Source organism: Ciconia boyciana, chromosome 3 (assembly GCF_034638445.1).
Source record: "Ciconia boyciana chromosome 3, ASM3463844v1, whole genome shotgun sequence".
NCBI lineage: Eukaryota > Metazoa > Chordata > Aves > Ciconiiformes > Ciconiidae > Ciconia > Ciconia boyciana.
The window spans coordinates 7,467,446-7,611,624 of record NC_132936.1 but is presented as its reverse complement, the minus strand read 5'-3'; the positions used below and the strand labels follow the sequence as shown (position 1 = coordinate 7,611,624).

Genomic DNA, 144,179 nt, shown 5'->3' with positions numbered 1-144,179 from the left:
GGGACATCTCTGCATGGCTACAGGCCACAGCTTTGCTCTGCCCCTCCAGAGCCCTCAGCAGAGGAACTCAAACAAGCCCGAGACCCAGCTAGGCTTTGGCAAGTTTGCCCTTCATTTTTCTTCTGTTAGGGTGACAGGAGCAAATGAACAATTACAGTATTTTTTGTCCAGCTGACAAATTATATGTTAGCTCAATTTAGCCTAAGCACAATTTCACAATCAAAGCCAAACCGAAGCAACAAACCAGGCTTATATTTTCTAAAATTCATTAATCCTGATTGTCTTTTTCATCTCTCTAGATTATTATTATTCCATGTCCTCAACCAAAGAAGAGAGCAGGAGAGTTTTGGTTTTGGTTTTGGTTTTTTTCTCCGAAGGAGTCTATGTTATAAGGGTTACAAATACTTAATTAGACAATGGAAATTCCACTGACTGACCAAATGCAATTAAGCTATCTATCTAGCTCGTTTCAAAGTAGGATGTGAATTTAAATAAGGCTCAGCTATGTGGAAGCTACCTCCCTCTGATGGACACTTCAGTTTTGGATAAAAAGAAAAAGAGACTAATTTCTTACTATTCACTCAGCTCTGCTGTTAATACAGGTAACCAGTTAGAGTCATTGCCAAACTGCAGGGAAGTAGAGTTGTTTTTCTGAAGCTAAAGAATACCAAAAAATGTCATAGAGAATGAAGGAAGAAGAGAGGTATGAACTTAGACATGTTTTGCTCCAAGTCTTATATTGGTTCCCCGGGGAGCAGGATCCAGAATAACCATCTGTATGAGCGGGGAGGTGCCTAGAGCTAATCATTACACGATACTGTGCAGAGAAGTGTGCTTGAACTCCCAGATTATTCCAGCTTTTAGAAGCTTGAGGCAGGACAACAGGTCCATGGGAACCCACACCTGGAGCTGTCTGCTGGGGGTGGAAATTGTATCCATAATTTGAAAGAATGAATCTTAACTTAAAGAGAACTTCAGGTTTTCTCTACAAAGAAATATGCAGTGAAGCTTGTTTATATTCTAATAATCTTATGTACATGATTCATAACTGTAGGGCAATATTCTAGCCATACAGACAGGGTGAACAACTACCCTAGATTCAGGTTCCCAGAATTATTTCTGATTTTTACTTCATTTATTATTTTTATGTATTTTTAATTTAATGGCTTTTATTTTGTTTCCTTGAAGGATTTAGGACTCCCCCTTTCCCATCTGGTAGGAAATGCTGTCTCATAAATTTGGAGTTCTTCTACCCTATTTTCTGATGTCATGGGCCTTCTGCAACATGTTTGAAGGGAGCAATGAGGAAAGTATTAGCCTGAACCCAAGTTTTCCACTATTGCATGAAGTCCTTATTTAATTTTCAGGTAGATAAATGAGGTGGAATTAAAAAAAAAAAAAAGAATCACTGCTTGAGTTTTGTGAGCCTCCTAACCATAAAGCTGAGAGTACACTGGCTCATTTTGGTCTTTAGTTGACCAACAAATAGTAATGCCAAATTCCTGATGGTCACTGAGCTTAGCCAAACCAGATATCTAAGGGCAGAAACAGGATCCATTTTGCAAAGAAGCATAACTGTGGGTACCTAAAGAACCTGCATAGCAAACATGGTGATTCCTTCTAAATTCAAGTGTCTTCCTTGGTGAAGGGAGGGTTTTTTGGAATGAGAATTTTGAACTTAAGTACCTGCATCCATCTAAATACTATTAAATTATATGTGTATCATCTTAAAGTCCTTGATTGGCTTCAGATTTTATTTTAAAAAAAGCTAAGATGGTGGAGAGCGACTGGGTATCTGCTTGTGCCTCACCCCTTCCCTCCTCTCAGCCCAATTCCTCACAGATAACATCCTGCAGCTTGTTGAAACACTAGCTAAATCACTGGGACTGCCACCATTTTCCTAGACTCAGAAAGTCAGAGAAGATAAATGATAATGCTTAGCTCTTGTAGCACATAATGCTTTTCATCCGCAAAGCAGGCAGCTAATATTCATTCAAAAACAGAAGGATTTTTGCAATAAAATTCTGCTTATAGACACTTTCCAAATCACTGTAGAAAAGGCTATTAGCCAAAAGCCAATGAGGCATTGGCTCAGCCATTAAACACCTTGTAGATGTTTCCTAAACACATAACAGCTGTATTTTTGAGGAAATTGCAGTTCCAACAGTCAAGAGAACATATATTTTAGGGCATAGTTAATTGTGCCCTTGCCCTTGGAGTTATTCATTTTAGACATGCAATACCCTTTCAGTGTCTATGCATCTACGTTTAAAACCAGACACTTTCAGGTGCAATGTTTCTGACCTATTTTAGACTTCCATTTTAGGATGAAATTATCCCATCCAAAAAGGTCACATTTCTCTTCACTAAGTGGTCTAGTCAAATGTAGGCACTTATATTAGAGAAAACCAGTTTTGGTCAGATGAATGCTACTTGTAGTGAGTACAACTGCTAGAACCTAGTGCCTGTGTTGTAAATAATCATGGACGCTTTGTCCACAATAAATATATATATTTTATTTTTTTAAAAAAATATTTTTTTAGGCTACTTTTTAGTTCTTTAAATATTTGCTTGAGTTTTGTTATGCTATAGCTAACAGGTCTTGCAAATTTTGCCTATATTAGTAAATAAAATGGGACTGGAACATACGATCAAGTATTGCCCATGAATGCCCATGCTGCTAGGGCAATCCCCAGGCCAAGACTGGCTCATGCCAACCAAAACTCTCCCAGATGTTGTACAGGCCTGGAGCAGGGAATAGTGTCAGCCAGGGACTGTTCCCAGTAAGCAGTTTGGACTAGGGAAGGAGGTTAGATTTGTACAGAAGCAGATGTGCAGATATGATGTGATTCACTCTGACCTCAGTGCTAGAAAAAGATCCTTGACTAATTTTATTTGATAATATAAACCTGGGTATATTATCTCAAAATGCTTGAAGGTGTTGTAGAATACATCAGTAGAAAAAGCCCAAATGGCTATGACATAACATGGAAATTTGGCATGCGATCAAAATAAGGTATAGGTGTAGTGATACATGATTATGATGCCTTACAAGGCTGTAGTCTTTTTTCTTGCTTGCATAAAGCTCTTTCTTTTTCTCTTTCTTCCATAATGCAGTGTATGACATGGAACAGGCTTGTATTCTTTGAGGCAGAATCATCTGTCAAATATTACTGAGGTGGAAGTATTGATTTTACTTTACAGGCAACTTTTGAGGCATGATGAAATGAGAAAGTAGGGAGTGGGCTGAATGGTTTGATGCAATGTCAGTCACAATTCCTTCACTTGACATCCAGTGTCAGTGAAAACACAAAAACACATATTCACCTTTATTAGTAAATACAGATTGAAAAATCTGATAATATGAATTGCTATGGACAAGGGCTCTTCACTCATTGGGTATCTATCTTCTGTGTTTTGGGCTCATTACTGAATAAATTTATGAAAAGTGAGGAAGGTGTAAGATTTGTATTTTAAACTTTCACTTAACACATCATTTCTGACCATTCAAACCTGACTGAGCACTTGGAAAAAAATTTTCACTTGGATGAGTTTGCAAATAACTTTGGGTACTTCTATATCTTTGTCCATATTTATATGAACCCACTCATTTCAGTGAATGCTTGTACAGCTTTGAAAACTTAGACACAAATTAATTAGGACCAGAGCTGATCTCAGCTCATGAAGTTCTCCAAAAGACTCATGGAAGTCAATGACTGTGATGCAGTCCCACAGAGCACTCAGCAAGCTGAAAAACTCGAGAGGTGCTTTTTTTTTTTTTTTCCATAAAATCATTTAGGTTCAAAAAGACCTTTAAGATGATCAAGTCCAACCATTAACCTAACACTGCCAAGTCCACCACTACACCATGTCCCAAAGCACCACATCTACACTTCTTTTAAATACTTCCAGGTATTTAAACCACTTCCCTGGGCAGCCTGTTCCAATGCTTGATAACCCTTTCAGTGAAGTAAAATTTCCTAATATCCAGTCTAAACCTCCCCTGGTGCAACTTGAGGCCATTTCCTCTCATCCTATCATTTGTTACCTGGAGAAGAGACCGACAGCCACCTCGCTACACCCTCCTTTCAGGCAGTTGTACAGAGAGATAAGGTTCCACTGAGCCTCCTTTTCTCCAGGCTAAACAACCCCAGTTCCCTCAGCCGCTCCTCATCAGACTTGTGCTCTAGACCCTTCACCAGCTTCCTTGCCCTTCTCTGGACATGCTCCAGCACCTCAATGTCTCTCTTGTAGTGAGGGGCCCAAAACTGAACACAGTATTCGAGGTGCGGCCTTGCCAGTGCCAATTACAGGGGGACAATCACTTCCCTAGTCCTGCTGGCTGCACTATTTTTGATACAAGCCAGGATGCCATTGGCCTTCTTGGCCACCTGGGCACACTGCTGGCTCATATTCAGCCAGCCGTCGACCAACACCCCCAGGTCCTTTTCCGCCGGGCAGCTTTCCAGCCACTCTTCTCCAAGCCTGTAGCGTTGCATTGGTTTGTTGTGACCCAAGGTTTGTGACCCAAGTGCACGACCTGACACTTAGCCCTCATAGCCCTGTTGAACCTCATACAGTTGGCCTCGACCCATCGATCCAGCCTGTCCAGGTCCCTCTGCAGAGCCTTCCTACCCTCAAGCAGATCAACACTCCCGCCCAACTTGGTGTCGTCTGCAAACTTACTGAGGGTGCACTCGATCCCTTCATCCAGATCATTGATAAAGATATTAAACAGAACTGGCCCCAGCACAGAGCCCTGGGGAACACCACTTGTGACTGGCCACCAACTGGATTTAACTCCATTCACCACCGCTCTTTGGGCCCACCAGTCAGCCAGGTTTTTACCCAGCAAAGAATATGCCCATCCAAGCCATGAGCAGCCAATTTCTCCAGGAAATGTGAGAAATTGTGTCAAAGGCTTCACTAAAGTGAACAACAGCCACAGCCTTTCCCTCGTCCACTAGGCAGGTCACCTTGTCACAGAAGGAGATCAGGTTAGTCAAGCAGGACCTGCCTTTCATAAACCCATGCTGACTGGGCCTGATCACCTGGTTGTCCTGTACGTGCCCTGTGATGGCACTCAAGATGATCTGCTTCATAACCTTCCTCAGGACTGAGGTCAGGCTGACAGGCCTGTAGTTCCCTCGATTCTCCTTCCAGTCCTTCTGGTAGATGGGCTTGATGGATACCTTAGGCAAGTACACCACACTGCTGTAGCTAGATTCAATACTGCACCCAAACTAGTCTGTTTAAAGATAGCTCAGTTTGCAACAGCAGGGACTGTGCTTCCTTTGTGTTGGTGGTGAAAGAACAATAGTATCCTGTAGCATCAACAAGATTCTAAAAGCAGGAGAAACAAGCAAAAGGATTTTGCTTGAATTATTATTGAATTACGGCAATTATGACCTTGCAGAAAGAACAGAGATAAAATGTATCATTCTCACAACCAAAGAGAAGAGAAAAAAATGAAGACTGTATATTTATCAGAAGAGTCAATTCTGCTACTGAGACCATTTTGGCACTGAAAAAATGAAATACCATGAATTCTGGAGATTGTTTAATGTATGTGACTGCTCTGAATAGAAGGTACAAAGGCATCTCAAAAGAGTGGGAAAATTAGCAGCTGACTTTGGCAGCTAGCTAAGAAAGAAGGCCATGTGCAAGTCATCATGACAGGATAAAACAGTAAACAACTGGAAAAGGCTGAGATGAGCAGGGTTGGTAAGAAGCTGAGCACTGGTTGATGCAGTAAGAGAAGGCTGCATGGGCATTTGGTGAAAAAGCTGCTCAGAAAAATGGACAGAGAAATCACAGCAATCATGCTCTGAAGAGGCTAGGAGGTATAGGAGCAGTCTAACAGAAGGCTGCAACCATCTACAAAAAATGAGGGCTAGCACCGAGCTCATTGGGGATGGCTGAAATGAAAAGATTAGAAAGGTTTTGGTTTTTGTTCTTACAATGGTTTTGATGGAAGAACACTACCTTGTTGTAAATTTCCCATACAAAATTTAAGTTTTAGTACAAATTCTAATACCACCAGATGTTTGCTTCCAGGTTAAATCTTCTGTTTGAGAAATGATGTTATGCTTCCTCACAGGAGTAATAGTTCACATGATTCAAATCCTTCTCTCCTTTGTAGGTAGAGCTTTTGTTTAGACTTCATGCCTATGAGGGATCATGATGTTCTCACTTGCAGAAGCTATACCTCAAAGGAATTGTAAGCCAGCCATGTAGCTGAGCTCAGGAAACAGGGACATGAGGCCACTGACCCATTATTCACATGGGGCATCCATAGGAATAAAATTACTGAATTTCAGGACATTCAGCTTTTCAACACTACTTTCAAAATTTGTCTTTAAAAGATAACTTTTATGGGAAAAATAGCTTTAATCAGCAATTCAGTCTTGTGTTGGTGAAAAAAGTTCAGTGTAAATTTCTCAAATATTTCTGGAAAAGAAACCCAGTAGGGTAAGAAATGTCAAAACATAGGTGGTATGAGATAGAAGGATGGTAGAGTCACTACTAATGACCAGGTTGCACAGTTGATCAATGAGATGGAAGATGATGGCATCAGTGGCAGTGGGTAAAGAAGGGAGGAGGAAGACAAGAAAGAGGAGGAGGAGGAGGAAAAAACCAGCACAGCAACATTTCATACAGTGTAGCTGGGTTCAGAAGAGTGAGCGTCCAGAGCAAAGAGCTGTGAGCAAGCCATCATAACTTGAACGCAGTGCAAAGTGCCAGAACTTTTTGTTTCCTCCTCTTCACTTTCTGAAGCCCAATGAACCCATGCCTCCAGGGCACCTAATCAGAGATAAAAGGAAAACAATAAGAAAATGAATAAAAGGAAAAGATAAGGAAAAACCCAATAAATTCCATTCATGGATAAGGATGGCTTCTGCATCCACAGTGTATTAGTGAAAATATTTCAATTAAATTTAATGCTTTGGTCATATTTTCTCCGTGCGGCATGAAAGTAACTAAACAAAACAAAGGAGTTTGCAGAGGTGCCTAATTCCCACCTGCCAGCTTGTTATGAAATTTAAGGCTAGTTACAGCCACAGACCAAGCAAAGAAGTTTGTTAAACATTTATTACTTTTCTGTATTAAAAAGTGTGCCCTTTTTTCCCTCACAGAAAAAGGTTATTGTGTCTCAGTCTGTCAGTAGGATTCCTTTCAACCCAAAACCTTATTTTATACAACCATTTTTATTCATAATTGTAGCTATGGGGCCTGGTCCTATTTTCACACTAGGAAAATTCAGTCGATTTCAATACAGGCAGTCGTGGACAGAGTTTTGTAAACGAGATTAGCATTGAGCCTATGTCAAACACAGTAGAGCCAGAAAAAGATTTATTTATATCATTGAACCCTTTGGGTGAGGATTTGTCCCATTAAAATGTATTATCTGTTATACTTTGGACAGGACGGCCAAACCAAACTAACACTCAAAATTGGATGTTTGGAAGAAACAGGTTTCTGTTTTTCTCCTTCAACACAAATTCTTTTGAGAGTTTTTGCTAATCTGGGGACTTTTTAAAGAGCCAAAAAGACAATTCTGCAACAATCGTGAAGACCTGAACCAACACCTTCGTTGAAAGTCCTGATCTGTGTTTCAATGAAACAAGAGGGTGCTGTTCTTCAGGGTGCTCTGAGTTTGAAGCTGCACACTCTTTTATAGCCATTGATGCATTGGCTAGAAAATTTATTGCATGCCCAAGCCTTCAGGCAGTTTGTGTTTGTGGGGTGAGCAGGGCCTCGTGTTCACTTCAGGCTTGTGAGATTTAATTAGAATAGAATAGAATAGAATAGAATAGAATAGAATAGAATAGAATAGAATAGAATAGAATAGAATAGGACTAGACTATTTCAGTTGGAAGGGACCTATAATGACCATCTAGTCCAACTGCCTGACCAATTCAGGGATGGCCAAGTTAAAGCATGTATTAAGGGCATTGTCCAAATGCCTCTTAAACGCCGACAGGCTTGGGGCGTTGACGATCTCTCTGGGAAGCCTGTTCCAGTGTTTGTTGCGCACATGACCTGCTGAATCGTAGGGTTTCTTCTGATCCCCGTTCAATAGTAAGTAAAATAATCCTATTTCTTTAGCACTAATCAGCAAACAGATGCAGTCAAAATGACTAGTCTCACCCACAGGAGTGCATATCCCTATCATATCAGAAGCCTAAAACTTACCAGAACTACTCTTGTAAAATTCCAATGCGACCCCCAAATGTTCTTGGGTGAAACAGCTAGAAACACGGTTTTCAATAACTGCAGCTCTGTCTGCCACCTACTTCTACAGCGGATCCCCAGGAGCAATGTTCCCATTGCCAGTCCTGTTTATGAATTTCCTTGTCTGACCTTGAATATTTCCACTCCATCTTTGATGGAGGTGGCCGTTGTTGTGCCTTCCACCATTTACCCTGGGTAGTCAGGCCTGGACATTCACGATATGTGTCTAAAGTATTTAGCATAGGTACTTATCGATGCTAAAGCCGCAATATGTGTCTGAAGTATTTAGCATCGATAGGTACCTAAATGTCCAGTGAAATCCAGGAGGGATCAGTAGTTTTAAAGGATCCTAGGCATCCAAATATCTTTGAGAGTTTGAGAGCAAGCTTTTTTCCCTTCTTCAATTAGTCTACCCTGACCTTATTGCTTTCCCTTGGTTTTCCCTCTCTTCCTTCCATTTCTTGAGATCTCTGTGGTGCTCTGAGTAGTTGATCCTGTCTCTCAAAAGACACAAATACCCCGATCCTATGGTCAAAAGACGCTCTCTGAGTCTTTTGCAGGTCTCTTCTGCTTCCACTGAAATCTTAAAATAAAACTCCTTTTCATTACACTTTGGCATTCATTTTTGTGTACGATACTAGGATAGCAGCATTATTTACTAAAACTATAAAAAGAACATGAAAAGCTGATGTGATGAAGGAGTAAAATAAACAGGAACACAATACTCCTAAAACTAGCCCTTTTAAACTTAGATATTGCATTCTAAACATGCCAGCAGGAAGATAAAAAGGAATCACATCAAGAAATATGAATCACAACCCCGTTCGAAGGACTGCACTGTAATTAGTTTTTCTTCCTCTTGGCAGACTAACTAAATAACTGTTGAAAGAAACACTGATGGCATTGGAATGCAGGGGTGCAGAGCCCATGCCACCACAGCACCATAGCCATCCTGCTACCTTACTGCAGGTTCCTGAAGTCACATCATTACACCAATACCCACTCTCAAAGGGAGATTTCGGTGTGAAATCAGGCATTCTTTTGTGGATCTGGGAATGGTTTAAGAGGTCACTGACCCTCAAGCTCTCCACTACCTATGCTAGCTGAGAAATTATAACTGATCATTAGAGCAGTCCTAAATCCATTGCAGTGCAAAGTGAAACTGGTTTTATAAAGAAAAGCCTCTCAGTCTTTTCAGTCCACATCTCACTCAAGTCAATTAAGAACCATTTTTCAGCTCAGGGTAGGAAACAGCTCTTGAGGCTAGAGAGGTGAGTGGTGCTAGTCACCTCATTCACTGTTCATACAGATCCATCTGAGAGGCACACCTCAGGAATTAACAATTACTGGTGTCAACTGCCCCTTACAGGGCAGTTTCATGACAACCAGCTATTGCATAAGCAAATATTCATTATTTATATTTACTGTAGCTTCAAGAAGATCAGTGCAGCTTTTTATGCTGTATATAGTGACTTCCAGACATGACCTAGAAATCAAGGAAGTCAAGAAATGCTGTTAGTTAGAAACATAAACATACATTATCTGTGTTTAAATAGGATATACTGCAGTATTAGTAGGCATGAAGAGCAGTCATATGGCATTTATAAAATCAGTAATTGCAGGGATAATCAGTTGGTAGTTTACATTCAAAATTTCAGGTTTCCACAAGCAGGTGGTCAATGTACTGGGAAGAAATCTTAGCTAATTTACGCGAGTTCAAAGACTACTTTGCAAAGGTTTTAGGGGATCTGGAAGTAGGAACCTCAGCCTGATCACAAGTTCAGTGCCAGAGAATGGCATCTCAGCACAGAAACCTTCTCTTATTGTCATATCACCTGGTATAAAATTATCTGACTCTGTACAATTATCAGGTGTTGTCTTAAATTATTTTAATTTGTATAAAGTAAATAACTGCAGACATTGGTATTCTAAAAATAGTAAACAAGTGTATCTCATGCAAGCTGGCTTTCTGATCAGTGTGGGAAAAGCCCCAGCCCCATTACTTATTTTTTAATAGTCTCCCTTCCCACATTTTCTCATCCTCTTTATTTCCTAATAAGTAGCAGCTTTTCATTGACACTTTATCAAGCAGTTTTCATATTATTATTTCTGATGTTATGCTGCTGAAATATTGAAGTATACTAAATGAATAATGTTTAAATGATAGGACAAAACCACAAAACCAGTCAGCTGATCTCCAGTGAGAAACAGGGTTTCAAAAACACCTTACGTGGAAGCCTGTAACCAGGCTGGTTGATCTGAAAGTGAGACCACGTGGTCCTTCCTGGGCTGAATAGGCATCCTGCATTCATTGCCCAAGAGATGAACAATGTAGAGCTCTATTAATCATAATGAGGATTGCAATAAATCATAACAAGGATTCTGTCCCAGCCAAGGAATGAAGCAAACTCTGAATCCGGGGCTGAATGCAGAGACAAGTTAATTCATCAGTGAATTGTCAACAAAGAATGTGCCTTAATCTTAATTACTGGTAGACCACCATGTCAGAGCCCTGAAACATGTCTGAGTATTAATACAAAGAGCAAACAAGGTGTCAGCATGGAGTGATGTGCTAATTTCACATCCTGAGGTGATACTGGCTACAAACAGGAATGCTTCTTAGATTTGCAGATACATTTAACGGGATGGCCTACACAGCACCAGGTTGGCTGGCATCTGACGGGATTCATCTTTCTCAAAGGGGAAAGAGAATCTTTGCTCAGGAGCTTGCAGGGCTCATCGACTGAGCTTTAAACTAGAGTCGAAGGGGGAGGGGGATAAATATCAGGCTTGCCTGTGAGAAGCTGAGGGACAACATGCCACGGTTAGAGGGAGCGGGTGCTAGCAAGGGCACTCAGCCTGTGTCTCTGAGATGTGCGGGGTACGCTGGGGCACAGTTGAAGTTGTACAGAGCTGAGCTAGGGGATACTGAGGTAATAGGAGCCAAGAGGGAAATGCCAGTGAAACACCTCAAAGCACACAAGGCGTGTTCCTCTATGAAGGAAACACGGACGACAGCCCAGCTGAAGTGCCTCTACACCAATGCACGCAGCATGGGCAATAAGCAGGAGGAGCTGGAAGCCATTGTACACCAGGAAAACTATGATATGGTTGCCATCACAGAAACATGGTGGGATGACTCGCACAACTGGAGTGCGGCGCTGGATGGCTATAAACTCTTCAGGAGGGATAGGTGAGGCAGGAGAGGTGGTGGGGTAGCCCTGTATATTAGGGAGTGTTTGGATAGTTTAGAGCTTAATGATAGTGATGATCGGGTTGAGTGTCTATGGGTAAGAATCAGGGGGAAGGCCAACAAGCAGATATTGTGGTGGGAGTCTGTTACAGACCACCTAACCAGGATGATGAGGCAGACGAACTATTCTGTAAGCAGCTGGGAGAAGCCTCACGATTGCTAGCCCTTGTTCTCATGGGGGACTTCAGCCTACTGGATGTCTGCTGGAAATACAATACAGCAGAGAGGAAACAGTCTAGGAGGTTCCTGGAGTGTTTGGCAGAGAACTTCCTGACACAGCTGGTGAGTGAGCCAACTAGGGAAGATGCCCCGCTGGACCTGTTGTTTGTGAACAGAGAAGGACTTGTGAGTGATGTGATGGTTGGAGGCCGTCTTGGGCAGAGTGATCATGAAATGATAGAGTTTTTGATACTCGGAGAAGCAACGAGGGGGGTCAGCACAACTGCCACCTTGGACTTCCGGAGGGCAGACTTTGGCCTATTTAGGAGACTGGTTGACAGAGTCCCCTGGGAGGCACCCCTAAAGGGCAAAGGGGTCCAGGGAGGCTGGACATTCTTTAAGGAGGAAGTCCTAAGGGCACAAGCGCAGGGTCTCCCCAGGTGCCAAAAGTTGAGCTGACAGGGAAGAAGACCAGCCTGGCTGAACAGAGAGCTTTGGCTGGAACTCAGGAAAAAAAGGAGAGTTTATGACCTCTGGCAGAAGGGGCAGGCAAGTCAAGAGGACTACAAAGGTGTAGCGAGGTTGTGCAGGGAGAAAATTAGAAGGACCAAAGCTGAGCTAAAGCTCAATCTGTCTACTGCCATAAAAGACAACAAAAAATACTTCTTCAAATAAATTACCAGCAAAAGGAGAGCTAAGGAGAATCTCCAGCCTCTAGTAGACGGGGGAGGGAACACAGTGACAAAAGATGAGGAAAAGGCTGAGGTACTTAATGCCTTCTTTGTCTCAGTCTTTAATAGCAGGGCCAATTGTTCTCTGGGTACCCAGTCCCTCGAGTCAGAAGATGGGAACGAGGACCAGAATGGAGCCCCAATAATCCAGGGGGAAATGGTTAGTGACCTGCTACACCACTTAGACACTCACAAGTCTATGGGGCCTGATGAGATCCACCCGAGAGTACTGAAAGAACTGGCAGAAGTGCTCACCAAGCCCCTTTCCATCGTTTACCAGCAATCCTCGCTAACTGGGAAGGTCCCAGTTGACTGGAGATTAGCAAATGCGACACCCATCTACAAGAAGGGCCGGAAGGAGGACCCGGGGAACTACAGGCCTGTCAGCCTGACCTCAGTGCCAGGAAAGCTGATGGAGCAGATCATACTGAGTGCCATCACACAGCATGTAGAGGATAACCAAGGGATCAAGCCTAGCCAGCATGGGTTTAGGAAAGGCAGGTCCTGCTTGACCAACCTGATCTCCTTCTATGACAAAGTGACCTGCCTAGTGGATGAGGGAAAGGCTGTGGATATAGTCTATCTAGACTTCAGTAAAGCCTTTGACACCATTTCCCACAGCATTCTCCTGGAGAAACTGGCTGCTCGTGGCTTGGATGGGTGTACTCTTCGCTGGGTAAAGAACTGGCTGGATGGCCGGGCCCAAAAAGTTGTGGTGAATGGAGTTAAATCCAGTTGGCGGCCGGTCACAAGTGGTGTTCCCCAGAGCTCTGTGTTGGGGCAAGTTCTGTTTCATATCTTTATCAATGATCTGGATGAAGGGATCGAGTGCACCCTCAGTAAGTTTGCAGATGATACCACGTTGGGTGGGAGTGTTGATCTGCTTGAGGGGAGGAAGGCTCTACAGAGGGACCTGGACAGGCTGGATCAATGGGCTGGGGCCAATTGTATGAGGTTCAACAAGGTTAAATGCAAGGTCCTGCACTTTGGCCACAAGAACCCCATGCAGTGCTACAGGCTTGGGGAAGAGCGGCTGGAAAGCTGCCTGGCAGAGAAGGACCTGGGGGTGTTGGTCGACAGCCGCCTGAATATGAGCCAGCAGTGTGCCTGGGTGGCCAAGAAGGCCAATGGCATCCTGGCTTGTATCAAAAATAGCGTGGCCAAAAATAGCAGGAGTAGGGAAGTGATCGTGCCCCTGTACTCGGCACTGGCAAGGCCACACCTTGAATACTGTGTTCAGTTTTGGGCCCCTCACTACAAGAGAGACATTGAGGGGCTGGAGCGTGTCCAGAGAAGGGCAATGAAGCTGGTGAAGGGTCTGGAGCACAAGTCTGATGAGGAGCGGCTGAGGGAACTGGGGTTGTTTAGCCTGGAGAAAAGGAGACTGAGGGGAGACCTTATCGCTCTCTACAACTACCTGAAAGGAGGTTGTAGAGATGTGGGGGTCGGTCTCTTCTCCCAGGTAACAAGTGATAGGATGAGAGGAAATGGCCTCAAGTTGTGCCAGGGGAGGTTTAGACTGGATATTAGGAAATTTTACTTCACTGAAAGGGTTATCAAGCATTGGAACAGGCTGCCCAGGGAAGTGGTTGAGTCGTCATCCCTGGAAGTATTTAAAAGACGTTTGGATGAGGTGCTTAGGGACATGGTGTAGTGGTGGTCTTGGTAGTGTTAGGTTTACGGTTGGACTTGATGATCTTAAAGGTCTTCTCCAACCTATACAATTCTGTGTGATTCTCTGATTCTGTGATTTAGCTCTTGAGCATCCTCTCCTTTATGCTCTATGCTGCCCCAGATGTAGCATATCATCCAACAGCAAAGTACTTCTCTGCCTTCCAGGCTGGAAGTTTATGGATCTCAGGCTGCTAAGGAAATGGTATTTTTTTAATTTGTCTTTGAGCATGAGCGGGGAGAACATGAGGTTTCTTGCACACAGACAAGATAATCTGTACAATCTTGAGGTCAGGCTCCTGGTGGGGTATTAAGGCAAATATAGTCGACAGTAATGATGATTTTTATATGTGACACAGCTGTCTAGATTCCCTTTATAATAATGGAGAAAGGATTAGATGCTTGTAAACTGAAATGCATTTTATCCTAACACAGACATTACATTACTATTTTCTTAAAAGTGCTTATTTCTTTCCACTGATAATTAAGAGTGCTGATAGCACAGATGCAGACATCTGCACAGTAAACTTCTGAAGGAGGGTGGGGAGCAAGTACTTGGCATGTTTATGGGTTCAGTAGAGAGATATGGACCAAGACATGCAGAGAAATGTCTCTGTCCTTCTATTAATTCACTCTTGGGAAGGTAAGACATTTTTAGAAGTCACATACATATGTAGGCTTACATTCTGCTATTGCTACCTGAGATCTGTGTTCTCTCTGTCATAAAAATGATGCTGGCAAAAGGAGGCCTAAAATCCTCTGTAGCTTTGTCTATACAAGGCACAGACACTTTTATTTAGTCCCCAAATACCTATTCCTTACCCATTTTTATATCCAGTGCATTAAGGTCACTGAAGTATGATGACCTGGAGGCATTTTGTTATCAGCAAACCTGATTGGATTTGGGGACGGCTCTTCTTCAAGCAAGAGTCTCCTTGATATGTGACTGCTGAATAAAGTTTTGCAATTTGTATTTTTACCCCAAGAGGAAAATCCATGAATTTGTGAGTGTTAAGTGCCTGAACTGTCACAGACACCAGCTAGCACTAGTTTCTGATCAGATTTAGGGTTTTTTGTTAAAAAAGAAGAAATCAGTCAAAACATTCTGTGCTTTCTTGCCAAGTTCTTCATCTCTAAGTGCTGTCTTCAGCAGTGTATTGTCAATGTCATTTATTTCTTTGTCTAAATGCTATACTAGAAACTTCTCTATCACTTTGGATTTTCAGCTTCAAACATATTCAAGAGATCTGTGTTCTCTTATCAATTTCTGCCATCATTACACTCCCCTCTTTTGGATATTAAAGCCTGGAAGCTCGTGCAAATTATTGCTCTTTTTCTAACTTGGCAATTTTTATTTGTAGTTCATATTGTTTTCCTTTCAAACTTTTTTCCTCCTTACTGCATTTTTTATTTTACTGATGACTGTGAGCTGTTCCTTTCTAAGATGACCTACAAAGGATTTTTTTTTTTTAATTGGACTTATACTTTCTCTCTTTTTGCTGTACAAAGATACTCTTTCTTTTTGTTTGTTTATTCATAGCAATTATTTTTTCTTGGCTATTTCAGGAATGTCAGTGCTGGCCTTTTCTGATTTTTCTGGATGCTACTTTGAATCTTCCCAAGGACAGTTATTATTAGCTCTTACATTGCAGCTGACTGGATATGAGTGTTGAAAGTTTAATCTGTTATCTCCATAAAATATAATTACTTGTACCCACCAACCTTGAAACGAGCCCATATTTATATAAAAACCTAACTATTTCTCAGGGAAAGCAAAATTTACTAGCTACCTTGTATCTTCCAGAAATTTTCTCCAAAACTGCTAGCTTCATTAGATATATATCATCTTGACTAAATCTCAGCCAGGCTTTCTTATCTATACACATGTGCCTAATATTAATAAAACAAAATCTTGCAACCTTCCACTCCCTGTTCCATAAAGAAACATGTTTTATCTAATTTCCTTCAAAACTTCCCAAGGAAGATTTCACTGACACTGTGCAGTGGTCTAGCTTGCAGTTTTTTATCCTAATATTAGTGTTTAAAGCTGGTCAGGTGAATCAAACCTTAAATGCTTATTTCTCTTCTTTGAGTATAAAGAAGACTGCTAGCTCTTACAGCAGTATTCTTTGTTAGGTGAGATGAATCCCATGTCTTGTCTCCATCTCCTATTTTCCCTTCCCCAATACATTCCTCTTATCCTCCCTAAGTAAGGCTATATGGTTTACATCAGATCATACGAGGTGCAATATACACCATCGATATTGGCCTCTGTGCTGTCAGTAGCAGTCAAGCTGCGTATGACCTTGAAAACTTTATGCACAGATTGGCCTCGACATACACAGACCACATGCAATCTATGACACTGGGACTCTGTAAAATATGTGGCCAAGTAGTGACTTCTGCCAGCCCTAAGGGAACACAGCCTGAGCTGTAATGCACCTGCATCACCACAATGAAGCATTGCCTAAAGAAAAAGGACACAGCTCCTCATGTCTCTGATGCTTACATTTTCCACAGGTGACTTTAAAACCATTTTTTTTTTGTGACTATTTGGGCCTTTAGGTTAATTAGTTCTTCTCACTCCCCAGGTTTATTTTTTGCCCCAATGGATTCTCATCCCTCTCTTTTCACAGTTTGTTTTATTACACTGAATCTACCAAGACCCTCTAATCTTCTCTGAACAGAACCACTCATACCCTCTGATCTTACTTGTAGACCTTTGTAATTTCTCTTCCTTGGTGATGCACAGCCAGGACAGTATTCTAGATAAAGCCTTACAGGGACTTTCTACAGGGCCATTAATAAGAAATCCCTCTCAACTGATACTAATACTTAACTGTTAAGTAGGAAAGTGGACATAACTGAGGAGTAAATATGTAAGACTGTTTCACTCAATGAAATGTCTCTCCTCAAACTTTGCTACTATTGCCTTGTTGCCATTTCCTGGAATAAACAGCAATCCTGTGTTAAAATAAAGGGATCTGTGGTTCGAACACCAGTGAAGAGAAGTAGCTGTTGAATTGTGTCCTCGCCTGCTGTGGCCGACAAGCTCAATGACAGAGATAAATGTAAGTTGGCAGCATTACTGGATCCATATTTTAAGCAAAATTGAAACCTCGCTTCTACAAAGTGCTGACATGGCTATCTGGAAGGATGAACCATTAAGTGTAGGATCCATCCTCCCTTACCTGCTTTGCTGAGTGCTCTGCAAGTTGGTATTTCACATACCAGTGGAAAAAGCCACTGATATGGCAAAGCAAATCTTCTGAGTGGAAAAAATACCCAAAAACCAATCAAGGTCAAAAGCTCTGTAAGGGACACTGAGCCTAGGGCAAAGTTGTTTTGAGTTACAGTCTGACATGGGACATAGGCTGGGCAATGCACAGCATCAGTCGAATACAAATCTAATTCAGCTGTCTAAAAATAAGTGTCCAGGGCTGTCTGGGATGCCCAAAGATACTGTGTCTGGTCTGTAGTTGCTGACCGAAATGCATGCAGGTTTCCTATACATCCAATGTGATATCTCAGCCCTGTGCTAATGTCTTAGATGTTCTAATGGAAATGAGTTGATTCCCTAATGTACCAGACCCCTAAATGTGAACTGTTAGATTTAACTGTCTTCATCTCAAATTGAATCCCACCACTGTACTTGGTCAGCTGAATCCCACCTCGTATTTGTGTCCTACTGTACATGCTTGCAAAGGGAGACTGTGGGCTGATCTGAAGGTGTGGAAGCAGGACAGGAGGTGAAGCATGCTCAGCTGGTCTGTTGAAGGACATAGACATACTCCTTGAGTCCAAAACATTGTCATTATTTCTTGCTTACTTGGTCTTAACTGGAAGGAAAATACAATTTGTTTCTATACAGGGCAGCAAATTATATTTGTGAACAAGGCTCTGGCTACTTTAATGTTGTCTATTCCAAGAACAGGTTGATTACAGTATAATTCATTTTGTAAAATAATTTATTTCTGTTTTATCTTAGAAAGAGATTCATCCATCCATCACGAGCAATTTCCAGATTTGTCCTACATTTCCAGAAAATCCTGTCTGATCTTAAATAAGTGGTTGATTGCTAAGTGATGACCACCTGTAGATGTCATCACCTTCAGTCAGATTTCTGAGTGATCAGAAGTTTTCGAAACAGAAAATTAGGCACATATTTTCTGATGAAGAAATTCCTACTTCCTGCCTATGAAATGAAATATCAGGATAGACCATGTAGGCCATGTTTCCTATGTATTTATCCCTATAGCCATAATTTTCATGGAGGGGTTGGCTGTATTTCATATATGCTAGCTGTCCAATTGCTTATTCAAACAGTAATGCTGATATCAAATTATTTGGAAATGGTAAACATAGTTCACTGTTAAATATCACCTATAGGAAAGCCCAGAAGAAAAGGTCTAGGGATTAATCTAAAGAAGTATCTTGACTAAAGTTTTACATTGAATCAGAGGGGGTTGTGAGCTGCAGGGCTGATACAGTGATGATTCTTCAATATTTCCCAAAGCCAGTGTCCCTTTGTGCTGCCTGCCAGGTGATTCTTCAGAATTATGTATTACCTTCAGCTATATTCAATTTGCTCCCTTACGACGAGTGTGACAACAACAAAAATGTGTGCTCTTAAAAGTGTAGCCATTATGGTATCTTCTTTTATTGTCTGGTAGTTGCAGTGTGTTCTATTGCATTACAGGAAAAATAGAGTCTGTCTCTTCTGTGATTAGATAGAGAGGAAAGATGGGGGCTGTATTTTGTCAGAATTTACAGCAGCTGGTAGAGTTAAATGAATAAAATATTCTAGTTAGTGTTTACCTTGTTTCTTCCTTTGCTGACTATTGAGATCGCTTCGTATTCTTTCCTTTTATATAACAGACTTAGCCAAAAGCACATTTTTATTTTTTCCTGATCTTCATCATATTTAGTGAATGCTGGAACTTATGACAGTGAATCCAAATCTTGCAGTGGATGGCTGCTTTCTGAGTGGGCTGGGGGGAACATTTTTCTTGCACTCCCTGAAATGGGTCATTTAAATAAAAGGGCTACAACTGATGACTAGTGCTGACCCTTAAAATACTATAATATCATCACTGTCTGAGAACTGTTTCCTCTGCTGCTCTATTTGTGTGTGTGGAAGCAGAGAAATTCTGTAGTGGATAAATCTAAAGCCAAAAACCAGAAGTGAAGATTTTTCTCCCCAGAGATTTAGCCTTTAATGCATGCATTGGTTTCCTGTTTCTCAGAAGGCTTTGGAGATCGTTCACATGGAAGCTGCTATAGGAAAACCACCACAGGAAAAAAGTATGAGTGAAGCATTCCTGGTATCTATTACTAGCTCGACCAAAAACCAACTCAATAGAAGAATATCATGGCCTACATTTCTAAAGGAGGCTAGTAGTTTTAGGGGGCCTAATTTTCAAAGCAGGTGGGTATCAAAAAATGCAAGTGAATTCCCTTAGAACCATTCTTGACACCTCACAGTCAAGTCATGTGTCTTCCTTTGGTCATGATACATTTTTTTACAAGCCTGAAAAACAGAGACAGCATTGGAAATGTAGGAACTTTAGTGCATTTGGGACAGAAAAGATTCCATTCATGCAAAGCAAAGCAAAATGAAACACTCTTCTATAAATGAGCCATAATCCATCTCCCATGCCCAATTAAGATGTCGATATATCTCTAGCCTGACTTATGTCTTAGTTCAAACTCAACGTTGCTAAAACAACATTCCTAATCTCCACCCCTCCCCTGTACTTGCATTCTTCTCTCCTTTTCAGTCATTCTGAAAAATAACACCATCAACCTTGTCAATCAAGCTTATAATTTGGGCACAATATTCACCCAGACGGATTTCTCTCCATCACATCAAGCTGTTTCTAAATCTTGCAGACACTTCCTGAAAAAAGATGCAGATTTTCTAATCCATCCATCCAGTTAAATTGTATCCAGGCTCTGAGCATCTGATGTCTCAAATCTCAGTAAACATAGTTTGGTCTTATTGATGTCTATCCAGAATTTGGGTGTAAAAATAACTCTGCTACCACATTGTTTTGATAATATAATTTATTTCTGTATATTTCTTTAATAATGCTGTGCCTTTTCTGTTGCACAAAATATAAGAAAGTTCTCTTTTTCATGGTTTTACATAGCTTTCTATATCTTAACTGATTCTCTCTCACTGTTAAGTGAGAGATCTGTTTTCAAGCCTCTGCTTCAAACATAATGTCAACTTACAGCTTTATGTTTTGTCCCAGACGCTTGGGATGAGTTCCCCCAAAGCAATTTTCTGTTTAATATTAGTCTGAATATGAATAAAAATCCAGAATACCAATTTGCTACAAGTCAATGAGTTTACTGATTAGTACTGGGAAGACTGTGACCAACCAGTAACATAGATGACATTACCAAATTCTGGTCTGGTATGTGCCACGGTGACTGTAAATGAACACCAGTTAAGAGATGACCTTGGACAGAAATATCTCTTTACCTTGTTTATGGCATTGAGTTTACTAGAATGATCCAATCTCCATCTAAGTCAAGAGCAAAAGTAAAAACTATTAGGGTAACAGGCATGCAGGCTGTAGGTCTGATACTCAACAAAAAGCATTATTCAGTAATTCTTAGCTGGCCTACTGTAGTAAAAGGCTATTGAAAAAGTTTAGCTGATCCCTTAATATAATTGTGTTTACAACATAACACTATACAGACCATCTGCTAATAAGCAAAGAAGCTAAATTAAAATAGCCAAATAGCATCATCTGCCAATGATTTGCAAGGTCATGTCTCCTTCTTCTTCATATTTTTCTTGACTCTGTTCTTTTCTGTGATGTCTATAAAACCTTGATAACATTCAGATTAGTTGGGTGCTGCAAACCACTGCCTGTAACATCATCAGTTTCTTTATGACTGCCTTTTTAACTCACCTATTAGAAATTACCAGCTTAAGGATTTTTGAAGAAGGAATTACTTTTTCTTTTGTATTTGTACAGTAGCTGTAGGGACTACAGTAATATTAAAAAAAAAAAAAGATAGCTACTATATTTAAACCAAATTACTCAAACCATTTCTAAAAGTGATCAGCTTTAAAAAAAATGCTTTGAAACAGCTAGCTCAATTCTAGTCAAATGTCAGAGTAATCTTCTGAAAGCCATCCCCATCTTTATTGAAGAGAATGACCTTCAAATAAAGGTAAATATGAAAAAATTTGGAGTCAACCTTCTCTGTAAGACTCCAAGTCACACATTTTAAATGGGATCAGTGTTTACCTCTCATCTTTACTGAACTGATCGTTTACTTTATTCCAGCTTAGTTACTCTACAAAATGAAACTAATGCCTTCTAACAATGGTTGGCACAGAATGTTGTGCTACTTGGACATGTTTACATGAATTTTACATAAATGAATAAGTAAAGTAATGGTGGCTGTCAGTGCAATATTTATCATTACTTGCTGAATTGAGAGTGCATAGTTTAAAGGACATAACTTACTAGCAATGACAATCTGCACAGGTTGCTCTAGCAAATGTCATCTTTTGTGATTTTAGCTTCAGCTGCAACCTAGTGGCCAGCTGTATTAGCTATAATTCAGTTGTCAGTAAAATAGAGTTGTGTTGGTAGAAAACGTTTGCAGCCTCACTGCTCTTCAGGGTTGTATAATTGTGATCCTGTGCCAGAACCACTCAGGCAGGGACAACTGAGTGAGGACCCTGTCCCTTTGGACCCCTCCTGGAGGGAGGTCCAGGAAGGCACCTGTGTCCCATAGGATCCCGCTCACATCTGCCAGGGCCAGGTGTGTGTTTCAGATGCTCTGATGCATCTCTAAAGGTATTAAAACCTGATGTGTGAGCAGTCGTGTTCAGTTCCTGAGTCATACGTAAACATCCCTGTAGACACCTGCAATTAGATATGAATCTAGACTGGAATACCATTTGAGATATCTAGACTATGTTAATGTACACTAACTGATAGACAGACAGTGCAGAGAGGGGTATTCCCTGAAAACGAAGCAGTTCCTCTTAAGACACAAGGAATGCAATGATCTCTGGACATGCCTTGAAGATCTTTGTATCTAGTTGACCAGTCTAAAGTAAGGACATAACAGTTAGACATATAAAATCTGGGGAAATGATTCCTGGTCCAAAAAAAAAGAAAGAAATAACAAGGAAATGGAGCTCATGTTTTTTATCTAATAAAATTTGACTGTTGACACAGAAAATGGATAGAAGTGGGGGTCATCAGCACTGAAAGCACATGACCCTATCAGATGAGCTGCAGAAATAGCTGCTAAGGGTCAGTACAGGCCAGGCTGTGTTTTAGGAACAAGCCTGCATGTACTGAAGTCTAACATGCCTGTATTCACTTCATATTGTTGAATTTTCCATGTACTTGCAGATGCTCATGAACTGGGACTGAGCTTGAAAAGAAATCCTTACCTCGCTTCACAAGTCATTCCTGACAGACTGAAAAGGTGAAAAAATCAACTTCAAAGACCTTTTTTCTGAATCTACATGTGCAGAATTTGAGGATGAGTATGATTCCGACCCAGCGGGGGGAGAAAACAGCATGAGATGACAGGAATTGATACCTGAACCAAGCCCATCCTCCAGGGAGACAGTAAAACTCACTTCAGAAGAAAAAGTTCTTACTAAGTATAGCCAACTATCCATGGTTTTGGGTTTGTTCAATTTTAGTTTCCTCATTTAGTGCTTTGTAACTAGAATAAGAGAGGTGGTACCTCACCCAGATCCTAGAGTATATGCTTTTAGGGCAGGATTCATTTTACTAAACTTCTGCTGTCCAACAGTTAGCCATATAGTCTAAGGTGGTTGTCTCAATTTCTACTGCAATCAGCTTACCTCTGGGGATGGATTTATCAAACTTGTTTTGGCAGCTGCCTTTTGATGGGATGAACTCATTTCAGGAGGTGCCCATATCTCCCTGCTGACCATGAGTGTTTCAGACCAGACATCCATGGTGAGGAGGCCAAAGTCAGACTGGATGAACCATAACCTCCACATAGAAAGTATTAGCCGCAGTTAAAGTAGAGCTAAACATCAGCCTGTGGCTCCACTTTAAAGTACATAGTTTGAGTTAAGAAGTGATAGATAATGACAGATTCATAGTAATAAGATGTCCTTTGGCATATTTCCAAACTGCACAGCCTGGCACGGTGTAGGATGCTAGTCTTACGATGGGAAGAAGCTCCTCCTTCGAGTTACCTTTCCCATTCCCAGCACCCTGTACAACACCACTACATCTGCATTCAGCCTTATTGCTCAGGCTTAAATTGGCTTAATTAGTGGCATTGATTTGAAGTGAGAATCATGGGGGCGGGAGGAGCATATATAATAATTTTTCAAGACATTTGCTAATTAAACTCTGAGTTGCCAAACACTGGGAGGATAGTCGTGGATTCTCAGCAAAATGGAGTGGACATTGTGTTGGAACTTGGCCGAACTTCTGTCCTACTTCAAGCTACTTTTAATATTAGCTCAGGTAGCTAATAAAGGAGGCGGTGTTTTAAAACAGCCTTATCTGAGCAGCTTATTATGATGCCTGAGAGCAATTTCTTATACCTGCATAAAGTGGAGCCATCCTGGCTGTTAGTCTGTGACACATAGGATGCTGGGCTGTTCTCAGCTGGCTTCTAGAAGGATGTTTGCACCCATTCAGAGCTTGTCCCATTGAACACAACCACTGTCTCCTCTTCTCTAGAAGAACTGCTATGACTTGGACTTGGTAAGGTTTTAGCAGATGCTTCTCTTGTATCAATGGACTTCGCAGTGTTGCTTCGTACCTATGAACAAAATTTTCACAAGTATTAGTTTTTGGGCAATTAGGTTTCCAGCTTCAGTTCACACAAGAAATGTGTCTGGGGCAGGATCTAGGTTTGTCACAATTCTCAGAGAGAAGAGGAGATGCTAAAAAGGACTGGCCCATCGACAGGCTCTCTGTAATTTTCCTTGCATGCAAAGTGATCTGTTCTGAGTTATTTTAGCTGAGAGATCACGTTCAACATACAGAGCCAATGTTTGATTACACAGTTTATCACACCCCTGAGTTTAAATCAGGAGTAACACTCCCCGGTGCTTATCATGGCCACTGTGCTGCATATAAAACCTACCAAAGCTCCTCCTCCGTGAAGTGAATGAAATCCACGTAAACGTCAGCAATCAAGGTGGCAGGCCCAGCTGTGCCACAGCGCCTAGCTTATATATATAATTATAGCTGTAATATAGCTATATTATATATATAACATAATATAAAATTATAGCTATTATATAGCTATATTATATATATGATCTTATATTTACCTAAGCAAGACAGAGTGTAAGCTATGAACATATATATAAAAATCATAGCTTACACTCCTTCTTGCATAGATAAGCACTAAATTAGGTCTTGCCATGTATCTAGTTAAATGCAAAGAGTGTCTTCACCAGCTTTTCTATTGACTTACCTACATGCTTCCTGTATGCTCTGTTCCCGGAGGGGCAGCTGTTTTGTGTTCGGGTATAATTTGCACAGAGTATATGGCGTGCACTGCTGTGTGCAGCAGTTCTCTTCCACAGGGATTGCGTTTTGGTTATGGTTTTCCCTCCAGATAACACAGAAAACACCCTCTTTGACATTCTCTGACAACTGCTTGTATATGGAGCAGTATTGCAATGTCGGTATTTTTCCCAGTGACCCCTCAGGCAGCTGCATTCCCTTAAACACCTGGATGTTCCACATTATGCAGAGTGTTCTCTGTAAATGGCTGGGATAAATGATGAGATTCAACTGCTGGTAGAGTAACCTAATCAATATACAAGGTCACATTCAAAAGCTTGAATGTTACTTCCCAATTAGAGCTATGATTCAGATGGAAGGCAAGAGATTAAATATTGATGATTTTCTTCACTGGCTAGTGATCTTTTTCCAGGGAAGCAGTTACAGTTTCTCGGACGGTGTCCATGTACAAGATGCATTCTTCCACTAGGTATTTTTTCGTTCCTTAAGTCAGTAAAATAAATCTGAAATAAAATTTGAAAAACTACCCTACAGTGAAGACAAACTCAGAGGTGGGTTTTTTCCATTATTCACATTGTGGATTGAAATCGCAAAGATAATTGGCGACATTCTGTCTCCAATTACCCCTATTTCTATTCCACTGATATAATTTGGGATTGCATAGATGCTGCAGAACAGAATTAAGTTCACAACTCTTCAAGGTGGTAGGTACCTCCATGTGGTGGGTAGGCTGTTTGACGGGAGAGGTTTCTGAATGGGAGGGATAAAACAAGATCTAGAGGCAGCCTTGGCGCACTGAAACAGCTGAATCTGAGCACTGTGAGAGGTGTTTGGTGTAAGAATGTTGGACCACACTAGCAGTGAATAGGGCTTTTCCTCTCTTCCGCTTATAGAGTGATGTGGCAAAGTATTTCAGTGACCAGAAGAGACTTTCAGGCTCTCTCTTTCATAACGTCTGCTTCTGGGCTGTAGCTGTCACCCATCCTATGCAGCCATAGACTTATGGTTCATTGTTTTCCTATTCTTTTCCCCATTACCAATAATTCATTGCCTTCTCTCAAGATCATACATTTGCACCATAGAAGAACTGGGCAATATTGTTCAGTGAATTGTAGACTCCTCGAACAAAGGCTCCAGAGCTGTTTGAAAGTTTGAATACTATTTGGAGAACAGTTTTTGACTACAAATATTGACACTTATTTGAAACTAAGTGTTTGTTTTCAAACTGAAGTATCCCCACCCCCCTCCTCCCCCCCCCAATATTATGTTCCTACATCACCTGGTCTTATGAAATGGTCTGAAGGAAATGAAAAAGAAAAAAAACTCAAAGTTTCATGTCAAGTCCATCTACACTGAAAATATAGCTCAGATAGTCACAGGGCAGTAACTGAAGTGAAAATAATTTTTTTGTAAGCTCCTGTTCTTTGCCTAGACTCTTCGTATTTGTTGATCGCTGAATTTTCTTGCTATAACAACTGCTTCATTGTGTAATTAATTTTACTGGAGAATTCATTTGCACAGTTATTGCTTTGCATTTTTCAATAATTAATTCCCTGTAAGCAGGTTCATGTTTTTTGTATATTCCCTGTATTATTCCTGAATTGTCTTCACTTCGTTAAGGTGACTGCAACAATCTCCTTCCCAGCCCTTCTCTCTGTCCTTCTCTTGTCTCTCTTATTCTGTGATCCAGTCCTCAGCCCTGCAGCACCCTCCAGTCCTCACTCTTGACAGACCAAAGACAATTTTCATTCCTTACATCGTGGCCAAATGAAGCCAGTTTCAGGACACAAAAAAAAGTGGGTGGATGAGGCAGTTACAAGGCTTTTTGGAGAATAATTCAAATTAGTGCCTGGCTGGCTCTGGGCTTCCTGACAGAGGTAGCGTGGTCCCAGGGACAGCAGGGTGGGCTGGAAGTGACCAGTAAGGGTTTGTGAGGTCTGAGGTTAAGGACTGGGAGGACTTTAGGAGACTTTATGAGGTTCCAAAGACCTGGAGTGAGTGAAGGGGCCTGGGAGGAGATTTCAAGGTGCCTAGTGGGGGGAAACATAGGGTTGAGACCATTTAGTGGGGCTTCAGGGGGCTGTTTGTAGAAGGAGGTCCTTTCTGTCTCCTTACTGTGAAGGGCCTCATAATAAATAGAGCAAGTTTGGTGAGCTCACTTGTCCTGGGACTTTCAGCAAATATCCTTTGTTTTTCTGGATCAAAACACTCAAGTCTTACGCCTCATTTGGCTTTGTTTTGAATTTTGATATTCACAAAGCTCGCATTTTCTTCACAGGTTGGTTGTTTCTCAAACACAGGCTTAATCTCAATACCTGTTTCTTAATCTCACAGAAAGGGATTATCTGCATTGTTACATTGTTTATTAGTTGTTTTCCCCCCATTTGTAGTGTTTGATCAAACAAATCAATGGTAGGGCAACATTTTTTATTATTTTTTTCTGTGTGATACATTATACTGATCACCGTTAATAAGTAAATGGCTTTTTGATGCATCTTTGGCTTTGCAAAATTGAATGTGACCCTATACTTTTTTGTCTTGGACAGGAGTTATGCCAGTGTTATACAGAATGGACTTTTTGTACTCCTTAGGTGGATACAGTTAGGTGAGAGGCATCCTCCACATGGTCTCTTAGAAGAATTTCTTAAGTGAATTTGCATGTTTATAGGTTTGTGAATTTGCTTTTGCAAATATTTTCTATTTCCCTCAAGCTCATTTTTTCCAAGTAAAATTTCTGCCACAAAGCTTGATTACTCCAACATTTCTCTAAAAGAGGTGAATAAGAGAAAACTCAAAAAGTTGGAACAACATTATTAGTTGACTCCTTTGCTCAGTCCAAAGGGCACAATTCAAAATTTCCTGATGACTTTATTTGCCTTTGGATTAAGTTCTGACTGCAAAGTTTGGTTTTCAGGCACATTTCTGAAGCAGAGGACACTGTGTTCAAATCACCAGCCCAAAAGAGATCTGTGCTTCAGGGGAAAGCAGTCAGAGCACAATTAAAAGATTATGTCTGGATTTGTCAAGCTTATGGAGACTTTTTGTATCAGAGTAGAACTCACATCTTAATATGTCAGGGCTCATCTACCTTAAATAGTCCATGATATTCCAAATATTAGGTTCTAAGTTGCTCATCTGAAATATTCTCAGTAACCATCGTTAGAAAAGTAATACACTCTTTAGGGATTAATCCAAATATCACTGGAGTTCCTAGGAGCTTTACTTTAAACACATTGGATTGGAGATACACCTGATCAATCTGCTTTTAATCTGCTTGTTTTGTAGCTGATTTCATGGCCGTTTGCAGGCTGGTATGGCTTCATTCAACCCACAATCTGCAATGGCTAGAAGATGTTAATAATGGCAGCATGACACTGACTTTGAATTATGACATCTTTTTTCTCCATATAGCATCAGAGCTGGTTTCTCACTGATCATGACTACACAGCTTCTTGTCAGCTTGAAGTGTGGACACTGAATGAGTTCAGGTCTGCCCGCAGGAGGTGCTGCAGCACATTGTCCTCCATCAGTATTGACCCTTAGCAACAGAGGGAGAGCAGATATTTCAACTTCAATCATTCAAGTCTCATCCTTTGAAAAGCTCTGGAAGGACAATCTCGTGCCATTCGCAGAGTGCAACAACAGACTGGATACTTGGCCCTATTGGAGGTACAAAACCTTTGCTGTTGAAGTTCCTATGCAGGCACAGCACATCAGGTTTAGCACAGTAGATGGACTGAAGATGCTCAGAAAGTCTGCCCTTGCTTATCCCTCATTAAAACAAGATTTAATATGAACTATATTTGAATGCATTAGCATACATATATTACCATTATTCCTTAATATTTTATCATGCGAACACATTAAGATGGCTATATATGGGGACTGAGTTTCTGATGGATGAAATTTGCCTGTATAATACACTCACACAGGATTCAATCTTTCCTTCATCCCTGCCAGCATAAGGTATTGCTAACAACATTAAAATAAAATTTAAAAAAAACCTGAGTGAAGACAGAGGTGTAGTGGCACATGGTTCCTTGCCATGGAAACAGCAATGAGATTTACAGTTCAGGAAAGTTTAATTTAAAAAAAAAAAAAAAGGAGAAAGTAATTTAGGTTTAACATTTCTTAATGAAGTGACAATTCCAAATTGAAAAAGTTATGAGTTACATGATAATTTGTTTAAAATTTCATCGTGGTTTAGGATGAAAACATTTGGGAAAATAGTTTCCAAATGTGTAAATCTCAGTATTTTCCTCAGGATGGAACCTTACATTTGCTATTTGGTTGCAGACTCCACAAAAGCTACGTACAAATGCTTGCAAAGACTATGTCCTCCACCAAGAGAAAAAGGAAAGTGTTCTCACTTGGCTAAAGGTCTTGTTCCAGGCTCAGTGAATTCCTGCAACAGATCTCTAGTTCCCTAGCATTTCTTACTTCTTGCTCTTGCAACAACCTGTGTCCATGGTCCATGGACTCAGCCTATATCCCTGATGAATGTATCTATCTCCCATGAGCCTACTTTATTCTGTGAATCAGTTATGGTATTAATTCTGATCATTAAAATCAAATCTTGACATGCAGTTTTCTGGTAGCATCCTAATCATGAAGATTAAATATGTGTAAACTATGCTTTCCTTGGTGTTTCAGAGACACCTTTCAAGGAGATTGAAACTATAAACTACCGCACTTGAGAAACTAATATTAGCTTTAATCTGAGAAGTGTGCAGAGTTTATATGCTCAGCTATCTTTGCCATCAGAGCTATTAACTTCTGCAGTTGCTGCTGCAGAGTTAATAGGCTCTGTAGGTTCCTTCCTTCTTAGGAGGAACCTATAGAGATGACTATCTTTGGATAAAGTTTCCTCCTGTAGAAGAAACTCATATTTTCCTCAGCAATTTTGAAGCCATGTAAGTTCTTCAAGAAACTGCAATTTTCAGTAAAGGATTAGTTTCTTCACTGAAATGGATTCCTCTGACAGTCTGTATTAACACTGATTCAATTTGATTATATGTTAATCTTAACAAAACCATGTATTCCAAAGGAAAAATCGTTCCCAGTCAAAAATGTTGATCAGCTTTAGTATTAGCTGCAGAAATCTATCTTCCTTTTAATTTCTGGATGGCTTTCAGGTTAAATTGTTCATTCATCCTACCATTCAAACATACTGAATCTAAGAAGAGTAGCTGTGGCCTCCAAGATTCTCAAAACATATAGCTGCTTCATTATTTAAAGAAAAAAAGCCCACACCTATTTACCTCACTTTAATTCCCTTTCATTTTAATAGTAGCTTATTAAGCTAATTTTTTAGAAAATATAAAGTGAAGAAAAAATACATTTCACACTCTTTGTGCCTTTCTCCAACACTTATTTCAAGCAGTGATGTTCTCTTCCCTCAGTATTCTTTCCGTCTTACATCGTCCTGCTCTTCACTTGCCATGACAAGACAAACTCATGTGATTTCTTACAATTATGCTTACCACTGAGATATGAAAACATATCATGGTTTACGTTTTTGGCTAAAATACCCGCATAATTTTGCATCTGATGATTTTGACATGTATTGATCTGTGACACTTGGTGTTAATGCAACTGTCATGCCAAAAAATTTAGAAGAAAGCAGAGATTGGTGGCCTAAAGCTAAATTGCTTTCTTCCACACCCTCCTCCACCAGATGTGTTTTGCATTATGTATTAGGCTTTTTTTTAATGTACATAATCTTTAATGTCACTGGAAAGTTAAGGAGGAAGAAAAGGGAATGTGTTTCAGTGTTGGACGGCAGCCATAGATTTTTGGCAGGTCTGAGTTAAGAAAGCAAGAGTGAAGTTTTCAGAATCCTCTTTTGAAGATAGATGCTTACCAAGAAAAAAAAAAATCATATTGCCTCAGCATATGCAAAACCACCAAAAATTTTAGAATCGAAATCCTGACTCCATTGAAATCCCTGGCAAAACTCCGACTTGTTTCAATGAGGCAAAGGTATTTGTTGTAAACTCTCTGATCTTGGAGGAGTTTGACTGATGGAAGTAATTGTAGATGATCTGTTAATTTGGACAAAGAACAATCAATTAAATGATGAGGGATTGCATAATGTTCAGCAGCCCACTGAAGCACAAAGTCTTAGCCTGAAAAAGATCAAATACCAAGTCAGGCAGGGTTTGCTGTCCAGAGCAGGATTAGCCTCACCCAACCTTTGCTCTTTAAAAGTCAGGCCTCTTCTCTGAGCTTGTTGTAGAAGTTGGGATTCAGCTCCAGCTTCAGATTTCTACATGTTGGCACCCACATCTAGGTGGATTCATGAAAGTGTTTAAATTGCCATTATGGTCAGTGGGAACCTCGTCAATACTGTCAAGCAACCTGCAAAGAGATTTGGCTCATGCTACACTCAATGTCATGATGCCGTTTCCAGTCACAGGAAGGAAAATGGTACCTCTGGAGGGAAATTTAGCCCACTGATTTTGAGACAACGATGGACCATGCTCCCCCATGGGCCATTTGCCTCTCCACTGACCACAGAGGGAGCCCAGAAAAACCAATTGAGATTAGACCTCTGAATTGTTGTGCAAAATAGAAGTATCTTGTAACAGGAGGGCTTTTGCCAATGTTTGTGGCAGGCTAACATGTCGATCAAATTGATTCCTAATCATTACAGATGTGCTACTCGACTCCAGTAGCTTCTTGGCAGATAGAGGATGGTGATGGGATAATTCCCCGGGGTACAATTTCTAGCTGGAAAAAAAAATGTTAGAAAACCACTGGCATTAAAGCTTTGAGATCAATAAGATGCTTGAGATTTCTGTGGATGAAATATACGTGAATGCGTATACCAGTCTTGAGCACCATGGTCATGTAGCATTATACCTTCTCCATGGAAATATGTTTTGAAGCATTTTCCTCCCTTGGCATGGGACTTTTTTTTAAACATCTGACTCCTACCTAAGAATGACTCCTTAGTGTGCTTCAGAAAGGAAGATGGCTGAAAATAGAAGGAATACTGTCTTAAAAATAGGAACGCTATTAAAAATAGGACACTACAGCTTGAAAAAGGAATGTTTTTATAAGTAATGGCTATTTTTAAAAAGGCAATTCCATGACTCTAACATTCACAAGCTCTTCCAATCCCAAACTTAGGAAATGGCACAGATGTAGGGTAGAAAGGTTATGCAATTAGAATTGAAAATAAGGAAAAAATGGAAATTAGATAATGCTTATCTTGTCATTGAAAAACAGGACAGATTTTTATGTCTGTTATGGTGGCTGTATGTAAATGTTATCTGATATCCTTCAAGAACTGTGTATATTTGTCAGAGCTAGGCAGTACCACAAAGCCCTTACTGCCAAACTTTCCCCTTCTGGAGCTACAGATAAGCAATTTGGAGGTGGTGAAACAAAACCTGAGATGTTGGAAACTAAAAACGATGGAGGCAAGCATGGCAAGATTGCCATATTTGCAAGTAGGAAATAGCACAAAACTGTATGAGTTCATGCTGTTTCAAAGAGAAGAGACTGTAAAGCTGCCAAATTAATACCTATCGCCTCCTTACCATGACTGCACATCACACACTAGAAATTCAGTCCCTCAGTAGGAAGTGAAGCCTTCCTACTATAATAAAAATATTGCCTCTGCTTCTAATGAACATCAAAATCCCAAAGGTAGGGCTTATGTTCTCCGGGTGAAGGCTCACAGGAAGCCTCTATGCTTGGATTATGAAGGGTAACAGAAGCAGGAAACTTAGGCTGCAGGTGAATCATAAATAAAAGTGGTCAGACTAGAGAGGGAACAGCCTTAAAAAGCTAGATGTCGGATTATGAAGGAGGTAGGAGTTGCTGTATAGGAGCTATGGGGCATTTTATAAATGAAATTGAACTAGATGGTCAAAATGCTGCTACAGACTCTCAGCATTGGAAGATTTTGATTAGCTCTCTATCCTGGGAACTAAGTCTGTGAATTTTATTAATTGGCTGCAAAAGGCTATGGTCGCTGCTTTTCATGGATTTATTTTTATTACAATGTGAGAAATCATTAGTTAGGCTAACAAGAGGGATGGTTCTTAGGGGTCTCTGGATAGAGGAGTTGTCATTTCCCCTAAAACAATACATCTTTGAGGTATTGAGAAACTGTCTCTGTAGTTTCTTCCAGGAAGCACATATTTCTTGAGGTGTTAGCAGACTATAAACAGTGACTTTTCACTGGATCCACAACTTAATAAGTGCATTCAAAAGATTTGTTTGTTTGTTTGGCATTGGAAACATTACAAAACACTATGGCAGAATGAATATCATTTTCATGTTGCATTGGGTTGGTTTTGTCAGTAACCCTATCTGGCCAGCCTTAGAATCTTTTATCTTCATGCAGAAGTAAATTGATGCAAATTAATGCTGGGTTTTGTTTACATTCTATTTTAAAATTTTATTACTGGGCACATGCTTAGGGTGATAATGCCCCATAAGATGCATGGTATTGCCAGGTTATTCTCTTACTTTGTTTGCAGGCACAGTAAAAGAATTATTAGCATCCACTGAGAGACTGTGATTCTGCAGTGACATCTTGTCCCATGCTCTTTGTGCATGTAGCAAGCCCTGCTCCAGTGCAAGGAAGGAAATAGGCGTCGTGTCTATCCAATTTCCAGGCCTTTTCCCACCAGCACCCATTCTTCTTTACCAGGTACCTGAGCTGGCCCATCCCATGAACCTTGGTGCAGTGCCATCACCTGTGTGTTCAAAGACCTGCCCTACCTTGCTTTGAGCCTTCAGCAGTGTAAGGCGAGAAATATCCACAGAACTGTAATTCAATACCAAAATTTGCTTAAGAGATAATGTCAGTGCAATACAGTGCTGTGACAGGATAATGGTCTCCTGACACAATAAAACTGCCAAAAAGAAGCCAAGCCGTTTATAGATAACAAATGTCAAGACAGAGGTAGATGTTTATTTTCAGAGCATCACAAGCCTATTATCCTGTCAGACCCTCCTGTTTCCATTTCTTTATTTCCATTATACTAAATGAATAAAGAACAGTAAGGAATGAGATATCCCGCAGGCCAATCACAAGCCCGTTCAGCCTGACGGCCCCAGCAAGGCATTAGCTCACTTCAACGTATGTCTTTATTGAGGAGCTGCGTTGTTCTGGATCACTGACACATGCGCTTCAGATGAACAGAAATCCCTCTGCCTCTTCCAGGAGGTTTTTACCTGCCAACCATAAAATTCTTGTTGCTGTTAAACCATCTTCACTTCAGTGAAGGGGGGCACATGTGGAGGAAACAAGGAGAAAACATTTTTCCCTGCATTACACTACTGGCATCTGTATCAGCTTGGCAGTGATGAGCATTAAATGGGTCTTTTGATGGGGTAGATGAGGGTTGTGGGCAGAGTCAAAGAGGTATATATTTGTGTAGGTACAATGGCCATGAGTTTCTATAAGGGGATAACGGTTATCTTCATTTATGTCAACATTGCTAATAGATGTGGGTTGAGTAAGTCCAATGTCATCTCTTACCTTGACATGTTTCCTCAGATGAGCATTTTGCATCATTCACTCATCTTTTGTTGTTGCTATTGTTGTTGTTGTTGTTATTATTTAACAATAAGTATGTGTTTTATGGAGTGGACAGGTAAAAATAATCTCTGCCCCAAAAGACGGCACAGTCTGGAAGTGAAAGAAATCTTTTATGCTGCTGAACAAAAAAGGGAGGTGGAAAAGGAGCTGGTTGTGCTTTTATTTGCTGCTGCATATAACAAATAAAATTCAGAGCTGCTGTAGTGGGTAAGATATCATGAACGGGCCATGCTGGCGTGGGTCTGGAGAATGGATCTAAAGGGAAGCAATCAGGAGAATCTGAAATGGGGTGAAAAAGGTGTTTCCAAAGGAAAATATACTGAGAATTAAAGACCATCATGCAAGAAGAATGCTGTGGTGACATTTGGTCTCACAAATGTTATTTATTTTGTGTGCAGCTTTCCATTCACCAACTAAGAGAAGTCAAAAGGGCTCCAGAAAAAGCAGCGTGACAAAGGAAACTCTTGGCAGCTTTCCTACGCAGAGAACACCAAGGGCACGGTATTAACCTTCAGACTTCCTGCTGGTCCCTTTCTCCTCCTTCTCTGGTTTTCTTGAGCCTGCTCCACCTTCTCTTGGGGGAATGGCATTGCATTAACATTTTGTACTTTACTGCTTTCTTTATGACTGAAAGAAAAACACCCAAGATAAAAACCCTCCACAGAGGAGTGCTCATCTGGAGATGAGCCCTAATATTCCCTGGACAGCAGCCTGGACTTTAACTCATGTACTGCCTAGGAGTGCCTGAACATCCAACAGTTGGCGTCTGAAAAATGCATTCCAGGGGGAAGACTGATCTGGGCATGAAGGGAAAGTGCCAGCTTGTCATGATGAGGCTGTTTCAAGATTATCTCATGGTAGACAGATGCAGTCTCTCGTGTTTGCTGTGAATTGTAATTGCATCTGTCCACAGAGCCATGTTAATTAACATCAGTATAGAAGGGGGACAGACTTACTGAAACATTCCACAATTTCTGCCCAGAGGGAAGCTTCCATGCCCTTTCTGACCAGGTTTTTCAGACCCATTGCAAGGAGTGATGTCTTTGGTAGACCACCTGGATGAATGATGGTAGCTGACAACGCAAGTGACCCTCCATAGTCTCTAAGAGTATGTTCATCTTACCTGACTTCAGCCATCTGAAGGTTAGGTATCTGGTCTGAACTAACCATCAGGGAGCCATCAATAGTCCCTGGAGGCAGACAGTCATGTCAAAAGGCTATTTCATCCCCACCTCACAAAAAGTTCTAAGATAAGCCTAAGATGAATCTCCTGGTGAAGATATCTTTTTGATGATTATTGAGGGACCTACCTAACTAGATGAGACTAGGCACATAATTTTTAAACAGCTAATGTTAGGTGAGTTGTAACTCATCCCATAAATGAATTTCATGACTTCTTATTGCATATTATTTCAATATTGCAATACAAAATACACTCTGTAAACTGAAATCACAGGGAAAATGGATAGAAAATAAAATGCTAAAAATAAATTATATCAGATGAAATGATGGGATTTTCAATTATGTTTTTATTTCAATAATAAGTGTCCTTAATATTTAATTTTAAATTCTTACACCTCTGTTAATCTACTTAGAATAAGTTAGAACTGAGATATATAGTTACTGCCATTTATATAAATCATTTAAATTAAAACAATTTCAAGCAGTTCAGGGTTCTTATCAAAGTTATAAAAATGTGAAACCATTTAACCTGTGAAAAGCACTGAGCAAGTAGCAGGAAGTAGAATTTGTTACAGAGATAAATTAAAGCTGATGCCACTAAGCTCTGCCTCAGTGCACAGTATTTTCTGTTTATACCACTGATATAGTCAACTTGTTTAGGTGCTAGCATGTTCAAAGTAAATAAAACAACTGGGAATCAAAGAAGTAGGAAAATTCTTTATTCCCATCTGGAAGGATGAGTTCTGCTACTGTAATGCTATGGTAAAATCTTGTGGAGGTCTGAAGCAATCTGTTCAATTTATTTGCACAGATTATAGTTTAACTTCATCCTAGATGCAAAACATGCTGTTAAAAGCTCTCCAACCCTGCTTATGTATCTAGGACATTTAAGATAATTTTATTTAACTAATAAAAATGATTTTTAAAAACCTTGGTTTCTGTACTTTAATTAAATTCCTGGATCCATGTGAAAGCTATTTGGCACTTACTATGTGGGGGGAGGGGAAGTTAATTACATCTTTAGAAAATAAGAAATTTGTCATTCACACTTTTTCAGCAAAATACAAATGAAAAAATAAAGAACCTAGATGGGGTTATTCTGCATATTTTCTTATGTAAATGCATATAGATAGAGAATATCCAATATTTACAAAACTGTGTCCCAGATTCTGCCAACCACTGAAGATGAACATAAGAACATATATATATAATATTTTTTTTTTCTTTCTCTTCTTGTTTTAGGAAAAAAGTACCATCCAGGTTTTCATTTTTTTTATCCCTGAGGAGGGTGAGATTGGAGAAATATGATCTGCTCCACAGCTGATGAGCTTTGCACCCATACTCCTCCATCAGGAGGAACTTCAAGATGGGGACTACTAGGAAATTCAGAGCAGACTCATAAAACCTTCCAGTGTTGGAGACTGGACCACTTCTCTGGGTAGTCAGTGCTAGTGCTTATCCATTCTCTGCGTTAGAAGGTGCAATATCCAACAACTTGCTTGCTGAAGTTTATTACATGTTATCCTAGTTACCAAGGACATGCAAAACACAATTCTTCCTTCTTTTATATCTGCTTTCCATATATTTGAAAAAGACCATCCTGTCCTCTTTGTTCTTTGCCTTTGCATATGCATACTGCAAGGAATATTTTTCTTAAAGGGAGCAGTACTGTCTCAAGAGGAAAGTAAATAGGTAAAGCATGAAGAACTGAGAAGTTTGCAGAGGGAAGAAGGTTTAGGATTAGGGACAAATCTCATAAATACTTGGGAACAGGAAGGAGCATGATATTCTCAGAGTATCACGTCATATTCGCTAAGTTGGTCCTAACATGCAAAATACTTAATGATCTTGGCATGGCATCCCTAAAAGACAACCTAATTTTCTCCTTTTGGCAAGATGGAGCCATTCACAGCAAAGAGAGGGGAGTCAGGTCAGCTTACAGCAGAGCCCCATACGATTAGTTTACTGAAATTCTGCTTTGTGGTGCCTCACCATGGGACAGTGTGTAACTGGAATCAGCTCAGCAAAGGTGAAAGAGGCACCTACTGCCATGGCCACTGACATTTCAGCTGGGCAACTTGACTTCACAGGAGATAGAACCAGAAATATTTAAACAGAGATAAATTTGCTTTTGAAAAGTTTTGTTTATCTTTTATTGCAATTTAATTAAAAGCCATTGATATCAAATGATGAGGTTTCTCCTGCAGTAAGTTACTCAGGCGATCATTTTCATGCTGATGATGACAGGATCTTGAAGTCAAACCCAATAATTAAATTCAGCAAAGAACATCAGAGGAAAAATATTGACTGAAGCATCAATTCATGGTTTGTTGAGGCATGATATCTCATGCCTTGCAGTGGAATCTGCTTGTAGTGAAGTCAGTCTGACGCATTTTGCAGCTGTTTCTTGGGTAAATGATATGACAGAAGTGGGCACTGATTCCTGAAACTTGCTACCATACAGACGTGAATTTGCAAGGGAGTGAAGAAAAGGGCACTATCGCAGTGATAGAGGTTTCTGCAACATGAGGAAAGTACGGAGACAGTGATGCTTTATGTCCCCTTTGGGGTGTGAGAAGGGTAACAGTCACATTGCCTAAAGATAAACACCAAACTTATCTTTGTCTCCTTATGGCTTCTAATGTATAAGTGATGGAAACAGTCCTTCAACAAATGAAATAAGAGGTGACCTTTTTTGGCCAATAGGTAGAAATTAAGGCTCAGAGTAGCCTGGCTATCATGAAACAGCACTGAGAGAGGATCTTCCAAGGAACATCTGGTCCTTGAGTTGTGTCCTCAGAATTAAAACTTCAAGTCTGGACAACCCTTTGCAGTGGGCAAATCAAGTATATTTCTGGTTGTGCTGGTTTTGGCTGGGATAGAGTTAGTTTTCTTCATAGAAGCTGGTATGGGGCTATGTTTTGGATTTGTGCTGAAAACAGTGTTGATAATACAAGGATGTTTTCGTTCCTGCTGAGCAGTGCTCACACAGAGCCAAGGCCTTTTCTGCTCCTCACCCCACCCCACCAGCGAGTCGGCTGGGGGGGCACAAGGAGTTGGGAGGGGACACGGCTGGGACAGCTGACCCCAGCTGACCAAAGGGCTATTCCACACCATATGGCGTCATGCTCAGCATATAAAGCTGGGGGAAGAAGAAGGAAGGCAGGGATATATGGAGTGATGGCGTTTGTCTTCCCAAGTAACCACTACATGTGATGGAGCCCTGCTTTCCTGGAGATGGCTGAACACCTGCCTGCCCATGGGAAGGAGTGAATGAATTCCTTGCTTTGCTTTGCTGGCATGCGCGGCTTTTGCTTTCCCTATTAAGCTGCCTTTATCTCAACCCACAAGTTTTCTCACTTTTACTGTTCTGATTTTCTCCTCCATCCCACTGGCAGGGAGTAAGCGAGCAGCTGTGTGGGGCTTAGTTGCTGGCTGGGGTTAAACCATGACAGTCCTTTGTGGCACCTAACGTGGGGCTCAAAGGGTTCAAGATAACGACAGGTTTGACTGGAATGTGCTAGATCAAATTTATAGCTGTTATTGATGTTTAGCTATTAATTGACAAGCTCCTGTGCTTGCCATGGGGCTTGCTTGCCTTACTGTATATTAGAGTCTCGTTAGTGGCTCCTTTTTGCTTCGCTGCTTGCTGTGCTGCTGTACTGCTGAGGATCTTACTGTGCTGTGCCTGGGAACATTTTGATAACAGCAATGGCGATGCGCCTGGGCTGGCAGATGGCCAGGGCATCGCTGCTGTTTCTGTGCTGCTGTACTGGACAGGCTGGAACTCCAGTGTGAACTCGAGTCGAAGGGACTGTGACCTGCGGATGAGTCCACGTGGGAGCAGGATGCCCTGAAGCATTTGTGGCCATGGATAAGCCCATGCCAGAGCAGGTACATCTCAAAGCGTCTGTGGCCATGGTTATGTCTGTGCCACAGCAGGTATACCTCTGAATAGATTGTGGACCAAGGATAAATCCACGCTGGAGAAGGTACACTTCAAAGTATCTCTGGCTGTGGATAAGTCCTTGCTGCAGCAGGTACACCCTGAAACATCAGTGGCTGTGCATGAGGTCATGCTGGAGCACCTCAAAGTGTGTGGCCATGGATAAGCCCACGACAGAGCAGGTACTCCCCTGGAAGTACTGCAGCCATGGGTAAGGCCACGTTGCAGCAGGTTTACTTCTGAAGAGACTGTGGCTGTGGGTAAGGCCATGCTGGAGCAGGTACATCTCTGAAGGCATTGTGGCCCATGGAGAAGGCCACGCTGGAACAGGTGCACCTCAAAGTGACTGTGGCTGTGGATGAGTCTATGCCACAGCAGGTATACCCCTGGAGAGACTGTGGCTCATAGATAAGGCTCCACTTGGAGCAGGTACACCCCTAAGGACTGCAGTCTGTGGATAAGTCCAAGCGGGAGCAGGGGCAAGGGGAGGAGTTCATTGCAATGTTAAACCCGGTGGTCTGGTCCAAAGGGACCAGGGGTGGAGATTGTAATGGGAATAGCTTTAAATTGTTGTAAACCCGGGAGCTGAGTTGCATGTTATAGGAATTACTATAGTAGGAACCACCTGAACCAATGGAGGAGAAGCCTTACAAGAAGCAGTGCACGTGCAGCAGTGACCTGATCCTGAGCTGGCTTTGGTGCCCAATAACTCCATGCAACACACCACCTCTCCTGTCCTGAGTGACCACCATAAGAGATGGAGCCCAAAGTCATGGACTAAATGAACTCAATGGACATTTGTGGACATTTTAAAAACATTTCACAGGTCCATAAACTAAGGGGATGATATCTATGTGTTATACCAAAGGATGGGAAGGGTAGTGGTGGTTAATGAGGTTGTATTGGATAGTGTGGGATCTGAGCATGACGTGAATGGTATGGAATAAGGGGTGGAGAATGTGCTGGTTCAGGCAGGGATAGAGTTAATTTTCTTCATAGTAGCTAGTATGGGGTTATATTTTGGATTTGTGATGAAAACAGTGTTGATGATATAGGGATGTTTTTGTTATTGCTGAGCAGTGCTTACACAGAGTCAAGGCCTTTTCTGCTCCTCACCCCACCTCACCAGCGAGTAGGCTGGGGGTGCACAAGAAGCTGGGAGGGGACACGGCTGGGACAGCTGACCCCAACTGACCAAAGGGATATTCCATACCATATGATGTCATGCTCAGCATATAAAGCTGGGGGAAAGAAGGAGGAAGTGAGGACGTTTGGAGTGATGGCATTGTCTTCCCAAGTAACCATTACGCGTGATGGAGCCCTGCTTTCCTGGAGATGGCTGAACACCTGCCTGTCCATGGGAAGGACTGAATGAATTCCTTGTTTTGCTCTGCTTGCATGCGCGGCTTTTGCTTTCCCTATTAAACTGTCTTTATCTCAACCCTCGAGTTTTCTCGCTTTTACTCTTCTGATTCTCTCCCCCATCCCACTGCGGGGGGAGTGAGCGAGCGGCTGTGTGGGGCTTAGTTGCCACCTGGGGTTAAACCACGAGACTGGTTCATCTCTTTATAACCTGCAACAACACTGGGGCTAAACCATATCAGGCCTTAAAGTGTAAGCAGGAGGATTATGTGACATGTCTTACAGACACATCCGATATGATGATTGGCTGTTTTGGAAACTGCCTCATTTTGTTGCAACATATCCAGATTGTGATGCAGTAAAACCCCACTTTTATTCAAAAATACCTTTGAATCCAGACATTCCACATCCTGTCTTAAGGTGATTATTATCTAAGTGGACAAACATGCATTTTGTTGAATTCCATGCATTTCTTCCACCCTGTTTTGATTTCTATTCCATTCTCCACTCCTTTCATCCCTAACCCATTTTATCCCATTTTCAAGTGTAATACTCATACTCCCTGTTTGATCATCCAAGGCATAACTCAAACTATTTGGTAATATCTGACCAAAGAAAGAGCCTTGAGAAATTTTTCACAGTACATCCATTTGGAAAATGAACCAATCATAATTACTTTCAGGCAGCCATTTTCTAAACAGTTTTTCACCCACTTTACTTTGTTTTGGTCAGGACTGTCTTTCTCCAGCTTGTTTGTGAGAAAATAATATGGAACAATGTCAGTAGACATCCTAAGGTCAAGTATTTAACTACTGCTTCTTACCTATCCTGAAGGCTGTCATAGAAGGAAATTAAATTCCTTTTTTAATTTTTCTTAACAAAACCACTTTGCTGCTCATTTCTCCCTATGTGCTTTCAGATAGTTATTGTTCAGTTATGCCTGGTTGGTTGGCTGGTCATTATGCTTTGGCCTTCTATTCATCCTCTTCCTTTTCAAAAAAGTCCTCTGTATTTGCTTTTTCCTGTCTTATGGGACCTCATCTGACTTCCAGGAGTTCATAGACACCTGACAATAAGACTAAGTTATTTTTCCATAAATTATCTGAGAATCCAATTTAAATTCATCTAAGTGTTCTCTACAACCTCTTCTATTTTTGTTCTACTTTGATTTTTATTCCTTTGTTTCTGGCATTCACTTTTTTAGCTATCTGATTTGATTACACCTGATCCTCTTGCTGAAAATGGAAGAAAAAATGCTACCAAATATTTAACCTTCTTAAGACTTCTAACGGAGTAAGGGAGAAAAGCAGTTTCTTAAAATACACATCTTGCTGAAGGTTCAAGAGGATCCAATCTAAGAAATGTTAATGACTTTGATGCACAGCAGTGTCCATTCCCTCATGGGATGATCTAAACCATCAGAGATTTCCTTTCTCCTGGCCAAAATAAGTACCAGATTCTTGCAACAGTGGATGTGGGCTGAGAGGAAGAAGGCCCTCGTATACAACAGCTCTTAGAAACTTGAGGTCTTTGGCCTAGGATCCATCAAAGGCAGAAGAAGCTGGTTAAAGTAGACAGTTTTAGAGAACCACTAAATGCACATGAAGAAGGGAGGGGAAGGAGGAGGGGGGGAAGCATTTGTGTAGCGGGGTGGGCTGGGGCTGAAGTGACTTAAATTTTCTGTGGATAGGTGCAGTTCATGTCAGGTCATAACTGCCTATCGCTCTTCTCACTGTTCTGGCTCTCTGCACTCATTCTCATATTTCAAAACTACCAGGCTCATTTGGGACTGGAGCATTTTTCCTGCAGTTGCTACCTCTCTCCTTTCCTCTGTATTCCTCATCTGCCATAGAAGTTGTCTGAAATGACGCCCCTGCTTTTGACACAGCTACTCAACATAATCACAAAAAACTAGAGAGGCTATGTATCGAAACACAGAAAAATTAGCAGGCTGAGGCAACATTCATGCCCAAGAGTTTCTAGAAAAGCATTTACCAAAAGAACAGAATCCAGGGGATGTTCCAAAGGGTGGGAAACCTGCTGATGTGTGTCAATAATAACAAATGATGAATGAGATCTCCTGGGAAAGCCAGTGTAACATCAATAACAGAACCAATACAGGAAAAAAAGGCAAAATTAATACAGAATTAATAAAGAATAAATAAGTAATAGGGAATATAATTATTAATACTAGTCACCAAAATTTTACAGAAAACATGTCTCATAAAACAAATGCAATTTAAATATTTGATGATTTTCCAAGGCTGGCTAATTAAGGTAACAACAAAGACGTAATCTATTTAGACTTCTGTATGGTGTTTGACTTTTTGCTGCATAACATTTTGATTAAAAAATTAGCTCCACATAATATCAATAAGGACCATGTTAAGGAGATTAAGAACAGGCTAATTCACAAACCTGCAAAAGGGTTTGTCAATGGGAAACCATGATGGAGAGCGGATGCTCTTAGTAGGGTTCTGTGTGGACTGTTGCTAGGTCTGTTGCTATCCCGTATTTCTGGAAGACAGTTTGCAATCACCGTTGGTAATATTTGCACATAACACAAAGACTGTCAGCATGCTAAATAATGCAGAGAATGGAGCAACAGTGCACAGCAATACACATCACTCAGCAAGTTGATCCCAGACAAGGTTATGTAGCCAACGACGAGGAGGAGTAGGGAGGAGGACTGTCAGGGCTTAGCATGTGAATCACTCAACATGAGCAGTGGTGTGTCAGGAAAGGGACAGCAACCTCTGCAGAGAGCAAGCTAGCAAATAGGGCAGGGAGGTGAGTCTTTGTTCAAGGACATGCTTTTTTTCCTTTCACTGCCACCCCAACACTTGCATGTGATTTTTCTAGTATATCTTCTCCTTACGAGGGATCTAGTTTGCCTGGGTTGACTGCCTAAGCAACACCTGTATTTTTGGCTCCTATCAGAGCAGTCCTACAGTAAGTACCTATGTTCCCAGGCAAGTAGTGATGATAGATGCCCTGAAGGCCTTGAAAGGAAGATCCACTTTATCTAATTTAGGTGATTAAATTTAGGCAGGCAAAACCTCTCCTTGGAGGCCTCCAGAGCACCCTGCTTATCTCCACTGACCACGTTGGGAACTTCAGCTCTTCTTTTGGGAGGAACTTGACACTGAGTCAGATAAACTAGGTCACATTCCCTGCGAAGCCACTTGACCTATACAAATCTATAGTCTCTACTGATAGGAGAGTCTGTATTGTTGACTCATAGGTATTGGCTAAGCAGCCTTTCTTGCTATTAAGCCCATTAAATTAGTCCAGTGCAACAAAAACCTGATATCACACATGAGAATCACCTTTACTTTATATAGTGCATATATTGTGTCAAAAGTTAAGAGCATCCAGAGTTTTCATTAAGGCCAAGATACATCCTGAATTAAATTCATGCTTTGCCAGGAGTTTGGGGCATGAAAATTGAATTTCCAGCTGGTGTAAATGGGGACAAAATCACTGAGTTCCTGGTTTTATGGAGAAGTAATGGCCCTTCCTTTTTCTAACGATATGCTTTTCTTTTCTCTTTGCCTATCTCTCAGTTCCAGTCATTCATAATCCACACTTCTATTTTTCTGTTTTATAGCCATCCCACAGGAGTAATGTGAAACATAATCAATCAGTATTTGTAAAGCACTCTGAGGCTATCAGGTGGAAGGAAGTGTATAAATGCAAATTGTTACGATTGCTCTTACACTGCTGCCAAGGGACCTGCAAACAGAATCAGGCCCCCGTATATTCAGATATACACAGACTTAGTCACATCTTGTGAAAGCAGCCAGAAGATAAAACCTGAGGAAGCGTAAGAAGATAGAAGTTTAATAAACTATAGGAAAACATGGTTCAGGGAATGTTTATGAGTTTAAGACTGAATCTTTGTTCTGCTACAGATTTTTGCCCAGTTTTGCTTCTAGCACTGTCTACAATACCTACATTTGGAGTATAATTACTGTGTTGTCTATATTCGTCTACGTTGTTCGTAATGTAGTGACCTAATCTTTCTGGGCTCCTCTTATAGTCAGTGTTATCTAATACAGCTTTTATGGTGCAATCCATGTGACTGTTATTAGACATCCACTTAATGACAAGTAGATCTCATATGATGAGAGAAATTATGCCCAAGTGTTTCTCTTCATTGACTATACATTGCCTGGGGTAGACCCAGACAACTGGCTCAGATGTAGGCATCTATATTTGATTAGGCAAATCCCATCCTATAATTACCTCTGTCAGTAGATTGAACAGTGCCAGGGAACATTCCCAAGTGCTGGAATGCAATCATCTATATTCTTCAATTTTTAGAATAGTGCCTGGAATTATTTTGGCCCAAAACAACCAGCTCTTTCCCAATGCATTCCTGAGTGTGAGTCAGGATCCAGCACCAGCCAGGGACCGTTCTGAGCTGTCGGTTTGGATGCAGCTACCCTATTCCAGAGACTGAGATGCTTCAATGCTATAGACACAGCCAGGCTGTGCCAGCTGGCCCCAGGGCTGTAAAATGGGCCCTGGCACTGCTTAGTTTACTAGGATAGTCATATCCACAGCTCAACACCCATCACAACTGTGGCTGGGAACATTCAGTGGTTCGCCAAAATAGACCTGGTGATCCCAAGTTGACAGGAGACTTACAGCCCTGCTGGATCTAAGACATTTGAGTAGCATCTCATAGGAACTTTGTGGCAGAGGGAGGAACAGGACCAGATCCCCTCCAGGCAGTATTCAAATGCTTCACACTCCTGCAGCCACTGTCCCACTGGTTTTAGTTTGGTTTTTTTGGTTTATTTTTTTAATTCTGCATTACACTTTAAAAGACAGAAAGAAATAAGCTGGACTGAGACATTTTGCGTGGACTCATGACTGTGTAGGTTTGCTCTTCATGAAGCATGTTCTCTGGTTCCCTATTATAAACATCTTAAGGCAATGCAGCTTTTAGGAATAATAAAGTACTTTATCTTGAGATTCTTTCCCTAGGTAATAAATTAATTAGTTTTCATGCTCCTTTTTACCTCTTGTTGAAACCACCGTGCCTTTCATGACATTATACAGACAACACCACCACTAGGTGAGATTTATTGCATATCTCTTGATTTCATGTCAGTCTAAAGAAATAATGTCCTGAAGTTGACTGCATTTTGCTCCTTCCCATCAGTTTCTGTAGCAGCTCTCTTACTGCATTCAGCCCTGTCCTCACAGGACTCACAGCAAAGGCCATCTCAGGCCATCTCCAAAAAGGCAGACTAAGGCTGACAAAATTAGCAGAGCTAGCCTGCAATAAAGGAGAAGCAGGAAGCCTCTTAGGAGGATGTTTTATGAAGGTGGTCTCTTCTACAAGACCTATAGCATTGCCTTTCCCTTCTGAACCCACCCTTGTAAACAGAAAATAACACTGCCATATGGCACCAGCCTCTGATTTGGGCTAAATAACAACAGAACCCTCCATTCTCAATGAGGAGGTGAAATAATGCAAGGCAAGTATCCAAGATGTTGTCAGACCAAGGATTAATACCATCTATTTTCTTACTGGAATTCCTGTGCTTAGGACTGTCTTTTCCAGCTTCCTTTGGATCTGTAGCATTAAAAATACATTGCAGTAGCTTCCCCAGTCAGCTTGAAAACCCACAGGATAGATATGGTCTCTGTATAAAGCCCTTACGGAGGACGCAGGTAGCAGGTATAATTTACAGTTCCACAAATCTCCATCTAGAGATGCATTGTAGCATTGTCATGGTGTAACCCCAGCCAGCAACTAAGCCCCACACAGCCGCTCGCTCACTCCCCCCACAGCGGGATGGGAGAGAGAACTGGAAGACTAAAAGCGAGAAAACTCGTGGGTTGAGATAAAGACAGTTTAATAGGGAAAGCAAAAGCCACGCACACAAGCAAAGCAGAGCAAGGCATTCATTCACTCCTTCCCATGGACAAGCAGGTGTTCAGCCATCTCCAGGAAAGCAGGGCTCCATCATGGATAATGGTTACTTGGGAAGACAAATGCCATCACTCCGAATTTACCCCCCTTCCTTCTTCTTCCCCAGCTTTATATGCCGAGCATGACGCCATATGGTGTGGAATAGCCCTTTGGTCAGTTGGGGTCAGCTGTCCCGGCCATGTCCCCTCCCAACTCCTTGTGCCCCCCCAGCCGACTCGCTGGTGGGGTGGGGTGAGGAGCAGAAAAGGCCTTGACTCTGTGTGAGCACTGCTCAGCGGTTACTAAAACATCCCTGAGTTATCAACACTGTTTCCAGCACAAATCCAAAACGTAGCCCCATCCGAGCTTCTATGAAGAAAACTAACTCTGTCCCAGCCAAAACCAGTGCAAGCAGACACCTTTGTTTTCAAAGTACTTTTCCAAATAGGCAGGGCCATGAAAATAAAGACATATGGTGATGGAAGAAATGAATATTCATTGTTAGCCTTTTATGATAGTAGGAAGCACAGTAACAAGAGCTGAAAAGATGGGTTTTAATTTTTGCAGAAGTGATAAGGAGAAACACATGTGGGAGCGTATTTGATTTTTTCACTCATCTGAGGTAGCTTCCTCAGTCATTTCCATTTTCTCCAGCTGAATCAATATTTTCTCTCTCACAAAAGAAAACAAAACCACAACTTAACCTCCCCACCCACACAAAACATATTACTTAACTGCCTGCTGCTCCCAGCTATCTTTGCAAGCTGTCTTCTTTCAGCATTTTAATTTTTCAGTCCTCTGAAGAAATATAATACATTAGCATTATGCATTTTATGATGCTCTTACTTGTCACAGATCTCGCAGCTCCTTGCTAACACCAGAGGCTTTTATCAGGTAACAGTGTGAATTAGCTATAGTTGCTTAGAAAATGGCAAGTGTATTTTTGCAACCAAAAAAACCCCAAACCCTAAACAGGAGCAAAACCCATTTATTTCTTTCTAATAAATTTCCAAGAAAGCTTCCAATTTTTGCTGAAAAACTGAAATTTAAAAAGGTTTGCAGAATTAATGAGAAAAAAAAAAAATTTAAATCTGTTCCCAAAAGCTTGATTTTTGAATTGACAGTTTTTGCTTTTCAAAACTAAAAGAACTTGTTTGTTGTAGGAGAGACAAAACAATCTGCTAAATGTAGAATAAAACAATGGGTTTATGCCCAATATTTTTCAAAATCTGTTTTTCATATGTGAACCTGTTGACCAATTTTATTCAACAAATATTAACCCTTTGAAAACCCTGGCTTGGCAATCTTTACTTATGTGAGTAGTATTTTAGCAGCTTCATCAACTGCCCTGTAGCTACGTAAGGAAATAACACCAACTGGGGGAATAAAACTTTTAATAATAAAGCTGAACATTTGAAAATATATCAATACATAAAGGATCTGATACTTGCTTCCTCCCATACAAGAGTTTCAAAGGCTCTTAAACATCTTCTCCTTTTGTTATTGCCACTATAGCCTCCTGCATCTTTACCAACAGCCTGACTGCCCATGCTTTTCATCAACCTCAGGTGTTTCTGTTTAAAATCTCCAAAGCCAATGGGTGCAGGTTTCTGGTCCTACAGGGCCTGACATCCTCCCTAAAAGGCACGAGGCACCTCAGTGTTTCATACCCTCCATTTCTGCAGCTGGCAGGGTTTTCTCAACTATTTTCAAAACCACCACATGGCACAAAAACGAAACAGCAAATTCAACCATAGTAACCACAGTTTGTTTTTTTTCCCCTGAAGGGTCACCCCGGCTCTTACATCCTTTCTCCAGTGCCCCCATCCCCCAGTACCATGCACAGACCCCCTCTGTCTCCCCCTTCCCACCCCTGCCCTCCTGCCCGGCTCCTGTGCAGTGCTGGCCCTGCAGTTCGAGGAAGTTCAGAACTTAGCTGAGAACTGCTAAGAAGTGATTTTTTCTTAAAGTCCACATTTCTAAAACTAAATTCACTATCACACTGGAGTTTTTCTTTCACAGTTTGAGGTAGAAAATCATGTAAGTGTATGAACATGAACTGCTAATCGGGCTGAAGTCTGTTTTATTTACTCTTATATACACAGCCTCTGTGGCTATTCTAAATTATTCCTCTGTTTTTTCACTATTTAATGTCTTTTTGTACCATTAATTTTTACTATATCCACCCAGCTATTAAACCATAACAACTTAAAATCACTATGTCAATAGGACTGTTTGTAGCTTTACTTGCTTGTGAATCAACGTATAGCAATCTGGCTCTTGGGCATCTGACTCTATCGTCTTCAATACCTAATCAGTGCACCTCTGCCAACCCCTTGAGCCCACTGATAATTCTTATTTAAACTATCGACAGGGTTACTGTGTCTCAGTAACCCTCCAAGCTGAACACAGGTCTCCCAGTGCAGCCACATCAGGGTTACACAGAGGGACTGTTCCTTCCCTGTTTTAGGATATCTCTGCAAGTAAATTTGTATTGCTTTGACTTTCTGCTATGTAATGTTTTTCCAAAATCATGTCTGTCTTGCTCTGTACTGTAATCCGTTTTTTTTTTTTATGCAATCATTTGTTCCCAAAGTTGTCTCCTTTCTAGAAGTAGGCATCTCCAATTATTTTCGCCAGATACAGTTGCGTTTTTTCCAAGCTGAATCTTGTTTCAAATATTTCTGAGTGTTTTGAATCTCTCTGTGGTTTGTTATTTCTCTGGGCTCCAGATTCTGTGAACCATCATTCAGTTCCCCCAGCTAACATCCCTGACATGTTGGTTATTCCCCTTTAAAGACGATTCATTGGATGACACCAGGGAGGATATAAATATCAGCATATCCCAACACTGTTCTCAGAAAAGGTGCTGATGCCCTGCTTGTTTCTGAGACGTACTTCGAACTGACTTTTTAGCTCCTCCATGGATTTTGCCATTTAGGATGACCAACGTAATGCATTGGTCACTTTATCATCGACGTTACCTGTGGGGGCACTAATGTTGGATCATGCTTTGTTATTGTGTACTCCAATGGACAGGCAAGACCAACTGCCAGTGCCCTTTGGCAATATTGCTTTATTTTCCTGCTCTGGAAGGAAGCAGCGTGTGCTCAGTCATACCTTTCATTGCACGTATTTCTTCGCCCTCTCTTTGCATGGTCTGTGCTTCAGCAATGTCGTGTCTGAATGCTCCACTGCAGCATCCTGGCAGAGAGAAGTTGTCCAAAACCGGGAGAAGCTGCAGAAAAAACCATCCTTTGCCATATCTTATTTAGGCACTAGAGGGACCTGCTCCTCCTAGGGTGGTCCGGACTGCTTGTACCATGTTCCTGAACTCTTCCTGTGGTCAACAGGAAGATCTGGCCAACCTCCTGAGCAATGATCAGCTCTGTGGAGGGCTTACTGGGCAAGGCCACAGCAACCAAAAGAAGCGATTGCAGCTTTCTCCCTGCCAGACCAGGTACCAACACCATATCTGCCACAGAAGCAATGAGCACCAAGGACCCAAAGGCTCCAGGCAGAGCTTCTGCAGCTGGTGCTGAAGCCCACAGTGCTGAGGTATCTCTGCCAGTAGCACCTATAGCTTAGGTACAGTAACATACTCTGTCAAAGGCTATTATAAACCTGCATGTGTAGAAATGAGGAATCAGGTTCTGACTTCCCACTCAAGGTCTCACTTATGTGTGTAAGTACAAAGCCCCAATAAAGCCTTTGCATTTAGACTTTATTCACTGGGAGCACTCAACCATCGGCGTAAGTGCATCATAAAATAGACAAAGAGCTGTAATTTGTACCAATGGAGCTTAGTATTTCCTGGGGTTGTTGAGGCAGATTTCCATCATGGGCAATGCTTTAAGATGAGCAAATAGGAGGCTGACAGGGTCTTTTCTACAGAATTTCCTACCTTCGACCTCTCCTTGTTGCCTTTAAAAACTCCAGTGTACATCTGCAAGCGCCTCCAGATCAGCAGTATCTAGGCCACTAAATAAAAACAGCCTGAATTTGAAAGGCGTGACGTGCTCGCAGTACCCATTCAAATATCTAAAAATTAAGGCAGTTTTACCAAAGCAGTTGTAAACCTTAGCCACTGATTTCAGTCGGGTAGGTTTCCAGTCCAACGCTCCCAGCCTCTCTGTGGCATCCCTTGGAAGAATTTCACATTTCCACACTTCTGCAGGACCTCAGGCTCCCGATCTGAATCACTTTCTCTGCAACCTAACACCAGCCCTCCAAAGCCCTCAAAGATGGGCTCCTTCTTTGTATGTCCTGTTCATCCACACAGAAGCGTGGGAGGGGGCGTGTCAGCATGAAAGGGATTGCTGAATATGCTGTTTTTCTCCAACACTGATAATTACTTCAAGCTGAGCATAGCCTGCTGTTTGTCTAGTCCTGGATCTGGCAGTTTGCTAACTGACAGTCTCGAGCTCCCCAGTTTCCACTCTCCCTCCTTCTGTTTCACTAAGGGTTTATTATGGAAGAACCTTGCTCTCTCAGGCTTTGCACAACCTCCCTGGTCCCGTCCCAAAATAAACCAATTTTGGCTTGACAAAACTAGCTAAAAATACATCAGGAATTTGGTGGAGGGGGAGACACCGAGCAGAGACCTGCATTTGGGGGGGTTTGTTTTTTAATTACATTTCTGCGATTTAGACCTATGAGTTAAGTAAAAAGCTCCTGCAAAGCAAGCCTGCCTTTTCTCCTGCCTTGCCCGCAAGGAGCTGTCAGGTCTGCTAGGGCTGGATCTGCTGTCCCAAGCAGTCCTGGCTGAAGCTCCTGGAGGAGCAGACCTTGCTGCCTGGAGAGTTGGTGGGCAGCTCTCCCGCTGCAAATGCATGCATTTCTCTGCTGCTCTCCTTTGGTCCGGGGAGCTGCAGAATTTTTCTCCTCTTATGTAATGGTCTGCTGGTGCCTTTGCTAGGAAAACCTCTTTTTCAGCTGGAGGGTGTCAGGAGCCCCGTCCTACCTCTCTTGGGTCACTGCTCAGGAAGCTGCTGGCCGGGGGGCGACGCGTCAGGCTGTCGGGCAGCAGAAGGGAGCAGCTCACTCCCCCTTCCTCCCCTTGCCCCAAGCCCCTCCCGGAGTCAACTCCCCCCCTCGTAGGGGCAAGGGGCAGCTCCGCCTGGGCGACCTCGGGCGGGAGAAAGGGGAGAGGTGGCAATTTGGGCTGGGAGCTTTGCCTGGAGTGGTGCGTGTGTCCCCCCCACCCACCCACGGGCCACAGCGCGGCTGGGGCAGGGCTGGGTGCGGCGGGGGGGGGGATGCAGCAGCCGTGGGACCGGGGCACGGCGAGGGGAGCGCGGCGGCTGCTGCTGCTGCTGCTGCTCCTGTGGGAAAGCGCTTCGCAAAGTCTCCGGGCAAAGCTCTCCCTCCTCCGGCAGCCGGCGGGGAGCAGGGGCGCCCGGGGCAGCCCCGCGGCTGCGGCCCGGTGGCGGGGGGGCGAGGGAGGGGCACGGTGGGGTCGGGGGACGTTAAAATGCATCATCATCCTCCCGCCCCGGCAAATTCCCCGCGCGTGTGTGTGTGTGTGTGTGCGTGTGTATAGGGGGTGGAGGGAGAAAAGCCAGCAGCGGTGCTTTGCAGCGGGGGGGCTGGGGGGGGAAGCCGCTGCCGGCGCTCGCTGCACCGCCCCGGAGAAGCGGTGCCCGCCGCGGGGCTGCGCGGAGCGGCGGCGGGCGCGGGGCGGGCACTGCAGAGCCGGCAGCGCTCCCGGTGCAACGCCTGAGCCTCGCCGGCGAAAGGGGGGCACCCGGGGGGGTGATGCTAGTTGGCTGGGGGGCAGGGAGGAGAGACGGGGAAAAAAAGAGAAAGGAAAAAAAAGCAGCGACCCCCTCCTCCCTTCTCTGCCCGGTCCCTTCCACCCCCGACACACACACACACACACACACACGCGCGCACACACACCCCCCATTGATCAATATTTGGCTGTCTTGCTGCAACTTGCTGCAGTCTTTTAAAGGAGTAGTAGAGAGAGAGGGAGAGAGAAAGGGAAACTGACAGGAAGGGGTAAGGAGCTACACATGTCACATGTGCTTTCTAAGACGGCCAGGAGCATCTGCAGGCTGGATCTGGTGGAGGATGCTGCGGCAGGTGATACACAGAGGGCTCCAGTCGTTTTTCTACAAGCTGGGCTTATTCGTGAGCAGGCATCCGGTGTTTTTCCTCACTGTGCCCGCAGTCCTGACCATCATCTTCGGCTTCAGCCTGCTCAACCGCTTCCAGCCTGACACTGACCTGGAGAGCCTGGTAGCCCCCAGCCACAGCCTGGCCAAGATCGAGAGGAGCTTAGCCAGCAGCCTTTTCTCCCTCGATCAATCCAAAAGCCAGCTGTATTCGGACTTGCACACCCCGGGGAGGTATGGCAGGGTGATTCTCCTCTCCAAACCCGGAGGCAATATTTTGCATCAGGCTGATGTGATCCTGCAGATCCACCGAGCCGTGCTGGAAATGAAGGTGAACTACAAAGGCTATAATTATACTTTTTCCCATCTGTGTGTGTTGAGAAATCAGGATAAGAAATGCGTGCTGGATGATATTATTTCAGTGCTAGAGGATCTGAGGCAGGCTGCCCTCTCCAATAAGACAACAGCCAGGGTGCAAGTGAGCTATCCCAACACTAAATTAAAGGTATGCTCTTACTGCATGCTTTTGCCAATTAAAGAGGCAGCACTTCATTTCTTGTCCTAAACAGCAAAGAGAAATATAATCATATCTATCTCTCTCTATCTAAATGTGTGTGATCTGGGCTTTCCTCGGGAAGCAGCTGAAACCGGTGCCTTGCTATTGTTCTGTACGAGGAGGGAGGGTGGGGGGACCGTACGCTAACGCACCGGGAGAAGCAGGGAGTGGAGAACAGCCTCGGGACCGGGAGACCTTGCAATGCCTTGAAGGGTTAATACATCGGGGAAAAGGGACAGGAGGTCGGTGGGGGGTTGAGAGCTGGGGTTTCACTATCACCTTGTCCAGCCCCACTGCCGTGGTGGGATAATTCATCTTTAAAATGGGCAGAAAAGGCTTTCCTCAAATGCACACTGAGCTCCTGTATCTCCCTGCCTCTGCGAGTGCCGTAGGAGCAGCAGGAGGCTTGGACCAGAAGCGATTTCAGGTGTCCTGCCTTCTTTTTCTTTACCTGCATGCAAAGAAGGGGAAGGGAGGTGGAATTTTTTCTCTCGGTGTGAAAATAATTAACTCTGCTGCTGATGGCTGGGCTGGAGTTTTGGGACGGATCCCATCAGCTAGAGGCTTCCAGCAAAGGCGAAACAAGGTAAAAGGCGAAAGAAGTTTCAGTCCTTCCAATTAAAAGAATAAACAATTTGGCACAAATGATCTCAGGAATATTTCCCTGGCACACAAGCACCCATCTGCTTTCCCTCTCATCTGGAGCAATCCAATCCACCAGGACTAACCTGCTATGAGCAAATACGGTGCAAAGTTTGCAGGTGGCTGCCGAAAGAAGTTTCTGTGAATTACCGTATATCTGCATGCTCCCCCAGGCATTGCACCAGAGGCAGGATTTATTTAATAGAGTGTAACAAATTCCCTAGCACACTAGTTACTCATGGCTCAGGTCATAGGGAAGAGGATATGGTCCTTCTTGTAAACCAGAGAGGCTCCTTGGGGTTACCCATCTCCCTTTTTTCAAAGAGATCCTCAGGGAGGTAGTCCTCTTGCAAGTACTGGCCAGATCCTGAAGTTATCATTTGTTTCTTACTGTTCATTTACCAGGAAAAAAAGTAAAGCCAGTCCCTGCCCCAAAAACTAAAGCAGAGAAATAGATTGATTTTATTGGTCTTTTTCTTCAGTAAAAGGGCCAGGTGGGACAGTTGGGATTTAGTCCCGTTGCTCTAGATGTTACAGTAATTGCTTTGTGCAGAGTTGTGGCTGTTTGAGTGTGTGGAAATGAAAAGGTGTCCTTGCTGCTGCTGAAAAGTCCTGAGTGCAAGGACTGCTCAGAAACACAAGTTCTTCTGGTTGAAATATCCCTGAACAAATTTTATCTTTTAGTTTGCTGTGAAGATAATCCTGCTATTGCAGAATTAAAGTGCTTTCTTTCCATTTTGCTTATTTTTAAAGTCAAGATTAAGCTAGTTCAGTGGAGAACACTGATAATCTGGACTAACATAATTATAAACCAGCTTTATACAGAAATAGTCATTCTACTTTCTCAATCCAGATTAATTTTCTTGTGTAGAGAAACCTTAACTGAGCTTGGCAAAACTAGGATGGGGTCACTTGCGATATGTTTTTTTACCAGGAGAGTGCCTACAGCTCCTCCTTTTTTAAAGATAAAAGCAAAGGGAAAAATAACTTGGTCTGGATTAGAGATTTATTGGAATAAATGATAGGTAGATAATTCACATGGAGAAAGGTTTTCCCAAAGCATAGATGTCTGACTCTGAGCACTGCCAAATACCAGCCTGGCACCTCCAATCTCCCAAGTAGTTGTTGTGTATCATCTTCTGGATGAAGAAATAATGCCCTTAAGTATCTAGGTTTAAAGCTGGACAGAGCAGGCAGCTTTCTACCCACTTCTCAGTGAAGGGAGGTAAAGCCGCCAAAATCTGCGACTGCACTTTAGAGAAAAGCTAACAATTACAACCCATTTCTGTGGATAAGGAGAGTCCCTGGTGTTACTGAGAAAGAGAAACACACTTTGCCACAGTTTTTCTTTTTCTTCTGGTACAGTAAGGACTCTGTTGTGGGACCACGGTCAGCCCTGAACCTGGACTGGCCTTCAGCTTTGGCATGTCCTCAGAGACTCCCCTCCTCTGGTCTCTTTGTATCCAGCTGCTGGGAACAAATTACTACTTTGCATAGATTAATTCACCAGGTGAGCCCCCTCTCTGTCATCTCTGTTGTCCCATCTACCAAGCTACAGAGTTAGGAAGTTGTGGGCAAACATCTCTTGTTCTCCTTCAAGCCATGGCCAAAATATTGATTTAATCTAGGCTCCCAGGCTGACCTCCCCCTCTCTGCACCTCTGAGCAAAGACTGTAGAAACCCAGGCCTGTGTTGCTTGTTTTGGCATGTCTAGATGTGTTTAACCAGAAATAACTCGGATGCTGCACCCACTAGGGTAGATCAGTCTCTGGATGTTCCACAAAGGGAACAACCCTGTGGCTGTAGCTATGAGGTTTTTTATTTCTCTTTAGTTAAGTCGTGACACGAAGGAGCGGTTGTAGCTAGACCTCATGGGAATGCAAACAAGAGGGTCAAATCTGGCTGCCCTTATTCAGTGTGGACCAGTGTTCATTACACTCACTGGTCTGTGTCCTTGGGAGCTTTCTCAGCTAAACTTTCCTGCACCATAAGGACCCACCAGGATCTTCTAGGTTGCCTCACTTTCTCAAAGGACACGTTGCTTGGTTAATACTGGTAGATTTTGCTCTGTCTTATTCTTTTAATAAGGGCTTCAGATTGAATAAAATTCTTCTAAGAACAATACAGTGGGCTTACAAACAGCAAAGGTGTCCCAGATGTGTTTAGTCTGCAGCTGACATGGGCCAAGTGTCAACCTGTACTGGCTTGAGAACCACAATGACAATATTGAGTTGTTCCAACCGCTTTCCTGCTCCATCTGGGAGCTGCAAAAACATCTTGTAGTTTTTTCTTTCCCTCAAGTCTTGTGAGCAGCTCTTGCTTTGGCCCTCTTCTTGTCTCCTGCTGGAGCCCAAATTGGTTCAATTCTCTCAGGTGAGGCTGGCTGAAGGCTGGCTGTGGGTGAGCTCTTGCCAGGTCTTTCACAGGAACTTTGTGGGAGCCGTACGAGCAGGTTTCAGCAAACTGCTTTGGTTTTGAAACAGCTGTTATTGGGCTGCGAAATCTGATGAAACTGCTGGGCTTTTCCTAAGAAAATCTGGCTGTGAAGAGTAATGATTGTTTAATTGTTACTTGCTGTAGTGTTGGAAGAGCTTATAGCCTTCAACGCATCTATCTTCACTGCCCCTATGTAAGTTGGGAAGTCTTGGTCTCTCCACTTCCCAGAGGAGGAGCAGAGAGACAGCACTTACATCCAGAGCACAGACTGCAGTGTGGTTTCAAATGCCTGAGAGATGGGTTAAAAATCCACTCTGGCAACACAGGGGTCATTGTAGGCTAGTTTACTCTTCTGGAAGGCCAGGTGAACCAGGCTGTACGAAAATGCCTGCTCCTATTGCTTTGGTGACACTCTCTAGCCAGTTCACAGTTATTGCTACACTACGCTGCAGTCTGCAGCCCAGCCAGAAGAGTGACTTGCCCAAGGTCATGCAAGATAGACTGTGGCGGAGCAGGAAAACAAAGCTGGATGTATGAAGTCTTGATGAAGACTTTTGAGATACATCCTGGAGCAAGATTGCTCATGCTTTTCCCAGCCCAGGACAAAAAACCCCAATATTCCTGTGCTTGGGGACTGAATTGTGCCCTCACCACATAGACTGGGCAAGTCTACACTGAGCACTGACCCTCAGACATCAAACTGTTAAATTGCAAGTTTTAACAAATTCTGGCATAATTTTTGTCAATTAAGACTTCCAGGACAGTGCCTGGGCATGGCTGGGGAGTTAACATGGGAAAGGGTCCATTCCTGGTTGGTATATCTACTCCATTCTGGGGATAACAGTGTGTATCTGCTTGGATATGTTGTGCCCCTGCCCCAGGGCCAGAGTATGATCTGAGGCACATTTATTTATTGGTATAGACAGAATTATTGATTATATGGGGATTACTTCTTGTGCACTATCAGATGTGAGGAAGGAGATTGGTCTATGGCCCTGATTTGCCAATAATCCCAGCAAATTTGCTGTCCTTATCAGGAAAAAAGAAAAAAAAAATCACTACAAAGAATGAGAATGATTTCTGAACACAGTTCTTACCTGGAGGAAAAAAAAGCATGAAAGCATTTTTTCAGGTATTTCACCTTTACTGTTTCTTTTCGTGTTTATTTGCTAGTTTGTCTGAGAAAACTTAAAAACTTAGAACTGATCTCTCTGAGATCAGAATGAATATAACAACTGCTGGTTAAAAGGAGCCTTTGTAAGCAGATTTTTTTTTTTAATACTGCCTTCAATTAATTATCAGTCATTTATGAACACTAGGCTAAACAGCAGCAAATAAAACAGACATCTCTATTACTACATTTGTGATAAGCACATCAGCTGGATATTGAATCCTTTGTTGCTTAAGTAGAAAAATTGCTTGCATTCACTTAGCATCCTGAAATCTGTAATTGCAGACTTGCTACTGGCCAGATTCTCAATTTTTCTCACAGACTGCTGTATTTTTAAATAAGCCTGGCTCCGTTTGCATTCGTGGAGTCTTTCCCACTGCTCTAAAGTTAATTCCTCCTTACATGACCCTGAGGCACTGACCACCTCCATGGGACAGAGAGGATATAAAACCAGAGCCCACCTATATCAGAGTAGGCATCTGCGTATCAATAATATCCACAAACTGTTTATTCCTTCAGTAAAGTTGGTTCAAGTATAAGATTACTCTGACTCCATGGACCAGATGCTTCCTTGGAGGCAATGTGGCTCTGTACCGATTTACAATATCACCTGTCCCAATCCAAGCCTGTGGCTCAGGATCCTGTGAAGTGCTCTGTGGCTGGCAAAAGTTGCTAAGTCAAAGCAAAATAATAAAACATGAACAGGGAGAGGATCAGAAGAGGAAGGCTGGAGGCTGCAGATAGTTTTCATCTCAGCCTCTTGGATCAAGACAGGATTGGGCAGGCTGAGCTCAGAGTACCTGCTTAGTAGCATGAAAGCAAGCTGATAATGTTTGAAGGCAAGTAGCCTCTTCTGGCTCACAGGTTGGGAAAACTTATTTGGAAAAAAAAAATAATAAAAAAGGCTGTCTTGTTCTTCTAACTGTGTTTTCGTACTGTTGGGCAGGACTAGGAAGGGCTCCTCACCAAACTTGCCTGGAGGGGCTGGCAGAGCTGGTGTCCGCTGTGGGTTAGCTGTGCCTTTATTGGGAAATGTCCCTGCAGCTATCAGCTCTTGAGGGCACGGTCAGACAGCCTGCCTGCCCCACATGGGCAAGAAACTAAGTGTTTCCTTGGCATTTTTAGGAAAATTCTCCACTCCTTCCTCTGCTTAGTACATTAGGAAGAGTCTCTTTCTTAGCTCTGCTAGACCAGGTGTTAAGACAATCCTCTTGCCTAAAAGGAAGGCCAGACTATGAGCCCCGACTGCACCAGGGACATGAAACCAGGTTAACCTGTACCAGGACAAGCTGTCCCAACATAAACAAACAGCAGAAAGACAGCAGAAACCTATTAAAGCAAGGATGGGGTTTAGGGTGCTCTTTTTGCATTGTTGTGCTTCAGTTATGAACTTAACTTTCTTTATCAGTCTCTGGGCTAAATTCCACCTTCACCCCACCAGGGCTGTAGACAGCAGGTTCACTGGGTGTGGGGCTCATTCCTTCCCATCAAGCAGCTGAGAGCAGTGGCCATGTCAAAGACTGCAAAGAAAATATTCTCCATTGACCTCTCAGATGACCTTGGTCAGCTGCTTCTTGCCTTTCCCTCCCAGCTATTCCACTCTTCAGTTTTGTCAGCACTTGCTGGGAGACATGGCCTTTTATGCAGTGCCAGGCCTTCTGGAGACCTTGCCGTGATGTGAATAATAATAAAGAAGCAATTGGAAGATTGTTTGGGTAGAGAGAAAAGGAAGATGCAATTGCAAGCACCTTCAGTTAGTAACTACCGCTCATCACTGTGGATCTGGGATGGATGTCAACCACTTGCCAAAGGTAGAAAGTCCAGTAGCACTTTGCCATTTTCCTACAATAGCTACTCCTCTGTGGACAAAAAAAAAAAAAATTCCTTTACTAAATATTCTGTTAACTCTTGGCAGTGTTTCTACGCTGACATAACATCTTCTAATCTCAGCCATCCCTATGCCTTTCCAAAATGTCTTTCGAGCCCCATAGTGTACTGGCTGTGTGAGCTGTTGGAGGGCTCTGAACTTCTCCCTCTGAATTTACAATGGATGGGTATTCTAGCTATCTGTAAAGAATTAAAACAAATTCAGATACTGCCATGCTAGCAAGGCATGAGAATACAATTGATGAGCCTTGGTAAAGAAGATGTGTCATCTTCCCAGCCAGAGAAAGATGCTTTAACAGAGAGGAGAGGAGATCCTTAAACCAACATTAACTGATTAAATATATGTTCTGTGGCAGAAGAGGGAGGAACTTTGTAAGGAGAAAATTAGATTAATAAATATGTCGGAAAAAGTTCTTAAATTATTTAATGTCCTTTATGTATATGTGTGTATGCATATTACATACATACCTTTCTTAGTTGGTAAACAATGATGTAAGTAAGGTTGTGCTAGACATTTTGAAAATAGTAAACTAAGAACAAAACCTGTATTAAACCTTTTCAGCCATTAAGAGATGAAAGAGCCCTATGCAGAGCTCCGCACAGTTATTATTACAGAAGTCATGGGGAAAAAACCTGCTGACTGGTTTTCTGAGAGGAGTGAATTGAGTTATTAAAATAATGATCTTGCATTTCTGCAGGAAGCTTTTAATTTATGCAGACCCCACATCCCTTGCACACTCCTAGTGCAAACAGTGAGACATGCTGTGCATGGCTGGGACTTGAGCTGAAAAGCAGCTTTAACTACAGATGAAACAAAGTTTTCAACAACGTAGGAAAGCAGGTGCTGCGTGTGATGGAAAGGAGAGGGGAAGACAACAGGAGGCAGAAAGGGCAAGCTATAAAGTCTTTTATACCTCTGTTGCTCACTATATTAATCCTGTTCTCTGTTTCCCTACCTGCCAAGGCACAAGATGCTCATGTGGAGAATAGATAGTAAAGGAAGTTCCTCGTAGCGGGGCTGTGAAGGATCCTACAAAGGGAGAGAGCAGTGACAGAGCTCCTGAGCATTGCAGAGATGATCACATGCAGTGGCACATGCCATTGCCCTAGCCCTGGATTCACTGGGTGTGAATTAGCTTCACTTTTACACTGGTTAGGCCATTTGGGAGCAGGAGCTTTGGGTGAAGTGCTTGGAGATCTTTGATGACACTAGTAAGTGTGACTAGGAAGTGGTGGCAGCGGGAGGGTTTCCAGCTAAAAGGAATTACTGTGGAACTGGCTCAAGGGCAGACTGGGAATAATTTGTTGGGGGGCAGCTCTGGTATGGCAAAGAGATTTTTCTGCAGCTTTTTTTTCTCCTTAACCCTGCTCACGCACTGGTGGGCAATTCCTGCACAGTGCCAGTTCTGCATGCCCAGCAGTGGCTCTGCGAGATGTCGGACAGCCCTCCCACAGCCGTGAGTGAGCCGGATCCGCTTTTCTCCCTGGTTCTGCATTCTGGCACCAAACCTGCCCTCCCCCAGTCCACTCTTGCTAGCAAACTGGTGCCACAGCCAGGGAGCTGCTTGGGGGACTGCAGGTTGTGAGACCCGCATGTCGCTACCTGGCTAATATTGCAGAAAGGTTTTGGTCTGATAATGATCTATAACTAAGATGGAAAAAGTCAGTCGGCACCACAGGTGTATAATGTTTCCTCAATACCTACACTGGTAAAAGTTTTGGCATCTCCCAGAATAATTCTTCTTAAAAATACCAATTGCACAAGTCCCAAAGCCTGCTTGTCGGCTCTGGGGGCATATGAGAAGGCAAAGGGCAGCCTTGCCTACCTGTCCCATGCCTTTGAAGGCAATGCCACACTGCAGAGACTTTAAGTGTAATACAGCCCACTTACCTAGGGTACACAATTTGAGACTAAAGATCAAGATACTAATGGGCCATCCAGCCACAATTAATTTCCTTGTGCAGTTGGTGGAAGACTTGGGAGGTGCCACTAATATCTGCACACGGAAGCCCAAACACCTAAACTGTATCCTCTCACAAATTACATAGGGAACATAAGCATCACCTATAGGACCGGTTCAGTGGACGCCTAAAACTTGTGCCCAAGTTAGGTACCGAAGCAAGACAGAAAAGTTGCCCTTGTGTAAGACAAGGTCTTGCTTTTCTTACACCTTGCATAATTGTTTCCACCAGCGTTACACAAGTGTTGTCAGTCTGATGGGGAGGTGTTATGCTTACCACATACATGCTGTATTTTTGCACGTGTGTCAACAGCTTCGTAAACGGTGCTATGATTCAGAAGTGGCCATGAAGCGTTTTGCTGCTTCTGTGCTAAATCACTCCTTTACCTGTGCTAAAACATGCGTGTAGGGCAGGCCCATAAAATTTCAGCTGAATGTTTTTCTATCAGAAGTTACAGTACTCTTGAAATCAAAAGTGTCTGTGAAACAATGTCTACCTTGCCCTTAATTTTGTCTTGGAGGAAGAAATGAGAAGGGCAGGTTCCCATAGTTTCATTTTGACGTGTCCCCAACAAAATGCTTCTATTTTTTTATGTTGAAATGGTTCTTTCAAAGTATTCATTCAACATTCTTCTCAAAATATTTTGCTCTCACATTATACTGTAGATTAGAAAATAAAGGAGAAAAAAAAAGTTACTTTAAAAGGAAATGTTTTCCCATGTTCAAACTTAGGGGAAGGAGAAGTCACTCCTGTTTGAAAATCACAGAGAAACGAAGTCACCCCACCAGCTCTGCCTGGCAGGACACAGCCCAGTCTCCGTGGACATGAATGTATCCCCCAACAGGGCGCTTTGGCTCTTTTAATGCCATTTTTCACTGGAGACCAAGGCACTGTATTGATGGGCCAAGTGATCCTCACTCCCAGTTTCCGGAGCAGGTTTAGTTTGTAAAACAATTTGCAGTTCGTTAAGAAGAAAGATGCAATGCAATCTCTTGTTTGACCAGGCCTGTGACTTAAATATAAATCACCCTTTTCCTAACCATTTTCCAGGATGGTTTCTTAGAGTAGATTTATGATTCATTAACTACATACATTAACAAATTCAATGCTGAGCAGATGCAACATGGAAATATTCATGTGCATTTTTGTCCTTAAAATCCACACTTCAGTTTGCTCATGTTCTTGACTCCTGTCCTACTGAGTGAGGTTTTATTCACAGACAAGTATAAAACATCCTCCAGTAGAGATTGCACCACATAGACTTTTGGATCCAGATGACAAACCCACTTCTCTTCAGGAGTGGCTGGAAGGTGTGGTAATAAGTGCTCTACCAGTGGTGTTTCTGTGTTAACTAACATTAATTTTCCTGTCCATAACTGATTTTCTATCTGCATGTAAAAAACACCAGTCACCCAGTTGATGCACAACAGATTTATCATTGTAAATTGCATAGAAAGTTGGGACATCAGCAAAGAAACATGAACATTTCTGAATATTTACAAATGTCTCTCCAGTCCTTTCTTTCCCCAGGCTTCAAGATTAGCACCAGTATTAGGCTGTAGGTATATGCCCAAAAATAAATTTCACAAGCTTGACAAGCTTAAGAGCTCCCCTGCTCTCATAAAGTATTTCATGATGTTTCACTTTTAATAATAATTTAGTTTTAAAGAAAAGTTGGGGTTTTTTTACTTCCAGAAAGAATAAAGCTTGTATCCTTACAATTTTTACTATCTTCTTGCCTCTAGTATAAGATTTTGGAGGTGGGAGAAAGAGGAGGACATCCTTGAAGGGAAAAAATGTGTTATATAAATGTCAGATACTGTAATTGCATATGTTCAGTGGTCTTTTCATCAGAATATGCACCTCAAAAGGAAAGTTAAAGCAGATCATTTGTCACTACTTAACAGATCTGAACAATGCTCCTTTAGGAATGATTCTGATACTTTTTTTGTGGAAAACCCAATTACTCTTTGAAGAGGCAAAAATGACAAGGAAAAATAAAGGCAGAATAGGACATTTTTTCACTTCCTTTAGAGCAGCTAAATAAAAGGTAGCCAGGATAGAGAAGAGCCCAGAATGAAACTCAAAGAAACTCACGTGCATCCTGAAATGATAGGACCAATTTGAACTGGGTTTCCTATAGCCTCTTCAATGAGGATACAGTGGACAGAAAGGACATTTCAGATGCTGCTTTGTGAATGAGCGGTTTGGGGGGTTGGATGGTGATTTTGGTGTAGGACCACATATTCAACAATTCATATTCTGCTGCAACTCAGATCTTCCTCTCCCTTACATTGATTTTCCCATCATAAAGGAGTGCTGTGGTGCAGCTGGAGAAATTCAATCAAAGAGCTGTTGGAGTTTTATGAGCAATCTCATGCCTCTTCCGTGTAACATCAAGAGGTTAAAGACGTAAAAGGTTTATAAGGTCAGTCTAGCTCATTCCCTAGCCTGTGCAGGATTATGAGGAAATCCTAATAGAAAAATTAATTCAGATTGGCTTGGATGGGAAATCAGTCATGTGGGTTGGAAACTGGCTGAAAGATTGTAAACGAAGAATCATGATAAACGATAATGTAACAAGTTTATGGAAGGTATCTTGCAGGGTGTCTGGAGAATTTGTGTTAGGTCTGGTCTCATCTAACATCTCTATTAATTATCGGGAAGTGGAATTGAATTGCACAGGAATGAAATTCACAGATAATATTAAACAAGGAGGAGATGTCAGCAACAGCTGAGTCAGAGAATTTACACAGACAGAACAGGAGCAGTTAGAAACCTGAACAGAAAATAAAACAATTTTCTGATGAATTTTGGTTGCATTCTGGTCCCCAAAGAGCAATCTAGGGTCCTCCTTTGAAAAAGATTCCTGTGAGCTGAGTTTTGCAAATGTCGAATTGAAGATGCAGTGCTTAAATGATCGGACTAAGGTCAAAGACAAAGTTGATGTTAAAGTTGGGATTTTGCAAGCCCCATGGAAAGGGCACTTAGTTTTACTTCTGACTCTGACACTGCTTTGCAAGTATGGACATTTCACTACTCAATGTTGTCTTTCATCCTTCACCTTCTCGCAGATCAAGTTCTGCAGGACAAAGACAGCTCTGTACGTTGAGTTTGAACGGTGCTTTGGAGGCTGTAGATGATGTGTTAAATAATCAGTGAAGCCTTGATAGGTTGTTGTTTTGCCTTGGTCCTTTTGTTATCTTTCTAGAATGAAATCAGTCGTCTTCTGGAGTTTTGTGCTGACTGTGTGGATTTTGGATGGGCCAACCTTGAAGTTGTTTTGCCATGTTGTGCATCATCTGATTGTTCCCCAGCACTTCAAATTTGAATAGCCTCATAGCCCTAATGTCACAAATTGGCTCCATTTTGTCCCTATTGAATTTTGTCATTCATTAATTATATTCTGGTTGTGCCAGGGAAAAATTCTTGCAGCTGACAGTCTTAATACTCAGTTGAGCAGGACAGCTTAAAAATATTCAGCTGGATCATTTCTACTATTTTTTGTCCAACTTGAGTGTGATTGCAGAGCAAGTCTCTAGGAACAAGTTGGTGATGTTTGTGAAATGGACTGTGGAGTCAGGCCATTTCTTCTCCTCTTCTTGACAAATGTCCACAACATCAGGCCATTTGCTGCAGCGGATGGTACCTGGTCTGGTCTGCGGAGTCAGGCTGTGACCCTGCCTTGCCACTGAGGGTCCATGATGTAGCAGCTTGTGGATGCTCATACAGAGAGTCACGATGGGAACACCCATCCCAAAGATGGGATATAATTCTTCTAATTTGAGCCCTTTTATGTTTGGCATCTAATCTAAACTGGGCCCAGTGTGCAATCAGAGGAGAGAAGGGTGAGCCTCCAGAAGCAATGCATTTAACTTTTTCTAAGCAACTACATTAGGTGGGGATGAATTCACCCTTCAGAGACATCATGGACCAGAGAAAGAATGTTCAGATTATGCATTTACCTTTCAGCTGGTTAAAATCAGGTGGGCTAAATACCACCATACTTTCATTCAAATAAAAAAAAACAACAACAAAAAAAACCCAACCCATGAAATTTTCATAAACATGGGAATATGCTAGATTTTAAGATCTTTATAGCAAAAACTTATGCCAGATGAAGTGTTTCTGAATGACCTAGGGTATAATCTGCATTTGCACTGACATGAGAAAAAACTTCCCAGAATAATTTCATGGGGAAAATCACGGCTTCTTCTGAAGCCCATTGCAGCTTTGTCTCACTCCAAATCTCTGACAGGGTTTTGAAAAACTCTTTTTGGAAATTATTATTAGACAGTTGCAAAAGAACTAAAATACATTAATCTGAATAAGGAATTAGCTTCCACTGAAGGAACCGGAATTAAATGCCATCCTCCTGCAAAACAAATTGCCAGATATTGGCAGTTTATTGCAGCAGGGAGACTGAGATTTTGCAGAGTACTCAGAAGACAAATGCTGAGTTTCTATCACCTGGAAGTGCTTTACCATCTGATTACTCTTTGGCTTCTTTTATCAGAGTTTTTTGCTAAATATTTATTTGTTTCAAATCCAAGGGTGGCTAGATACAACAAGATCCCACCATCTGCAGCACTTTTGTTTTAAAATTAAAAGTCTGATCCTTCCTGTTCTGCCAGAACCAAAACCTTTCCAGATAGGTTATACTAATATAAATTGAAAAACCACTTTGCACTCCAGTGGACTTTGAAAAGCCTTTTTTTAAAACATGTATTACATTGAAGTAACTGTAAAATATCTATTTGGGGAAGAAAGTTTTGATGTCTTGCAGGGCAATGTCTCAGACAAGTTGAAAATGTGGTTGTTATTATTTACAATGAATATACTACATTTCTTCAGAAGTGCTTATACACAGTAACTAAATATTCATCTTACTTGGTATCTTGAACTCATTCTTAACAATAGCATTACATTAACATATAAGTCTAGGAACACATATAACCTAACGTTAAGCATTTAATGAAGGTACTTAAATTAGGGTTTGGCACATTATAGGCTTTAGGAGCACTAAACTCCCTAAGAATGAGATTCAGTCCATTTAATATCAAAATTGCCCTCTGGAGGTGCCCCGTTTTTCTCTTCTCCTTGATCAGGCAGCCTGGTAGTCCTGGTATTTCTAACCTGGCAGGTTTGGTTAGGCAGCCTGACTCAGGGCCTCAGAGTCTAAATTCTGACTTTTTATGTTTTGAGTCCTGTTCTGGCTGAAGAGGCACATCCAAATCGGAAACTCTGCTTGAAGTTAATAGCTACTGTGTACTCACACAAAAGGACAAATACTCAGCTGTGAAATACAGCCACCTTGAGGATGAAGCTATTCAGGTGTTGCATAGCTGACACCATCACCGGACTACGGGGTTTGAGCACAGGAATTAAAGAAAACCTGAGCCAGCTGGCAGCAAGGAGGGAATTATTTTTTTTTTTTTTTCTTTTTTCCTTCCCATTGAGTTTGCATAAAACTGGATTAGTTCTCCAATCCAGTTCACCACATGAACTGCTGCTCCCAAGCTTGGCAGGGAGGAGGTGCAGGCTCAGGAAAGAGAGGGAAGGGACCCCTTTGGCTGCATCACCAGTTTGCACTGTGAAATACAGTGACTAAGGAAACTCCAGCATCAGGTGGGAAGATCTTTGGAGCATGGGCAGCTTCTCCAGCTGTGCATTTGCACAGGACCTTGCACAGCGAGGTCCTGGGCCATGCCAGAACCTCACTGCTGACCGGTGAATATGGTCTGAACTGAGACCTCAGCATCTGCTGTACCTCGTGTGGGTCCTCCCAGGCATCAGCAGTGCAAAGGCTGCATCAAGATGAATTGCTCACAGCATGTGGAGCTTGATCAGTGGCAGTTTTTAGCAACTCCTGCAATCTCTAGATGAAGGTTTTGGGCTGAAGTAAAATTTTCAGGTTGTTGCATGCTGTTGTTTAACACTTGTTTATCATTGCAAATGTGCTCTGTGCTGTGCTCTGTGCTGAGACAGCGTGAGACACCCTCTCCCACAGAATATGGCTGAAAAAAATAAAGAAAAGCTGGCCCTTATAATGTCATCAAACTTCCAGTGGGAGAGCTCTCCAGTGATGGGAGGCAATGAGAAGCCCAAAGTGGAGATGATGCCATGAACTTTACTTTTTTGACTGGAATAAGAATTAAAGAAAACATGTTAGAGAATCATCCGTGACAGCACCTTCATCTCTATGGGCTACTAAGAACGTAAGATTTTATCATGAAGGGCACACGTTACAAGGTGATCTTGAGACAGATTTTTACAAATATAAAAACTACCTGCTGATGTTCATATGTGGGGGTGAAACACCTTTTTGAATGTACTGACTTCAGAAGTAGCTTGGGTGGGAGTCAGCTGTCTCATATGCAGATCCACAACCCCAGCTTCAGTTATATTTTAATGCATAAATACAGGCCTACTTAAATGCCTCATTCCCACTCGCCCTTTCTAGGTTCTGGTCCAATGCTATGAAAAAAAAAAAAGGAAAACCATCTGAAATTAGATATTTTTTTGGCTCTCTCCAGCTAACAAATGGCCAAACTCATTAAAAACCAGTGTGTGCTGGAGGAAACAGGGGGATGCTTCAGGGTAGAGAATTGCCAAATTTGAGATTAAAAAAAAAAAAAGAGGGAAAACTGATTAATTATGTCTTTAAAAGGAGGAATTTTCAGCTGGAAGTGTTAAGTGTCCTTAACTGTATCTGCTTTGTGCGGTGCCTTGTTATACCTTATTGGGCACCGCGAGAGCGGAAGCTCCTGATAGGACTTGAGTAAGAGCACAGCAGCACCTTGCATTCAAAGGCTGGGCTTAGTTAAGCCTGCAAACTGCTTAGCTGGAAGTTAACCTCAAAACCATGCTAGCCTCAAAATCTTGCCATATCATGCTTGACTCTGATTCTCAGTTATTTCTTTTCTTCTTGCCTTTGATAAAACATTATCGCAGCATTTCAGTACTTTGGCTGCTGGTCCCCAGAGAAACCAAGAAGAATAGAGACAAGAGAAAATTAGAGATGTTTTCCAACATAAAACATAATTTTAAAAGAAAAAAGCACCCTTTTCTGTGTCATTATTGAAACTTCAGATTGTAAGAGCTTAAATGATTCCTGTGGATCTGCTTTACTCCTCACTTTTTATTCTCTGCTGTTTATTTTTTAACATTTCCTTTAGATGGAGTAATAAAACCAGGCAAATCCAATTCCTTTTGCTTCCTGGATGGTTTTCTTCCTATTTCTTATGTGTACTATACTTCAAGTGGTGAGGGAAAACAAATAGAAGAGGTACACAGTGGAATGCACACAAAGCAAGAGGGCCTACAAACCTGTCAGTGAAAACGTGTGACCCCTTTTTAGGATCTCCTTTTAGGGACAATTATCGGATCCCATTCTCATCCCTCCGGAACCCTTCAGCTTGGGCATAAGAAGTGCTTGGTGAAGTTTTGCAAACAGTTTTGTGCCTTTTTGCTTTTGTTGATATGGAAAGACGACAAGAAAGAGGTTTTCTGCTGTTTTTTTTTTTTTTTACTTTAGGAATTACATTTTTGTTTAGCCTATAACTCCATGGACTTCAAGAAAGCTTTAACATTAGACCTTCACAGTAGACAGAAAGCATTCTGGTGGAATATTGTCCTATTTATTCCCATTTGGAGAAAGCAATGACCCTCTTCAGATAACAAAGCTCTCTTGGATTTCACTGGGGCACAAGATAGCTTTAATTCATTAAGCTTACTTACTTTTTATTGCCAATTTCATTCAAATATCTGCATTTGGGAGAAGGATTTCTTTGTTAAAAAATGAACAGTTGCATTCTTTCTCCCCCTTCCCAGCAGCTCATTTCACTTTTTTTGTTTGTTAAAGAGCTGGAAAATCCACAATAACTATGAGACTCCCAAAGGTGTCTTCCAGCTATGTTATGGAAGACACTATCTTGGTGTGTCATGCTTTAGAAATGCACAGAGACTGAAAATTGGGCTAGATGGACCGCTGGCCCGCACTGAAAAAGCACTTCTTGTCTTCTTACGCTCTTTGTAATTTTCTTCCTTTCCTTTGAACATTTTTCACATTGAGTTTGAGCTGTGGATGAAATCATGGAGTATTCTTTAATATAAAGTATTCATGCTATTGATTCCTAGAGTCTGCCAAATATGAAAGATGGTAAAAGTGTTCTTCACACACATGCTTGCATACATGAGTGTGAGTGTTTAACTGCATATATGCAAATATTGGTGTTTTGCACGTGTCCCTTGAGGCACTGCTGTCTCCTTAGTGATTCATTCCTACATTTCTTCTTGGCACAAACAAAATCCTTTGGGATGAACACTAACTATGCTAGGGAGAAAAACTCAGCTTTTTGGAGCTGGGTATTCTTCATGGCTTAGCACCTGGCAGAGGCCTAGATGTTGTCCCAGTTTGCATAGGTGGAGGACAACAACTGTACCATGCAATGCAGGAGCTTGTATTTCCCCTCCTAAAGCCATGTGGTACCTCCTTGCAAAAGCCTATCATAAACTGGGATTTGAATATATGAAAAATATGAACGCTGTCCCACTTGGTGATGTGAAGAAGCATGGAGGTCCTGGGGTAGAAAACAGTTTTTGAGGAAATTCCCACACCTCAGTGCAAAGCTCCTGGTTAGCTGAATCAACCCGCCATGCTCTGGAGCCAGCCTGCAAACAGTGCAGGTGGGGGAATGCAGCCAAAAATCTCCAGTAATCAGGGCATGGTCCTGTGCATGGCGAGAGGACGCCACTGACCCATAAAACAAGTCCCTGCTTCTTTCCAGACCAGGGACAGAGCTGGAGTTATACATGCCACCCTCTCCCTCTTCTCCCACTGCTCGCCCTTTGCATGTTGACCTGTTACAGGCCACTGGGGAGACCCCCAGAGCTGGGGATGAGGTCTGAATCCTCCTGCGCTGTACGGGTCCCTACACAGAGGTCTAGGGTAGCACGGTACGGCCATGCAGAGCTTGCAAACCAGATGGCTGGGAGCAGATAGACGCCAGCAGGAAGAAAACACGTGCTACCCAGCCTGAAGTGTGACATTTGGGGTGGAAATATTGAAATTTCCTATTCTTCTGTTGGGGTGGGGGAATCAGTTTAGGGTAGCTAAACCCAGCCCTGCATTAGTGCCGCTCTGCTCGATGCCGCCATGTGGTCTGGGTCCCTGTGGGGAGGTGGGAAGGAGGGAGGCTGGAGGGGGATGGGAAGGCAGCGAGAGCTGAAGCAGGGACTGCAGTGCAGGGCTGTGCTTGTCTGCTGCCACTGGCATGGTAGCACAGGGCAGGGGAGACACAGCTCTGCTGTTTGCAGGAGGATGTTTGCTCCCACCTGCCTTCTCCTGCCCTCTTTCTGGGTGGTCAGGGTGCAATGAGAACTGCTGCTTCGTTACCCCTCACCCTGTGTTTTCTCCTTCCTGCCTTCTTCTTTTTCACACGTCCAGTCTCTTTAGGGCACCCCACTCCATAGCCCCACTTTTATTTTACAGTCACAACAAACTCCACTTCTTTTGCGTCATTGACCACTTTCTTGCTACATAAATCCCCGCAAAAAGCACGCTTCCCACTTGCTTAGTTTGTCCACAGCCATCCCTCAGACAGGAGCCCATGCATGGATGGGCAAGGGAAACTGCTGGTCTGCGGTGATTATTTTTACCATTATCCCTCATCCTGGGGGATTTAGAGGCTAGATGCAATCTCACTTTTTGCTCTGTAATACCAGGAACCCCCCCTGGCAGGGACAGGCAGTGAAAAGCAGAGGGCTGAGCCCAACGTGACTGCCTTGAGGGCTTTTGATCCTGGACAGAGCGGAGCACAAACTCAAAGGACGACATAAAGTGGGGAGGGAGCTGTGGCTCTGTGCCTGCTGGAAACAAGAGGACAGAGGTATTTTAAGACCTGACCTGGTAGATTTACACACCCAGGCTTACCTATGACTTGAAAAGTCCTGTTGACACGAACCTCCTGTGGAAGGTGAACTGATGTCACCGATAGCAAGTTTTGCTGAGCCACCCACTGCAGGGCTTCCTCCTCTGCCATGTCACCAGTCCCCAGGCCACTGGGCACCCAAAGCCATCTGCACCCTTCACCCTTGGATCCATCTCGCAGGGCTGGGGTGCAACCACCAGTTCCCCTGACGCTGCCTGAACTGTCAGTGCCAAAGCTATTTCACTGCTGTGTGTTTGATCCTACTCCTGGTGGAGGGGAGAAGAAGAAAAAGGCAGATAGGCCAGCTGTGCCCCGAAGTTACCTCGCAGCGCTTGCGCTCCTCTTTGTGCTGTCTGTAACCCCCCATCTTCCAGCAATACCCTTCCCCACGTAGAGGAAGGGTGTAATCACAGCCAACATGGGTATTCCTCAGCAGCTTCAAGGACACCACTGTGCCCCTGGGTGCACGGGTGCAGTTTAGGACATCCAGGGACAAAGCTGTGTTGGGGGTGAACTGGGCAGTAAATCCACCCCTCTTTTCCCAGAAGAACTGGGATGGGATCTGAGGTGGACCGAATGGGAATCTGACCTTGAGAGTGAAGGAGCCAGTTGAGCGATGAAGAGCTTGAAGGTAGGACAAAGAATATAGGAGGCTTGAAAAGGATGTAAAAGTGAAATACAGTCTAGGAGGGAAGGTTTGGTCTGCAGTGAGCTGGTCTGGGAAGGGAGAGAGCTTATCTTGTATTTTCATTCCTGAGGGATGTGCAGGGGAAGCACAGGTGGAGGGACAGCCTCTTCTGCTTTCCCTCTGGCCTTCCCCTCTCTTGACAGCTGAAAACCTGATGGGGTGATACTGAAGGGGCAAAGTGGGGAGGATGACTCAGAAATACAGAGTGTCCAGCACCAGAAGCTTCTCCACAGAGAAGAGGTCTCCAGTAGCAATCACACTCTGTTATTGCACCCTTATGAATTCCTCCATAAGTTTATTTACTTGGAAGGAATAGATCTGTGTTAGGAACACTTCTCTTATTCTCTGTTATTAATCCTAGAGTATGTAAGTCTCTTGAAATACTTTTCTCCTGTTCTTGTTTTTTTCAAACTATCTGATCAAAAACTAAAAACCCAAAGCAGTAAAGGAAAGAAGCATGAGCCCAGACTCATCAGAAAGAGGTTCCAGAAGGTTCTGGTTGCCTTTTGGATGCTCTGGGTACACATGTCTGTCGTGGTTTAGCCCCATGTGGCAACTAAGCCCCACACAGCCGCCTGCTCACTCCCCCTCGGTGGGATGGGGGAGAGAATCAGAAGAGTAAAAGTGAGAACACTTGTGGGTTGAGATAAAGACAGTTTAATAGGGAAAGCAAAAGCCACACACACAAGCAAAGCAAAGCAAGGAATTCCTTCACTCCTTCCCATGGGCAGGCAGGGGTTCAGCCATCTCCAGGAAAGCAGGGCTCCATCACGCGTAACGGTTACTGGGGAAGACAAACGCCATCACTCCGAATGTCCCCCCCTTCCTTCTTCTTCCCCAGCTTTATATGCTGAGCATGATTCCATATGGTATGGAATAGCCCTTTGGTCAGTTTGGATCAACTATCCTGGCTGTGTCCCCTCCCAGCTTCTTGTGCACCTGGCAGAGCACGGGAAGCTGAAAAGTCCTTGACTAGTGCAGCAACAACTAAAATATCTCTGTATTATCAACACTGTTTTCAGCACAAATCCAAAACATAGCCCCATACCAGCCACTATAAAGAAAATTAACTCTATCTCAGCTGAAACCAGGACAATGTCCCTCATTTAAAAATCACTCTGGTGATCCTTGATTTCCCTGGGAGGGGGCTCAAGGTCTGTATGTTTGTTAACATGCAGGACATATCTGTGAAGGGCCCAATATGAGCCAGGGATGACAAGACGGGTCAGCTAGTTTTGTGTTTGCATCTGCCACTGAGGGTGAGTTAATATCTCCTAACTTTTTTGCCTGATAAAAGCTAGGATGAAGTCTTAAGCAATCTTGTGCCTCTGCTGTAAACAGAGACAGGCAACTGCAAAGGGCAAGTCTGGTTTTTACCTGTACCTTAGGATGGGGCAAGTCATCCTTTGGATGTGCCTCACTTCCCAGTGACTATAAAACAAATTTGCTTGACTAGCTGGTAAGCTAAACCTCATCATTGCCGAATAGCTGGAAATAACTGAATTGCTCTTTATTGCAGCAGAGACCTAGAGGATTATTTCCTCAATAGCTTCTCATGGCCACTTTAATACAATTTATTTTTGCTGAGTGAACAGACCCCATGGCCATTGCTGTGTCCCTGCTCCCAGTCAGCTGAGGTGCAGTTTTACCTCGAATGCATTGCCCTCAGGGCTCGCTTGCCCTGGACTCTCTCTCCATCGCTGAGCCGTACAGAATAGCTGCAGAGGGACAAGCCCAGCAAGCAGTCTGGTGGGTGTGCAAGAGCACCTACACAGGTCTGAGGCAGGAAAACTGCTGCACTGACATAAATCAGCATTACATGCGACCGTTTGAAAGGGATGCTTTAGGAATTGTTGGTAATTGGTGGCTGTGTAATAGGGATCGACTGGTATAAGGTCTCCGTGGACAACTATACTAGGGACAGGGACAGAGAAATCCGTTCAGTTGGGGAGAAAAAAACTCCCTCCAAAGTTTTACAGTGAGCTAGAGGGAGGTAGGACCAACCAAATATGTTAAGCCTTAAATAATGTCTTGAAGAAAGGGGATTTTTATTCTCTTTTACCTTGAAAACTTAAAATCTAGTTTTACCTTGAAAACTAAGTGAACAAAAGAAACTGACTTCATCCTAACCTCTGTGGATTTTAGTGTAATACTTGCTATGACCTATGTTTGGTGGAGTAGGAATGTCCTTATCACGGGGAGAAACAACTGCATTGATCTCATTAGGATGTTTATCACACAATATATTTCGACAGGCACTCCTCGTTGCCCTCTGTTGAACATTTTTAAGCTTTTAAGATAAAATGGAGTTTAACCAGGATTGCATGCTTTATCCTAACATTTCTAGAATGTAGCTTGATAATTATCCATCACTCCAGTTGGTAAGAGGCAGTAGTTAAAGAAAAATAAAAACAGAGATAAATTTGCTGACAAAGGTTCTGCGAATGTACTTGAATGAGAGTGATCTGGCAGTAGGGTACAAGGGCTCTTCTCCTCCTTGCCAGGGATCTGAAATGACTTTTAAACCTCTCACCAGCCTTAGCCTCCACTGAGCAGGGTGCTGGAAAGGCAGGAGCCATACCATCTCAAAAATACCTTAAACCTTCTGTTTTTCCCATGAGAAGGAAGTCAGTGGAGGCTGGTGCCATTCAAAGCGGGGAGGAGAAGGCGATCTGGCCAGGGCTGGTGTGGCAGCGGGCAGCGACCACACGGAACCCTGGGGATGGGAGTCAGGCCTGCAGCAGCTGCACTGAAACGATTAAGGAAACAAAAAAGGTCCCAGGTAATTTAGTAGAAAGGGAGTTTTGCTAGTATCCCTCTGGGCTGCATGCAGAGAGGATCTATGCCTACATTAGCACCAGCAAAAAATATTTAGCTCAGTAGCAGCAGCTGTTTTTTTAACCTGAGATGTCCTGCGCTCAGGTCTGGACCAAGCCAAACATCCCCATGCCATTTACACATCTTTTTAGGATATTAAGGGTCCAAGCATCCTTACAGACAAGTTTCTAGCCTGAAATATGGTAGGGATTTATTCTGCATCCATCCATTCACCATTAGTGATTTTTACTGCTGAACGGACACGGAGTTTGGATTTTCAACCATGTCCAAGACCAGGTCTGCATAAACACAGGTGGCAAAATCCATCATCCTGGGGGAAAAGGTGGATGATGGTGTTGATGTCTGGCATCTCTCACTCCTCTGAGAGTCCTTAGTTCTCATCCTCCTCCCTTTCAGAGTCTAAATCTACCAAATGGCTTTGGGACATCTAGAAAAAGAGGAGTACACAAAAACCAATTTAATAGTATCCATCAAACAAAAGATTTTTTTGCTTGGCCCCTGTTTAAGATCAAATAACACGTGCCACAGCAAGTGAGCTATATTTCGTGCCATTTTTAAAGGTGCTCAGATCTGGAGAGAATTAGCTGCCATCAGAATGGACGATAGCCCTTTTTGTCCTTTGGGAGAACAGACATTGTGAAGTTTTCATTAGACATTTAAAAAAAAAAAAAAAAAGAAAGAGAAAGTCACATAGACAGAGCCTGAGAATCTGAAATTCAGGCTCCAGCCATGCTAGTGACCTTGCTAAATACAGTTATCATCTTGTGTTGTAGATTGTCTGGAGATACATGGGTGTAAAATGGTGTACAACCAATAAGTATTATCATTATTACTCTATTTTTTGAGTTTGCTTTTCTGTGTATAAGATCAGAGAGTAGTAACATACGTAGGTAAAATGTGTAAGGGATCTGTAGTCTGAAACATGAAACTATTGTTATGAAATTAAAAATAGCATCATGTAGGCATATACCAGGAAGGACGTGCTAATTAACAACAGAAAGTGCTTTTTTTCATTGAGGAACTAGGCAGAATGAAGGATCTTGTTCAAAACCTGCCTGGTCTTCAGGCCTCATTTATATAAGCCACTGCGGCCTCATTTTGTTTCCCAAACCTTAGAGCTTAGCCCAGGAGCTTAGCCATTTGTGTCTCCGTCTTTCACCAAGGTGGTCCTGGAAGACAACAGAGTTCTTTGGGATGGGGAATAACTTCCCTGAAGTGCCCATGAGACACCAAGAGGTAGTTAGGTTATGGCTAACTACTTTCCTAAACACCAAGAGGTAGTTGCCTAGACAGCAAGAGGTAGTTACCTAGTTACCTACCTAGGTGCCTACTTGCCTAGACACCAAGAGGTAGTTAGGTTGAGGCTAACTACTTGCCAAGCCTAGGGGCTTGGGGGCCTCTAGGAAATGCTGAGAGTCATGTTGGCAGCTGGGTCTTCATTTTTCCATACTTCAGTCTGCATCTGTAAAATGGGATGAAAGGCAATATTTTTTCCCATCTTTCTTCTGTCTTCCTTGCTGAGGAATTGTAACTGTTGATGTGACAGCCCTGCCTAGCACAACAGGACCTTTATCTCACTTGGAGCATTTGGCAAAGCTAGCATGTGAGCTGTATTAGAAAAGGGCCCCATTTTCCCAAATGCCGTGTTGGCAGGTTCATGTTTGCATGCTATAAAAGCAGCAAAGGCAAAACCGTTGCATAGATAGGAAGCAATCTGCCTTTGGAAGGAAGGGGATGGACAAAATGACCTCAAAGCAATTCAGCATCTGTGATTTCCTCGATTCCATCTGAAAAAGCGCTCTCTCTATTTTGCTGACATATGAGCTGGGTGCCCTATTGTACATCAGTGTAACAAGTGGTCGTTATCTTCTGTTTCATGGGAGATACAGCAGAACATGATTTATTTGTGCCTGCTCTGTTGCCTCTTTCGAAATGTTGCCGATGTTCGGTGCACCTTTCGCAGAGGAAGGCAGATGGTCATCGCAAAGTTTCCCATAACCTTGCTGTGCGTGCTGCATAGTGAATCAATGAAATCTGAATTACAGTCCATTGTCTGAATTTGGAGCTGTGCTGCTAAAGTATCCTGCAGTGGCTGAAAATGTTTGAATGTCAACACCATACATACTCAGGAAATATGACATTTCTCCCTAAAATTTCAAAGCAGTGCGAAAGGGGATTTTTAACTGCGAAGTTGCATCTGATGTGAGCAGGGACTGCATTGCTCAGACCTTAATTACCAGCTTGGAAGTGTACCTTTTGTGAGTATGTGAGTGTTAGGTGTGACCCCTCCTTAGAAAAAAGTAGAAATAATGACTCAAAACAGGATTCTAACATGAAATGACAAAGATGAGGATTTTTTTGAGTCCAAACAGCACCAGCTGCCCCTCTGTGCTAGCTGTCTCTGCTTATATGACATTTGCAATGAGGCTTCAGGTGATTTGAGAAGCTGGCATTAGACTGCAAATCACCTTTCATGTCAGCTCGTGCCAGGATGCCTCGCCAGAAGCCATTATTTCAATGGGAAATAACAACTGGGAATAGGGAAAAAATGAACTTCTGAAAAGCACTTTGTCACGTTCCCTGGGCTGTGGCAGGCAAATGCTGAAAACAGTGTGAGCTCCTGCCATGAAAGCAGGCATAGGCAGAAATTTGTCAGTGGGAGGATTACCTCCTTTACATACCAGAGACAAGGCAAGGTGAGTATATAAAACATTTTCAGCACTGTCTCTCAATTTCTGATATTTATTTGCTCTATGAGCAGACATCCCGGAAGACATTTATGTTTCATAAAGCCTGGTACCTTGCTTCATTGATTTTTCCTTAGGATGGGAATCATTACAGCGAGCAGGTCTGGCAATTTCAGATAATGACCTGTGTGCAGCACAGGTGTTTCTAGAAATGGTTAATGTTGGATGTAATAGATGTTAAAAGTGTCTCCCCAAAATGCTTCTGGCCTTTTGCAGATGACTGCTTCCATGTGTGTGTGTAAGGCAGAGCATCTCCCAAATTCAGGCTGTCAATCAGCTCATTCCCATAGCACATCTAGGCAAAGAATATTATCTGATGTGAACTCGCTGCTGCAAAATGTTTTATATATTAAGTGGCTTGATAATTTTATGTTTTTATTAAATACAAGAGGAAATAAATCTGAAAATGTTTAATTCCATTTACACAAAAAAAAGCAAAATGTTGGGGGTTTTTTGGCGTGCAACAGACATTTAGTCCCTGGTTTTAGAGTTTTTGATCCAAGAGATTACTTGTGCTAGGACATTTTTATCCAATTTACTGAGTCTTCTTCCTCAGTTTGCAACTGGGTTTGATCTAAATCCATGCTAGCTTCCCCTGTCTTGAAAGGGGCACATCGCAGTTATTCTAGAGAACTAGAATAACCAATGGCTAAAACGCAAGGACCTTTCTTACAAAAAAGAGAAAAAATCTAAATGGGACCAGATAACTCTACAAAAAAGTAGTCTGGTCTTGTAAATAGATGGGGGCTTATCCTGAGTGCACCTGATGTGTCCTTTACTGATTGTCATGGAGTTTTTATGTCCTAGCATATACTGAAATAAGTGAGAACAGAATAAGGTTTATATTATTGAAATATAAAAAAACAAATCCTGGCTAAATCGAGGTGTCAGGTAGATTCTTATCTCTGTGCCACTGATAGAAATCCATGAAGCTTCAAATTAACAATTAAAAAAGTCTGATTTTAATTATATTTTTCTAGAGCCAGAGTAGCTATTAAACTGGTTCTGTCTACATTTACGTCTGTGTACTGAGGAACCAGGCCTCATTTTCTGTACATTGCCAACTTTTTAAAAGCATTTCTAAAGTGTCAGTAAATCACAAATCTTCCAGATATTGATATTCATCTCAAACATTTCATACTTCAGTAATTGGAGATTTGTTGTTGTCTGTCACAGTTAAAATGTGGGCAATTGATCCTCTCCCGCAGGGTGAGGAGCTTGCATGCTACGTTTCAGTCCCCAAACATCTGGGACCACAATGAGTATCTGGGCAGTCCCTGAACTGCAGCACGGAATTGCAAACAAGTCTATAATGAATAAGGAAGAGAGTTGTGGCAGGGAACAGGGATGCGTCCCAAAGCCCTCTGAAGTTAATGGCACAACTGCTGTTGACTGCAGCGGCCTTTGAGTCGAGCTCTTGGCATGTCTGTGAAAGGAAGGTAGAGTCAAACAGTATCACTGTATCACATCTTACGCAGGATAACCACATGCTCATCTTTTTTACTTTCCCTCCCAGGATGGAAGGAGCAGTTTTATTGGCCACCAGCTCGGAGGGGTCATGGAAGTACCAAACAGCAAGGACCAGAGAGTCAAATCAGCTAGAGCCATCCAAATCACTTACTACCTCCAAACGTATGGCTCTGTCACCCAGGACCTCATTGGGGAGAAGTGGGAGAGTGAATTCTGTAAACTGATGCACAAGATGCAGCTGGATCACCAAGATCTGCAGCTCTACTCACTAGCGTCCTTTAGCCTCTGGAAGGACTTCCACCAGACCAGTCTCTTGGCCAGGGGCAAGATTTTGGTGAGCCTGATGCTGATTCTCCTGACTGCTACCCTCTCGAGCTCCATGAAGGACTGCCTGCGTAGCAAACCTTTCCTGGGACTCTTGGGAGTACTCACTATCTGTATTTCCAGTGTCACTGCGGCAGGGATATTTTTCATTACTGATGGAAAATATAATTCTACTCTGTTGGGAATCCCTTTCTTCGCTATGGGTAATTATTTATCTTCATAATAATAGGATTAACGGAGCTTAATGACAGGATTGTAAATTACATCCTGGGTTATAAAGTGCAGATTTTACCTTGAGTGAAAGTCTAAGTCGTTTTCATCTTGTTAAATTGATCTGTGCCTTGCCAAAAAAAAAAAAAAAAAAAAAGAAAAAAGAAAAAGGGAAACAAAACAAAGCAGTAGCAACAATAAAGAGCAAATGACGTGGCTGGAATCTCAGCCAGTATGAGAGAGGGGTAGTTTTATTGATCTCTGTTACAAAACGAAGGAGAAATTGTTATTGAAAACCAGTCAGCTCAGCACAGAAAATGGATATGTGTTGACCTGACTTTGATGGGAGGCCAGCCGAAAGAGTAAGTTAAAATAGGAGGGTGCCGAGGAAGGAAAGATTTTAGGATCCTTCCTGAGGAGGGCTGCTTTTCCAGCGCTCTCTGAGGGGCAGAGGGGAACAGGTTGGAGTCAGAATAAGATTGATGGACTTTATCTCAGAGAGGAGATTACTGTTGTGGTATTTGCCAGCCTGTAAGCAAAGGGGCCTGTCAGTATCTGTAGCACATAATCCCTTGGTTTGTGAAGTCCCAGATCAGCTGCAGAGATTTCCTTTGTGTTGTGCTCGGGCAGGGGAAGGTGCAGACAAAGAACAAACATAAAACCCATCTCTTTTAGAAGAAGAATTGTTTTCGTTCCTTCTGTTCTCATTTCTGTTCCAAGCACTTTTAGTGCATCTGTGTGGTTGATGAGTTTGCTGGGAAGGTACGTTGGAAAGGAAGAGGGAAACGTGCCCAAAACAGCTTGCTGAGGCAGCGTTGTTCAGTACAATCACATCCAAGTTTGTCAGAGTTTCGCCGTATCGTGAGTCTGAACCCCAGCAATGAATCTCTATGCAAAATCTCAGCAGTGGCAGCCCAGATCCAAAAACCTTCATGCTGGCTTTTTGATGGCAGGAAATCTTACCTGTGGACAGAACTCTGCACCTTTAGAGTTAATTTCTTAAATTCCATTCATGCTTGTAGTACTCAAGCCCAGTCATCTGCTACAGTGCGAGATAACTAAATATGCAAAGCCACAAGCTAGAATTAAGGTTTGGAGAAGGGTTGTATATTTTTCTTAGAAAAACTCAACCCCCTCCAAACTACATTTTCTTGCTCTTCCACTCAAGAAAAGTCTTGTAGATGTACACATCTCCCAACTCTCTGCCTCCTATTTTGCTGTCTCCTGCCCATGCATCCATGTTCCTAACCAAGGGGCCAAGCCATGGCCTTACCAGTCCTGCACCCAGCATCTCTGGAGCAGCTGGCCGAGGTGGGAAGGAGTGGGACAGAGTGGACAGCTGAGATTCCAGAAGGGAAAGGGAAGAGTGTGGCAAAAGACTCCAAGGAACTGCATGATTGGTTCAGCCTCATTAATGCTGATAAACAAAGCCATGCCAAAGCCTCTAATTCAATCATCTGCACTGTTAAATTGTGACAACGGCTCCTGTCATGGTCTGACCTGTGCCAACACTTCAGCTGCTGTGCACAGCTCTGCAGTGTAAGAGGGTTTGCTGGAAAGAAAGTGCTGAGAGGGGGAAGAGGCCACCAGGAAGAGCAGAGAACGTGCCAGGTTGTGACAGGGATGGATCCCAACCTGAGCGAGGGCTGTGGGCTTAGGAAAAAGACATCTGCGTGGTGGATGGAGAAAAGGATGACAGTGGGGAAGAGGAGGGCTCATGCTTGTTGTCAGATTATGGCAACCTTTTTGTTGAGAGTCAGGAGGTGCGTATCAAAGAGTGAGGCCAAATGGCACTGCCTTGCTTGTGCAGCATGTTGAAGTAAAGGCAATAGAACACTGAAGTGATGAAAAACACCTTCCCTCAATTGTTTATTCTTCTGCTGGTGTCCCTTTTTAGACAGCTGTAGAGAAGGGTGACCCGTCTGCTTGACAGGTCCCAGATTTGTTACTCCCAAGGAGCCCCAAACAATGCCTGTAGGTGAAGCTCATCTTTGGGCTGACCTCAAAAGCATCGGCATCCATACAGGCCAGGAGCATCAACTGAAATGGCAGTAGCATTGCACTCAATTTATACACACCCTGCAGCCCCAGGATGAGGCAAGGGTGGGAGTTTCTGAAAGCAGAGTGGTGCAGTTTCCCATCTAGGATGGTGGTAATCCAGGAGTTTATTTGCTGTCTGAGGAAAAGTAATGTTTATAACTTTCTGTTGGTTTGTGCTGTCATTCTTGTCACAGCCACTGCCAAGAGCAAAAGAAAAGAAAAAAAACCTCCCTTCAAGTGAGATATTTGCAAGGATTGCTTCTATAACATTATATTGAATGAACTTCAGGGTGAAAAAGAAAACATCTAAGTAATCCTTCTACAGAAATTTCATTCAGGAATCTCAGACTGAATTGGAAATATCATTAGAGAACAGCTTGCAATGCCTGGGAACTGCTGCTGGTAAATATTGGGCCACAGTTTTATAGTTTGGTGAACTAAAAACCAGGAAAAATGTCTTACCAAAGTCATACCAGGCACGTTGGCATGTTGGCACATTGGCACATTGGCACGTTGCATCCTGCAGCATGCCATGTGCCTTTAGTCCCTTAAATGACAGTGCCAGCTAATGACACCTTGCTCTGTCCATGACATGCTCAGGGCCTCACAGACTTGGGCTCCTCAAAGGGCAGGGTTTTCTATTGAACCTGGTTTACTGTTAAGTGTCCTGACACCTTAGAGGATCCACTGAAGACCCCAAGGCTGTTATGGGGCAATATGTAACTGTGTCCCCTGTTGTACCAGTGTCCCTTGCTGCTAGCACAGTAGAAAGCAAAAATTACATCAAATAATAATTGAGTGAATATAGCTGAAAAAGTGTGCAAAGTGGGGTTTCCCAGAATTACGAATGCCAGATTTGCAAGTCAGCCTTTCAAAGTCAAGTTACTTGGATTAAAAAAATGAAAGCAAAAACTAGGCAATAATAGCCACAAAGCGCCTGCAAGTGCAATGCTACACAGAATACACAGGCAACCTTAATTCTGGCAGCTCCTAACTTTGGAATGTTTCAACCTGACATTTGCAAAATGTCCATTTAAAGTACGTTTGTTTGGTCAAAAATATGCAGTTTCTTCTGACATTCACTTTTCAAAGGATTAATTTGAATGTAAATTCTGTGATGTTCTTCTGCATTTGTCCTTTTTCCTGCAGAGATGGCAGGATGCTGCCATCTGAATGACAGGAATAACCCTGGACTTGTACAAATTTTTAAGTCCATAATTCCTATTCCAATGCGGAGTTTCTGTGGGTTTCAGTAGGTGATAGAAGCCTATATAAAAGTGAAATGTTTAATGTTTTTCTAAATTTGGACTGAATGACCTACACATTAATTATTTACTGTAGTCCTGCTGTGAGGGAATGGTCTGCTGGGATAAAGCATATCTCTGATATACTGGGGGAAGAGTATTAGCTCCGATTGGCTTTTCTCTTTATCCTTGAAGGTGAGGAACTTCAGTCTTAGGTTAGGCATGAGGGCAGCGGTGGAAAATCCTGCTTACTCTGACTCCCTCTTCCCAATACCACGGTCTTCTCAGACAGCTGCCTCAGCAAAATCAGTTTCCCCAGTACGGTGTCTACCACTGTGGTTTTGGAGTCAGCAAGGAGGAATTCTTCAGAAAGGTCCTGTGCAAATAACACTCTGGCTGCCAGGATCTCCTGCAAACAGGAGCAAGAGGTGTTCGTTTTTAGCTGTTCATACCCCAGACAAATGGTTAAATGTAGTGAGTTAGAGAAAAGGTGCTTCTTTAGTTTCAGGGCTTCCTCCTTTAGGAACTGAACTGGACCTAGGTGTTTTGTTTGTCTCTTTTTTTTTTTTTTTTTTAAATTGGGTTTTAGTAACCACCATGTGAAATCAGAATATGGGACAATTCTACCTGGCATTCATCTTCTGGGACAAATACAAACTGCAGTTCCTTCTGCGAGTTTGACACCAGCAGAGCTATCACCATTGGATGTGTTTCAGATAGGAGATAGAGGGTCAAATCACTGAGTTTCCAATTTGTTCTAGATGTCAGAAATGAACCTGGTTAGATGTTCATATCTGCCTTTTGTGCTTGGATTCATGACGCAATTTCAAAGGGATGTTATGTACGTGACATAATTATGGTTTCCCATGCCTAATCATCACTAATTAATATAACCAGAAGGTTAACTACATAATTGAGATATTATTGCTCCCATGATTTGCTTTTTAATGCACAGGAACCAGACTGATATCATCAGAGAGATAATGATTTAACTCAGCTGAGGATCTGACTGTATATTTCTAAATGCAGGTATATTAATTATGTTATTTTACACTACAATTATTTTTGGCCAGTCCATGAAGTACCTTGTTATATAGATTAGTGGAAATCTTAGGTTAAAAATGTAACTACAGTGTAATTAGAGTGTAATTATGCTTTTTGTATTATAAAGTGTATGTGTTTCTTAGAAGGCTGGATTCACAGTGGACGTAAGGAATATTTCCTGCCCTTTGTAAGTCCAGAACACAAAGACCATTAGATCTTCATGGGAACGGCTATTTCTCATTGAGTCTTTAGAGAACACTAAGCTCAGTGGATGCCCTACAACACATTGCACTATTTTTTTCTACTACTACCAATAACAATACCGTTAGTAGCGGTGTAGTAAAGAGATACAAAAACTTTAGGAAGCAATAGGCTACCTGTTTCCAGCAGTAACCGCATGCCTGATGTAAGAGCACATATGGATGGCAGAGATTGTACTTACAGTGCAGACTTTTCTGGTAAAATTCCCAGTTATTTCTTCCCCTGAATTATTCAAATGGAAGGAGGAAGCAAGGCAAAAGCAGACAAGACTCCAGGCAGTTATTAGCATTTCAGACAGAAGTCATCTAACTTCTTTTGGATGGCAGTTGTTAAAATAATGGCTGGTGATCACCTTTAAGCAAATTTGAGATGTCACAGTATTACCATTGGTGGTAGAGTTGTTGGAAATTACAGAAAAAAGTCCTAGTGCAGATGAGGAAATTATTTTTTTTAAACCTCAGAAGACAAATGTGAGTGCTAAAGTGCATGCTGTTGCTAGTTTACCTGTACATGAAGTATCACAGTATTTCTAACCTTTGCTTCAAGCAATGGAGTTTCTGATTACAGCTGCAACTTAGAAATATTTCAAGAGTGACTCTGACTTTGGTTTTTTCCTTTTCATGCAGCAGTAAAGCAAATCCCATATGAATCTCATGTTATATGATCATCTCCTCTCTGTACAAGGAGCAAGAGAATGACCCTGTAGAGCAAAGAGACCTATTGACATAAACCCCCACCACTCCATGCCTTAGAAATACAATGAATCTGTCATTTCAGATGTTACAGCAGTTCATGTCCCCACCCACTCAGCAGATCATTAAGGACTTGGAAATACCTTGTCCTTAATTAGAAAATGTCCGTTCTTGACTTTTACAGTAAGAAATGGGAATAACACAAAAACATGGGGCAGCAGGAGAAAAAAATTGAAAGACATTCAAATGTTTAAAATGACCTATTTGGATGGGCAGATAACATAGATAATTCATATGAATGGGTTTAGACATTCCCCGTATTTTTAAGGTTGATTTCCCCATAACCTGGTATACTCCCCAACAAGTCTATTCCCAGTTGCAGAGGGTTGGTTTTTTTCATTTCTATAGGAAAGGATAACCTCCCCTGAACACTCTTTCCTGGATTTTGAGTAGAAGATGAAAGCCTGTCTGGGACAGTCTGTTACACTTGCACCATGCAGTCTGGCCCTGCAGCTATGTCCTGGAGCTGTCATGGTTAGGGAGAGGCAACAGGACTGGGGCTGTCCTTCTCAAACACAGGCGAGATGAGGATATCTCCCTTCAGCCTTCTCACACACAGCAGAAAGGGATGCAAGAAGCAGCACAGCCAACCTCAGTCCTAACAACAGGGTTTGTAGCACCTAATTTCAGGTGTCCCAAATGTTCCTCCCTTAACTGAAGTGACACAATCTCAATTTCCTTTGCAGTCAATAGAGAGAAATAGGCAAGTCCAAAGTCATTTGTACCATCACTTAGTACATATTTGGAATGAGCTGCATTAAAATCTGGAAGGCCTATCTGTATCTGAAAAAGCTAGGGTGACTGCTTAGACTTTAACACCTAAGGTTATATGCATAAGCTCTAATATATATGTACATGTATGCATATACAGCATATATGCATAAACTGACTTGAATCCCTTACAGATTGAATTCTAGCTCTTCTTTTCCTGTAGAGACTTACCAGAAGGTCTCTTAGCAACTCAAGTGTCATCATGCCTTAAGGCAGTTGCTCCATCCCAGGAGGTGGGTCTGCAGGTCTGCTGGTCAGTGATTCTGAGGCTCCGCTCAGGTTGAAGCACTCATCCTTGGACCATTGCCCAAACACAAACCATCACTACCAGATCCTCCATAACAACAGAGCAAATACAAAAGACATTGGCTGGGTTTGTTGCTTGAGAAAAGCCAGCTAAACTCTTCCTCCTTCTGACTCTAGTGGGAACTCAATTAATCCATTTGTCCAGAATGATGTCTCCAAATACAGTTGTCTTTTTTTGTTGTTATTATTAAAACAGCTTCCTCAGCTGTCCATCTGCAGCTAACAGACTGGTAACTGTCATTTGAGCTGCTTCTAAGTTGCTGCAAGCATTTCTACAATCCTTTGAAAAAAGTGGTTTCATAAGAGAAGAGAGCATGTTTTGAGCTAGAAAGTCAAAGGCTAAAAAGAGTAGTTTTCTTCTACACTTAAAAATGTATGTTTAGTACTCTTAATCAACACACAAATTCTCTTCAGATAGTAAAGGATGTTTCCTTTTCAGATACCTCACAGATTTGTCTGAACAACTCTCGCTTTCATTTTTCTACCCTTTCGTGGCAATACTCATTCCTATGCCTGGGTTGTTTAAGATTCTTTATTGGATGCACCTTTTCTGCATGTTGATCTTATTTAGCAGGAGTTTCGTTCCTTGTACTTAGTATGTATCGATGCACATCACATTTCCATTTGGCTCATTTGGGCTGGAAAGGAGTTGCATCATGGCAGAAATGATTTAGCTCCACGTATATCATCCCTAATAGGGCAATGTCAAATCCAGCCTTGAATAGCACCATTGCTAGCAATTCCATAACCTGCCTCGACAGCTTGTTCCAGTGCTTAAACAGCCATACATTTATAAAGGTATTTCTTAATATTTTCACTGCTGCAGCTTATGCCTATAACTTCAGAGTCTGTCTGGCCTGACTGTGGAGCGTAATTTTTCACAGTATCTATGTATTTGCAAATACTTTTAGGAGATTTTATATGTAGGGCTGTGCATGCTTCAGGTGGATATAATTTCCTACCAGATCTTTTCTTCCACAGACATTTTACTGTAGTTTACGCTTTCCTGTGAACTCCATCCATACAGGAAGATTGATGGTGGCTTCTGGTCTCTGCTGGAGCACTGTGGATCTGCAGGAAAGAGCAGATGTGGGATAGGCTGAGGATGTGTCCTGTGCTCTTTGGTGTGTGGAGGGAAAATGCAATCTTGCATTGTCCTTACTTTTCTGCATAGAAGCATAGAGTGAATGGTCCTATGCTCTGTCAAGCACACTGTCTGCTCGCCTGAGGTACCTTGTTCCTCTGTAGGGAAATCCAAAGTGGTGGCTCTGTTTTTTAAGCAAAAATGAAAGGCAGCAAATGCATTTACTTTCTCCTGGAATACATCTTCCATGCAAATAGCCCCTGGAACTCACTGTTGTGAGATATGGTTGTGGCTCAAAATTCAGCCTGATTCAGAAAGAGTTGGATTTTTACACAGCTAGCTAAAACATGTTCATTATTTTGAATACTATTGCAACACTAAATCATAACAGTAAGGAACAAATATAAAAATTGATGACCACGTTCAAAAGCCCAGTTCAAAAATGGACACAAAGAAATCTCACTTGTGAAGAAATTTTCCCATAGCTGCCCTCTTTCAGTCTGATAATTTTCCCTTTAAGAGTTAGGAACAGGATACAGAACTTAATAGACCATTTGCCAAATATTCTAAATCAATATTTATTTGCTACATTTGTCTGCAATGCCAAAACCTTGCATAGAATTAAAAGGTTAAAGAGTCTGTTGCAAATGCAAAACCAGCTAAAAAGACCTTACTTGATATTCTATCATTTATATGTCCTCCTTTGTGCAACCACTAGCCGCTTGAGATTTTAACAGTTGTTTTATCCTTCCATTTCCGATCCTTTTTTTCACTCAATTTCTTTCCAATGAAGCGACTTCTCCTCTCTGGTGGGATAACTGCCTGCAGTAACATACAGCATGCTGAAACCACACTGGCTCCAGGTTCATTGCTCCCTGAGTGGTAACAAATGATAGCAGCAGCCTACGTTATTCAACAAGTATCTTCCATGTCATTGGCATACGCCTGTGTTACTGGCCTTCAGGAAAAGGTATACTCGGGTATTACAGCTGTGACTTTCCATGTGTTAGTCCTGCTGGATGTGGTGAAGCAGGTCGTGTTTCATCCACACTTGTCTGACTGCAAGACGAGGATGCTGTTTTGGATGCTCAGAGTGGTAGTGAAGAGGTGCACCAGCAATAGGTGTAGGCACAGGGCTGCAAGTGGTACCACCAACTGAATGAGATGAAAACCTCAGGCCTTTACAGCTTTGGATCACTAAAGATGCTCTTTAATTTTTGTTCTGCAAGAGTGGGTATACTGTCCTCAGTGTCTTGGCTGAATTTCAGAGTGGATAATTGAATTTCTATCTTCTTCAAATTCCCCCTGCCGTGCACGTTAGATACAGAGTTGGTGAGCCTGGCTTAAAGCACTGTGCAGGTGGAGCTCTGTTAAGCAGCTCCTGTTTTTTACTCAGATGTGACTTTATTTCATTGGTGAATGCAATGGCCACATTATGTGGCTCAGCGGTCCCTAAAATCATTCTGTGTTCCCTGAGAATATGTAACTGTGTCTTGGCACATTGTCATTGCATTTTCCTGCAGTAATCTGTAGTATTTCAGCAGTAGGGAATTTTTTGCTCATACTCTACTCTTAAAGTCCAAGGTAGAAAAGCATTTCTTTACAGCCTGATATGACACTTAGACCTGCTCAAACTATACATCCCAACCCATATTCAAATGCAAATCTGCCACAGAAATTTTAGATGTTGTAGCTTTTCCTGGTGTTATGAACTCCATTGCTGTTGATATCCTGCATATGAAGAAAACTATTTTGCTAGCATAGCCATGAAACCAGTAGTACAGTTAGTACTGTATCATTTTGCAAACTTTACATAAATTCAGAAACCGCAGGTATAATCTACTAGAGGGAGCACTTGCATTGCTTTATAAAGAGGACCAAATGGCAGATTGCTGCACACCAGGTAAGACCCTAGCAGGTGAAATTTTCTGTGTTTCTTTAAGTTTCTAGTTGATATTTTTACTATTACTGTTGAGAAATTATTATCCTCCAGGGAGGATACAGAGTTGCAGAAGCTGAAGGCAGAGAGGTGTTCTGCATACTGAGTGCAGAGCAGCGAAACCGTTTGTCCTTCTACAGTAACTTAAAACAGTTTAGCACAAAGTTTTCGGTTAAGGCAATTTAAACCTTCTGAAACTAGACTGAGAGCGCTGGGAACAAAAAGGCTGTTTGTGCTTAGAGTAGATACCACAGCAAATAGAAACTGTGCAAAGAGCAAACCCAAAACCCTTCTAATGCGCAATCTTCTCGTAGGAGCAGCTGAAAAAGAAGACCCCACAGGAGAGATGCTAACCACGCTACTGAAAGCATTACCAGAAAGTGCGATGTTGGGGCTATACAAGAGCTGAATATATTAGGCAAAAAAACAGTGCAAATATCTCTCCCGTTGCACTGCCAGTCAACTTCAAGGCCCCACTTTTAGGAGTGAGTGCTGCTGGACTAACCTAGTCCTCGGCTCTCTGCAAAAGTACAGCTCAGTGCCTTTCGTAATCCCTTACGTGGGCTTTCAGTGTCTCTCCCATCAGAGCCAAGAAACAGTAAGAACTTTATCATGCAGTTAGCCTGCTTTTAAATGAATAACCTTGGTAGGATATTGAGGGAGAGAAGGCTTTACTAATCATAGATACAGATGTTCTACCTCTTTCTTAGGTTATTTGAAGTCAGGCTCTGAACAATGCAGCTAATGAAGCAAGTCTCAAAAGATCTCCCTTACGTGGATTTTGACCTCTAATATACTTATTCTTTCCCTGAGGGGAAAGTAATAGGATCTCTTTACGGACTATTTCCAAAAAACAAGTGTAGAAATTTATTATGATTGAGATCTCTTCTGCTCTGCCACAGTTTTTGAAAGTGGTCAGAAGATATGAAAGTAATTGGTGCTCAAGGTCGGACAAACAAACCCAAATGCATACACAAACATAGAACATTGAGCAAAACAAGGCAAAAATGTCAATCCATTTTCCTTACATATAGGATAAAAGTAAAAATAAAAACTATATGCGGTAAACAGTCATGATTCAGCTTTCACAGCAATGAAATCATTAAGCCTCATCCACTTGGGAGTTTTGTTCAGAAGTTGGCAAAGATATTTTGTCAGCTTTTAAGCTGCAAGAATATTGTCCGTGCTCCATGAGACCTTTGCTTGTCTTTTGTGACCTCTTTTACCCGACCCTGTCACATTTGCATATGACTTCCCTAGGACCTGACACTGTATTGCAAAACACACATCAAACAATGCATTGCTTATGGAACTTTTTGTTTTAGCTATTGATAAATTTTTCTTGGAGTTCATTCAATGTTTATTTTAAAATATGGGAATATCTTTAGTATAATCAGTGTCACAAATATCCTGTTTAATGTCTTTTACTGGAACGCATTGCAAGGTTTTAACTCTTAGAGGGGCTTGTTTGACCTGACATTAGTAAGGAAAAGTGAAAGCATCACAAAAATTGTTGAAAAATAGATTTTTTTTACCTGCAGATCAAGTTCTTCAATGACTTTTCCCTTAACAGTGTATGTAACTGGGTCACCGATCCACTGATCATCTAGTCTGACTGCCTGACCTTGTCAGGGCTGACCAAAAGCTAAAGCATGTTGTTAAGGGCATTGTCCAAATGCCTCTTAAACACTGACAGGCTTGGGGCATCCACCACCTCTCTAGGAAGCCTGTTCCAGCGTTTGACCATCCTCTTGGTAAAGAAGTGCTTCCTAATGTCAAGTCTGAACCTCCCCTGATGCAGCTTTGAACCATTCCCATGTGTCCTGTCCCTGGGTACCAGGGAGAAGAGATCAGCACCCCCCTCTCCGCTTCCCCTCCTCAGGAAGCTGTAGAGAGCCATGAGGTCACCCCTCAGCCTCCTTGTCTCCAAACTAGACAAACCCAGTGTTCTTAGCTGCTCCTCATAGGACATGCCTTCCAGCCCTTCCACCAGCTTTGTTGCCCTTCTCTGGACACATTCAAGTACCTTCAAGTTTTCAATTCCAGTTTCACCAGAAGTTAGCAAACTTAGACAGTTATTTTTCATAAATTTCTTTGAAAAGAAATTGTCCAAAATTATTTCATTGGTCCAAGTGTAGGAAACTTTTTATTTTCTGGAAAAAAGAAGTGATAATAATTTCTAGTTTTCATAATTTTCAAGTTCTTTACTTTCCATTCCACAACCTCATTTCTCCTTTATTGTTCCCCTGGGAAAAAGGGAAATAAAGAAAAATGGGAGGAAAAAAATCAGGGTGTGAGGAAATGAAGAAAGGAAGATGTCCAAGAGTTCCTTTTGCTTTTTAAATTGTAAACACGCAGGAAAGAAAAAAACACATTTTAATAGGTAAAAGATTTAACTAAAAAAGTTCCAACAACTTTATCTTCTAAAATCTTAATGTTAAGTATGATGGCAACAGATGTTTTAACACCCTAGATCAAATATTTATCTGGAAAAAAATCAGTAAATATTATCCCATAAAATGGCTTTTTAAATGGTGCAATAATTATTTCCATGATACCATAGAAAATAGGTCTTATTAAACAAGCCTGATTTTTTAAAATTAATCTCCAAGTTTACACAAGAAAAGAAACCATGTTGGTATAGTATATTCAGATAATGGTAATTTGATTCACTCCTGCACAAGATTTTGATACATGCATGTGTTTGTACTACTTTAAATCACTGTAGCTTATATTAAATGTAATAATGAAATATTAATTTGTAAATGCGCACTCTTCCTTCTGGGAAGACATAAATAATCTGGCCGAAATGAATTTCTTCTATGCTATTCAACACCTTTCCCCATGTTCTGGAGTGGAAAAGAAATCAATAGTAGTAAAATTCTCAGATAATGCAAGGTTTGGAAGATAAAAATAATGAAAATGCAGCCCAAGCACATCATCAGGCAGGCTCGTTTTGTCAACATGTGCTTCATCACAGTTAAGTGCTAGATTATGCATCTAGAAACGAAGAATGTATTCACATTTGCAAGATGAAGAATTGCATCCCCAAAAACAAAAACAAGGAGATCACAGTAGATAATGCATCGAATATGAATTCCTAGTGTGCTGCTGTTGTTAACATGGGAGGATGAAACTGCAAACGTGTGTTAGAGAAAGAATAAGAAGGTGATACCAGTTAGGCGAATGGCTTTAGGAAGATGCTAACTGGCATTTTGAGTGGGACTCATCTGACAGAATGTAGATGTCTATCATGTATGCAGTATCTCTATGGCACTGTTGAGCCCTTCCTAGAGTATGTTTCAAAAATAGACTGCAAAACTGGGGTCCTTCACTAGGAGGAATACGGTATTCATGTTGTTTTCAACAGCAAGCAGTACAGGGCAGGTGGAGATGACATAACAAGATCCAGTGCCTGGCAGCTGCAGTTAAACCACTTTGTACCAGAATAAAGTGCCATTCTTTTACACCAAAAGCAATTAACCACTGGGACAATTTTTCAGGCCTTGATGGACTCTGTATGACTAGAAAATTTCAGACCAAGACTGCATTTTTAGTGTACGGGCTATACCTCAAACACTGATTTTGATGCAGAAATGATAGGTTACAATGTTTTGGCATGTGATCATAATAGTTTTCCCTAGTCTTAAAACCTGTGAAGTTTCTGTTATGGAAGAACAGAAGTTTTGTCTTCCATCTGTGTGACAAAGCAGCTTTGCTTTTGCTCATCCTAAGTTTTTGTCTTCTCAGATTTATCCCACTATTCCTATTTTATGTCCACCTTTAGGGAACTTCAGATAATTGTCTTTACTCACCAGACTCCTACAAATATTCCTACAGAATAATCTTATGTTCATATCTCTATGTTACATACCTTTTATTTTGCAAGACTTCAATAATAAAAACCACTGTTACTTAATGGTATTTTGTAAGACTATCACATTACAACCAACATACCAAAAATACAAAATCATTTCCAAAAACTTTCTTCTTAGTACATTTTGATAAGTGCCCAAGCTCCACTGACCCATCTGATATGCACAGAGGTTTCTAACTGCTTTGCTTCATTTGTTCTGGAACATTTCTAGTTTTTAGGCTCTTCAGAGCAGCTGTGACTCATCAGGCAAACTATTCCAGGCCTACACATCTTTCTACTCATATAAATGCAATGCAAGTGAAAAATACTGGAAAGCTATTATTGTTCGTATGGCTACTGGCTTTTGATCACATTTTGCTTGAACTCATATAACAGTAGGACTGCGTGAGACGTTGCATCACAAGGATTTTCTCTAACCAAGACATACTGCATCTCTTCTGTCAGTTTCTATTTTCATATTACTTCCAGCTACTTATTAGTCTTAACCACATCACTCTTCCATAAACCCATTCAGTGTTTCTGCCTTGTGGCTAGTGTGGAGTCCCAACAGAGAGCCACTGAAATGCTTATATATCTATTAAACCATGTGTTGCCTCTCAGCACAGAGATTAATTTCACCTAGTTCCCTTATCTGGTACCTTGTTAATGGTATTCCTCTTTAATACTTATCTTTCCTTCTGCCTAGACATGAAAACTAGTTTCAGTAGTTAGCAATTGCTGTACTCTATCTCTTAAGATCGGCATCATGATTAGTTCTTCACGTTTTCAGTCCTTTGACATCCCTTTTTATGTCTTTCCAATACAAACTGGCAGCAATTCAGTGAAGCTGGTTGCAACCATCATTCCCTTCACACTGCTAGAGTAGATGAGAAGGCTGAGTACTTTGGCTTTATGAAATGCGGTGAAGGAAGAAGTCTCAGTACGAGCTGAAATTCAAGCTCTTCTTGATCAGAGTTATAGCACTTGCTTCTTAACACACTCGCTGGTTCTGTGATGATCACAACCTGGCTTTCACAACAGCGTAAAGCCCGTACACAGTGTCTCAGACTGTAACACAGGGCAAAAACAGACTACTTAAGGTTTCCTCTCCTCACAGCTATCCCTTTATGTCTTTCTTTTGGTAGCTTGCGTTTCTCAGATCACTGCTGGATACTGAATTTCCAGTATAACAGATTAAGGCAATATCCAAATCATTTGGGAACCTAGCACTTTCTGGAAATCAGAAACTGCTGCTTTATGTAATCTATGTTTAGAATTACTAGCAAAAGGGAGCAATTTTTAAGGGAAATTGAAATAAAGCAGTTATATTGCTTTTTCCTTTTTATCCCTATCACGGCAGTTTTACTTGCTGCTGACCATCTCCTAAAGTTATTGCCATATCATTTCCCTGCTTCCACAGATTCATCTAATCATACATTTTTCTTCCACTCTATTTATGCCTCCTATACACCAGGTTTCTTGTGGTCCATGTAGTTCATCAAATGTTCTTCCTTCATTCTTTCTTCCCACAACCTTCTATGCCCTTGGCTCTTCAGCAGCAAACTGTGGTCTTTCTTGTTTCTCTGTTTCCAGTTATAGCATTTGATTCCTATTTGCATCAAACGTATGGCATGTGACCATGAGCCTCCTCTAACTGCTCTGCAAATCTCTGGTTCCTAAAGAATTAAGGATAACAGTGTTTCCCCACTACGCCTTCTTCTTAGAGGCAGCATCCTCATAAATCCCTCTGTGCCAGCTGCATGCTGCATCCACCGATAATCCCCAGACGAGGTGACATTGTCGAACCATAATCCATAGTCTCCTTGTTGCCTCTTCATATTTGTTAACCTGTTCTTTTAATAGTCAAACACAATAATCTTCCAAGTGACAACTAAGGTCTCAGTTTATCTGCATGGAGTGGCAGAGGATCCAAGCAGCAAGTAAAGATAGAAGGCAAATTTGCTTCCAGCCCCATCCCAGCAACCCTGCAATATGTGCTTCCTGCTCACCCAGGTGCTGGTTTGCAGTGTCTCCCCACACCAGCTCCTTGGATCTGGAAAAATACAGCTTCTTGTGGGGGCTAGGAGTAGGACCATGTTGAGGGGTGCTGGAGGACCTGACTAACTAGAAGGTACTTGGCTCTCAGCATCCTGGCACCTTTTCCTACATCTTTTGAAATTATCTCGTTGCCCTTCAGAAAATGCATTGGCAAAATGAGCTAGGCTAACACTGTTCATCTGCACTTTACTTTTTGGATTTTGATGGGTGAAAATCTGCCATGGGCTGCAGTAGCTGTGTTGCTAATTGCCTAAGTGGCGTCTGTTCATGCTCCTTCAGGGACAGTCAATCTCTTAGGTTTTACTTGTCTCTCAGACCCCCATCTTATCCGATCACAGGCAGTAAGCGCCTTCAGTAAGGCCCTCCATTGACTGGAGGGAGCTCTGAAGAGCCCCGCGATGCCTGTGTCAGGAAGGACTTGCTGTTTTGCTCCTAGTGGGAGCGGAGAAACAGGAGCATCGTGAAACAGGAGAGCTCCTTGTACCAGATACTTCCAAATGCTTGAATAAGATATGTTTGTATTTTTCCGTTAGAAAATAAAATATTGTTGGCTTTGTAGCGAGACAAAATATGTATGTGGTGTGTCAGAGAAGGGGCTTCTCTACTTCACCCTCCATCAATCTTCCCCCTTCCCCAAACTCTTCTCAATAAATCAGTATGGAAATGGCAGAAATCATGCCCTTTTCTCCCTGGCTTCTCATTGTCATGGCTGAATTCACAGGATGAGTCTATCAAAGTCAATGGAATTGCCTCAGAAATTAATTTGTCTGGGATAGATTGCAACAGATGTGCTGTTGGCTTCTGCTTTTATTATTTCTGTGCTCATAGCACGGCCCTGTTGTGTGAGATCCATTCCAGGCCCTGAGGACCCTCCAATACAAACTCACTCTGGAGACTGAGAGAAGGGAAAAGAGAAAGATTTGACCACTGTCACAGAGGAGACCTGGCTTTAGACATTTAGTGTGGCCCTTGTCTCTTCCTTGCACCGTCTGATTTTTGGACCATGCCACCCAACTGCTATAAAACACAGGTGGGAGTAACTGTGGAGGAGGTTCCCAGATGTCTGCTTGGGAAGGTGTCCAGGGCTTGCCAAAGAGAGAACAAGCCACTCAAACTACTTTCTAATTTGATACTTGTGATTGATATATTTTATCTGACTACAAAGCACTTATTTGTGATAGATGCAACTGAACTCAGTTGGAATCAGGCCACGAGTTCCTTGGCTAAGGAGGGTATTGCTGCAGAGGTGGAGGTGCATTGCACCACTGGGGTATAACTGTTTGCTTCATGTTTGGCCATGAGCCACCACCAAAACTTGTCAAGAGGACTGAGACAGCTGTTCTAATGCTATATATGTCTATGCTATGCACTCTGGGACTTCCATTCAAGTGCAGATTAGCATTCAAGGTGAAAGATAAAGAAGGGAAGCAGCTTGCTCATCTGCTGGTCTGCACCCAGACATGCCCACCCAAAGATCTACAAGCAAGTAAGAATAACCATATCCTCTTAGGAGAACCATAAGGACATTGGGAAGGTCAGAGTCTTGCTGGAAATACTTCAGACATACTAGACATTGGCTGCTAAAAGAGAAAAGAGGAAAACTCTTTTGCTCAATGAAAAGATAAATGAACAAGAGTATCGGCCACGGTGGCAGCAGAATTGCTACAGGCACCAGCTTCACTGGAGAAGTAGCAACAGCAATGGCAAATAATTTTAATAATCCCCAGCTGATATCAGCATCCTTCTGTTCAAGTATCTAGCTGAAGTCACAGCATAATTAACCTTGGCTGGGTTATAAGATCACCAATGTCCTGAAGAGACTTGCACTGAAAGAATATATACTGTCACATATGTGAGTAGGAAAATCATATAAAAGTCGTACCAGAAATTTTGCATATGGCATTTCACAGCTAAATATGAGCTTTTATAGGAATGAAATATGTTAAAAGTGAGATATAAGGCCTGAACATCGGTTTGTAAAAGAACTTTTTTAACATCTCAGAAGTAAGTGTGAGCCAGAGTCGCAAGCAGGATGAGGCTTAGGTACATACTTTCATGGTTACCAAACTACTATTGTACTATGTAACTAACTATGGTTATCAAAGTACTATTGATTTGGTGTATTCTTCCTTAATACAGTTCAGCTGTCATGTGCTTTCACACCAGAGAAGATGACACTACCTCCCCAGAAAACACCAGCAGGCAGTTTTACACAGCAGCTCCCGTATTGTGTAGTTATTTTATGAAGAGACCCACATTTTTTGTCTTAGTGACTGCCACCCTATCTGGAACGGGCAAACAGCAGCCGTCATTGCAAGAAGACTGTTGATAAGGATTTATCCTGCTTCATTCTCCAGCATTGCAATGTATTTAGGTAAGCAAAAGCCACAAACTTACCACTTAAATATGGATTAATTAAAGCCAGATTTTCTCCTTTAAACGTGTCTTATTGAGTAGGTAAGAAGGTTAAAACTTGGAAAATTACTGACTAGGTTTTTGATCTAAGAACCGAGACTGGAATAGAACAAGCAAAAGGGTGAAAAGGTGTCCTTGGATGGGTGAAGAGATTCAAGATGAGGCTCAGGAGAGAAAAAAAAAAAAAGAAAAAGAAAGAAAAAAAACACCCGTAAAGAAACAACCACACATCTTGAATCTTTTCTCTCTTCTGATGAAGTTGTAATGACTTAAGTTTCTTCTTTGTGTTAGTTAAAATATTTTTTATTTCTTTCTATAAATATACATTTCTACTCTGGCAAAAGAAAAGGCATAAGTGATATATTCTCAGGAACAGCTACTGTAATTACACTGTCGTTATAATGAGACGATAACATAGCTACATTGCAGTTAACTTTGAGATACTTCTCATGCCTATTTTTCACATAACTGACAGTTCATCTATGTGATGGAGTTATTGATTTTTTTCCCTATTTCTTTCATGCTTAATAAGCACAGTTTGTGGCATAGAAGTAGTAACAAAAGCATTTTAGCCTAAAATATAATTATACAGGAACAACTTCAAAATTACAGCATAATTGAAATGCTATTACCCGCCACAAGCAGGTTTTTATATAATGAAGTGTAGAACCATGAATATACAACTGGTAACTTTTGAAGCTATTAGATACTATAGTGGCATATCTGGTAGGAAACCAAAGACAGATGTGTTAAAAAATATTTGTGGGTCTTCCTTCAGCTGGCCTATCAGTTCCATGGAAGGGTCTATGCTCAAAAGCTGCAGTTCACTCATCCTTATTTGTTTTAAAAAGAATATTCAAAAACACAGATTAGTATATAGTATATGGCCTCTTTGCTCATCTGAGTATTTTAATATAATTTCAGGTTTAGCTTTCTGTCCTTCCAACATACCCTTAACTCAGTATAACTAGGAACAAGCTGAAAGTAGGAATCTTTGACTTATGAATTCAAATGTGAGTCTGATAATTAATGAATTACAATAGCAGTATTGCTCTCTATTTGAGCTAAATTAAATAAAGAGGCTAGGGGGATTCTTTAATAATAATAAACATGGAACTCTAATTTCTTTTTATGCTCTGTGATCACATACAAAAGATCTAACAAAAATAATTGCATTAGATGTCCTATTTTTGGAGAAATGCGTAGCTAGTATTTAGGAGGACTCTTATTGCTCTGATTTATCTATTAATGAAGCAAAACCTAGTTAATTACCTAATTTGCATTATATTTTGCATCCACATAGATGCTGGGATGAGCACTGGGGGAAGGTTTTGTATCAATCCATTTTTAATAAGGTAATGAAGTTGGCTGGGCTGACTCTGCAGATCAAACCATTGGATGTTTTTCTCCTGTTGGACTGAGAACTTGTAAATCAATGTACAGATCAAACAAGCTTGTGACCTGGGGAAGGCAAGACCTTTCCTTCTCCACTGCCGGGGTCCTGCTACTGTACTGGAGCTGCAAATTGGTAACCTGCCTGAGGTCCCAAATTATTGTCCCAAGGTCTTGAGCGGAAGAAGTAAGGAGGATATTGTAGCTTGTAGCTTCCTACCTCTTACCTTCTTCCCTTCCTGCTCCACGGTACCATTGCCCTGAGGCAGGACATCATAACCTTGAAAACTGCCAACCAGAGCTGGGTCAGTAATATCAAGGCAGAAGGTGGTAGGTCTACTGCTGCTTTTGCCTCCTTTTTACATCATACCTTCTGTGCTCCATGGTGTTTCTTCCCAGTCCTTGTCTTTCACTCCTCTGTCCCCTCGTGTTGGGGTGCCTTTTCTCAATCCATCTATCCTCCTGTCAGTGTGTGCTTGACGTTTCTGCATCCCGAGTATCTGTCAGGAAAGAGCAAGACATAACTGCCTCAAGGAAAAAAAAGACTTACACAATTTTCTGTGAGGCCTTCCCAAGCCCTGTGCAGCAGAGAGTCTGATTTGCCATGCAAAGATAATTTGTGCAAGAATGCATCTTCCCTAACATTAGCTATTTAAAACCAAGGCATCCAGTCCAAGCCAGTTAGATGTCCAGGCTGAGCCTGCAGTGGCCAGACAGAGCAATACCTCCAAGGAGCGCTCTTCCCATCCCGGGGTGGGAGTTGGAAATAGGTTTGAATCCCCTCTTGGATGTTCTCCTCTCTCTGTGTTGACAAGAGAGGAAGCCAAGGACAACAAATTTAGATTCTATAAAAAACTCCACGTGGCTGAAGTTAGGAGAGATTAATTTCATCCTTAGGGTCTTCCGAAAAATTCCCTCATGCTCCATGCAAGCACAGAAAAAGTGCCATTAAATAAGAAAACTCATAAAACAAACTAGGTCTTAAAATGCAAACTTCTGCCATTGCAGAAATGAGGGGATTTGGCAGGAAAGGGCTCTCCAAAGAACAGTCCATAGTCTTCCAATCTCTGCTGCTTCAGGTAACAGTTACAACGGCTGAGCCATTTAATACTGAAAAGAGGGCAGACTCTCATCACTGGAGATAAATTACCAGTTCTGGAGACTCAGCTACAGCATAAAAGTAACAACCAGCTAAAAAAAAAATTGTCCTAATTACACTGGGTCATATATTGAATATGGTAATTTGAGTGCTGAGTCACCAAGAGTGCTGAGGAAAAAGTTTCTGCTATAAAACAAAATTGGTGAAATCTGTGTTTTCTGTTTTTAAAGCCATCGTTGATAATAAGATAAATAAAACCACATGGGCTATTGATCTAATCAATGCAATTGTGCTTGATTTTAATCCACTATTTTTTTAATACATTTGGAGTTTTATTCAGATGATTTACCTTTGTGTCTAAGATGAATTTTGACAACTAACATGACATTGAAGCTCAAAGAGCAATTTGAGCTCCTTATTAGCCAGGGCAGAAACATGTTAGCTATCTCTGGACCCAGTGGAGAGATGCCTACATAAAAGTTCAACCTGTGTATTTTAACTATTCAATAGTTAGGCTTATAGCCTAAATTAGGGCAGAGAAGTGCCACCTCCAGCACCAAGTGCTTGTGGTAACATCCATATCATAAACATCTGATCATGGTTTCCTGTTTGGATGGAGAGATCCTCCCTCAATATTTTTCCCTGGGCTTCTTTTCTGAGTTTTCACTCTGGCAGAGTGTGGGCTAAATAACCTGGTACATACCAAGCCATTGTTCACCTGCAACTTCTCTGAGAATAATGCGAGATCTGGGTATCTCTCATGCTCATGAGATAATCCTCTCATGGCATGCCACGCAGAAAACCTGATGACACATAATTCATAAGAGATAAAGAAACATCCAAATACAGGCTTTAAAAAGTACTTGGCTTCACTGAAAAATGTGCTGGCAGCCTCGGTTTCCCTAGCATTGTGCAAGGGAGGACAAGGGCCATCTGATAACACAAAAAGAAAACAAGATGATAAAAGTCTCAACTCACTTTTCAGGGTAATCAACTTTCCCTGTTTTCTAAATGCCTCCCTAAGCTTAGTCCAATAATTGTCTGTGGGCACTTTTGAGATTTTGATCTGAATTGCTTAGTTGGCAGAAAGATAATGAAGTAGGGCTAGATCATGACAAAGAGAAAAATGTAACCCAACGGATTTGAGTATCAGCCTAACTACTATTATCATAACATAGAAAACATCATACAACATTGGGACCCAAAATTCTGCAGCAATGTTTCCATACTCTCCTTCCTATTTTAAATTCTGATGCTCTTGAGGAATGGTATAAAAATTTCCAGTTTGATTAGGCTAAAATTTCCAGCTCAAAGTAGCACACAAATGTGTAGTAGAGCTAGCATAAATCAGTCTCAGTTCAATGAAGCTTACAATGAATTGAGCTCTGCTGTTTTACCCAAGCATTTTTCCCTGAGCATTATTTTCAGCCCTGGGTGATGCATCGATGGAGCCTATTGCTTCACATAGCACAGGCTCACAGACACAGGCACATATATCATCAGCAGTGTGTCCATATTTGAATCAGGGTGGCATCACTACCAAGTATTGGTGGGCTTCATTTTCTAATCACAATGCTGCAAAATTACACAGAAAAAACAGGTAGTAGAAAAACTGTTGGTTCCAGAATTTAATAAGGAATCAGCTGGTGACTTAAGAAACTTACTTTCAGGAGACAGATATGTGAGAGCAAAAAAGAACAAAAGTTCATCCCTTAAATCCTCTCCTCTCCTCTCCTCTCCTCTCCTCTCCTCTCCTCTCCTCTCCTCTCCTCTCCTCTCCTCTCCTCTCCTCTCCTCTCCTCTCCTCTCCTCTCCTCCTCCCCTCTCCCTTTTTTTTTTAGAACAACTTTCTCTGGCATCTTAAAATCACTGTAAAAGTCACCTCTGGGAATAACAGTCCAGGCATCCTTGAGCTTAAGCTCCGCTTGAGAGCAAAATAATGTGATTCCTCTCTAATTGCCATAAACTTAGCACACTTAGTGCAACTAGATGTCAAAATTTTAAATTCCCTAATCAGGCTGGCATTTAGTTACTCTGTCCAATGAGAGTGGAAAATTATCTTAAAGTAGAAGTAAGTATATAAATATATGTTTGTATTTCTGAGGATAGAATTAAAGTGTGTTGTTTCATTTGTGAGAGTCTTGCAATTTTTTCTGCAGCTGAATCTGAGGTCTGACAAAGTAGGAACATGCCCTCTGGGCTGATTAAACCAAGTGAATTTCACAGCCTCGGCAGATGAGGGTTGAAGGTCTCCTGATACAGTAATGGTGCATGCTCCGCTCCCAAGAGGTGGGAGAGGATTATTTCAGGTTTGCTGAGGGTTGTGGTTTTTATGAAGGATTTATTGCCACATTGCATTGGTCTGTGCTAGGAGATCCTTCCTCCATGGGGAAAAGCAGCTGACACTGGCAGTTTTCAAGTAAAATTCTTTGTAGGACAGAATAACAAAACAGACCATTGTGATTTTCTGATGTGACCTCTCTTCCAGGGCTGACAATAGAAATTATTGTATTTCTGGAACGAACTGCATAAAACAAGAAAATAATGAAAGACAAGACACTTGCATCCTACTTGCTTTGTTACTTACCTTAACTCCACTGAATTTGGTGTGAGCCCTAGATTCATGGCACTTGTGCAAAGCACAGATGGAGGGTTTTCAAGATGGTACCCCAAAGTGAGTGAAAACTTCTGAAAATGTATGCTGCAATCTTGTTATTCCCCAGGTCCACTGCATTGGGTCAGACAGAAGGAAAACAGGCAATAGGCAGAGAGTAGCTGGGAAGGAATATGACCATGCGGAATAAAAACACTCATGAGGAGGATATAGGAGCAGAGGGAAGCCCTTGGCGGTAGGTGCCGTTCCTGGGAGTTTGTCAGTAATGACAGCCCAAAGGAAACCTGGCTCTTGCAAAGAGGAAACAAACAAAAAACAACACAAAAAACAGACGGAACTTGCATAAAGAGGAAAAGGACTAGGCCAAAGGAAAAGGAAAAGGGAATTTGTTTAAGGACTGGCCATGATGCTCCAACAGATAGAGATGGAAAAATTTTCTAGCAAGATGGAGGTGAAGACAACTGGGAATACACATTCCAGGCTCCTCAACCACCTCATAGCCTGTGACACTGACAACCAACACCCACATGTTGAAAAAAACCCACCATTGTCATCACTGTTTGGATGTTTCGCCGCTTCCAGCACCTGTTGCTACAAGCATCTCCCCTTCAGTCCTTGGCCTGTAGAGAGCACAGAGGAGGCTGGAGAGCACTTCAAGGAGGGCCTGACAACAACTGTGGGCATGGGTAGCACTATCATGACATCATAGTCAGTGCTGGGAAGTGCATTTTGTCTTTCTGTTGTAAGTTCATTTCTCATTCATTCCTACTTGTGCAGCATTACACCTCGCTCCTCTAATGATTACACTGTCCTTACTCAAACAGAAAAGCACCTCTTAAAACAAATCACAGAATCACAGAATCACAGAATCACAGAATCGTATAGGTTGGAAAAGACCTTTAAGATCATCGAGTCCAACCATAAACCTAGCACTACCAAGACCACCACTACACCATGTCCCTAAGCACCTCATCCAAACGTCTTTTAAATACTTCCAGGGATGGCGACTCAACCACTTCCCTGGGCAGCCTGTTCCAATGCTGGACAACCCTTTCAGTGAAGGAAAATTTCCTGGTATCCAGTCTAAACCTCCCCTGGCACAACTTGAGGCCATTTCCTCTCGTCTTATCATTTGTTACCTGGGAGAAGAGACCGACCCCCACCTCTCTACCACCTCCTTTCAGGTAGTTGTAGAGAGCGATAAGGTCTCCCCTCAGCCTCCTTTTCTCCAGGCTAAACAACCCCAGTTCCCTCAGCCACTCCTCATCAGACTTGTGCTCCAGACCCTTCACCAGCTTCGTTGCCCTTCTCTGGACACGCTCCAGCACCTCAATGTCTCTCTTGTAGTGAGGGGCCCAAAACTGAACACAGTATTTGAGGTGCGGCCTCACCAGTGCCAAGTACAGGGGGACAATCACTTCCCTAGTCCTGCTGGCCACACTATTTCTGATACAAGCCAGGATGCTGTTGGCCTTCTTGGCCACCTGGGCACACTGCTGGCTCATATTCAGCTGGCTGTCGACCAACACCCCCAGGTCCTTCTCTGCCAGGCAGCTTTCCAGCCGCTCTTCCCCAAGCCTGTAGCATTGCATGGGGTTGTTGTGGCCCAAGTGCAGGACCTTGCACTTGGCCTTGTTGAACCTCATACGATCGGACTTGGCCCATCGATCCAGCCTGTCCAGGTCCCTCTGTAGAGCCTTCCTACCCTCAAGCACATCAACACTCCTGCCCAACTTGGTGTCGTCTGCAAACTGACTGAGGGTGCACTCGATCTCGTTGCCCAGCTCATTGATAAAAGTATTGAACAGAACTGGCCCCAACACAGAGCCCTGGGGAACACCACTTGTGACCGGCCGCCAACTGGATTTAACTCCATTCACCACAGCTCTTTGGGCCTGGCCATCCAGCCAGTTCTTTACCCAGTGAAGAGTACACCCATCATAGCACAGGGAAAAAAAATTGTGAGGGTACTTCACCAGGGTAAAGTTGGTATGACCAGATATTGCTCTTTCCCTGGTGTACATACTCTTCTGATATTTATTATTGCATTCCTTTTGCCTTATTTTTTATTTTCCTCAGAGTGTGATATAGAAACTTCTTCCTTGACTGGGTTTTGAAGACAAAAAGTTGCCAGGAACTGCCTCTGAATTAGACTCCTTTCTTCAACTCATGGTTAGTTTCCTGGAAATGCATCATATCATCTATTTGACACTTTTCTCTGATGCACCATGAGGCTCCCCCTGGTCTCTCCTAACTTGAAGCACTCAGCTGAGATTCTGGCTTGCCCAAGGCACTCTTTACAGGCAAAGGGAAAGTGGGATCTTCAGCAGGTGTTTCTGATCTCAGTAATCTATCTCTTCCCAGTGATTATAAGGAAGCCTGGTGTAACTAACTGCTAGTGTAGGTACCTCTTAATTGCCTAAAATTAGGTGGGATGAAACCAGGCAGCGGCATCTAAAACTGAATACCATATTCCATGTAGAAGCGATAAAGACATTGTACCCTCCCCATCTCTTAGGCTATTTCTGACCTAAACTGGGTGAGCCTTTCTTTTAAACCATGCAATGCAAAAAATACCTGCTTGACCTGGTCTTTTTCAGCAGTAACCATCACTAGTTACTCCATCACTACTTACACAAGTATCTGGATCTTGTCTTCCTTTTTGTTATTAGATTGGTATTTTCACAACTATTTTCATTGTGATTTCATCTGTCCATTAAAATAATTCTGTGGAGTTTCGCTGATGGCATTTTTGAGATCCAGTCAGGTCAGGCTAAGAGAAAACAGGTTGAAAAGAGATGATCTCCTTTACAGAGAGACAGAGCCTCCACCACTCCTGGTAAACCAAAGGTGATATCTTATTCTTCAGTCTCTCCAAAACTTTATTTGCTCTATTTTCGAGTTCCTGAATCATGTGTACAACTGTGTGCAATGAAGCTGGAGCCTAGGAGGCTAAAACATGAGAGCAAAATCTCCTCTAAGCTTTGCAGTAGACTTCTGTGATAATTACATCCAGCATCATTCACCACCACCAGGGAATATTCCATGATTTATCACTTTAATCTATTTCTTTGTTGCCAGTTTTTGCCAAAGGGAAAAAAAAACCTATGGATTAGCTATTTGACTGACATGAATAGGAATACTTCCTGTAAACTCTGTAACTCTGTAGGCTTATGTTCTCTAACAGCCTGTGGTGGATCTGATGTTATTTATCTCTCGTGGAAGAATGCATAAATGCAATGGCATAAAATATACCTTGACACACCTGTGTCCTGCAAGAGCCATGCTTCTACAAAATGTCTTCCTTAGTGCAAAATGGCACAAGCCTTTGACTATCATATAATCAAATAACAATATTAGTAAAGGTACAATCTTTTATGCAGTTGAGAATATCTATATCTGCTTTTTTTTTTTGTTTTTTTACATTTATGTCATACTGGATACTTTGAGGGGTCAAGCAAAAAGTTCACTTTTTATGGACTGGAAAGTGGGATAGGAGTAATCATATAAACTTAGCTAGATCCCAGCGGAAATTATTTTCTCTCTATTTAGTACTAGTGAGAACTTGTCTCATTTGTATATTTTGATAATTGAGGAAAGAAAATTTTAGAAAGCCGCTCTGTAAAAGCATGCTATTTTCTTTAAACTTCAAGGTGTTGGTGTTTCTCCTAAGAATAAAGCAGGCACGTAAATTTATGTTGTTGTAACTTCATAATGGATGTCTCTAGCAGATGGCACATTTTAACAAGGTTGAAAAATCCCTATGGGCTCAAAAGAGGAACAGGGAACATAACAAACATTTCATAGGCAAGCTAAATCAAATATATTTTAAAAACCAAAGAAGACTTTTTTCCAGTAGCCAACCTATATACTGAATGTTTTTATTCTCAGGGGTCTTTAAACAAAACAAACCCCAACCATTTTAAATGTGCTTGAAAATCATTTTGGTCTCCTCTAGGATGTTTCTTACCCATGTTTTACCTCTGGTTTCCACCATAGACATGCTTGAAGAATTCTGTAGAGAATTACTAAAAGTGACAGTGTGTTTATATTTCCTAAGGGCTGTGACAAAAAAAAAATCACCTCTTCCCTAATTTCCATCAGGACAGCCTCATCCTTGGTGTAACTTCTTAGATGACTAGAGATCTACTTTGAATAAAATGAAGCTGAACCGATGGAGCTCATTTATACAGGAGTGAATCCAAAGTAATTTAAGAAATTTTAGCAGATGTACTTGGGTTTAAAACAGCGTAATTGAGATGGCAATTCAGAAAAGTATTTAAGCACAGACATAACTCCATCTCTGTTCATGCTTAGCTTTAAACATCCATTTAAATCCAATCACTTAAGTACATGCTTAAGTATTTTCCTGAATGGGATGCTTTCCTGAATCACAGCCTAGAGTCTAGAGTGATGTTCACATTTTATGATTTACAGTGTATTTAGGTAATGTCACACTTTACAGGCACTCGGAATGGGAAATGTAAAGTGGTAGTGGTGTTTTAGAACAACCTTGCTGTTTATTATGCAGACTTGGCTTGTGTCTCTGTGTTTAAGGCCATTTTGACTTCTTTATCTACTAAGAAAATAATTTAAATTCCTTATTTTTTTCCAGAGAGCTTCAGTTACTTCACCATTATGTTTTTAACTTTTACTCAGTAGGTCTGGACAGCCCCATGAAAGATGGTGAGGAAAATCAGGTGATATATGCTATATGGCGAACAATGTACGTGGAATTTCAAAGCTCTGTTGGGATACCTTGACAAGTCAAAAATGTTAACTGTTGAGATAGCCACTTTTGTTTCACATCCAAGCATTTACAAAGCTCTTTCTTGAAACACACACTGTGTCTATTTATTTTTTCTCAGACTCTGAACTGCAAGATTTGTGATACTTAAAAATTTCAGATCTCACCCACACATCAGTCTTCATAAAGACTCTTTTGAGAGATTAATCTCTTTAAGAAGATCAATCATCACAGGGAAGAGGATGGGTAACTTGAGAGAAAAAATCTCTTTATATCCTGTATATTGTGTAGCATGATTAAGTCTTTGGATATTATTTTAAAATAAATAAGCCATAATTATTATCTTCAAATCACTTCGTAAGATTTCTTAGTAGAAAGAGGTACCTATCTGAGGTACCTAGAGGGTCTCCTTTCTCTCTCCAGTGACCAAAGAGGGAGCAGAGGTGATCATTTTGGACTAGATTCCTTTCCCCTTGGCTGAAGATAGGGAAGATGACTCCCAACCACCTTTGGTGTCCATAACGTTATCTTCGCTATGGACTGATCCCTTACTGCAGCACAGACATCTCCATTTCCAGATACTTCTAGATTCTCTGATATTGCAAGGCAGTAGCTGAGGAAGTGTGACATAAAGTCATGCTTCATCATGGCATTTATGCAAGCTAGTTTTGGGGATTTGCATTTATGTTTCCTCACTTTTTCTTTCTAAAGCATAGCTGATCAGAAAATAATTTGTTCAAAGCATTCTCAGCTAAAGAATTTCTACATGAAAGCACATGCTTTCCCCCTGGGGTAATGATTGTTTGAAAAAAACAAAAGAAAACCATTGAATCTGCTTTTCAGCAAAGTCTTCCTTTTAGGCAAAAAGCAACACATTTTGACTGCTACACATCTGGTGGTTTCTAGTTATCTGGAATTGATTAAAAGTTCCAGCTACCTGAAACTGGAAACAGTAAAAAACCTAAGACATCCCTTGAAAAACTTAACCAAAAGATGAGCTTTCTGATTGAAAATAACTTTTTTTTTTTTTCTCACTGACTCTGATATTCTGAACTGTTCTTTATAAGCACAACTTCTTGAAATACTGTGCAGTCTTATTCTGAATGAGATTTGCTGTGGGCGTGTAGCTAACTTTGTGGAAACATATCTACTGTGTTCACCTACATCTGTTTAGATATTGTGTAAGAAAAGAAAGTGGGCTGATATTTCTTCACGCTTCAGGCTTTTCGTGTTCCTACGCCCGCACATTTCTGAACTCATAGCATTACTGGTGCCACTACCACAACACTGCAGCTGAATACTCTTGGCTATTTTTGCAATTAGATTTTTGTGTAGATTAATGTCATAGAAGATAACTTCTTCCTTCCCCCGCATTTGAATCTCTTCAAATAACATATTATAGTCTTCGAGCTATAAAGGACCTATGCTAATGCACTTCTAATCCTGACAAATGTCTCTGGACAATATTTTAGTAAAACACATTTACTGCCAAAGGGCTTTTCAAAGCTAATGGTCCATTCTTAAAAATGGTATCTCATGGTAACTTGAGTTCTTTCTGAATTTAGGACACTTCACTGTGCAAGAATATAACCTCATCAGAAAGAAAAATGAATTGATATGAGTGGTATCCTGCTTTAGTTTCCAATTTACACCTTCTTGCCCAGTACAACTAGATCTGTTTTGCTGGAGAAACACACAGTGAATGAAAAGATGTTTAAATCCAAAAAGTGTGTTTTCCAAAGCCAGTTTTATTAAAGTTTGCAATACATTTTTCTGGCATTATATCTGAAAGAGAAATGCTTTGAGGATTCCTTATCCCCTCTTTTAAAAAAATGTTGGCAATCCGATCCAATTAAGTGAGAAAAGGGAAAAGCACAAGAGAGGCTGCAAAGCTTTGCCTGCCTCATGTGGCACAACACATACAGCAGGTTGTACCATGGTATTGGTAGGACATCCTTTGTCACCTCTCCTTCTCTCAAACTCCCACCCCTCTAGTAAATTTGTGACCTTTTGTGATTTGAACTCATACTAAAGCACACAACCACTATAAGATGCTGTAAATTTGTCTCCAAGCTGAACTACAGGTTTAGGTCACAGTAAATGCTTGCAGAAGATGTGAAAAAATATGTTCCTTCATATCTCCACCTCATCTTTGGAAAGACAGGAAGGAGAAAAAATAACGTTCTTTGATCTCTTCTTTTCCACAGTTACAAATCAAGCAAAGCCTGAGTTTTCTGAATTAAACTTTTCCATTTATATTTACTCTTTTTGTTCTTCTTGATGTGTGCAAGACTCTGCCAATGTTTGCTGACCTCACAGAAAATGCTTGCTGAACATTGATTGAAAAACTTGACTTCCAGACAACTTAGTTAAGATAGATGATGGTTTTATTATAAGGTATACAATTTTTTTTTTTTAAAAAAGTCACCTTGAGAGATTGTCATATTGCACGAAGAACTTATTCTTGCACTGAGAGCTTATCCTTATTCTATTTTTTTCTAAGAACCTATTGCAGTAAGAAAATTAATTATGCAAGCTGAAGGGCAAGATCCAGGGGAAAAAAAGTAGAGGAAGAAATTCTTTCCTAGCTTTTGAGGAAAAAGATAGGCCTAATATATTAATTTTCCCTGAGCTGCAATGGTAGAGAAAAGCAGGTAGCAGTGGGGAACATTACCTATGAGTGAATTGGCTAAAGAAACATCACTTATGAAACTTGGTACCTGCTAGTGCTGTTGAGAGTGACTTACAAACATGTTTAGATAGTCCTCATAAACCAGTGAGGCTTTGGATCATTCCACTCTTCTGGAAACAAAAGATCCACAGTTGTTTAATATGGCATAAAACAGAGCATGACAAGATAAAAAAACCAACCCCACTTACCTGTATTTCCTACTTGACAACTACTGCAGTCAATATTAACTTATCTACTTTACCTACTTCTGCTCTTGGCTCTTTCTCTAGTCATTGTCATATATTCATCTGACATATTTTCCTCTTCCTAAGTTTTAAATTTACACATGGAGATTACATAAGTCCCTCTCCAATGTCAAGTCTGTCATGGTAGCCCTGATAAGGAAGCTAATACTCCAAGTGGGATCTTCCAGGAAGAAAACTTTTATTTCTGTGAATGTTTCCTGACAGCCAAACAATCCCAACAATTCAATAATTGTTGAAACAATTCAGTCTGGTTCCAGGTCTGGGACTGAAAACATTCCAGGACTTAATGCCAATCTGATAAATGTTGGAATACGTGATGTGTAAGTTTGAAAATTTCACCTGACAGAGAGAGAACTTTATATGGGGCTTCTGGTATAGAGGAGTTCCTGATGTTAGAGAACTGGAGTGGGACTGTGGGGTTGTCTAGCACCCAGTGTAGGAGTTACATAGAATTTAATTGCCAGACCATGATATCTGTATGGGAGCGATCACAAAGACCATTTCTGACCTTGGAGGAGAATCATGGCCAACAAGTGAGGAGAAGAAGGTGAGAAAATGGGAAAATGAATCAGAGTAAGCAAAGTCAGGTATTAGATGAGATTTGCATCTCCCCCCTCTATTTTAAAGGATAACTGACAACTTTATCCATTGCAGAATACTGAAGCCTCTTTGCAGATGAGTTCACTTGTTTTTTAAATTCTGCCAAGGGGCTGTGTCTAAGCTTGCAAAGCTGTTTACTGTTTGCCCATCCAGCAACATGTAAACAAAGCACATGTTTCTTTTGAAACATCTTCTCTAGCTCTTCAAGTCAGAGAGAAAATATCACTCAATCCAGGAAAGACAATTGAATATGTCAAAAACCTAGAACCTCAAAAGTGTTTGGATATCTTATCCCACAGATAAGGTGACGGTTAAGTTCCTGCGCACCTTAGAAATTTAGGACAGATCAGAGGCTTTTTTATTCATAAGACACCTCTACCTATCAGTTACAGGGAGAAAAAGTTAGCACAGAATTACTGAACTGTGTTAATTATCTTTTTCTGACAGTCTGAACAAGCAATTGAATTGGGACAGTTTGGGAGTCTCTGTTGACTAATAGGGGAGAAATATTCAAGAGCTTAAAGGCAAGGAGTGAATTAAGAGTGAGGTTTTATTAATACATGATTGAATTTACTACTCTAAGGATAAGTTTATTAGTATGTTATTGCTCTTTGGTCTTCATCTACAGAAAAAGATAATTTGGAAAGGCTTTAGAATTGTTAGGCAGACTCTGAAACATAAAATCATTAACACAGTAAAAAGTTAGAGGGAAAATCCTGAAGGAGAACAGGTAAGATGTACATCAATCATAATTCCTATGCAAAGTGTAAACTAGACAAACAGGCAAGAAATAAGGTAACTAGACGAAGGACTTTTTTTAAAAAAAAATGAAGACTGAAAAGGAATTACACAGAATAAAACATTTATTATCACAGAAACCCAGAAAGACAACAGACTGATCTTGAGCTTGTTTTATTTGGTTTAAGTCTCTTGCTTTCAGTATTATGATGCCAACTCTTGCTGAGCAGTAAAAGCTTTGTAAAAACAAAATTAGAAGGCAAAATTGAAATCCTGAAACTCACAGAAGCCAGAAGAAATAAAGGGTGGGCTTTATCTGTCATAACTTTAGCCATGCACAGTATAGCTGTCTGAGCTAGTTCCCTGAGCAAGTCATCGTAGGTTCCCTTTGTAATCAATGGGATGAAATATGCACTGTTGGGTCATAATTTATCTGTCTTGATTTAGAAGCCCTCCTAGACTGAAATGAATTGTCCCCTAAAAACATTCCTTTTTCATGGACTAAGGAGAGTGACTAAACAGCTAGCTCAGTTACATGTGTTCAGATGAACCCCACTCCAGATGTTTTGTAAATGCACAAAATTCCAAGGAAGAAAATAGAGTCTATTTGATTCTAAGTAGAATCCATATGTAGCAAGGAAGAAAAAAAGTTATAATAATTTGTAGCTTGGATTCCTATTCTCTTAAGTATTTATGCATCTAATAACCACTGGAAGAAATGGCTGTATCTATACTAGTTACCAAGACTGTGCCACTGTTTATTTTTTATCCTGAAGGCCAGCTGGCATTATCTGACAACATCCATATGTTTCAGTTCTCCTAGCCTTCAAAAGACAGCAGCGGTATCCAAATTTCCTGTTGGGAATGGTTCCTGGCCTATAATACAGCCTAAACTCTGCCTGGGAACTATTTATGAGAATGCTACTTGGCCCAGACCAAACCTGAGCCAGGGACCTCCCTGGCAATCAGAAATATGGCAAATAGAATTGCAGTGCACATTCCAGGGCATTGCTTAATGTACTGATATAGAGGTACGCACTGAAAATTACTTTATAGCACAGCTTTAAGAATTTGCGTTTCAATAACCTGTAGCACACTTCAGTAGAGACAGTGGCAAAAATATACTTCAGTGCATGTTGGATCAATCTCAGAGTTATCTTGTCTTCATTTTCAATGAAATATAAAAAGACATTTGGAAGCTACAAAAGAAGGTCATAATATAGTGAGAAAGAATGACAGATGGTGCTGATAAAGGGGAATATTTGCTGGGTAACCTAAGTATATATGAATATAGGAGATACAATCAATGGGAAACGAGCATTAAAGTGATCACTTGCAAATAACTGAAGTCAAAGCAGACCAAAAGAACAGAAAATGACTACATGATTTATTTCTGATCACTTTATGCATGACATGAAGCAATCACAACAACATAGAGCTAAGCTTACAGCTTACCTTTTAAGTCAAGAAGAGGATAAATCTGGACTTCCACAATTGGAGTTCCAAAAGTTCCTACACATTGGTAGATGAGTAGCGAGTGGTCCAGTCTAACAATGGGTATGTCCTGACAACTCACACTTGATCTCAGTGGGAATAGGCGGAATAAGAATGTCACCAACCACAACACTAACAATATATCTAGATGAACCTGAAAATACAGACTTTCAAAGAGTGCCAAGGTTATTAAAAGCCAGCTTGGGCTCTTGGAGAACAGACAAGACCTGGATGGTTACCACCAGGTTTTCCTTAGCATCACCATAATTTTAAGTAAGTGGTATGGTAGGATTATTGCAAAAGATAAGCTTTCTCTATGGAGGAACAGTATTACAGTAAAAACAGTATTTGAAAATAAAAAAAATAATAATAATTTTACTTAGGAATAGTAGATGCTTATGTATCTTGTGCAACAGAAGTTGATTCAGTTACTTGAACAACAATGTCTGCTGCTGCTTGAATCATGCTAAGGGACATTACTTTAGAGACCTATGGGAAACTCATGCTTTCCTTGAATCACAGGTAGAAACCCACCAGGCTGTCTACCCTAGGACATCTTTAATGGCATGAGATGCCTATCCAGGGGCACCTGAATCAAGATAAGGCTTTCTGGGTTCCAACTGTATCAAGAGAGTTCAAAGGTGGGATTCAGCTGCTTAAATGCAGGTATCTTGTACTATTTAAGAAGCCCTGGGACATATTCTGTCTGGTCTCCAGCTGCCAAATCAAAAGGACATGAAGAGGCCCTGTGTCATTCTACCCTACCTTTGTCTGTGTGTCAGATGCTCAAAGGTATCTGAAATGTCAGTGGATGTCTATGTTTGCACAACTGGACTTCATCACTAGTAAGCAAACATAGTCAAGAAAGCTTTTCAGTTGATCAAATGTATTTGTCCACTTCAGGATGTGCTGAATACTTTTATAAATTTCACTGACTATTGAAAGGGCTTCCACTGACTATGATGAGACCATTAATACTTACCTCCAAGGTGCATACCTACACTGAAGATACGGAAATTTACATACCTTAATCTGGATCTGAATCCTTCCCCTTTCTGTGGGTGTCTAAATCAACAAATAAATTCCACTTTCAGAACTCAGTTCACTTTTCTAACAGTATGACTCCTGTCAGTCATGTTTGGATATCTTGAATACTCAAGACCTGGACACCTGTGTTTAGGCATCTGAACCAATTCCCTAGTGATTTTGGGTAACCGTATATTGTCAGGGAAGATAAATGTCTCCAAGCCAGCACAGCCTGATGAAATTTATTTTCCAAAGGATCATGAAACTATCTGAAATAATCTTGTAAACTTTAGCAATTATTCCCTTAGAACTTGTGGAGGCCAGGGCAGGCCCCAGAGGATGGGATTAAGGCAAACATAATACTTATCTTTAAATATCAGCAAAAAAAGAAGGATACAGAAACTTATAGACCAGGCAACCTAACTGTGAAAGTCACAGACAGAGAAGAAGATTGTTGAACAATCACTTTGCAAACACTGGCAGGATAATAAGGTGATAAGAAGCAGCTAACATGTATTTGTCAAGAACAGGTCACATCCAATCAATCTAATATCCTTCCCTGATGGAGCAGAAGCATAAAGTTTAATGTAAAGACATAGAAAGTGATTTATTTTAGTGATTCTTGTATTAATTTTCATTTTCCCATAAATAATGGATGCCAGATCATTAGTCTCTCTTCATGTGCTTTTTATGTCTTGCGTGTGGCAAATGCCTCTGTTTAATGTGTGGTACATTTCCTAGGAAAATGTCATATTGTTAATTGACACTCTGCAGTAATTACCATACCTTGGCAAGAACGCTATGAGGCATATGTACCAGAATTTGGGATGGAAGTATTGCCATCATGAGAAATTACTCACTGCCTTGAGGGATTTCCCCTTCTTGAATCACATTTCTACATCTGTGTCTATCATGGTCAATATTTCTCAGTTAATCACATTCTGCATGGATGCTATCAGCCTGATTTCCCCAACACTTATACTGGTACTCAGAATGCAGTGATCATTAAACTACACTGATGTAAAAGAGATATGGATCAGGCTCTTGAGTTACAGAAACAACACTAAATGCAAAAGCCCTTTTAAAGCAAAAAGAAGCCTTCAGTACAATGATTTGTGAAGGTCCAAAGTCCTTAGGATTTAATAAGAAAATTATTGACTAGTATTTTTGAAAGCCTAGGGCTTCACTCTTAATGCTTTTCTGCTACAGATGCTATAAGTTAAATGTCTACAGTGTTCAACTCATTTTTTTCTTTTCTTTTTCCCCCCCCTAGTACTATCATGGTGGACTTTTCAGGATGGACTCCTAATCATAATATTTCACTACATGAAACCTGCACTGAATTATCAGTTGGCTTCCAGTAAAGATTTCAGCAGCTAGAAAGATGTATAAATACTAAATAAGCTTGGTGCACTCATCTTCTTGGTATATAGATTGTCAGTACTTTCTCAGCTTTTTTTAGTTTAAAGTAGTTCTCAGAAAAATTGGTAAGGTGACATTTGTGAAGTTGAGCATAAATCAAATTTCAAAAGTGTCTAAGGGAAAATTGACAAATGTTAAGATGTCTAAACATGCATACATAGCGGGATTTTTAAAAATGCCTTTGAGGTAGATGGAGAAATTACTTAGATGTCTATCAGTCAGTTTAGATGTCATAGAATCATAGAATCATAGAATGGTTTGGGTTGGAAGGGACCTTTACAGGTCATCTAGTCCAAACCCCTGCAATGAACAGGGACATCTTCAACTAGATCAGGTTGCTCAGAGCCCTGTCCAGCCTGACCTTGAATGCTTCCAGGGAGGGAGCATTTACCACCTCTCTGGGCAACCTGTGCCAGTGTTTCACCACCCTCATTGTAAAAAATTTCCTCCTTATATCTAGTCTAAATCTACCCTCTTTTAGTTTAAAACCATTACCCCTTGTCCTATCGCAACACGCCCTGCTAAAAAGTTTGTCCCAATCTTTCTTATAAGCCCCCTTTAAGTACTGAAAGGCTGCAATAAGGTCTCCTCAGAGCCTTCTCTTCTCCAGGCTGAATAACGCCAACTCTCTCAGGTGAGGTGTTCCATCCCATTAATCATTTTTGTGGCCTTCCTCTGGACCTGCTCCAACAGGTCCATGTCTTTCCAGTGCTGAGGACTCCAGAGCTGGATGCAGTACTGCAGGTGGGGTCTCACCAGAGCAGAGTCAAGGGGCAGAACCACCTCCCTCAACTTGCTGGCCACGCTTCTTTTGGTGCAGCCCAGGATACGGTTGGCCTTCTGGGCTGCAAGTGCACATTGTTGGCTCATGTCCAGCTTTTCATCCACCAGTACCCTGAAGTCCTTCTCCACAGGGCTGCTCTCAAGCCCTTCATCCCCCCACCTGTATTGATACTGGGGGTTGCCCCAACCCAGGTGTAGGACTTTGCACTTGGTCTTGTTGAACTCATGAGGTTCACATGGGCTTACTTCTGCAGCTTGTCCAGGTCCCTCTGGATGGCATCCCGTCCCTCAGGCATGTCAACTGCACCACTCAGCTTGGTGTCATCTGGAAACTTGCTGAGGGTGCACTCGATCCCACTGTTTATGTCATTGATGAAGACATTAAACAGTACTGGCTGGCTCCAGTATGGACCCCTGAGGGACACCACTTGTCACCAATCTCTATCTGGACATTGAGCCGTTGACCACTACCCTCTGGATGCAACCATCCAACCAATTCCTCATCCAGCAAACAGTCCACTCATCAAATCCATATCTCTCCAATTCAGAGAGAAGGATGTTGTGGGGGACCGTGTCAAAGGCCTTACAGAAATCCAGATAGATGACATCCATAGCTCTTCCCTTGTCCACTCATGTAGTCACTCCATCACAGAAGGCCACTAGGTTGGTCAGGCAGGACTTGCCCTTGGTGAAGCCATGCTGGCTGTCTCAAATCACCTCCCTGTCCTCCATGTGCCTTAGCATAGCTTCTAGGAGGATCTGTTCCATGATCTTCCCAGGCACAGAGGTGAGGCTGACAGGTCAGTAGTTCCCAGGGTCCTCCTTTCTACCCTTTTTGAAAATGGGTGCACTCTTTCCCTTTTTCCAGTCACCAGGGACTTCACCTGACTGTCATGACTTTTCAAATATCATGGAGAGTGGCTTAGCAACTACATCAGCCAATTCCCTCAGGACTCTGGGATGCATCTCATCAGGTCCCATAGTCTTATGTAAGTTCAGGTTCCTCAGGTGATCATGAACCTGATCTTCTCTTACGGTGGGAGGGACTTTGCTCCCCCAGTCCCCATTTTGTGGTCCATTTGCTCGAGAGGTATGGGAAGAGAGGTTGCCTGTGAAGACTGAGGCAAAGAAGTTGTTGAATATTTCAGCCTTCTCCTCGTCCGTTGTTACCAGTTTGCCAGTCTTGCTCATCGGGGGGCTACGCTTTCTTTGACCTTCCTTTTCTGGCTGACACACCTGTTGAAGCCCTTCTTATTATTGTTTGCATCCCTTACCAAGTTCAGCTTCAGCGGAACCTTGGCCTTCCTGACCCCCTCCCTACACAACCAGGCAGCATCCCTGTACTCTTCCCAGGATACCTGTCCCTGCTTCCACTGCTTGTGCATTTCCTTCTTGCCCTTTAGTTTGACCAGCAGGTCTCGACTCAGCCATGCCAGTCTCTTGCCTTCCTTTCCTTACTGTGCTGATACACACCACCTCCCATTCTGCTCTTCCAGAAGTAATAAAATCTGCCATCATTGTTCTGCTAGTGCCAAAGGCAAAGGAGAGTTTTCTGCAGAATGCTTTGCAAGAAAATTAATTGATGACAGGCTTTTTGGCAGTTTGCAACCATAATATTTGTATGATCTGCTGATGCCATGGTTTTATTCCCTGCTAATCAGACATTGCTCTCTTTACTATGCAAGGGCATCTCTTCTAGCTATTGTTGGCATGGAGAAGGCAGACATCCTAACAGTAATAACTCAAGTCCACAACAACTTTCTGTTCATATCAGCAGATATTTTTATAATGTCTCGGAATACCCCCCAGAAACAACCCCAACACATAACAGCCAAAATATGACAATTTGCCTGACCACTTCATGGTGTGGAAATCCAGCTCTGCCAGCTGCCTCCTTGGCTTCAGTACAAATCCCTACCTCACCAAATGAGCCAGTTCCTAAGAGATAATCTTGGTCTTTATTTACACATGTCTGGACTCATCCCACCTGACATAACTGAGTTGTCTGCATCTGAAACTGTCTTCTAGAGCTCCCTCTAAGTCAATGGAAGGAGATGGACACCTGTAGATCTCCAGATAGACCAGCTAGGTTGTCCTCTGTCTGTCTCTCTGGTTACAGAGAGAGCTTAGGATGATTAGACACCTCAGATAAATACCTAAAGTTACACAGGAAAGAGAGAGAGATCAACTGAGAGAAAGAGATCTGCTCAGGGTGTCTACGTGGAATGAATATCCTTGGGATGACCTTCAGGCTGCATCTATACTAGTAAAATCACAGTGACAGAGGGCAGGGCAGGACAGTGGATCCCTGTTCTCTGCACAGTTACAGAGTACCTGGCATGCTTTTGGTCAGGGACAACTCATATTTTCCTAACCAACTATTAGATGTAGTTTGGGAGTCAAGAACGATTTAGAGATAGCCATTCAGTCTGAGAAGAGAGATTTATTATTAAGGCCATGACCAGATCCTACAGCTGGCCTCCAGATCAGGAAATGGTCTCTGATTTTATTTCTTTAACAGCATAGATGTAATGATATTGAGTTCTCCATTCACCGTGGATTGCACTATCTATGGAGACAGCTTGGAGGACTGAAGCAAGCTGGACTGCAAATAATTGGAAGTCTAAAGAGAGGAAAGCTAGGCCAGATACACTCTAGTTTGGAAAGATGTGCTCTGCTATGGAGCAGTGTGCAGTGAGGAAGGGTTAATGACTACTGCATTGGGACATCCCAGCATGAAGCACAGCAGAACAGCTTCACATCACTACACACAGAGATAGCTGTGACTGTGGCTTCCTGCCATTGATGGGTGAGCTCCACACCTTCTCACAATACTCCTAACCCTCCTCATGTCCCACCCTCCCCAAGTACTTTCTCTTCTCTACCTTTTCCCACAGTGCTCCAAAGTCTTTGCAGGTCCATTGAGCTCTGATACTAGAACACCTACAGCTCTTTCCCGTATCCCTTACATTTGTCTCCGTACCATCAGCTTCAGCCACTTTCTTGTTTCTCATAAATACATTTTCCATAAATGTCATGGTTTAATTCACTTTCCATGTCTCCTGCAAGGGCAGGTGTCGTGGTTTAACCCAAGCCGGCAACTAAGACCCACACAGCTGCTCGCTCACTCCCCCCAGTGGGATGGAGGAGAAAATCAGAAGACTAAAAGTGAGAGAACTTGTGGGTTGAGGTAAAGACAGTTTAATAGGGAAAGCAAAAGCCACGAACGCAACTTCACTCCTTCCCATCGGCAGGCAGGTGTTCAGCCATCTCCAGGAAAGCAGGGCTCCATCATGGATAATGGTTACTTGGGAAGACAATGCCATCACTCCGAATGTCCTCCCCTTCCTTCTTCCCCCAGCTTTATATGCTGAGCATGACACCATATGGTGTGGAATATCCCTTTGGTCAGCTGGGGTCAGCTGTCCCAGACGTGTCCCCTCCCAGCTCCTTGTGCCCCCCCCAGCCTACTCGCTGGTGGGGTGGGGTGAGGAGCAGAAAAGGCCTTGACTTTGTGTAAGCACTGCTCAGCAGTGACAAAAACATCCCTGAGTTATCAACACTGTTTTCAGCACAAATCCAAACATAGCCCCATCCGAGCTACTATGAAGAAAATTAACTTTATCCCAGCCAACACCAGCACAGCAGGTGAGTCTTCTCTCACACCCAGAGAAAAGAGGGAAGCAGAAATGAGGCGCCTGGGAGAGGAGCGCAAGCCAGCCCTGACACCTCATGGGCAGGGGGATGACCTACACCACTGTAGCTTGTGATAGTGACACAGGCTGGAGCTGATCACAGGGCAGGGTCATCTCCAGCAATACCTGTTTTCCTATGACACTAGCAACAGCAGGCGTGGCTGCAGCAGCAAAATTAACAATGTGTTGACTCCAACAGGTTGAATATGACATTTCTTTCAATTGTTCATCCACAGAATATCTCCCAAACATCTTGCTCCAAATCCCATCCCAGTTCATGGGCCTCCCCCTCTCTTCTTGTGTTGTGGTGAGTCATCTAGGGCAGATGCGGTTGATTTAGAGAAGTGCCTGTGTGACTGTCAGGCTGGTATGGGCATGCTGGCCAGTTGGCAGGCATTATGGGACAGAGTAAGTAAGAGAAAAACTCCTTTCCTGCCTTGACCTGGAAGGAGGCACTGAGGAAACGTATAGCCTCCACTCAGTGAGGTAAATCCCCATCACTGAGAATAGTACCCTATAAAACTAATAAACTTTTTATATGGTTTCTGTGAGGCATTAACCGCTGAAATCATAGCGGCTGAGGTTTGGTTTACTGCTTAACCAACATTCAGGGAAGAAAAAAAGATACATTGAAAGAAGGAGATATCTTACATTTCATACACAACGTTTAAGACATTAAAGAGTTGCTAATTAGAAAGTAGATAATTCTGGTTTACTGGAATTTATCCAGAAGCATGAGAAGCACTTATAAATCAGTTGAACTGCCCAGGAGAAGGTTCAATAAGGTGAAAGTTTTGTAGCAGAATTCACCATGAAATTGGCTTTAAATTTCCAAGACTGGCAAAGGGGAAGAGAAGAAGGAAAAAAGAAGTAATATTTGTGACTGTTTTCTGCTCTCCTGGTAGTCTGGTGTCAGAATTTGGGGGCTTTCTTTGAAAACTAAGAGTATAGAAAACTTCTTTTTGCTCAGCTGAGGGTCAGGATTCTTGCACAGTCCTGGGACACCAATAACTGGAACTGTCAGAGGAATCCCAGGTGCCACTGCAAATCCTGAGGAAACAGCACGAGGTTGCAGTAACCTGGTGCTAGAGCAGCAGAACTCCGCATATAGTGAGAGCATGGCTACGTGAAGCTTTCACTTTCCCGTTTAAAGAAAAGAGATATTTAATCCTAAGTTTACATAAGTAAGAATAAGATTGTGTCTAAAAAGAGGTTCCAAAATGCAGATTATGTAGTAGCGTTTTTATGGGTAAACATTTGTTTCGGTAACTTACTGCATCTCTTGAAAAATACACTTTGAAAGATACAGGGTACATCTTACAGACCCCAGATAATGCAAGAAAATGAATTTTAATATTCCTTGTTGTTATATTTTTAACTTTTGCCCCAGTGCTTTGGTTTTTATTTAGCAGTCTTTTAAGTTTGTACAGTGCAGTTGGAGCTTTATGAATGAAAAAGCCATTATAACAATCATTTATCAGCTTGAGAGATATAGACTGAAACCGTACAAATTTCTGGCTCAGTCTTATAATGATAACTCATGACAATATCTGAAATCACTTTTAGTTCTTTAAAACTGAAGGGAAACAGCAATTTGCGATGTCATAGTTTGGATGAATGGACAATATTCTCAGAAGCAATCATCTAAAATAAACTGGTATATAAGTTCCTGTAGGAGGCGAACAATCTTAAAATCTCTTTTTAAAACAGAACATAACTTTGCATTCTGTCCCATATTTAAATTGCAGTGATTTATATATATAGTTTGTTCATTTTATATTTATTGCTATTTTTCTTTCTGAGTAAATTCAACGTACTGAGAGCACATTGCAAAGTGCTACTCACAAAGCTTTGCTGACATAAAAGTAATAAAAAGAAGCATGCCATGAGATCAGTGATTCATTGAGAACGGTCAGCACCTTGCTTCTGGTGTAGATTATAATTTTCTTTCTTCTGAGCTTAGCAAGCAAAACCCTCTTTTGGTAACAGACTGACAGGCTGCTTCTCTCCAGATTTTTTACATCTCTCAGTTACAGCTACCAAGCAATTAAATGTGGTCTGTAGTCTGGGCTCTGGTTATCTCTGCCTTATGCCCATTGCAATGGCTGATAATGCAACTTTTTAAAGTGTATCAAAAGCACTAAAACCAGAGAGTTTGAAGGAATTTGATCTAGCAGTTTCCTCGTTCCTCCTTTTTCTTTCACAGCACTGCACTTCTTATAAGGGGTAATCTCCTGTTTGTCAGACTTTTTAGAGAAGGATAGCTGAATCAGCATGTCAGATGAAAAGAGAAGCAGAGATCATCTCCCCAGTTCTTATTACCATGAAAAACTCTGTCATTTCTTAATGGTTGGAGAAATTAAAGAATGCACACAGTAAAGTCAGGTGGGAGTGACAAGCTCAGAATAGCCGAAGGTTTGGTCCTAAAGCTGGCACTAGTGATATACTGTTGTGTCAGTTATCCTATAAAGTAAGGCAGCCCCTCTCCCTCCCACCAGTACAGCTGTGAGTACTTTCAACCAGTGTAGACTTCTCTATAAAAGAATGATAAAGTGAACTAGTGTATTGTGCTTTCTCCCATGTCCACACAGGGATTGATAGAATATTAAAGGGATTTATAGATATAAACGTGAAAGTTAGGTACCTCACCGGAACCAGGAAATTAAGCATCTGTGTAGTTCTTGTGTGTGCACAGTGGCAGAACACCGTTAAAGGTTGGCTAAACCCTTTACTAGAAAACAGAACAGGGCCAGGGCTGTGCCTGTCTCTATGGTATTAAATTGTTTGCATGCTCCCTGGCATAATTTTGCCCTGTCCATGCCACTTTCCAAATAATTCTGAGGTGCAAATTAGGGTTTGGATATGGCCATTCTATTTTGGAGGCTAAAGAAGTAAAATGCCATAGTGATGCTTAGATTGCACCAGCTGGCCTCCATGACAGAAAATTAATCCTAGAAATATTTAATTCATTAGAATGGATGCAGATTAGGAATCTCCAATGACGTCTATAGGGACCTATGCACAACAAAAGATTCATCAGAGAAAGCATTCCCTCTCCGGTCCTTATCCCACTTTCTTCCTCCTTGAGGTATTAGGAAAGTACACATTCAGACTAATTTCGTGTTCAAAATTGTTCACATCTGAAATTATGGATATTCAAAATAATAATGGGAAAAAGGTGGGCAGCCAGCTGGCTCACTGCTCCTGGTATTCCTAGCAAAAAGGACCCCCTGCCCAAAACAGAAATGTTTCTCGTATATTGCTTTAAGGCCACAGTGAGTCTCGCCAGAATAATAATAAAGTGAAAAGCTTAATTATACCCCCTTGAGACAGACTGCTAAAGGTCAGGTTTCAGATACATTAATGAGCTGCTAAATGCTGCTAACTGGGAAAGGCTTTTTTTAAGTAGCGCACAAGCCAGCCCACTCACATTTTTCATGCCAACGCTGGGCATATCAGATGTCTGTGGGAGTTTTGCCATGAAAAGAAAGCTCATCTTGTGCTTTATTTACAACCATTTCACCAGGTTTTATGAGAAGCAGCTTGAAGATGGGGCCATGCACCACAAAACTGGGAAAGAGCTTGTTGGTCTAACTTCAGCTCTTCACGGAGTCCTCTGGCCAATGATTTGGGGGCTGAATCAGTGCAGTGCAGGAAAGGAGGCCTTTGTTGGTGGCAGCCCTGCTTCTTGAAAAGGCTGAAAAGCAACAAGGCAAGCTGTCTAGGGCTTGCAGAAAAAGCAGCAGCCATACGTTATCTTCAAAATTAGGAAAACAACATATTTTAACAGATGCCTATTAGTTTGCACTGTTTACTTCTTCTGTGTCTTGGTCTAACACCCAAGATATGAATCCCCAAAGTATGATATATGCATATATTGATTGATTCCAGGCTTTAAGCATAGAAATTGCAATAAAAGTAATGTGATACATGAGAACAGCAAGGCCTGCTCAATACTAAGTGCTCAGTGGTGGATCCTGGTGATATTTTAAAACTAGATTTCTTTTTGCCTCAATTTCCCTGCCATAAAATTGGTGTAATACCCATAACAATCCCACAGAGGTAATGATATCCATTAATGTATGTAGTGCATGTAGGAATTAATGCATGCACTGCCATATCAACCCATGGCAAAATAATAAATTTGTAATCGGTGCTGTGTACAAATGGTGAGGGTAAATAGGACCTGAGACCATGCAGTGAATGAGGCAAGTGTTTGTATCAATTCAAAGACAGGTTTCTAAATGGTATTACTATAAGACTAAAAATAGTAAAGTCAAAAACTTAAATGCCAGAATTAAGGGCTGGAAGAGTTGCACAGCTTTAATTCATTCTTCATGTGTATATGGATTTTAATGCAGTCAGCCCCATGAATACATAGGGATGTAAAAGCATTCAGGCTGATTCAGGCCAAAGGGTTTATCTAGCTCAGCATCTTTTCTCTGATAGTAGCCAATGGCAAGTGCTTTAAAAATGAGGATTTCAGCAGGTCGAGCATAAAGTCACACTTTCCCAAAACACTTCCCCAGGCTCCAGGTGCTTCACATCTCACTGCCTTCCACATTCAAATATGTTGTCTCTGACTTTAATGGCACTTTCCATGCAGTTTTCCTCCACGAATGTATGCAAGTCCTCTTAACCTCCTGAATGGTCCATATTAGTGTTACAGGTTTTTGAACAATTTTGATACGAGTCTAGCTGAGAGTCATGGAGCAGCAGGCATAGCATCAATATGTTGCAGTTGTAATTTTTCAATAGAGCTGCATAATGAAACGTAAGGAGTAGGGTTTTATTCCAGTCATTTGGATGAGTCATTTCTCCTCTCTTTGGTTCATTTTGCTTTTCACTCTTTGTCTAATGAGAGGAAACTCTTAGGTCCAAGGATAGGCTTTTGCCCATGCAGAGCCATGCTGGGGACCATTATAACCATTTGGCAGCTCAGCTGAATGAATTCCTGCATTCCCTGGCACTGCTGTTTGATAAATGGTATATATGTAACCTACGCATCCTGGATCTGCAAACTGCAGTCCCCAGGGTAAATTTATAGGGAATATGGGAGAGGGCTGTTGCTCCCCCACAGCGTTACTGTGTGAGCAGCACAGCTTGTGTATTACAACGTAGGGCAGCAGGCACATCACTGCATCAGCCGCTTGGCAGCTGCCTGTGTCTCGCAGCTGAAAGGGAAGATGCTTCCCCGCCTGAGCAGTCCCACCGGCTGGACGACCTCAGCCAGAGCTGCGGTGCTGCAGCGGGGTGCGGGCATCCGGATGCTGCAGTGCACCGAACGCCTCCCTCCCGAGCACCGTCTTGGGCTTGGCAAGGGCAGCAGAGCAGCCTCCCTCCACATTCCTGTGCAATGCAGAACCTGGGCTTTTTGGGAAGGGAAGGGGAGATTTAGTTCCTCCTTTTTGAATTGCTGAGTCAGCCCTCCATATTTCCTTCCCTCCCACCAAGCAGGAGCGAAAGGCTAACGTTGCCTCCCACTCTGCCTTCCCATCCCTTTTCTGAAGTAAACAAATGTCAGCAAATCCTACACTAACAGTGCTGTTAAAAATATCACCCTATCAGCAGATGGGTTCATTCCCTTCAGTCTGGAGCTATCTCTTCATTGCAGAAAAGGTGTTTTTACATCAAGATAAGTAGTTTAGATGGAAACCTCAGTGGCTGAGTGAAGAACAGGCGTGCTATGCTCTGCACCGTAGTGTCACCGTCTGGAGTAATTTCCAGAGATTATTAGAGAAGGAATGGATTTGACCTCCATTAACTATCAAGATAAAAGTTAGTCCTGCTTTTCTCGGCTAGAACCTGACCCTGGGGTAGCAATCAAAAATTAGCTACTTCAGCCAAGATGCAGTACTCATGCTCTTTAGCGTGTTACAAAACCCACAAACCAAGCTAACCACAGGACCAGATCTTCAGCCAGTGTGAAAAGATAGTGCCCCATTAGGTTTGGGGGATATAAAAGAAATATCTTTGATCAGACAGCCTATATCCTTTTCAAAGGGCGATAAAGCCTCACAAAGCTTCGTGCAGGACAACTTTCAGCTGTTCAAGCAAGGGGACGTCGGTTGGACAGATGACCAATTTCACTGGAGAAAGTGAAGGGTGAACTTTTTCCTGCTTATTGAGTGTTACACTCTGGCATCCTGCACTTCAGAAACTGCAGACTGTGCAGACAAATGCATCTTGTCACTGAAAGGTAAAAGTTTTCCTCTTTCATCACTGGGTCCCACCACTGAAAATGTTGTATACTTCCCTCATGGGTAACTCCAGAAACTTGTCCCACTCATGGGGACAAGTTTGCTTGTCCCACGCAAACACTCATGCGCTCTCTTCATTTGCTCAGACTTACAAATGCACCAGTCATTTTTCAGACATGTATTCTATCACACTTTTTATTTGTTTCTCCAACTATTTAACCATTTTGTTGCTTTTCTTTGAAGAATCCACAATTGCTCTCTCTATACCAGAAAGCAGCAAATGATGAAACTCATTGGTTCTATAATGATTCAAGTATAGATTATTTCTTCTGGATGCCAGAATCCACACCTGATCAAAGCATTTTTCCTTTCTTGAGACTCACTAGTACCTTATTCATTGGATTTTCTTTCGGATGTTACTGGGTTATCAAATCCAGGTGATAAACAAAGCATGTTCTGATCAGTGTCACAAATCCATCGTATGCCTTGAGCATAAATTAAAATATAATAAATTCATTAATAGCTTGATCTAAATTAATTCCCTTGTCTTCTATATGTCACTTAAACTGCTATCAATGAATAGCAATTTCCATATGTGCAGTCCTTCTTTACAATGTTCATTAAAAGGCTTAGATGAGAAACAGCGAAAAGCATTTTAATTCATTGCTAAGCACAGCAGAAAACTAAGCAGGATTCCAACTTTATATACAATTTGCAAGCAGTATACGTTAGCTCAAACGTAAATCTCACATAATGAGGTGTGCAGCCTGATGACTAATCACATCCATTGAAGCGTTCTCCAAGTTGAGCTCTGTTTCAATGCATGGGGCGAGGGGGGGTGCTATTTAATATTTCAGTTCCTTCTGACAAGAAGAGGAGGTTCTAGGCACGAAAAATTGTAAAATTTGACCTTAAAATGAACTGCAGCAAGCAAACCTTGAATACAAAGTGGTGTCACTACAGTTCAGTTAGAAACATGTTTGCATCTGGACTAGCAGGTCTTTGGCTCATCTCCAGTGCCCAGCCCTGGGCTTCTACCCAGCGATGCTTATGGTGAAGCTCTGGAAAGGCCCTTTCAATATGAAAGAACCAAAACTGGATAAGATTCAAAAACAGAGATGCCAAATTCATGTTAGTATTAATTATTCTTAATTTAAATCAAGATCAAGGTCCCATTACGCTGGTCTCTGTGCAAACAGGGATAACAGTCTTTGCCTTGGAGAGCTTGCAAAATGAGAAACAGAAACTGATGAAAGATTGAGGATGGGCCAAAGGGATGTAACATGTAAGTAAATGATCGCCATGTGATTTAGCCCAGTTCCCGTAGTTGCTTGCTCATGTCTGGGCTTCTTTATGTTGTCTGGTAGAACATTTATTTTGAGGTGGATGGGAAAGGGTAGAGTGAGGGGGCTGCCAAGGACTGTGAAGCTGATTAGCTGAAGGGAGCATATAAAAGAAAGGAGACCAAAAGAGGAAGGGAACCGTGGCTTTTCATCTGTGTTTCCAACAGATAGGCATTAATGTAATTTACAGATTGGTGTTCCTAAGGATCTTTAGGATCTTGGAAATTAACAGAGAGACTCCACTATGACTGGTACATCATTACCTTGTTTTCTTCTACAGGCATATATTTCTGTATAGACATCCTTCTGCAATAGAAGGATTTAAGAAAACAGGATGGAGACAGAAGATATGATTTAATCTCCCATAATTTTAGCATTCTAAAAGTCAGGCTCCTCGGATAAACTAGCTGTCTCAGTTCCCTTTTTAACAGGTAAAAAGAGAGAGGCATTTTCATTGGGACCATCATGAATACAGGTAACCTTAGGCTAAAGCAGCCAATATCCCGTGCTGTAGTCACTGCAGGGAGATGGGCTACCACAGCTATGGCTGTGGTTGAGAAGTTTGCATTATTTTATGGGAGCAGTGTTAGGCTCATACTGAGCTCTTCTGAAATGCCATTATACAGCAAACACCAGACAGAATCAAATGTTTGCCTCTCTCCTCATTGCTTTTCAGCCTCAAACGCTCACAGGGTTGCTATCTGCCAGGCTCCACCGAAATGCCCATGAGGAGTCTAACTCTTTTATGTTTTGGCCTCATCAGCAACTCCCAGAATTATTTAAAAGGCTTTTAGAAGTGCTCATGTGAGCAGAAATAAATGCAATCACTTGGAGCACACATGAAGGCATCAGTCATAGTCTGTATGTTTAATAGAAGTACCCCATGATGCACCGTTATTTTTTTAATGGAGTTCACACTGTAATGGGGATACACCAAAATTTGGGAGCTGGAAGCCACTAATGTGTTCAGGCTTGCAAAATGGCCATAGGCTGGCAGAAATATTTTTAAGGAAATCAAAATATCTATTAGGTATAACTGACTTCATTTATGATATTTGTGATAGCTTTAAGTGCATTTGCTGTGTTTGTTGAAAGTGCTAAAATCTAGCAATACCAAAATCACTTCTGTAGCACTGGAGATTTCCCTGAGGTCCTTGTCACTAAAGACGCACAGTTCAGCTGGCTGAGGTTTCATTGCACTTGGTTAAACACTCCTGCTATAGAACCCAGCTCTGTAAATTAGCCAATTTATTATGATAGGAATCTGTTGCTTAAAAAAACAATTCTACCCTGCATACTTTTCAAGATGGAAAGGCACAGCAGGGTGTAAACCCCTCTGTCAGCATGTCTGCATAAATCTGGTTAGAGAAAAAAATGTGTATGCCATGGCATCACAAGGGGAATGTACCTAGAAATGGCTTAATTTCTCTGTTTAGATGCTTTTTAATATCACAAAATGTGATGTCTCAAATGAGATAAAGAATCATATGTTTAGTGAAAACAAAATTTCTGCAGGAGATTCATCAGCAGATTTGGCTGGGCTTTATACATTAGTTGCTGTAAGCTCAGTGACATTCAGAAGCTGTAAATACTGTAATATCACTGATAATCCCTACAACTCAAGGAAACTCCTCCCTTTGGACAATGCTAGTCAGTGGTGCATTGCTTCCACAGTTAGACCCTCTGTCCCCAAAGTCTGAACCATCCCAGGCATCTCACTGGTAGGCTGAGATCCTACTTCATTTTTTGTACAGAGGTTCTGGGGAAAGAGAAATCTGTGAGAGTGATTTAGTCCCTCATCTGCCTCAGCAGACCCCCTTAGTTACCCTAGTTACCACTAAAACAGCGTAATAGCTAAGGGAAAACTAAACAAAGAAGATATGGTCAGCAATCCAAATGTGTGAACAGTTCAGTTACAATCATTTCAGAGCTAAGTAGACAGACCTAAAATGAAAACCATTCTTTTCCCACCTATATTTTAGATTAGTTAAAAACAGAATATACTCTATCTCCTCCTTATCGTTAATGAATCTGGGAAGTTGTTTACTAAGCCTTGTGGTCAAGGTCCACTTCTTGCCTGGATTAATTGTCCTGAGATTTACCTTTATGGAGGAGGATCTAGATTAAGGTACACTTTTCCTCATACATTCTAATGCTGCCTGAGGTATCACCAAGCTTCAAATCCTCTTTGCCTTCTGCACCAGGGACCACAAGGATTTACTGACTGTTCATAAAGAATTAGTTTAATCATTCTTTCCATTGCTTCTTCCCTTCTGAAATGTAGACGGTCCTTGGCGACCATGATCAATTTGCTTAATCTCTGTGTTTCAGTTTTCTAAATGTAAGTGGGGATTCTAATATTAGTGATTAAGCAGAAGAACAAATGCATCCTACATTGCACTGTGTTGAGATGGAAATTCCTCCTCTGTAAAAAAGTGATTCTGTGAGCCTAAACTGTCTCAAATGGGGTATATTTTCAAATCAATAGGCCTGGATAAATTCATAGTTTCATAAATTTTAAGGCCAGAAGAGAATATTAGATCACAGCCTCACCTTCTGAATACCACAGGCTTTTACGATGTGCCCAAATAAACTATATTGTCTTAAAACATTTAATTAGACAGAGAATAGGTCGTGTCAATATGCTACTAATGGCCATGGCCCCTGCTGTCATGGGGCATTGATTCAATAAAACAAGCCCAGTTTTTCCAGGAGATGAATTGGCCTCTCCAGTGCTAAGGAAGAAAAAAAATCTCCATGTGCCCTGTTTGTCTACTCCCAGAGGGAAAAATAACATCCTCAAGGAGTTGTAGGATGTTTTTCTAGATAAAACAATGAAAAGGTCATTTCCTGTAGACTCACAGCAAAGAATTTTAACATAAAAATATACTTACTGCCCACCACTATGATTTCAAGGAAAGCTGTCCTTGCAACCTGTATATACATGGCAAGATTACAGGTGTGGCTGTTAATGAAAACTGAATATAACATTTGGGTTTCTTAGTGCAGAAAGGTTGAGTAAAGCTGTGCTATGGTACTTAGTTCTGAGGCTTTTTTTTCCCTATGATTAAAAGCCCTGTGATTTTTTTCCTTGTGATTAAAAACCCCATTATAGTACCCATTGCAATTTTGATTTGAAATATAGCATAGACAACAAGGATACCATCACATTGATTGCTATCAACTATAACAGCAAACCCTCTTCTATATGTCTTGATCCAAAACAGTACAGAGTCGTGCTGGTCTTCCTTCCTAGAAAGTTTACGAAAGCTGGCAGTACCCAGCCCCTCCTTCCAACAGTGCCTAGTGACTTCAGACTGAGGTCTCAGTGGATATTACGTTGAGTGATAAATGCAGATCAAATTCCTATCCCAATAAGTTGATAGAAGTAGATCCCAAGAAGTTGAAGGAGATAGTTGTAGCAGAAGGAACAGATAAATGCTGAACAGACATGCTTTGCTTAAGACAATACAGAGGGTAGACTAGTTTTCATGCTTAAGTAATCCTAAGCATCTTAAGTCAGAGTTAGGTATGATGATGCAAAGGTAGAGATGTAAGAGATCGTGAGACTGTGCATAGAATCCACCTCACAGCACTAAGACAGGTCGTACCTAGCATCTCCATTAACATTTACCAATCTAACTTTTTTTTTTAAATTACAATGAAGAAGACTTTATAGCCTCCTTAGATAGTGTGTTCTAGTGTTTAATGAACCTTAGAGGAAGACAGCTTTGCTTTTTCTGATATCTAACCTAAATGTTTTTTTCTGCAAATGAAGCCAATGATTCCTTGTCCTCCTCCCAGCAGAAATAAGAAAGAATTGATTGCTGTCCTCTTCATAATAACTTTTTTCATGTTGAATGTTATTGAGTCCTCATTGGCATTGTGGTCTATAGGGGAAAAAAGGCCAACTCATTCAGCTTTTCTTTGTGCTTTTCATATTTCACAAACAGGCTATTGTTTGCTGTTTTCATTCCCCAAGGCGTTCAGACAAATTTTTCCAATTTTTTTTTAAAATGTCCCTGCCCACAGCAGGGGGACTGCACCTAGATGATCTTTAAAGGTCCATTCCACCCCAAACCATGATTCTATGATTCTATGAAAATATCATGCCCCATTTCAAAACAGTGCTCTAGTTTATGCCTCCATCATACTAGAGTAAGCAAAATTATTACCTCCAAGTTTTTATGTTATTAATGTTAATTCACCTTTCTATGTGTTGTAACGGAATATTTGAAGTTCCCCATATCCTCTAAACAATCTTCTGTCTCACTTCTCCTTCACCTGTTATTCCTTATTATGCATTTCTTTCATTTGATTTCCTCAAAACGCCTTGCATTTATCTTCATTAAATTTAATCTTATTGATTTCTGAGCACTTCTCCAAGTTTAAAGTCTTAGTCTAAAGAGGGTTGGAACTCCTCTCCAGTTTAGCCTCACACACAAATTCAGTAAGTGTCCAGATCATTAACGGAAAATATCAAAAAGAACCAGGCCCAAGATGGACCTTTGGTGCAATCTAACTTACAATGTCTCTGTGAAAACTGATAGATCATTAGAAACAACTCTATATGTGCACACTTTCAATCAGTTGAATACATATTTCCCATGTTTTTGTCTAGACAGAATTGCCTTAATTTGCTTGTCAGAATGCCAAGTACAATAGTATTAAAAAACTTACTAAACCCAGCAGAAAGATATTAAAAACCTTACTGAGATAGATAGCCTGTCTCCTTCTCCTTCTTTCCATTAGAATCATAGAATCATAGAATTGTTTAGGTTGGAAAATACCTTTAAGATCATCAAGTCCAACCATAAACCTAGCACTGCCAAGTCCACCACTAAGCCATCTCCCTAAGTACCACATCTACACATCTTTTAAATACTTCCAGGGATGGTGGCTCAACCACTTCCCTGGGCAGCTTGTTCCAATGCTTGACAACACTTTCAGTAAATAAATTTTTCCTAATATCCAATCTAAACCTCCCCTGGCACAACTTGAGGCCAATTCCTCTTGTCCTATGGCTTGTTACTCGGGAAAAGAGACTGACAGCCACCTTGCTACACCCTCCTTTCAGGTTGTTGTAGAGAGCGATAAGGTCTCCCCTGAGCCTCCACTTCTCCAGGCTAAACAACCCCAGTTCCCTCAGCCGCTCCTCATCAGACTTGTGCTCCAGACCCTTCACCAGCTTCGTTGCCCTTCTCTGGACACGCTCCAGCCCCTCAATGTCTCTCTTGTAGTGAGGGGCCCAAAACTGAACACAGTATTTGAGGTGCGGCCTCACCAGTGCCGAGTACAGGGGCGCGATCACTTCCCTACTCCTGCTGGCCACACTATTTCTGATACAAGCCAGGATGCTGTTGGCCTTCTTGGCCACCTGGGCACACTGCTGGCTCACGTTCAGCCACCTATCTCTCAAAACCCCCAGGTCCTTTTCCACCGGGCAGCTTTCCAGCCACTCTTCCCCAAGCCTGTAGCCTTGCATGGGGTTGTTGTGGCCCAAGTGCAGGACCCAGCACTTGGCCTTGTTGAACCTCATACAATTGGCCCCAGCCCATTGATCCAGCCTGTCCAGGTCCTTCTGTAGAGCCTTCCTACCCTCAAGCACATCAACACTCCCGCCCAACTTGGTGTCATCTGCAAACTTACTGAGGCTGCACTCAATGCCCTCGTCCAGCTCATTGATAAAGATATTAAACAGAACTGGCCCCAATACTGAGCCCTGGGGAACACCACTTGTGACCGGCCGCCAACTGGATTTAACTCTGTTCTCCATTAACTCCAAACTCCTTTTAACAGATCTTTGGGCCCGGCCATCCATCCAGTTTTTTACCCAGCGAAGCATACGCCCATCCAAGCCATGAGCAGCCAGTTTCTCCAGGAGAATGCTGTGGGAACTGGTGTCAAAGGCTTCACAAAAGTAAACAACAGCCACAGGCTTTCTCTCATCCACTAAGCAGGTCACCTTGTCACAGAAGGAGATCAGGCTAGTCAAGCAGGACCTGCCTTTCATCAACCCATGTGGACTGGGCCTGACCACATGGTTGTCCTGTACATGCCATGTGCTGGCACTCAAGATGATCTGCTCCATAACCTTCCCCAGCACTGAGGTCAGACTGACAGCCCTGTAGTTCCCCAGATCCTCCTTCCAGCCATTCTTGTAGATGGGTGTCACATTTGCTAACCTCCAGTCAACTGGGATCTCCCTGGTTAGCCAGGACTGCTGATAAAGGATTGACAGTGGCTTGGTGAGCACTTCCACCAGCTCCCTCAGTACCCTTGGGTGGATCCCATCTGGCCCCATAGGCTTGTGTGTGTCTAAGTGGTGTCGCAGGTCACTAACCATCTCCCCTTGGATGATGGGGGCTTCATTCTGCTCCCCATCCCTGTCTTCCAGCTCAGGGGGCTGGGTACCCCGAGAAAACTGGTGTTACCATTAAAGACTGAGGCAAAGAATGCATTAAGTACTTCAGCCTTCTCCTCATCCTTTGTCACTATGTTTCCCCCTGCATCCAATAAAGGATGGAAATTCTCCTTAGCCCTCCTTTTGTTGCTAATCTATTTATAGAAACATTTGTTATTGTCTTTTACGGCAGTAGCCAGATTAAGTTCTAGCTGGGCTTTGTCCCTTCTAATTTTCTCCCTGCATAACCTCACAACATCCTTGTAGTCCTCCTGAGTTGCCTGCCCCTTCTTCCAAAGGTCATAAACTCTCCTTTTTTTCCTGAGTTCCAGCCAAAGCTCTCTGTTCAGCCAGGCCGGTCTTCTTCCTCTCCGGCTCGTCTTTTGGCACATGGGTACGGCCTGCTCTTGCACCCTTAAGATTTCCTTCTTGAAGGATGTCCAGCCTTCCTGGACTCCTTTGCCCTTCAGGACTGCTTCCCAAGGGACTCTGTCAACCAGTCTCCTAAACAGGCCAGAGTCTGCCCTCCGGAAGTCCAAGGTGGCAGTTCTGCTAACTCCCCTCCTTACTTCTCCAAGAATCAAAAACTATCATTTTGTGATCTCTGTGTCCAAGACAGCCTCCAGCTGTCACATCACCCACAAGTCCTTCTCTGTTCACAAACAACAGGTCCAGTGGGACGCCTTCGCTAGTTGGCTCACTCACCAACTGTGTCACGAAATTATCTTACACACACTCCAGGAACCTCCGAGACTGTTTCCTCTCTGCTGTACTGTATTTCCAGCAGACATCTGGTAAGTTGAAGTCCCCCACAAGAACAAGGGCTAGCGATTGTGAGACTTCTCCCAGCTGCTTATAGATTATTTCATCTGCCTCTTCGTCCTGGTTGGGTGGTCTATGACAGACTCCCACCATTATATCTGCTTGTTGGCCTTCCCCCTGATTCTTACCCATAAACACACAACCCTAGCATCACCATCATTAAGCTCTAGACAGTCAAAACGCTCCCTAACATACAGGGCTACCCCACTGCCTCTCCTGCCTTGCCCATCCCTTCTGAAGAGTTTATAGCCATCCATCGCTGCACTCCAGTTGTGCGAGTCATCCCACCATGTTTCCATGATGGCAATCATATCATGATTTTCCTGCTGCACAATGGCTTCCAGTTCCTCCTGTTTGTTGCCCATGATGTGTGCATTGGTGTAGATGCACTTCAGTTGGGCTATTGATCCTGTCAGCTTTTTGGGGGGAGAAGCCCTAATTCCTACATGACCATTCTCAGGCACTTCCGTGGTTTCTAACACATCAATAACCCTTGTGTCTTTGCTGCCACATGGATCTCCATCCCCTACCTCCACTGAGATGGCAGACCAAAAGACCTTGCTAGAACACCGTCCCTCAAAAATTGGCGTGCTGCCCCCAGGCTTATCTCTAGTGAGCTTAGTTTTATCCCTAGGCTAGTTACTTTTCAAAGCAAGAAATTAGGTTGACTTGAGATTATTTCGTTTTGATAAATCTATATCATTTTTTGATGATCACTTTCCTATCCTCTCAGTGATGGTAAATTGGTCTGCAATTGCTTATTCTATTATCTTTTGAGATAGAAACTAAGCTGATGGACATTAAGTTCTGCAGGTCTTCTTTCTCCTTTTTGAGGGTAGATACTATGTTTGTCCTCCCCATTCTTCTTGGACCATCCTATCTACATTCATTCTCTAAGGTGACTGCTAATAGTTCAGAGATTGCTTTGGCTCAGCTTTTAATTGATTCATTTCTCCAGGTTCTTTCAGCTTGAATAAATTTAACTGAATCAAGTGGTCTTTAATCTCTTATTTCACTCTTCATGTTTTATCCCTATCCTCTTCAAGCTTATTTTAAATATCTGCTCATAATTAACTTTTTGTTTTGAAAATTGAGGCAGAAAAAGCATTACATATTTCCACCTTCTCTGCAGCCACCCTTATTTGCTCTCTTAACCTCATAAGTAATGGAATAAAAATTTCTCTTGTCTCCTTTCTTCTTAACTAGTCATAGGCCATTGCTTGTCTGGCAAATAAAAAATTACTGTACTTCGTTCATGTCATGTTAGTACTAGAGAAATTTTGCAGTTTGACCCAGAGCCAAAGACCCTGTGAACCTTCCTAGAACTGCTCAGTGAACTTAACTCCACTGTCAATGTCAGTGACATTAGCGATGAAGCTGAAGGAACAGCATTTTACAGAGTGACTGGTGTCTGAATCATCAGAAATGTCAGGAAAATATTGGTTTCTGTCCAATTCAGAAAAAAAATGATTTGTATCCTTGGTGGGAAAGGGGAATAGACCTGCTTATCTGGGGAGAACAACAGAGGCTGACTGGAAAACTTGGTATAAGAGTAATGATGTAGGAAAACCAGTCAGGGAAAGATTTCTTCTTGTGGCAGCAAGGGAATTACTGCACTGTATTCCCCAGTTCCTGTATTTGTGTGATAGAGCTGAAGTTATCTGCAAAAGAGGGATAAGTGGAAATTTTACATTTATGTAATAATAATAAGAAAATTAGTGCCATTTTTCATCCTCAAAGATGTTACAAATATCAGTATTTCATTTCCTTAAGATACTACTTGTTCTATTAGAAAAAAAGTCTGGAGTTTAATTACAGTATTTTAATTTTCAGTATTAACACAAGTTAGGGTGTTATATAACACAGTGTATAACACACTAACACACATTAGTATTAACACACATTAGTGTATACTCTTGGGTAGTCTTTGCATACGTATATGTTTCACAATAAAACCCCTTTCTATCAGTCATGACATACCTACCCTAAGATTAAATGCACCCATGTAATCATCACTGAGAATGAGTACACACTAAAATTTATAAATTAATAACATTAAAAACATGATAAAGATGCAGCTGTGAACATATCCTTACAGGTAGGCAGATAATTGAGATTTTGGAATAAGCAGGGAAAAGTCAATATTACTGTAAATTGTTGATAGAGCTGGTAGAGCATTGCTTCACCTAAGGCTTCTTTGGAAAGTGCCAATCTATCATAACTTAAACCGCTTCTGCAAAAGAACTGCTTTTGCTAAATTTCCAATTTTAAAACATTACAATGATCTTCACTATCTGTTTTAACATTTTCAAAGTCTTTTATTTTTTATTTGATTTTGCCAATCACTTTTAGCTGTGATTCCTAACGACATCCTCCCACAGTTATTCTCTCCATACATTTGCATGTATAACAACAGCCTGCAAATAATGGACCCATTTCAGTCATATCTAGAAGAAGGACAGAGATCTCAGAGGCTACTGCAAGTCCTAGAAGCTTTGTGAAAACTGATGCCTAGAAAGAGGAAAAATCCCAGATTAGTACCTCCTAGAGGAGGTAGAAGGCAGAACTCAGCTATTTTATATTTTATTGGTAACATCCAGAAAATAAATTAGCATATGTGTCTTGGACAGCCAGCTAGGGAGCACATGCTGAGCTGTGGACATGTGGTCAAGGAGAGGTTTCAGAAGGGTGAGGGATGCTGGGACTATTCAGATGGGAGATCCCAGGAACAAAGGACAAATGCATAGAACAGGTTTTATTAAAGACATTGCTCATAGACCAACAGGTTTACATTTTGCTTAGTTCAGCCATAAAGTTATACTGGCTGAGAGTTTGAAACAAACAAAAGCCAGTCTTTCCTTCATTCAGCAAGTAATGAAGTTATAAAGCTCCTCGTAGCAGGAGGTTGTGGTGGCCAAAAGTATGAGTGCATTTAGAAATGGGTTAGACAGATGAATAAAGGTCCCTCAATGCCTCCAAACATGATGTTGCAAATACAGCCCCTGGTTTTGGCAGGCCTTTTGACTGAATGCAAAAATCTCAGAGGCTGAAATGGAAAAGAATTATTCTATATGTTTCCAACCTCCTTTTCTTGAAAATCTATCCTGGCACTTTGTCAGGTCAACTAGACAGAGGTAGAGCAACCTTTGGTTCAACCCAATGTGGCTACCGTCATGTTGTTAAAGGGAGAAGAGAGAAGTTAGAGAAGAAAGATGTTCATAAAGTTTCAGCTAGACCCTAAATTAGTGTTTCCAGTGTGAGGTCTGGAGACCAAGGATTCCCTTAGTCTTAGATCACAGCAGGGTACCTGGGAGAGTGGGAGGAAGAGAGGAAACTGAGGTAGAAAACAGCATCTCTGCTCAGTAAGATCACTCTGTCCTCAGTGGAAGAGTCTTGATGGTACGAGGAAATGGGAGGAATGACACCAGCAATAGAGGTAGAAATCCTGTGCTAGTAGTCATCCCCTTAGTCTTCCTCATAAGAAAAGAAAACAAAAAGAGAGAGAGAGAAAGAAGAGGGGTCCCTAAAGCTGGAAGAGAAGGGACAAGAATGAGGTCAGGAGCTGGCTTGGAAAGACAGGTGTTATGGACATATGGGATATGAACATGTTTTAAGTGGTAAAGTCATACATTAAAGGGATCTTTGTCAGAAATGTCTGGAAAAGAACCATCCAAAATCAATCGGCAGATGGAGAGGGGGTGAGTACAGACATCTGAGGGAGATCGTTGTGCTCTACTGTCCCCAAAAGAGAATGAAACACAGCTCCTACACTATTAAATTAAGCCATACCAGGACATGGGCACTGGAAGTGGTGACCAGCCAGCCTGGTCCACACCCTGCAGGGTACTTACATGCTTGCTTTAAGCATAATATAAAATTGCATCCAAGGCACAGGATTCTGCAGCTTTACTCAGCCCAAGGAGCCAATTCTTTCTGCGTGATGGTCCAAAAGTGCCAGTGTGCAAGAGAGCAGTGCCTTGAGAATTTGAACAGACCCTCCCTAAGCTTACCAGGGAATTCAAGGTCCCTCCTGAACCAAGATGCTGATTCTTAAGAGAGCAGTATTTCCACACAGGCTTTTTGCTAACTGCAAGACTTCTGTAATACTGTATGTTTATCTTTCACTGGGGACATTGATTGCAGTAAAACAGGTAACATTCACAGAACTTGACAGTTTATGCTGTAATTTTCCCTGTCTAGAATGGCTGTCAGGAGTCTGTTTTGGGCAACATAAGCAGCTGCATGAATCCAAACAATTTAAATCAAAAGACAAACTCAACAGACTTTTTGTTTGCTATTACACACTTCATTATTTGCAAATGTCCTGTTGTCATATTTCTGGTTTTGTTACAAGAAAATTACCTTTGTGCATGCTTTGTTGCACGCAGTTCTTCTACTGCAGAGACTGAAGGCACACAAACAGAGGCAGCAGCATCTGCAATCTGCTTCTACTTTTTTCCCTACTCAGTAGTGTGTTTCCTTACATTGTCCAGGATTTTGTCAGGGCTTGATCCAAAGTGCAGAGAACTTTCCACTTTCTCATCCAACCCCCCAAATATGTGTTTTTAATTTTTGACCAAAATTTTTATTTGAAAACCAAACTCTTTTGGCTGTGTTTTTTAATGTTAGCTTTTATATTTTTCCCCAAATTGAAATTCTCTAATGGGAAATAAAAGAATATGTGTGTGTGTATATATAGATATATATATTCAACATAGAAATTATATGAATATGTATACATAATGAATAACTTTTGCTAGTTAAAAATTTTCCAGTAAGATTAGCTTCAACTTTACCATTCTGTCCCAAAGTTTAATAGCTGTAGACTTCCTGGACTGTGACTGTGATGAGGAAAATGAAATAAGTCTGTATTAAGCTTTAATTTATTAGAAAATCATACCCCTAAAATACTTCTCAGGATGGAATACAAAGTAAGAACCTGTCATGAAGCACTGATCACATCTGGCTGTTTTCTGAGTGTCCTCTCATGTGAGCTAAGGGAATTCCTTCTCCCCAGGAGGAGCTCTGGATAGCTGAGAGAGAAAAAGAGAGACAGAGGGAGACATAATAATGAAAAAAGCCCGTAAGTTTTCCAGATAATTGATGTGGACCAGTGATTTAGCCAGCACTGTACTCACCATCACTACCACCAGCATGTCAACTTTCATATAGTGTGGAAACTTGTGTACTATCACTGAGAAGTTCCAATTTCACTCAGTAGGTAGAGAACTGTCATACAGATTATTCTGGTTATTTGTACTTAATGGCAGTACATTTTTTCCTTTGTCCAGCATGAAGAACCAAGGTGTCCCTTTCTTGGTCACAACTCCTTGTTTTTCAAATAATGCCTTTAATTTACACTCTGGAAGAAAATGTTGTTACTTGCATTTGTAAGTGTTTCAAACTGAATCCCTTAAACATTGAAAGATGTAGTAGCATGCCACAAGGAATTTCAATAATGAACCCCAGACTTGAACTAAACTAAAGGTTCTCCTTTGTTCTATATAGGCAGTCCATTTGGGAACTAATTCAATGTCCATTAAAATCATTGAGTGTCTTTTAAAGGGTATTTCATAATTTCATTTCTGAGCATGGAGAGTCTCAGAATATTGGGCTGTTAATTTAAGCACCTGCATATGAATTCTGGTATCTAGCTTTAGACAGACACTTCACAATTTTCCATTTGTTTAACTGGTTATAAGATCATAACGAAGCTTAGCTGACAAGATTTTTTGCTGCTGGAGGATGAAAAACCTGGAGGATGATGGGACCCCCTTTATATATGGACATGTATATACTTTGTTTTCTCATTTCAGGTCATGGAACCAAAGGAGTGTTTGAACTTCTTTCAGGATGGCGTCGAACCAGAGAGAATCTGCCATTCAAGGACAGAGTAGCAGATGCCTACTCAGATGTCATGGTCTCCTATACAATGACAAGCTCATTGTATTTCATAGCCTTCGGCATGGGAGCAAGCCCTTTTACCAACATTGAAGCTGTAAAAGTCTTTTGCCAGAACATGTGTGTCTCCATCCTGTTGAACTACTTCTATATCTTCTCCTTCTTTGGTTCCTGCCTGGTCTTTGCTGGCCAGTTGGAGCAGAACCGTTATCACAGCATCTTCTGCTGTAAAATTCCTTCAGCAGAATACCTGGACCGGAAACCTGTGTGGTTCCAGACCATGATGAACGATGGCCATCAGCATACTTCTCATCATGAGACCAACCCGTACCAACATCACTTTATCCAGCATTTCCTCCGAGAGCATTACAATGAGTGGATTACCAATATCTATGTCAAGCCATTTGTGGTCATACTGTATCTCATCTATGCCTCTTTCTCCTTTATGGGGTGCTTACAGATTAATGATGGAGCCAACATTATCAACCTTCTTGCCAGTGAGTCTCCAAGCGTCTCCTATGCCCTCATACAGCAAAAGTATTTCAGCAACTACAGCCCAGTGATAGGTTTCTACATTTATGAACCTCTGGAGTACTGGAATGGCACTGTGCAAGAAGACCTAAAAACACTAAGCCAGGGGTTCAATACAGTGTCCTGGATTGAACAGTATTACCAGTACCTTCGAGTGGGTAACATCAGTGCAACCAACAAAAGTGACTTTATCAGCATCCTCCAGAGCTCCTTTTTAAAAAAGCCAGAATTCCAGCACTTCAAAAATGACATCATTTTCTCCAAAGCTGGAGATGAGAACAACATAATTGCTTCTCGTTTGTACCTGGTGGCCAGGACTAGTGAAAACACACAGAGGGAGGCAGTAGAATTGTTGGAGAAGCTGAGGCCACTGTCTCTTATACAGAGCATCAAGTTCATTGTGTTCAATCCTACCTTTGTTTTCATGGACCACTATGGTTTATCAGTAACCATGCCTGTCCTGATTTCTGGTTTTGGCATCCTGCTGGTGTTAATACTGACCTTTTTCCTGGTTATCCATCCTCTGGGAAATTTCTGGTTAATTCTCAGTGTCACCTCGATAGAGCTGGGTGTCCTTGGCTTGATGACCTTATGGAATGTAGACATGGATTGCATTTCTATACTGTGCCTTATCTACACTTTGAATTTTGCTATAGATCACTGTGCACCCCTGCTTTATACATTTGTACTAGCTACTGAGCACACCCGAACTCAGTGTATAAAGAACTCCCTCCAAGAGCATGGGACAGCCATTTTGCAGAACGTTTCTTCTTTTCTTATTGGGTTGGTCCCCCTTCTCTTTGTGCCTTCAAACTTGACCTTCACACTGTTCAAATGCTTGCTGCTTGCCGGCAGTTGCACACTTCTGCACTGTTTTGTTATTTTGCCCGTCTTTCTAACCTTTTTCCCACCTTCCAAAAAGCACCACAAGAAAAAGAAACGGGCCAAAAGGAAGGAACGAGAAGAGATTGAATGCATAGAGATTCAGGAGAATCCTGATCATGTTACAGCAGTCTGAAAGGCTTAGACAAAATAATAGTATATTCTCTTTTTAAAAAAGCGTTGCACAGAGATGCAGGGAAAATAGAGCAAAGATCTCAGCTGCTTGTGCTGGCCAGGTCTGACAAAGCAAAGGAAGATCAAGAAGGGGTATTCATGACACATCAAGGTGCAAACTTTTTTTAACAAAAATAATGAAAGTAAAAATAATCTCAAATGTTTCCTTTGAATCCTCATTCTCCACCAGGGAAGAGTTGGTTGGCCATTAAGTGTTCCTGAATCTCAAACTGTAGCTCTAATGGGAATTGCTTGATCTGTCATATGTAGGACTGAAGCAAAGGTGAAAAAAAGAGTTACCATTAAGTAAACAGTAGGGAAAAAGGCAGATTTGTTTGATAAAATTGCCCATGGAAAAGAAAAAAACAACAACATTTCAAATGAGAAAAGGGAACAAGACCAAGAGAGATAAAAAATGTCATGGTATTTTTTTCTTATTTTCTTGAGCAAGTTGGTTAAGATGAAACCTATGCACTTGGGAAGCAGCCGTTTAAAACAATCTAAGCCAAAGTACTTCCCAATTCTAGCATACCATGTATATCTGTTACACCACAATTAGAGTGTTATTGTGAATATGGATGGCAAAGCTGTACTGCTAAGGGGTAGAGGTACCGTTTATATAGGAGAAGAAATAATCATAGCCATTCGGAAATTTAACATTTAGTTTATTTAAATGTGACACACGACCTTTATCCCAAGAGGTCACAGCTGGTAATTAGTACCATATACACATTTTTGGTATTTCTGAATTGTGAAATTCCCCTTGGACTAACAGATCTCACAAAAATAACCCAGGCCATTACCACTGCAGCAGTATTTGCAGTTCCTGCAGTGTAACACTTTTGAATTTTAATTTCTCAGTGTTGACATTAAATACTGAATATTAATCAAGCAGGCGCTTTAAACGTAATGATGGATTGCATATCACAGGCATAATGTGATCATGTAACAGCTGAGTCAGCTCTGGAGCTCCTGCCCAGAGTAGTCCAACAGTCCACGGTCCACCACCGTGTTTGGTCCAATGGACGAAGGGATATGTTTGCTGGTCCCTGCAATATGCTGCAGGAAGTGGGATTTTCTCCTTCTTTAAGCAAAACATCAGTCAAATACTTGCCACACACACAAAAAAGACCTTGTTAAGGTTTGCACGGGGCTGAATCAACCCCTAGTTGTAAAAAGACAGATCGGTCCCCTGTGGGAAGGGGAGGGGAGGGCGAAATGTCTTTATTATTATTAATCCTAAATATTTGAGTGTTGATCATCTGCAACATAAAGCTTTGTTATGGCAGTTGAAATTTCACAGGAGAGTGCAGTAAATCTGCAGTTACTATGTGACACTAGAAATCATACTGTAAAGAACTATGAATGACTTTCTCTGCTTTGTAAACTATACAGCTTAGTAGCCCAAGAGAAGGGATGAAAACAGATCTAGCCATTTTAGTTTGCTCTTGGCCCAGTTCTGTACTGGAGCTTGCCATGTCCATCTCCCCTTTTAGTATTTTAAAAGGGCTTGCTTTCTACTCTCTGGAGTATGGTACAGAATCACCTACATGAGCAATGTCTTCCTGAATATATAGTATCCATGAGGACACTATGTAAAGATATCACTATATGGAGTGTTTAATTCTACTTTGTATTACTTGTGGGTACCTTTAAAAGATGTCTGGAAGCTGTTTGACTTCCAAAATGTGTATACATGTCTATTTGTGGCTGGTTAACTCAGTCTCAAACCTGCAGAGTTTGCTGATGAGGGTGTGTACATATGTTTCACTAAAAAGCTCTCTGCAAGAAGTTGATTCTTTGTTCTGTGACATCTCTCACCTCTTCCTACTGTTTCATGGATAGGAAGAGCCAGAGAAAATTCACCTGCAGCACAAAAAGCCATTTGAATGCCAGTTCTAATGTTCATTAGCTGCTTCTGTTTCCAAGGAATGCAGTTTCGACTCTTCTCTATACTTTCTGTACTTTGCCATTATCATTTGCCAAAAATGACCTCTGTGTTTTAGGAGTGGTCAAAGCTCTTGATTGTTCAAGGGACCTTTTGTGTGCAACAGGTTTTAGAGAAAGATAAACTTTCTAG

At 41.7% G+C, this 144,179-nt stretch overlaps 1 protein-coding gene across 2 annotated transcripts; it reads left to right on the top strand.

Annotated features, from left to right (window-relative positions):
- The first annotated feature begins 52,568 nt into the window (after positions 1 to 52,568).
- PTCHD4 (patched domain containing 4) lies at positions 52,569 to 142,061 on the top strand. 2 transcript variants are annotated; one of them, XM_072857788.1, is made up of 3 exons: positions 52,569 to 52,994; positions 79,039 to 79,519; positions 140,428 to 142,061. In XM_072857788.1, exons 1-3 carry the CDS (start codon positions 52,569 to 52,571, stop codon positions 142,059 to 142,061), a joined length of 2,541 nt encoding a protein of 846 aa, XP_072713889.1. The 2 variants fall into 2 exon arrangements, with proteins under 2 accessions (XP_072713889.1, XP_072713888.1); XM_072857787.1 differs by having other exon boundaries at positions 52,569 to 53,168.
- The last annotated feature ends 2,118 nt before the right edge of the window (positions 142,062 to 144,179 follow it).

Coding starts and splice junctions, on each gene's coding strand:
- PTCHD4 (XM_072857787.1), top strand. CDS start 52,569: ATGTGCTTTCTAAGACGGCCAGGAGCATCTGCAGGCTGGATCTGGTGG. Junction 53,169..79,038: donor ATCCCAACACTAAATTAAAG/GTATGCTCTTAC, acceptor TTTCCCTCCCAG/GATGGAAGGAGCAGTTTTAT. Junction 79,520..140,427: donor AATCCCTTTCTTCGCTATGG/GTAATTATTTAT, acceptor TTCTCATTTCAG/GTCATGGAACCAAAGGAGTG.